The following is a 142,138-nucleotide window of genomic DNA, read 5'->3' on the forward strand; positions in this document are numbered from 1 at the left end:
TCCAAGTAAGCGGATGTCAAAAGCTGGAGACTATACCCGATAGCCTGCACAATTTAAAGAGCCTTTGTATAGACGGGTGTCCAAGTCTTGTTTCCTTGGGAGAAAGAAGGCTTCCCGAAAGCATTTCAAGCGTCGAAATTCGCAGATGTGAGAAGCTTGGAGCCCTGCCCAGTGACATGCACAAACTCAACTCTCTTCAAGATTTAGACATAAGGGAATGTCCGTGCATTGTATCGTTTCCAGAAGAAGCTTTTCCCACCAATCTAACATCACTTGCTATTGGAGGAGATATGAAAATGTTGTATAAGGGGCTCGTTCAATGGGGGTTGCACAGGCTTACCTCTATTATATGGCTCTTGATTGAACGATGTGATGAATCAGAGTGTTTTCCAGACGGGATGATGGGAATGACATTGCCCACCTCTCTAGTTCACTTGAACATTGTGGAAATCCAAAAATTGAAAAACCTATCTTCTTCTTCATTGGGTTTTCAAAGCCTCACTTCTCTTCGACGTTTGTCGATACAGGATTGCCCAAATCTGACCTCATTTCCAAACGTTGGCCTTCCATCCTCGCTTTTGGACTTATCCATATTCAATTGCCCAAATCTCACCTCATTGCCAAAGGTTGGCCTTCCATCCTCCCTTTTGGAGTTAACCATATTCGATTGCCCAAAGCTAAGAAAAGAGTGCAAAAGGGATAAAGGAAAAGAGTGGTCCAAGATTGCCAACATCCCCATGTTTTTAATAGACGATACAGATTCAGAGAAGGAGTAGAGACTCCTGTATAACAACAAAACAAGGTCAGTAGATTCCTACAATCCACTTCAACATTCTCTTTTCACTCTCCACGTTGTTTAATGAATCCTCTTCATGCCTTGGTTAAATTCAATTTAAAATGCTTCTTTGCCACTTTCTATTTCATTTTCACATATCATCCAATGTAGAGTGGTGGTTTGTAAAGAAAATTATATAGTAGTACCTTTACGCTCTACTGTGCTCAAAATTATAAATTTTACATATGCTTTTTGTTTTTTAAATTTATTTTGTTTATGTTAATTATTTTAAGAAATTTTGTAGCTTAGTCAAATTAAGATTGTTCCTAATTGCAGATTGATATGACTGCTTGGAAAGGCACCCCTTCAGTTCTTACTCATTACAGAGTTATGAAACCAGACAAGCCAGCCGGAAAGGATGACTTATCTTGAAGTAGCTCCAGAACCCACCCGTTGGCAGATATGTTTGTAAGTAGCTCAAGCAGTAAAGAACTAAAGCTTAATCTAAAACTAAGACTCTTACCTGTATTAGAATTACAATGTAAATAATAATTATTTACATCATAAAACCACGTAATTCCCATGAATTTGGAAAGAGATAGCATACAGTTAAAAACAGAGTTCGTGTGTTTGGATACAGAGAAAATGTATGAACCAGAGAGAAAATGTTGAGAGTATTCGAAGAGCAAAAATGAGAAAAATGATTTGTTATATTATTGATCTTGATGACAACTGTTGTATATATACATAATCTGGAATGGTATACACGCGTTGTGTATGTGAAAAACAAAATCAAGGCTCAGTTACTAAACCGTTATTAACAACTAAAACTAACCAGCTGACTCAGCAAGTTACACATCAGCAATACTAACAAACAAAAACTAATTAGCTCGTTAATTCTATAACTCCATAATATGAACTATCTTAACAGCCCCCTTCAAGCTCAAGGTCTGGGAAGAACATTGAGCTTGGACCTAAGATAGTTAAATTGATCAACAGCTAATGGTTTAGTGAGGATATCGGCAACTTGTTCACAACTAGGAACATGGTTAATTTCAACTTCCTTTCTAGCAACATGTTCTCTGATGAAGTGCAAATCAAGTTCAATATGTTTTGTTTTTGAGTGGTACTTTGGATTGCTTGCCAATGCTTCAGCACTTTTGTTATCACATTTAAGTTCTGGAGTCTGTAGCAGCTGCACTTGCAGCTCTTTGAATAAGTATGTAATCCAAAGTACTTCTGAAGTAGTCAAGGCCAAAGCTCTATATTCAGATTCTGCTGTACTTCTGGAGACTATTTGCTGCTTCTTGGAAGACCAGGAAATGAGATTGTTGCCTAAGTAAACACAATAGCCTCCAATTGATTTCCTGTCATCCAAATCTGATCCCCAGTCAGCATCTGAGAATGCTGTCAATGTGAGCTTTCCAGTGTGATAGAACTGCAAACCATAATTTGCTGTCAACTGAAGATATCTTAATACTCGTTTGCAAGCTTGCCAATGAAACACAGAAGGAGCTGTGAGAAATTGGCTAAGCTTGTTAACAGAAAAGGCTATTTCAGGCCTTGTCAAAATGACATACTGTAGAGACCCCACTATGCTCCTATACAGAGAAGGATTTTCAAAAGGTGTCCCCTTGTCTTTAGTTAGCTTCTCAGTTGAGCTCATAGGTGTTTGACATCCCTTGCTATCCAGCATCTGTGCCTTCCTAAGTAAATCACCAATATATTTGGTCTGAGAAAGATGAAGTCCTTCAAGTGATGGTGTGACTTCTAGACCAAGAAAATAGTTAAATTCCCCAAGGTCTTTGAGGGCATATTCTGTTCCTAACTGATGAACAATTCTTTCCACAAATCTGGTATGTGATCCAGTGACTAATATATCATCAACATAGATAATAACTACAACCAATTCTCCTTCAGTGTGTTGGATGAATAAGGAAGTGTCTGATCTGGAAGTATGAAAACCCCACTGCAACATTGAGCTCTTCAACTTTTCATACCAAGCTCTCGGAGCTTGTTTGAGTCCATAAAGAGCCTTTTTCAGTTTACACACATGAGTAGGAAACTGAGGATGAAGAAATCCCTCTGGTTGTGACATAAACACCTCTTCACTGAGAATGCCATTTAGAAAGGCATTATTCACATCAAGTTGTCTTATAGGCCAGTGATTCATAACAGCAAGGCTCAAGATGACTCTGATTGTGCATGGCTTAACAACTGGACTGTATGTTTCAAAGAAGTCCACACCTGGAGTTTGATGAAAGCCCTTTGCAACAAGCCTAGCTTTATGCTTAGATATACTGCCATCAGGGTTGTACTTGATCCTAAACACCCATTTGTTACCAATAATCTTCTGTGCTGCTTCTTTAGGAACTAACTCCCAGGTTTCATTGACTTGCAAAGCATCAAATTCTGCTTGCATAGCTTGCTTCCACTTTGGATCACTCAAAGCTAATTTGACTGAGGTAGGTTCAAGCTCTTGTGAAACTGCTAAGTAGGATTTAGGCTTGAATATGCCAGCTTTGGATCTTGTGACCATGGAATGAGTGTTATGAACAGGAGGAGAGATTTGTGTTTGAGTGGAGGTAGAAGGATGATGTGTTGAGCAGGGTTCTGTGTTTGTTGGTGGAGGAGTGGATGATATACTGTGTGAGGAGATAGAAGGTGATGTGTGTAGGGCAGTAGAATCAGAACCTGCACCTGAATCAGGAATGCTTGCAGATGGATATGTAGAGCTGCTGTCTTGAGAGATGGACTGATAATTCAGAACTGCAAAGGGATTTTCAGACTGTGGAAATTTAGAAGATGAGCTGACAGTTTTATGAGAGGTAAACAACTCAGTGTATGGAAACTCATACTCATTAAATTGAATATTCCTTGCAACATAGACTTTTCCAGTAGGATCTAGGCATTTATAACCCTTGTGAATAGGACTATAACCTATCATAAGACATTTTTGGGTATGGAAACTGAGTTTATGCTTGTTGTAAGGCTTGAGCAGAGGGAAACAAGAACAACCAAAGGTCTTAAGAAATTGATAGTCTGGTTTTCTGTTATGAAGTTTTTCAAATGGAGAGATGTTGTTCAAGACAGGTGTTGGTAATCTATTGACAAGAAAGGATGCTGTATGAAAGGATTCCCACCAAAGAGAAAGAGGCATTTGAGCTTGAGCAAGTAATGTTAGCCCTGTTTCAACAATGTGTCTATGCTTCCTTTCTACTACCCCATTTTGGTGATGTGTATGAGGGCAACTATGTCTGAAACTTATCCCTTCTTGTTGAAGAAATGTTACAAAGCTTCTAAATTCTCCCCCCCAGTCTGACTGTACAGATTTAATGGAAAGGTTAAATTGTTTTTCGACCAAGGTTTTGAAGTTTTGAAAGGTTTCTAAGGCTTCTGATTTGAAAGTTAAAGGAAATATCCAACAGTATCTGGTGTAATCATCTACAAAGCTGATGTAGTATCTATATCCATGTAAAAAGGAGGGCATGGGAGATGGTCCCCAAAGGTCAGTATGTATAAGCTCCAGGGGTACTGAGGTTTTAATTCCAGTTGAATAAAAAGATAACTGATGAAGTTTTCCATACTGACATGCATCACAGAAATCAGGTAAAGTTATAGAAGACTTAAGAGACAAATGAGGTATAATATTTTTCAAAGCATGTTTGTTTGGATGACCAAGTCGTTGATGCAGTAAGTTTCCACAAACAACAGATTTGGTAATGTTTACATGACTCTTAGAATTTACTGATTCAGTACAAGCTTTATTTTCAGCTTTATTTGACAGAACAGAAGCTGAATTACTAATAACAGAAATCATTGATCTAGGTACATAGGCTAGAGAACAGGATTTGGAAAGAAAGGTATCTTTTGACAGCAGCTGATACAATCCTTCTTTAGCAATCCCTTGAGCCAGATGCACAGTCTTCTTCTTGTCCTTAATGAAACAAAGATTGGCAACAAACTCAATGGTTATATCATTATCTTTCAAAAGTGTTGAAATACTAATGAGGTTTTTGGTTATTGCAGGCACATATAAGATGTCATTTAAGTGTAAAAGTGAGTCACATGATGTATGAAAGCAAGCATATCCAATATGTGATATATTCAAACCTTCCCCATTACCAACATGTAATAGCTGATTACCTGAATACTCCATTCCCATATTCAGATTCTGCAGATTGTTGGTGAGATGGTGAGTAGCACCACTGTCCAAGTACCATCCTTGATCAGCTAAGCCACCCTCTGAAGTTGTGAGAAAAGCAGCTTTTGTGTTTGACTGATAAGGGTTGAAGTTTGAGGGTGGATATGCAGGAGTGAAATCTTTGTTAAACCTGTTCCTACACTCAGCTGCAGTGTGCCTTGGCTTGAAACAAATTTGACAGATGACAGCAGGAGAATTCTGAGCACCTTTGTTACCATTAAAGGCACCATTCTGACCAAATACACCATTGCCACTGTCATTCCAGTCACCTCTTCCTTGTCCAGAATAATTCCTGTTGAAATTGCCATTATTCCAGTGATTACCATCAGACCAGTTACCTCTTCCTTGGCCTGTAACACCTCTGCCAAAACCACCTCTTCCTCCATTATTGCTATTATAGCCTCCTCTGCCACCATTGTTCCCATTCCAGTTGACATTTTGATTCCAGTTACCAAAACCTCCTCCATTATTATTATTGTAGCCTCCTCTGCCCCCATTATTTCCATTCCAATTGGCATTTTGGTTCCAATTACCATAACCACCTCCAGTATTGCCATTAAATTTCTTGTTAGGTCCAGTCTGAGCCATATTGGCAGTATAGTTCAACTTAGCTTCTTTATTAGCATTTTGTTGATTACTCTCTATTCTAGCCTCATGAGTTAAAAGCATAGAATATGCTTCATTTACTGACATTTTCAACATATTAGCTTCTATGTATACAACCACAGGATAATATGGCTGTCCTAATCCACATATCAGATGAGTTATAAAATCTAGATTGGTTACAGGACTTCCAGCCAAAGCAAGTTCATCACTCACAGCCTTAAGTTTGCTAAAATACTCAGTGATTGTCATTGATCCTTTTTTGAGATTATTAAGTAGCATTTTCAGATGTACTTTCTTAGCACCTGTTTCTGATCCAAATTGTTCTTCAATGTTAGTCCAGAGTTCATTAGATGAGTTAGAATTTACCACTAGACTGAGAATTTCAACACTGATCGATGACATCAACCAGCTCAGCAGCAACTGATCCTGCCTTTTCCAGTTATTGAACTCTGGATTTTCCTGTGGCTCAGCTACAGTTACTCGATCTGAACTTAAGCTTGCTTCTTCTTGATTGTGAAACTGATTTGGACACTTTCTAGTTCCATCAAGAAGAGATTCAAGTCCATTGGCTCGAATTGTAGAAAGGATCTGAGATTTCCAGATTGTGTAGTTTGATCTGTCTAATTTGATTGGATTTGTGAAGGTAAAAGAAGAAACAGTTTGATTAATGTTTGGATTTGAGCTTGAAGAAGCCATGGCAGCTTGGATCATAGCTCTGATACCAAGTTAAAAACAGAGTTCGTGTGTTTGGATACAGAGAAAATGTATGAACCAGAGAGAAAATGTTGAGAGTATTCGAAGAGCAAAAATGAGAAAAATGATTTGTTATATTATTGATCTTGATGACAACTGTTGTATATATACATAATCTGGAATGGTATACACGCGTTGTGTATGTGAAAAACAAAATCAAGGCTCAGTTACTAAACCGTTATTAACAACTAAAACTAACCAGCTGACTCAGCAAGTTACACATCAGCAATACTAACAAACAAAAACTAATTAGCTCGTTAATTCTATAACTCCATAATATGAACTATCTTAACACATACAAACAGAATTTAATTAAGATTAAGAAGAACAAAAATAATGCTACCAAACCAGCATGCATAATATGTACTATTGTCGCTTTCAATTGCAATTTAAAAAAAGGAGAAAACACCAATTTAACAAAATTTGATGGCAATTTGCAGAGGGAATAGGGAGAAGAATAAGAGGAGCTTCGGCATTTGAGACCATCAAAGCTGTGCTGACAAAGCTGAAACTACTAGTTTGTGAAAGGAGTTTTGAGGATCGCAATTCAAGTGCTTTCGAAATTGAGACAAATCTGGTGGGAATATATACTGATTAAGAATTTGTAAAGCCAATGCCTCAAAATGATGCAGAGCAACAGATACTGATGTTTGTTGTTTGACTTCCAACAGCTCAGTGCAAGAGAAAAGGAGAAGACTTTCATGCAATGAAAATAATCGTGGAAAAGGGATATTGCAGATAGAAATCTTTCAATTTAGGATTTTTTTAAAGTCTGAAAAAATTATTAAACCGTATGGTTTAGTAGTACAATATCATAATACTATTGAACCACACGGCTTAACAACTTTCTCTGACTTTAATAAAGTTCAGGATCTTAAACCAGAGCGGGGCTATATTGCAGAAGCATCTAAAGAGAGAGTTAACAAAACTAAGCAAACTGGGAGGTGCACTTCCTTCCAAGCCTTCTGTGAAGATGGCTGGTGAATCAAATTGATTCTCCAGAAACGACATCGTTTGAGGCTTAAGAAGCTTTATGAAGTCACGCGCTGCTCATTTGCTTATAACAGAAAACAGATTTTACAAAACGACGTGCAAAACATGCGTTTTGGGTCAGCAGCTTAAGTAACCACGTGAGGAAGCATGTGTTGGAGCTTGGTTTCAGTTAGTTAAGTTTGTTAACCACGTGTCAACAAACTGTACAGTCTGGAAATAAGCCTGCTATTAAAACACAGTATAAAGGCTGGTTTTCGATTGCCATCTGGAAAATGATTGTAGAAAAAGATTTGAGAGAGAGAAAGTGTCATATTGTACTCTGTAAAATCTTGTATAAGGTTCTGAAACTGTCTCCACAGCTGAATCAATAAAAGCTCATCTAAAGGCTTCTCCTGTGTATGTTTGTTTGGTTTATGTTCTTTACTATTTCTTGATCGATTCTTGTAGTTGCGTAGGTTGTGATTTGATCTGTTCAGTCTTGTATTTTTGCAACTTCAATTAGTTTTGGTCAAAGAGATCTTGGGAGTGATCAGTTTTGTTTAGAACCAAGAACAAACTGATTACTACACCTTCCTTGTTCACCACACAGTTCCTGTGAGTACTTCCAATTGATGTTGACGCAAAACATTCCCTTACTGTAATTAAAGATTGCAATTTTGAAGCAATGTAATGGCTTCTTGATGTAAACCTTTAAACTGATAGGACATACACAGTAGGGTTACTGGATGTTGTACCAACTCCAAAATTCAAGGAGAACTTTGCTTCCCGTACAGCGCCAAGAGCTGTTCTGCACTGATTCAATCAGCAAAAATGACAAGGCAAATTACACCATCAAGCTGGACTTCGAGAGTACTCAGATCAGTTACCCATTTCTTCAACTGTGAATAGCATGATTGTGGCTAGCAGTGAAGACGGGGGATGTCCCTGGAAAATCTTGAGAAAAAAAATGCAGACATGATACACAACACTTGATCTAACTTCTGGCCATTGCTTTACAAGCATGTTTGTTTATGCAAAGCTTCAGAAGTTAAAGACTACTTACGCTGCGGCGCCGCTTCATGGATGCTGTTTGAATTCCAGTAGCAAATGAGAACTTTAGCACCATCATCCGGTTTAGATGACACCATGACATTGATGAACGCACTGTTGTCATCAACTTCGAAATGCTGCAAATGCTATGATGGCAGACAAATAACTGTTGTAATTGCTAATTCATCTTGTATTAACAATATTTGCTAGTGATTGATTCGTAGCATCTTTCTAAGAAAGAAAATTTACTTGAAACAAGTTGATGAAGAAATAAGTTTCATTTATTTATGTTAGTTAATCACATTCGTTAACTCATGTTATGCTTATACAATTTGTTGATGCCCAAATCTGATCTAGTCTATTAGCGACTTAATATCAGACTTCTACCCCAGCATTAGATTTATTTGGTAGAGAATCGATTGGTCAATCGTCTAGATATCCTGCAACCACTGGTGATTAACCTGCGAATACCTGAAATCATAGAAGACAGTCAGAGGCGCCGGAAGTTTTTCCGGCGTGAACCCTCCGACGCTCAAGTCAGTTTCTGGGCCTTTGCCAAAAAACTTGTGCCACCACTCATATGGCTTAATAAACATTGCCTTAAAAACCAAAAGTTTTTTGAGTCCTTTGCAGAAAAATGAAATAGAGTGTAAAAGAAAGGATTTTCCCTGAGAGGAAAAGGGCAAAAAAAAAAAACCCCCCAGTAGGAGAGAGAAAAAAGAAATAAATAATCCCCCCTAACTAACTCCCCACTCCCCTCTTTCCCCCCTTGTTCTCTCCCACTTTCGGAAGTTAAGGATGAGGTAAAAGTAATGCCCCCACTCTCCTTTTTTTCCTCTTTTTTTCTGTTACCAAACACCAGTCCCCTAGTTTCTAGTGTTGAGAGTTTTAACGAATCAAGACTGGAAACTATATAAATTTTAAAGTGACCTCAAGGTGGTTGCCATAAATCGGCCCGGGATTGCTAAAATTAACCTTGACATTAACAAAAAAGTTTCAAGTTTTAAACTTTTACATGCCTTTAAATATACCATTTTCCTACTCACATAATCATGTAAAGCAGGTTTCATAAGTTCGTGTATTTATCTCACTTGAAGTAGGTTTTAAGACTTAGTCATTTATCTGCTTTAGAACATTTTTCGCTCATATAACTCTTGCTCGCGTAATCCTAGTCGGGCAAGAGCAGGCAAACTTTGACTTCGTCTCACAGCGAGGAGGTTTGGAGACTATAAGCCTTTTACTTGTAGTACCTTTTTTTTTTTTCTGCTCGCCTTCACATGGTCGAGCAAATTCTGGCAAGCTTGACTTCTTGTCTCACCATCCAGCAGGCTTTAAGACTTTGAAGCCTTTTGCGTGCCTTAGAAACTTTCTTGGGATTTTTGATCTATGCTCGCCTTCACATGGTCGAGTAGATTCTGGCGAGCTTGGCTTCTTATCTCGTCATCGAGGAGGCTTTGAGACTTTGGAGCCTTTACTTGCCTTAGAAACTTTTTTTTGTTTTTTAAATTCTCATTGTCTGCTCGCCTTCACATGGTCGAGCAGATTCTGGCGAGCTTGGCTTCCTGTCTCGTCATCGAGGAGGCTTTGAGACTTTGGAGCTTTTGCGTGCCTTAGAAGATTTTTGGTGGTCTGCCCGCCTTCGCTTGGTCGAGCAAATCCTGGCATACTTGGCTCCCTGTCTCGCCATAAAACAAGCTTTGAAACTTTGGAGCCTTTTCGTGCCTTAGAAGATTTTTGGAACTTTTGCGGTCTGCTCGCCTTCGCTTGGTCGAGCAGATCCTGGCATGCTTGGCTTCCTGTCTCGCCATAAAATAGGCTTTAGACTTTGGAGCCTTTGAATGCCTTATCAGTAAACTTTGATTGGTTTCTCAACGCTAACCTAGCTCACCTTTCTTAAATCATTCTCATATTGAGTAACTTTCAAGAAATCAAGTTAACTAAGTTATACCGTCAGCCCTAATATGAGCACAATCAATTTAATGAATATAAGGTATCCTCATCTCACATAGCAGGATTTAGAGAAATAATTGATTTTTCATAGAAAAAACTGGTTGTACATATAACTTCTAACATGTTTTGATTCCTACAAACGTGTGACTTCAATGTGCTCTTATTTGAGGTTTTTGCTTTAAATCCTTAAATATGGATAACCATCAAAAATTTAATTTCTGACGTGTAACGTATAACTTGTCCAGAAAATAGCTCACATTTACAACTTGTGCTTTAGCTATTTATATATGTTTGGGCCTTTGATGGATAAACATCCTTGGTGTTTTTATTACCATCTATAATATTTGGTTAGCAATATTATTAAAGACCTTTGCTAAAGGTGCAAAGCACCATTTACTAACACTATAGATATTGAAATTTATATATAAAATAAACCATATTATATAAAATATGTAATCAACAAATAAATGGTAATATAAAAGTTTAAGCAAAGTCATATCACTGTATCAAGGAAATACGATCTCATGCTAACCCAAGTTCCATCAATCCTTCGGTCAAGCATGTTGTGTGCTAATATATGACTATGCTATATATTCTATAATATGTAATCTTAACTATTTTCTATTAACGACTTAATAAGTCAAAACCCCATCCATCAGATTTTTGAAGTCAGGTAGCGGATTTAAAGGATAAATATAAAACTGAGGTTTTAGAACAAGTGCACCTGAGATTGTGCTCTGCATTATTTCATTGGTACTTCATCAAACAAATCCCGAGCTTGACTCTGCTTTGCTCCCTTCTTAGAATTATTCTGGATTTTAGTCCTTGGCTCTTGCGCAATGTTCTATTGAGCGTCACTCCCTGTAATTTCAGTTGCAGCTTTTGTTTTCCAGTCCAATTAATCTCACCATCTTGATTGTTCCTCTGTAGAGTCCTAAGCTTGCTCTTTACAATTTGAGGCTGCGATTTTTTTTTTTGTTCTGTCAGTCATTTTGTCGAACACTTACTGTGCGTGATCTCGTATTTTAATAAATATCATTTGAAACCTGTTTCTGAAATTACAAACTCACACATCTCTGCATCCAATTAGTAATTAAATCTCGTTCGAAATTATTAAACCCATCAAAATGCATGCTAAAACCGTGGCATAATCCGATTGGGAAAGTGGTTAAAATCTTAATATCTAAACTTGTATGCGTGCAAGACTTTAATGGTAAGCACATGATCAGCAGTTGACTATAAACCAACAAGCATGTGGCCACTAGTTTGTGATATGATTTCATATATTCAGTATATGTATTTTTTAAATCTATCCTCTATAATCAATTTCTCATGCTCATGAAAGCCAAATCACAATTGATCATTTGATGCAATATATCATGAGCACAAACAAATAAATTGAAAGTAATTGCAGTAATTTAATTGGAAATACAAGTGGAGATGAATATGTGACAGATTTTACCGATCTGAAGCTTCTAAATGCCAACATTGGGTTAGTTTTTTACCGATTCGCTTCGCTTCTTTCACGTGAGTTCAGAAATAAAAGACAGGTTGCTTCAATTCACACATGATAATATTTTGCCTTCGCTTTGGCTAGATGAAAGTTGATAGAGATAACAAATTGGCTTCTTGTATCAATCCCCACAGACGGCGCCAAATGTTGATGCCCAAATCTGATCTAGTCTATTAGGGACTTAATATCAGACTTTTACACCAGCATTAGATTTATTTGGTAGAAAATCGATTGGTCAATAATCTAGATATCCTGCAACCATTGGCGATTAACCTGCGAATACCTGAAATCATAGAAGACAGTCAGAGGCGCCGGAAATTTTTTCAGCGAATACCTTAAATCATAAAAGACAGTCAGAGGCGCCGGAAGTTTTTTCGACGTGAACCCTCCGACGCTCAAGTCAGTTTCTGGGCCTTTGCCAAAAAACTTGTGCCACCACTCATATGGCTTAATAAACATTGCCTTAAAAACCAAAAGTTTTTTGAGTCCTTTGCAGAAAAATGAAATAGAGTGTAAAAGAAAAGATTTTCCCTGAGAGGAAGAGAGCCAAAAAAAAAAAACCCCAGCAGGAGAGAGAAAAAAATAAATAAATAATCCCCCCTAGCTAACTCCCCACTCCCCTCTTTCCCCCCTTGTTCTCTCCCATTTTCGGAAGTTAAGGATGAGGTAAAAGTAATGCCCCCACTCTCCTTTTTTTCCTCCTTTTTTCCGTTACCAAACACAATTTTTTTTGTGCCGTCCGCATAAAAGATCTTGTTAAACTACCGTAATTATAATTTACAGCACATCCAAATTAGGAGGTAATCCCAACCTCTTGGCCCCTAGCCCATCTCATTAACTAAATCCGACTGTAAATGAAAGTTTTGAGTTTAGGTCCCCCTCTCCTTTCATGCCAAACACTAAAAAGATGTTTGTTGGGCTTGACAATGCAAAGAATATGAAGTATATACTGAGAGAAAAGAAATTTGGAAACTCTACAGAAGAGCTGAAGAGGGGACCAATTGATAAAACAGAAACCACTTGTAATTCTATCTACATGTCACTTTCGGCTTTCCAAAACAGTTGTCGAAGCACAAAAACAAAACAATGTTGAAAAAAATTCTCCTCTTCTAAATTGAGTTAAGAACTTCAAATTAATTCACACCACAACCCTTATTCTCACCAATCAGTCAGAGAAAGACACACAGATTTAAGAATTGGTTTATTCTGAAAGCATATGCCTTTTTTCAACAATAATATTCCAAAGCATATGCTTTTTTCCCCCAACCCTTTTATTTATTTGCTCATCTAGGCTTCTCATATTTTTCTTTCTTCTAGAGTTTTCAATTTGCTCTGTTAATTATTAGCGATGATCATAACCTTTTTTTTTTTTTTGGTGCAGCTTTGAATTTGCTTGTTGATTGTCATCTAATCATTTTCTTTTTCATCCGGGCATTTGAATGATTATATGGTTAGATGACCATCAACAAACATATTCATGGTATGGCATGCATTGATTTTTTTTTGCTTTTGCTTTGGGGGTTAAGCTCCTTTTAATCTTATTTTCTTCCTCTCTTCTAATTTTTTTTTTTAAAGAAATGAAAAATCCAATCCCTATGAATTAACAGTCTTCAAATTGTTTTGCTTTTGTCTTGTTTTATTGTTTTTTTTTTCTTTTTTAATGATAATATTAATTAAATATTCCCTTTAATTAAAGATTTTCTGTTCACGCGCACTTATACACTTGTTTTTGCACCTGTAAATCCCCCATGATGCTCCTTAATAGCAAAATATTTCTATTGAGTATTTTACAACGGTTAATTAACTTCTGAATTCATCTTTCATGAATAATAATCGCTATTGATTCACAGAATCTTTATAAGAAAGAAAATTTACATAAAGCAATTTTCTTTTTCATTAAAGTAAGTGAGTTTTATTCACTAGACCTTTAAATATTTGTAGCAATATTTTGAGTTTTTTTTCTTTTTTAAATATCTGCATATTTTTAAAAAATAAAATCAGATCTATAATTTTACGTGCAAAGAATATTATTGAAAGACCAAATTTACTCAATTTTGTATGCCATAAAAATGTAAATTAATTTTTATATTTTAGCTGATTTAAGAAGACCAAAAGATATTTATTTTTTTAAGGTGAACAGACCTTGACCCTTAAGTTTGCTTAAATGGTGACACTTATCCTTTTTTACTATTATTTTCTTTAATTATATATAAACTAAAAACTGAATTAAAAAAAAAAATTGAGAAAAAGAGTGAAATCCCTTGGTGTTTGACAAAACTAATTGAAACTCCCCTGGTGTTTTAAGACACATCTAAAACCCTTTGAGTGTTAATTTTTTGCTGATCTTGCTATTTCACCCTTGATGATTCTTTGATATTGAGAATATGAATACCTTTAATTATTTAATTAATTGAATAATTTTTTAATTAAAATTAGAGAAAAAAAACTAGGGGATTGTCATAATTTTTAAATGATTCTGAATTTTTTTCAGAATTTATTAAAAATTAAATGCAAAATTAATATACATACATGTATAAATACTATTTTTTGGAGAATAAATTACATATATATATATATATATATATATATATATATATTGTTTCAAATACCCTTAACTTATTATTCTCCAAAAAAAATAACTGTATATTTATTTTGCATGAAATTTTTGAATTAATTCTAAAAAAATTATATTAATTGAAAATTATGACAATCTCCTTTCTTTTTTAATAATTTTTCAATTAATTATGGTTATAAAAATTATTCCACTAATTAATTAATTAATTAAAGTATTCATATTCGCAACATTATACAATCACCAAGGTTAAAATGGTAAGCTCAATAAAAAGGTTGACACTTATAGGGGTTTGAATTTGTTTTAAAACATCAGAGGAGTTTCTATTAGTTTAGTTAAACAATAGGAGAGTTTCTCTCCTTTTCCCCATAAATTTAATGGACAAACTTAGTTATGCAAAATAACTACTATTAGTAGCACCGCATTTTTATTCTTGAAAATATGCTTAAATATAATACATAATGAAGGCAGAAATTAGGCTCCTTTTGGAGAAGTATGTGTACAAATACAATAAAAACCTGATAAATTAATATCTGAGAAATTAAAATGTCAATAAAATAATAGGTCTTGTCAATCTCGACTTGGGGTTAATATGTTAAATTATAAATCGATTAATTAATATTCACTCAATTTTCAAAAAAAAAAAAAATCATGATCCTAACACTATATTATTTTGTCGAATTTTTTTTGTAACTAGTATGTTATATATAATACATAGACATTTTTCGCTTTTGTGCAACTAGAAAACTAGGTTACTTTAGCATATTGTTCATGACAGACGTTGGGAAAAAGGGCTATACAGTGAAAATTTTGTAAATTAATCATGTCGGAACCATACAAAGTTAATTAATTTAAAAAGGTATTAATTAATTGAAAATTAAATTAATTTATTTATTAATTTATAGAGTGTATATACAATTCAATGAACATACATTTAATCAACTAATAATTCATTATATTTTACCAATTTGGTTAGTTAAAAATGAAATAACCCACCAAATATGAAATAATTTTTTTTCAATTTCAAAATTCAACCCAAGAATTTCTATAAGAAATAAGCAAATTTAGAATGAGATCCAACTATATCTAAATTTCAAGGAAAAAGGTGATTATAGAGACATATCTTATCTAATAAAATATTATAAAAAAATATTTTTAATTTTAAAATATTATTAATTTATAAAATGAATGGGACCATACAGTTATTATAAAAGCAAAAAAATTGTGGGATGAACAGTTGAAGTGGCTTTATTTCCTTGTATCTTTTTAATATCTAGAAGGTTGAGGCTCCTTTTTATTTGCTATTCTTATTTGTCAATAGTGTTGAATATATTGGTTAATTAATTAATTAATTGATGTAACAGTTTCTGACCAAAAAAACAAAAATTCTTTTTTCATTTTCTATTCGTTTCTCTTATTTTCTAATTACATTACATTGTGTGCAGTTCGGCTCATCAATTTTTTAACTTAAAAAGAAAATCAATACAATTGCTAAAACAATAACATCCAAAATTCCAAATAGGGTAGGCAAAACGCGGGTCCTGGGTCTACCTGACCGAGTTTTTAATCTGAGTTTTTACTCTGATTTTATTTTTTTAATATTAAATATGTGTACTTTTTTAATTTCTTTTATAATTTTATAATTTTTAAATTAATTTCAATGAAATTAGACATGAAAATATTAACTTTAAATGCTTAAAACTTTACATATATGTAATAGATTAGTCAAATAGATATAATTATTTAAAATAGCATATATTTTATAATTTTTTTTATAAAATCCTGGTTTATCAAGTGATACTCAGGACCGATCCGTCTTCATAAATGGGCAGTGTATTATCCGGCACACATCACCTGAATCCGATCCGGATCCAAACCAGGCAAATATTTTTGACACCTCTACATCAAAATTGGGCCTCCGTACAAAATTAATTAAAATCACTGGAAGAACTTCTTTTTTACTTTTAACTCCATGGTAATTTTAATGACTAATTTTATGAGAAAAACAAATGCTGGCAAATATGGTTGTCAATTTTATGCTTGGTGGATTAATTTTTCTCCGAACAAATTACACAAAAAAAAAAAAAAAATCTCTTGAAATAATGCACTTGGTCTTATTAAACTACTACACATTAAATGACAGCTCGCTGCCTTGCTGGGAGAACAAGAATAAAGTGAACCATTTCAACAATTTTTTTTTTAATCACTAAAATGAAGTTAATCAAATAAATTAAGTGTCTTTTGCCCAAATTATGTTTCAGATCCACAAAATATATATATATATATATATATATATATATATATATAAGAACAAAATTGGGAACCTACTGAACTACAGAAGATCCCATTTGCATGCTTTTATTATTTGATAGGCCCGCTTGACTGCAAGCTGGCCAAAATTGACGTAATAATGCAAGCTTTTGATACAAATTCAAAGAAGCTAGCTGTACAACAATAGGCTACCTTAGTAGCCTTGATTAATTACAACAACTTTTGGAAATCAAAAAATTAATCAAAAACAACATTATCAAAATATATCATATATATGTCTTAATTCTCGACTAACCTAAAGCAAAATCAAAACATGAAAAAGAATACGGAATCTTATGAGGACACTATTTTTTCACTAGTAATTATTAACCAAATTATTCAGCTTGCACCTGTTACACATGAGAACATTCTGTGACTCCTAAACCTCACCAGTTGTTTTGCCCTTGGAGGAGGAGAACCACCGCCACCGCCACCACCAAAACCACCACCATTCGCCACTGAGTACCCGGCATAAAAGTCTCCGACGGACTTATGCCGCCGGTGGCCGTGTCCCGGCTCCATTTTCTCACCTGAACGTGTCACATACATGGAATTTTGATGAGCAATAATATTACTATTGAAGTCTGCTGCGTTGTAACTTTGAGCTGTCCCCGACGAAAGACACTCGTATTGCCGGCGAGTTTTGTTCTTCTTGATTGCTTTGAACACCATTGGAATTAATCCGTCCATGAGACTTGAATTTTCCTCTCTGATGAAGAAAAATAAACAGAAGAATCTAAGTATTTGAAGGAGAAGAGAAATGGAAGCAGTCTTATTGATTCATTGGGTTTGGTAGTCTTATGAGAATGACATATACTTTCCACAGCTTTAAAGTCTACAACACGTCGTGCTGTTTTGTCGACCTTATTAGAGAAATAAATCAAAGTTTCACATTGTATAGCTAAGATATAATGACACAAAGGGCCCTAGTACTTCTAGGTTTTGTTATTGAGATCCTTAATTAATTACTATATATTTTCGTTGATCTAGTCGAAAATTCTAGACTTACTAAAGTTTGAAAAAGATATAGTCATATATTTTTAAAATATAAAATTATTATACCATTAAACCATATACTTTAATAATTATTCTGGACTTTAATAAAGCCCGATATCTTAAAGTGAAATATTTTTTATTTTTTTACTTATCTCTCATTAACATATTACTATATGTTAAAAGATAAATATAACTTTCTACGATACAAAATATTTCATATCTCATGAAAAATACATGAAAATTAGACTGAAAACAAAAGTGTAATAGTAAAAGAACTCAAAATTGAGTTTTCTATATTAATAAGATTTTGAGGACATAATTGTTATTATGTCCATACATTACAGCTTCTATAATCCTTTTTATTTTCAGGAGCAGATGTGTAGCTTGTGTAAATCGGTTGCTTAGGACAATAGTGACATAGGGGGCCCAAAAGTGATCACATTCTTCGTTTGTATACGCAGAAGCAAACATTTTCCTAGAAGATCAACAATTCAAAAAAGAATAAAATGATAAATAATAATTAACCCCTCAGAATAAACTCCATTATTTTTTTTTATAGCCTCTAGCACATAAAAACTTATCAGTAATCTACATCAGCAACCAAACCTTAAAACTTTTGCAGAGTACTCCTATATATGTGAAATTTATATATGTATAAAATGATACTTAAATTTGAGGCTAAATAATACTGTCGAATATTTAAGTAGTGTAAAATTTTAGCTTAACGGGAAGACGATTTTACCTTAAATACAATAGAATATTTAAAATACAATAAATATTATGTAAATTTAAAAATTATATTTTAAAATGTACAAATATCCACGCTAAAAAGTGTTGCGAATTTTATAAATATTAATATTGATTACAAAACTATATTGTGTTAAATGTTTTACACGCAAAGGATCGGAGAGTATGAATTAGATTAGATTAAAGGAGCATATCTTCAAATTTGCATTGACTTGGTCCTTGTTGGGCATATGTCAACTCATTTGTCAGGTCAACGAATCATATCTCTTCTTTTAATAAACTTTCTAGTCTTTGTTTGTTAATTAATAATCAATCCTATGGGAAATATTGTTGGTTTCTTTCCTTATGAAGTCCAAGTTGAAACTTAATTGGTTTGAACAAGGAGAAACCAGGGAATTTGTATGTTTCATTTTACTGAGGTTGAACGCAGCCCTCAAAATGAATTCTAAAAATTTAGCAGCTAATATTTACTTGTGGAATAAAATTTCCCAAAGCAGTCATATCTAGCAGCCAATGTTTCACTTTTGGTCATAATTTTTTTTTTTTAGTTACGATTCTATTTGCAGCACTAAGCAATTATGAGATTGTAGATTGAAGCTTTCATGTTAAATTTGAAGCACTTAAATGTATTATATTCACTGCCTTGTATCTTTTGCTCAGATGAAGCTCAAGAAGAAAATCCTAGCCCTAGAATTAAAATCTTTCACGTCAGAACTTAAAACGTGTAACAATAATACCCCACTACGTGCCTTCATTATACATGTTCTTTTGCTTTATTTAATTTTTTAAAAAATGAGCTGCTAGAATTCAAGTTGCTTTGTACCTGGAATTTAACTATATTAAAACATTAGTCTCCATCGTGTAGTAACAAAGACGGCCGACTAAATTAGGTGCTTAATGCACCAACTATTTTCAATACAGTTCATTTCGAACAAAGCTGGCATTTTTCATATTTGACTAGAATACACAAATTTCAATCAAGTGTGCGTCCTAACGTCTCTTGTTTTTTAATCATTTTGGAAGGCTGTATCTGAGCTATAACAATTGAATTAGAAGGACCACAAATCGATTCTGACCATCTGCTCATACGACAAAGCCAATGCATCAAAGTCTCCAAGAATATTTTACTATAAGCTATTCATAGCTCACAGTAGATTATGAAATTGATGTGTTTGAAAATTCTTAGTTCCTGATATCAACCTCTAAAACATATCGATTTGGAAAATCCGCAGTTGTTTTAACGACGTTGTTTTGAAAGAGAGAAGACCTATTCATATTACTCGTATAATACATATATAAATTGATTAAAAAAAAGAAAGAAAACCTGTCTGAACCCTACATAGATAGCTCTATCAAGCGGACTTGAATGTGTGAGAAGGAAAGCGACATACCCCTCAAGCAAATAATGAATGGTTTTGAGATATGGACGTTTACAGTTTAAAAAATGTTACAACCACACCAGATGTCAGACCTTCAGTACATGGATTTTTTCCAAATTGTTTCAACATTATAAATGCCTTCATATAAATGCCTTCCACGAGAAAGTTAACTATTACTTGTAGTGTCAATCTAAGATACAAAAGTGACGGGGCAACTACTCAAATCAAGATAATGTTAATGAAACTCAATTGCCAAGCCAAAGTTGCATACATTTGATAGGTGCAAATGTTGCAGCATCCATTGGCCAAGCATCATCATCATTGGCCTATCACTGTGACAGCATCCAATCGAAAATATGTATATATCAGCTCTTTCCTTGTCCAATACTTTAACATAGTTCATACTAGCACTTAATCCTGGATTATAATCTCATCTAAACGGAAGTTCAACACATTATCATGTGTTTATCCAAAGTACTCCCAAATAATTCTTTGATCTCAAAAACACTTTTTGGCCACTTATACTAATCAATATGAAAGTAACATGTTAGATATCCTGAACTGTCTAACAACAGAACTTATGGTACAAAAATACTTCCAAGCACACTTCAGAGGTCTCGTCACATGAATGGCAACATCATGATTCTTTCATAAGTTTGATCTCTCATTTCCGTGTTCTACGAATTCCATCCTAGTTTAAGCTATGCCAAGTAACTGTCGTTTCTGGCCCGACTTTTTTTTTTTTTTCTGTTGTTCTGATACATTTTCTTCAAAAAATAGTTTCCCAGCCTATGTCCCATATCGAAGAACTTCTCAAAGGTCTATACCATGTTTTAACAATATGTCCAAGTCCTTGGACACCAGCCTAACTCTAGATGACTATGCAAGCTCAATATGGAAACCATGTCAAGTAGCCTAAACTCTGTCACTAGCAATTTTGTTCTTTCAAGAATACCATAACATGTGCTCAAAGAAGAAAGGATATTTTGTTACTGCATATTTGTTATCTCCATGACTACCACTTCCTTAAAATTAGAGTCAAAATGCAGAATTTTTCGGTTCCATTCTCATATTCTCTTGGTCTGTGATAAATCAAAATCTAGAACTGTCATAATATGTGAATGCCTAAAATTGCCATGAATGGAGATGCAGCAAGACTTTCCCAGGAAAAAAAAAAAAAAAAAAGCCCAAAATTTGGTGCTTATTAATAGCCAAGTAACTCTTATCAATGGCATAAGTCAAAATGGTATAAGCATAAAATATTTGAGCCCTCTCTTCCAGAGACCAGCAAAGCTTATCAAGCAATTCCAGAGCATCAGTGAAAGCTTTTCACAATTTTCCACTGTAAAGCTGAATAAATTTCAGAAAGTATTCACAATGTATGAAAAAAGAAAATATCTTAAACGAATTGTGAGCCAATAAAAGCGCAATTGAAAATACAACTAATCGAACAAGGTGAATACATGGTGGCATTTAAGTGATGATTCGACATCACCACCAAGAATAACCATTTCAGGTTTAAAGTTAGCTACAAGTGCTTTAATGTTTTGAAGGAGTAAAGGAAAATGCAGAGAGAAAATCATACTTGAAACAAGTGGTTCTTATAGCATAGAGTCCAATCTGAATCCCCTGAAGCTGCCAAGCCACCACCATCAGTGCTTATTGACTCTGCACACGAACATGTAATTTGAGAAGGAACTCTTTCTTCACCTTTTCCTTTAACTCCAGTTTTGGTATCTACATCTTCAGTTGACCCAAAATCATTTTTCAGAATCTCATAGTTCCGCTCATCAGCATTGACATCAGGATTCTGACAGGGTTTTAACAGGTCATTGTCACAACCACCAACATCTTCCTCTTCATCTGATAAGTATCTGCAACTATCAAACTCATCCATCTCGAAAATCCGACTCATCAGCCCTTCCCTCCATGATATCCTCATCTGGGATTGTGAAACATACCCTAAAGTGGAAGTAGACGTCCAAGAATCTCGGTCATCTAAAACTTTCTGATAGTGGGAAAGATCAACAGAGTTGGAAGGCGTCATCACACAATCAAACTGAAAACTTGAACTGGTAGGATCCCATATCGATTCATAACCCTTGGAAGACAGACTTGCCATGGGAATACATTCAGTGTGCAAATCACTCTCAGAATTAAATTGATGATTTTGACAAGCTTCTGTTTTTAACCATGACAAGCCAGCAGGTCTATCTGGGCTTGAGTCAGATTGTGGGGTTTGAATAACATTTCCACTTCCAAATGTATCCGCGGAGAATGGAGAATTTTCTGCATTAAAATCATAACGACCCTTCTTCTCATCTTCCAAATCAGCAGCCTTGCAAATAGGAATACGGTTGGGCGAAGATGAAATAACCAAATTTTCATGAAAAGTATCCGAAATTCCTTGAAATTCAGGAACTCCACAAGGAGAACATAAAGAATTACTCCCCCTCCTAGTAATAATAGATACCCTCCTATTACTGTTTTTATTACACAAATCCAAACTAATCTCATCGTTGAATAAACTAGAAGAAGGTGAATGAATCTGAAATTTACGTGATCCATTTTCAGTATTTTCCTTTTGCTCGTCATCCTCCTCACTACAAGGAGACAATAGCCAATGCATGCAAGCCTCAGCAGGTAAAGGCACAATAGAGACCCTTCTAGAGTTATCAACAACTCCAACAATATTTTCTTTATTATTCCCTTCACGTTCTTCAAAACTAGCAGCAGCCTTGGCAGAACCAAAGTCTAGCATATTGTTATCACCTACAGTCAGTAACCCTCTAGGCCTACATTTCCTCTTGTCAGTAATCCCAGACACAACATGGCCAGCACCATAACAAGCAGGCGTCCTACTTGTTGCTGTTACAGATAGGCCAGACTGTGCATGTAACTCTGGAGACACTGAGGCCTGAATAGGAGGGGTTCTATTTCTGCTACCACTGCCATTTGACAACTTCTCAACATCCACAACATCATCACCAACAATAACCTTTTTGTCTACTGCACAATCTAAGCCTGACTCAGTTGCTATCTTACTCAAAGGAGTCAAATCCACAACATTACCATCACAAAACCTAACGTCAGGCCCAGAAGTCACTTTATTTATGGGACTGCCACCGGTATCCAAAATCGAAGAAATTTTACACTTTGATACATTTCTCGAACTGGATTTCTTCCCAGATTGCAACTGGTACAAAAAAGTACTATCTTTCTTTACTTTCTCCCCTTTCCCCAAACTGGGTTTCTGTAAAATGCTGCGTCTCGATGGTTTTGACAGATTGGGAGCAGATTTTGGGGTAGTTTTAGCTAAAGTTTTGATCTTTACGGGCCTATCAATTAAAGGGGTTTTCGAATTCGAAGAAGAAGAGTGAGAAAGAAAGAACCTGAGACAACCCTTTGGAGCTTCAATGCTGCTGGTGCTGGTGCTGCAACTATTGTTGTTGCCGCTGCTGTTATTGATAATGGTGGTGTTGAGATTTTGCAAAGGGTTTCTAGAACATTGCTGCTGCTTCTTTGTTCTTTGTTCAATCTTTTTTGAGCAGTTTCTGTTTAGGGATTTTGTTGATTTTAAAGATGATGATGATGATTTTGAAGGTGGGTTCATTTCGTGATCGTGAAGCACTGAAAGGACAGTGCTACAAAAATGAGATCTACTTGACAGTTGCTTGTAACGGGAAGTGATTTTGATTTGAAAATCGATGGGAGGGAGAAAGATTGAATTTCTTCAATTACTGATTTGCCCTTGTTTTGGTCTTTAATTACTGATTTGCCATTATACTTTTGACTGAATTTGGGAATTATTGGGCTGCAGCCTGCAAGTGCGCCTTTTGGGCCTGAACGGACCCACCAAAAAATTTAGCACTTGGGCTTTGGCCTTTGAGTTTGAGGAAATCTCTCAAACTGATACTAATAATTCAATAAACAAAGTTAGCATCTGTTCATTAGGTATCTCATCCCATGCCAAACCAAGCTTCACTAGCACAGAGCCCCATAATGTACTAAAAACTCAACTCTTGAAGAGTAGAAATTTAACTGAACATCCCAAACAAAACAGGAATTTAGCTCAACATACCTCAGTACACTTGTTGATTAACAAATACCATCAAGACCAAAATACATATCTATTTATACTAACTCAAAAAATATTGAAGTTTCATAACGTATGATGTATGCTGTACATAGGTAATGTTATTGCTAGTGTATTAACATTCAAATCAACAAAAATTGGAGCTTAAAAATCACAAGAACCTACTGTGAGTTTAACACCCCGAGGCAACTTAGCTTTTAGCATGTTGGTACTATTTTTAAGTGTTGTTCTCTTCCTAGAACCGGAAGGTTTAATAATCATCTTTTCAAGCATAGTTGCATTTTCGAATACGTAAAATGCAAGTTCAAAATCAATTTCACGCCCATTAAACCCTTGTAATTCCACCAGCTTGAGGTGTTGATGAGAGTGTTTAGAAATCTGATGTCGTTTTTTTCCAATCCTTCGGCCATTATTCCATATCTGCAACAACAAAAAGGATATATATATATATGATCATTCTTGTTAGAGATAACAGATAATATGTAAAACTCGAACATTTGCCTACAAGTAGTGAAACTAGTTGGTTTCAAAAGTATATGGCGCAAAACCATTACAATATCCAATGAACCTTTGCGAACTTCCTCTAGTAAGGCAATAAACAAACTACTATTTCATTCAAGCAAATAAGCATATTTCTCAGCATAGAATAGGAGAAAAAGGGAAAAACGAAATTTGCTTTATCAATAACAGAGTAAGACACGGAGGCATAAGCTCTAGCTTAGATAAGATGTGAATATGATCAAAAACACAATCTGAAATCTTTATTCCACATCATCATTAGAACTCAAAACCTCTACTAGACATGTAAATCTATATTAAACCAGTCCATACTTGAATGTATTTCAATTTACTACAGTTGCTTCAACATTAAAACTCTTATAGTAAGTTGAAGTTTTTGTGTACATCTACTGTAATCATCATGCTTCTGCAGTATCAGTTGAGAGAGCTTGAAAATACTCACCAAATGACATCTTGTTGAAGGGAATTATCTTGTAAAAGATGTGATATTCTTGTAAAATGTTAATTAACATCGTAATATGAAACAATATTCACAAAATATCACTATAAATATAGTGGCCATCAAACATTCAAGTGTTGAAGGTTACTTTTCACCATAAAGGTATTAACTGACAAAGAATAGAGAGTTACATCTGTAATTAGACCAGTTGTATATGAGATCATCTGATCGAAAAATCCAAAATTACACAAAACATTACCGATGAGATTTACAATGCCCAACCGCCCCATAAAATCTAAACCAGCCGATCTATAATCCTGAAAGCCCCTCAAAGTATTATGAGTAAGGTTACTAACCAGATGCTTTCCACATGCTTAGTACAGGAAAAGGAAAAATATGAGGATGCTCATACATTTATAATATCAACAAGCTTCAACTAGTATAATGACAATCTCAAACTTCTCAACTTGTATGTAATCTACTAAAATATTTACCTGAAGCACAAGCTTTTCCAGAAAGGGACATGCCTTCATTATGAATGACAAGCCAAGTAGTGTTTCCTGATTAGCTGCTGTAAAACTTATGTTTAAGTTCATTAGTTTGGGAAATTCACGCTGTGAGAATTGCGCGAATACCTGAAAAATAGAACGAACATAAGAGAACGGACTTAAAAAGTAAGTAGAAACAAACATACCCACTAAATACTGACCTCATTGCAGCCGTCCAACTCAAGGGTCTTCAATTGAGGTAAATAACTTACAATCGATCCAATACAGTGCATTTTTTGAACCACGGGTGTCACATGGAACACTACATCAACAAGTTGAGGAAGACTCCCAACATGTAAATTGATATCTTGTCCAATATATTTAAAAGATAACAGATTCGGAGCAGAAATTTCAATTTCCTTAATCGAGTAGCAAAACTGAATGTCGAGGCACTTCAATGGGATTGATGAACCAACAACCTTCAGGCTTAATAGGTCCGGACTTTGGGTGATGCGTAAGTTTTCCAAGAGTGGACAATTATGAATAAAAAACTCAACAACTTCTCCGGTGACATTTACAGCACAAAGGGTGAGGGATCTTAGAGACTTAATACCAGATAAACCACAACCGCTTTGAAGATTCTTATAACACTCTTGTGGAATTTCATAATAGTTGTCATATGTTCCTGGCGACAAATCCAACTCAAAGTTCCGAACATTTTTTGCTATTGCTGTGTTGACCCAATTAGTAATATTACATTTATGTTTAGCATCGAGACGAAAACATATTCGAAACTGATTGATACGTGAACCCCTGTGCAATTCCAAAACTTTATTAACCCAGCTAATGTACTTAGACTGTTTATAATCTGGTGGGAATGACATATATTTTACTTTTTTATCAAAGTCAAGAGAAGTAGTAAAAGTCCACAAATATTTCCATCTGCTTGAAAGGACACTAGTCCTCGCAGCTTCCTTAAGAGTCAAGCCAGATATAATATGGATGAGAATATCATCTGGGAATCGACTAAACCAATCCTCCAAATTTTCCTTCTGCTTAATATCAGAAATAAATGAAACCCATTCAATCTCATTGTTTCAAACCCCGAAAACAAAAAATTAAAATTAAAATTAAAAAAAAAAAAACCAGCAACAATAACCCACAACGACATTATAAAATTAAGGGAAAAAAAAATTACCTTCTCTGGAGCATCTTCAGAGATATGGCGCGCTTTCTTCGTCATCAACTCGGCATGTAAACGCTTCAACGGAATTCGATTTTGCTGTAACCGTGGCTTTTAAGTTGGCTCGGTTCTGAGGACTGCTACTTAACTTATATACTGTAAATTAGGGTAATAACATCTATGTACTCAAAGTTTTAATTTTTTTTCTTTTTGCAAGTAAGGACATAATTCGCCCATTGTGCGTTAAAAAAAAAAAAAAAGGCCATTAACTTCTTTTGAATTGATAACATTATCCTTTTGATATTTAAATTTAAATATGTAACCTTTTGTTTTAATATTACATTAGAAAGCACAATAAAAATATTGACAAATCTACCTATTCTATAAATCGTACCTTAAAGCTCATTCCCATGTCGGCATATAATAGTTGAAATTAATCTCAAACTATCAATCTCGAAGATGAGATGAGAACATACTTCATCAATTTATCAATATTAGGGATGACACGATTATTAAATAGGTTGGGTTCGGATTGACTCGATTTTTATTCGCATTGGGTTAAGGTTAAAGTTTTTGATATATTTATTCGAATAACAACAAGATTATATTTTCTATTTTAAATTAATTTTTAAGTTCTTATTATTAAAATTCAAGTATTAGACATAGTTCACTCTTTTTTATTTTTTTTGGAAGACAAACATATACACAGTGTTCTATTTATAAAATTGTATATAAATTTAGAATTTTAATAGTATAGATATATAAAATATTAATACATATGTCTATGTTATCATATCGATACATAATATTATTTACATATTATAACTTAAACTTTAAATAGTGTAAATGTGTAATAGTTTAGGATGTGTGTGTAACATTTGTTAAATATATAAATATTAAAAAAATTATTGGGTAACCAGTTTATTTTCCATGTCAGTTTTGGATCTCAATATTTTGACACAATTATTAAATGAATCGTGTTTGGGTCTACTTAAATTTGACACAACATGAGCACGATCCTATGATCTATTTTGCTAGCTCTACTTCAAGAAGACTTCTCTTACATGAATTCAATCTGTTATGGGTCTTAATTTAAAATTCGGAACAAGATTAATTCATAATAAAATAGAAATAGCTCTTGTTTTTACATGGAATGGCTATGCTATTATTATCTGACCAAAATAAATTCCGAATGGCTATGCTATTATTATATGACCAAAATAAATTCCAGCTTCCATAATTTCCTCCGGATGGATATTTCTATACTTCTTGCATATTTCTTATTTTATTATGTTTAACTCTATATACACAAAAAAAATGACTATAATATATTTTTTTTTTATTTGTATTAACAGCTACCCTATGAGAAATAATTTTATGCGTAAAAATTTCAGCAAATTTTTTACTCAAAAAATAAAAATAGATCTCATTTTCACATGCTTATGTTATTGTTATATGAATTTAGTCTATCAGTGAGCTTCTGAAGAAAACTTGACAGTAAAGTGTTTTGAGTAAAATTTGAAAATATCCAATGTTTGGGGTAGCACTCATATTAAACTAAATATTGAGGACAAGTATAAAAATATCCCATGTTTGGCTTGCTCGGGGGCTATCAATTGCATTATAATAGTTAATATATCAAAATAAATCTATAGCGCATTATTAGTACAATACATAATGTACAGAGGCAATGCTGGTAATGTCTTTATTTTCATAATAACAAAGACTGGAGCCAGTAAATCACAACGAACCGACCACAAGATCAACGCCTTGAGGTAACTTATCTTTTAGCATGTTGGCACAATGTTTAAGTGCCCTTTTCCTCCGAGAACTGGAAGGTTTAATGATCATCTTCTCAAGCACTTTTGCATTTCTGAAGATAAAAAATGCAATTTCAGGATCAATTTGAAGCCAGCGAAACTCGTGTAATTCCACCACCTTGAGGTGTTGATGAAAGTGCACAGGAATCTGATGTCTTTTTTCCCCTATTGTCCGGTTATTATTCCATATCTGCAATGAAAGAAGACTATTTCATGTTTAACTGCGTAGTTCTTGTTAGAGAAAACAGATAACTGAATTTGTAAAACCCCAAAATTTGCCTACAATTAACAAAGAGAGTTATGACTCCGAACCATTAAATATACTGAGCAACACTGTCCTGCACACTTTGACTGATTTTACATGCAATATACAACCTAGCTGATTGAAAAAAATAAGCACATATGAAATATGATCATAATATATGCCACATATGAAAAGATCGCCACACAAACAACCAATATGAAACAAAAAGTTGAGCAGTCGTTCTTGTTTTAGCTCGTAACTAAATGCTGTATTCACAGCTTACTTTCATCTTCAGGCTACTTCTGCCTAATACTCTGGTCCACAATATATTATTGAGAGGGTAAAATAAAAAACATATGCTTTAGCTGGAAAGATATAGAATAAGGTCAAAGACCACACAAGTGAAAAAAACATAATTGACCATTACAGAAACAAAATCTGAAAAATTTATTCTGCATCATCATTAGACCAATAGACCTCAAAAATCTCTGCCAGACTCGCAAAGCTATACAAAACCTGTCCATACTTGGAATGTATTGGAATTTACTACAGTTGCTCCATGATTAAAACTCTAAAAGTTGAAGTTTTCAACACCTGCATTATTATAATATTCAAGTTTCTGCCAGCAGAGAGAGAATGAAAATATTTATCAAGTGGAAGAGCAGAAATCTCATTTAAGGGCATTCACACAGATGTGATCTTCTTATTCAATAATATCTGTGTAATCTTAAACAATATTTAGATGATATCATGACAAACATGGTCACCATACCAGACATTCAAGTATTGAAGTGCAAAATGATACGAGATTAAGATTTCTTTATGCAAGAAAAAAGAGTTGCAAGTATTGTAGACCAGTTGTCCACAGGATCATGCAAAACCGATTGAAAAAATCCAAAACTATAAAATCAAAATTCTGTTGAGATTTATAATGGATGCCCAACCAAACCACCCTATTCAAAGAGATTAATTTACAATCTTCATGTCCGAGTGGTAATCTCTTGAAAGAGACTAAAGATAAAAGCAGGGACTGTGAACAAATGTGATCTTTTTCTGTTATGCTAGATGACATTGTAATTTCGAACAATATAGTCACAAGGCCAAGCGTTCGCATGTTGAAGTGCAAACTATTATAAGAAGAAGGTTACTTACTAGCTGAATTTAAAATGCTTAATAAATGGGGGAAAAAAAGAGGGACTATGCCCATACATTTGAAACGTTCAGCAAGCTACAACAGTAACCATCACATCTATCCCAAGCTTCTCTACCAATAAGTAGAGTGTGAAAAATTTACCTTAATTACAAGCTTTTGCAGAAAAGGACACGCCTTCAATACGAAAGACAGGCCAAGCAGGCTTTCACAATTAGGTTCTGTAATGGTAAGTTTTAAATGCAACAGTTTGGGTAATTCCCAATGTCCGAATTCCATGAATACCTGAAAAAATAGAAAAACTAAGACAACTGACTTGAAAAGTTTCTAAAAACATGCATAACCACCACAGTACTACTGTACTAACCTCATTGCAACACTCCAAATCAAGGGTCTTCAGCTGGGGAAAACAGCATACAACCGAGCCAATAAAATACCTTATTTGAAAGAGGGGAGCCCCATGGATGACTACATCAACAAGTTGGGGAACATTCCCAACATGTAGCTTGATATCTTTTCCACTGTATCTAAAAGATACAAGACTTGAGGCAGAAATGTCAATTTCTTTCATTGAGTAGCAATAGTGAATGTCTAGGAACTTCAATGGGATTGATGAACCAACAACCTTCAAGCTTAATAACTCTGAAGAATTGGCCACGTATAAGTGTTCCAAATGTGGACAACTGTGTATAAAAAACTCAAGCACTTCTCCACTGACTTTCAGAGCACTAAGGCAGAGGGATCTTAGTGACTTAATGCCAGACAAACCATGCCCTCTTTTAAGGAAGTTGTACCGCTCTAGCGGAAATGCATAATCATTAATATGAGATGGTGGCCAAAAATCTAACTCAAAGTTTTGAACTTTCTTTGCTGTTGCTGCGTAAATCCAATTGGTGATGTCCCTTCCGTGTGAATTATCCAGAGTACAACGTATTCAAAACTTATTTATATTTGAACCTTTATGCAAGCTCAAAATTTTATTCACCCAGCAAACGTACGCACTTTTTTCTTCTTTACTTGGGAATATTATATCCTTTCCTATTCCAGCAAAGTCGAGAGCAGTGGTAAAATTCCACAAGTATTTCCATCTACTTGAAAGGACGCTAGTCCTTGCAGCTTCTTTAAGTGTTAAACGAGATATAATATTAACAAGAATATCATCTGGGAATTTACTGAACCAATCCTCCATATTTTCCTTCTGTTTAATACCAAAGTCCACAATTTTCATTCAAACACATGAATTAAAAAAAAAAAAAAAGAGGGAGAAAAGAAAATCAGCAACAGAATTAAGAGTAACCCATAATAAATATTTACAAAATAACGGAAAAATGATACCTTTTCTGGGGTATCTGCAGGTGTCAGCCGGGCTCTCTTAGTCATTTGCTCTGCGTGCAAAAGCTTTCAGCGGATTTTGACTCTACGGTAATTGTTGCTCTTTTGGCTGATTCGAACCATTCGGTTCAGTGGGGTTTGCTCCGCATTATTGTTGGTTCGGTTCAGTGATGGATTGCAAGCCAATTGGGATAATAGCATCTATATCCTCATCTCTTTTTTAATTTTTTTTTCAAATATTAACTTAAATTCCTTAACTACAATTTGATATATTTGAAGGTTACTAACTACAACGAAACGATTGTAGTCTACTTGTAATATTGAAACTTAAAATATATATCTAACTTAACACTTAAGGGAAAGAACATGTGTAAACTTAATCAAGTGATTTTCAAACAATTTTCTTTATATTGTCATTGGCGTACAAATTATGGGAGATAATCAATAAAGGACTAAAAAAATTGATTTAACTTTTACCCTTTTGCTTACCTTTTAGAAACATGATTAAAAAAGGAAAAAAAAATAACACTCAAGGGCATTTTTGGTGCATTGCATTTGATGATATAAAATTGAATAGATTGGAATGGACAATAATGTATTGCATTAAAAATGAATTAATCTTAAGAGATATTATCATTTTTTCACTTAAGTTTCTCTGTCACATTAAGTCAGTATCATAGTTTGATAAAAACTGTATTTTATTACTAAATGTTTACGCTGTTAGCACTTTACCATTATTTCATTAAAAATAAATTAATATTTAATGAAATATGAGTTAAAAATCAATTTTGTCCCTGGAACATAAAAGACAATTTTTGTCATTGAAGGAATAAATAACAAACCCAAGCTCTTGAATTTTTATTTTATTTTTTAATTGTCAGTTGATTTTTTTTTAATATCATGTATATTTAATTAGTTGAAAATAATATGAAGAAGCCCTCTCATTTGTTTTTCGTTTGCTTGCTTTGATGATAACTGGTACTGGAAAAGAAGCCATAAAATAGTGGTCGGGGGGAGGTGAGGCATCAATTATATTTACATCTGATATGAAGAACTGAAATCGATTTTGTAATCAGAAGCCGAATCGATGGGTGTCGTAAAATCCTTGGCCTTGTGTGTGTTCGTCTTCCAATTGCTTGCCCTTTCTCGGACGAGATCCGATACAACAAGATTCGAAACGAAATTAATAAAATAGATATTGATGATGTTTTAAGAAGTGACACAAGCTACAGGATTATTATGCATTTAATGTAATTTACAGCCAAGTAAAATTTACTCACTGACCTAACGCCATTGCTTTTAAACTTGATTGTAGGTTACAATAATTATACCCAGAAAAATATTGTTATTATATCAGTTTTAGACTCATTGCAAACTTTTGACGAATCATGTCAAAAATCTGATAGTACAATTTTCGGGGTCTTATTCGAAAGCTAAATGTAGAAATCTTGTTAAACTGAATATCAATGACCATCTAGAACGGTATTCAAAACGAGAAGAAGCAACCGTCACCATTACTCCTTGTGTAAAGATGAGAGGTAATAAATTTACAAGTTCAACTCCTCTGGGTATTGGTGCTGTCTCTAAGTGCTTCTGGGGCTTTATAGATTAGATTTGGAAGGTTCAATGATCATTTTTAATCAAGCATAATTGCATTTTCAAATATGAAAGATGCAAGCTCAGGATCAACTTTACGCGCAAGAAACCCACGTAATTCCACTGGCTTCGGGTGTTGATGAGAGTGCCTAGAAATCTGATATCCTTTATTCCAAATCTTGATAAAAACATGTTATTACGTAACAGAATATGTGAAGCTCCGAAACATCTGCAGCTAACAGTATGAATTTTGAAATTAATTGGCTTCGAAGAAAGTAATCGCACGTACAAAACGATTTAAACACCCAATGCAACTCGATCTTGCACGCTTCATCTAGTTTTGGTAGGCACTAAAATAAACTAATACTAAAATTAAAGCAGAGAGGCATATTCCCTGCATAGCATGTAACGAATCTGATTATGTCGTGAGAAAAGATCGTCTGTATAAACAACCGCAATGAAACAAAAAAGCTGAGCGATGAGCATTCATTCTTGTTTTAGCACCAAGAAAAATGATGAAATTATCCAAGGATACTTTCTTTCGTACGCTTCTTCAACCTACTCTAGTCACAATAAATCCCTAATAGAGTAAAACACAAAAGCATATTCTTTGACTAAGAAGATATAGAATATCATTAAAGCTGCTACAAATGAAAATTTTGGCTGCATGAATCACCATATCAATTTAAAAAAAATGGAAATATATTCAAGATTACAATTACACCTCGAAATCTCAGCTAGGCTCGTAAAATTTATAGTAATTGGTCGCACTCTATTGCAATTTGATTAGTATAGTTGCACCCACATTAATGGTGTGTTTGGGAGTGATGTGTGGCAGTTGGACTTTAGTGTTTGATAACACCTTGCAATTGGATTTTGGTAGTTCAACAGTTTTTTGTCCTCAATTTTACCCCACAACTATAGTTTTTACTCCATAACAACTGTAGCTTAAAAATTACAGCACCTTACTTCCAAATACACTCTAAAGCTCCTAAAATAAGTTGAAACTTCTATGGATCATGGGTTATAATCTTCATAATTGTGTTATAATATGTCAGGGGAGAGTGAAGATCATCATCATATGAAAGTCTGTGGGAATAATTTTTTAAGGGCATTGAATTTTAGAAGATACGATCTTCTTGTACCTATGTTCATTGACACCGTAATTTTGAACAATGTTTAGATGATATCATGACAAATATGGTCAAAATGTCAAATATTTTGGTGTTGAAGTACAAATATTCACAGAAGAAGGCTAGTCACCATATTCCATCCAAATGCCATATATTTATAAAGGACAATGCCCAAAAATCTAAAATAATAACCATGTCATCTATCCCAAACTTTGCAACCAATAAGTAATGAATTAAAACATTTACCTGAGGTACAAGCTTTTGCAAAAGAGGACATGCCTCCACTGTGAAAGTCAAAACCAAGCACAAGCAGGCTTTCACGATTAGATTTTGTGACTAGAATCAGTGACTAAAAGTTACAAGTGGATTAATTTGGGCAATTCACGACGTCCGAATTTCATAGATACCTGAAATATAGAAAACTAATAAGATAAATGACTTGAAAAGTTTACAAAAATAAACATAGCCCCTAAAGAACTAACTTCATTGCAGCACTCCAACTCAAGGGTCTTTGGTTGGGGACAACAGCTTAAAAACGAGCCAATTAAATACTTTATTTCGGACATGACAGTTCCGTCTAGGAGTGTTCACGGATAAGATTTTGCGGATTATAAATTTTCAATCTAATCTAATCCAATCCACAAAATGGTGAAATTCAATTAAAATCCAATCAATAATTAGATGCGGACTTGATCCAATCCACCATTTTTACGAATTGATTTGCGAATTAAAAATTTTTAATTTTCTAATTCACAAACAAATTAAATAAAAATTTAATATAAAAATAATTTAACTATCCATCAAATTCAAAATTGAATAAGATTTAAATAAATTACTTGTTTAAATAAAGTTAGAAAATATATTCTAAATTTCAAAATATAGCACACCAAAAAGGAAAAATCTCATTTATTTATATCAATACATGAAAATTAACTATTTAGGAAGCTATATTTGTTTATATAATTATTTTTTATTTTATATTATTATCAAATATGGTATAAAATGATGTTACTTTAACTTTATTTAGCTTATTTATTTTATTAGTAAGGCTCCGTTTGGTACAGCTTATTAAATAGAGCTTATAACAGTAGAGCTTATAGCAGTAGAGCTTATACCAATAGAGCTTTTGGACAAAAAGTCATTGGGTGTTTGGTAGTCAATAAAAAAAGCACTTTTGAACCATTAAACTATGTGATATTTTTTATATTATATATTTTTAGAAAAGCTCTATAGCCTCTACTCCCAAAAGCTCAAATTTTGGGCTTTTACTAGTAGAGGTAAATTAGCTTATTTAAACTAAAAAAACTCTATTAAAAAAATAACCAAACACCATAAAAAATTTTTAAAAGTGTTTATACGATTAAATAAGCACTTATGACTCTTAAATAAGCCATACCAAACAGGCACTAAGTATTATTGCCACATTTACAAGTTTTATTTTTCAATTAAATAAATACTTCTTTTTTTTTACAGATTCACGAATTTGCAGAAGTAATACATATCTAATCCATCGACTATGAATTTTGAAATTTTTAATCTAATTTAATCCACTAATCTATAGATCAGATTTTTACGGATCAGATTTCTATAGATAAGATAGATTAAGAGGATTTGATTAGATTTTGAACACCCCTAGTTCCGTCCATAAATACATCAACAAAGTTTGGGAACATTTCCAACATGTAAATTGACATCTCTAGTTCTCTACCACATTATTTAAAATATATAAAATTGGGACAGAAATTTAAATTTCTTTCATTGACAACCAAAAGTCCATGTCTAGATACTTCAATGGGATTGATGAACCAATAATCCTTCAAGATTGAAAACCTAATTATTAATAATAATAATATTATTATTATTATTACTATTACTATTACTTCAAAAGTATTCAAAAAATTAATTTATATGGTTAACTAAAAGAGTTATAGCAGAGTGAATTTTAAATATAATGTTTATTTTTCTATAGAATTCTATAAGGAAAGTTGAAAAGGAAATTACTTAGTTTTTATTTGGATAATTTTGCCCTTTAGTGTTGTACTTACAATATTAATTATAAAGAAAAATATAAAAAAACTCAGATTTAATATAATTTAATCTATTAAATAAATAATTAATAACTTAATTATTGTAAATTGTATTTAAATTTATCATAACCGACAAGCTTATACAGTATGACTCGACGCATCATTCAGTGCCAGTGGTGAATCCTTTCAGTAAACAACGTGATGTCCACCCACCAAACAAAAAGACGACAAATTTTCAGAACTGACAAGTGTAAAGTGTATGGGCCCGCACGTACAGAGGATCATGGGTCGTTTATTGTTTTATCAAAAACCGACTTGCCGTTTCTTTATTTAAGTATCAGACAGCATGTCATCCGTAAGAATTTCCGGAGCTGAGAAGCGTAAAGCCGTAAACTGCATGCGCCGACGCATCCGCGGAATGATTTTACCATCAAACGATGTGCCATTCGTATCGATAACCTAAAGACGATGTGTCGTTCGCCTGCTTTACCTAACCGAACAACAAACATAATTATGAACCCCGTAATTTGCAACTAGATATTTCAAACAAATTCAAGCAATCTTAAAGCTGGCCACAGTTTATTTAGAAGAAGGTTTTTGACATCCCTTCACCTTCTACCTGTGATTTTTTACCAGATTGATTCGTAACTTTTAAGTGTCCTATACATAATTATCCACTTATTGATAAATTATATGTTGACAGCTTCTAAACAACAGTGGATGACGCGTTATTAATCGTGTTATGCTCAAAAGACATGCCGTTCGCATCTTTAACCGGCAGACGACTTTTTGTCCGTTTGTTTTCCAATCAACTTGGTGATGGGGGCGGCGGCAATCAACATCATGCAAATCGTTTTTGCTTTATTTGTATTCATACCGCAGCATATGGACCCATAAAGGATAAGATCGAATTAAATTTGACTATTTTCAACATAGTGACACGATATCTGCCAAAATCTTTTCGCTTCATAATCAAATGGTCCCAGTAGATCATTAGCAAGGACCCCTGTAATATTATTATTTATGTCATATCCCCTGAGGCCGAATAGTTTTCAATCGTCTTTATTTAATTAATAATCTAAATTTACAACCTGTAAAAGATAAATCATTAATTTAAATTTTGCCCGTATCTTACTATTTTTTTATTTTAAAATATGTTTGTGTCACATGATTTGTTTTAATAATTAATCTTTTTTTTTTTTTGAGGTGGATCTATAGTTTGCTTCCTAATCATGTGAGTGATAAATTGATAAATTTTTTGCGGCGCAGACAAGTGGCCGCATATAGAGCTTTAAATTATAGCAAGTTATTATTGGCATTAAATTAATTACTTAATATTTATGAGATTTCATCAACTATTTACGGTGCATTTGATATTGATTTTAAGCTTAAAAATTACAACACTAAAGTGTTTGATAAACATTAACTGTTATACTTTATAAATTATATTTATAATAAAAAATATATTATATCTTTAATAATTTTATTAAAATTATTATTTAAAATTTATATTTACTATATATTATTAATTTTTATTTAATAATTATATTTTTTTCTATAACAGCTATAACTTAAAATTTACGTTACCTCAATTCCAAATATACCTTAATGCCTAACACTACATGCCCCATTGTAACTCTTAATCATATTAAGTAAAATAGTAAGGGTTCATATGAAAATATTCTCATTGAACGGATATCGATTCATCGAATATACTATAAATATAAAAGCTCCTTTTTAAAGTGAAAATTTCAAACCGTGCCCACGTTGATTCATGAATATTCCAAACAAGCCCAAAATCTGGACAAGGACTGCAAGTAAAAGCTTGTACACTTAATAAATTCCTAACAAAAACTAAAAATTCTTGTCAACGTCACAGCTTTAACTGCCAACAAATTGCCTGTACAAAACTTTCTCATATCCTATAACTGAAAGCAAGATCATTTGAGTCGAATCCAAAAGAAAAGAAAGAAAATAATGGCAACAGAACCGAAGAAGATCATCATTGACACTGACCCTGGTGTTGGTAAGTCTTTTTTACATCAACTGTATCATCAAATTATTTGTTTTTAAGATCTGGGTATTTTTTATTTTCACAATTGAAGCAATAGATTTGGATTTCATGTCGTTGCAGATGATGCCATGGCTATACTTCTGGCCTTGAGGTCACCTGAAGTGGAGGTTATTGGACTTACTACAATTTATGGCAACGTTTATACAACTCTTGCCACCAGGAACGCCTTGCATTTGGTAACTAAGACAAGATTTTCACTCTTTGTTTCTGTGGTTTTTTATTGGTTTGTGAATGTTTGTGCAAATGGGTTGATTTGATATGGCTCAGATTTAGATATTTTTGATAGTTTTGATTGATTGGGGGTGCTGTGTTTTGTGGATTAGTTGGAGATTGCAGGGAGGACTGATATCCCGGTGGCTGAAGGATCCCATGTCACCATCACCGTATGTGCTTCCCTCTTTTTTGTTTCACAAATTTTCATCTACTTGCATGAGCTGATAATACCTGAAATTATGGGATGTTTCTATCAATTATTTACTCAATGAATGAAGGTTAATGTATGTGTCCGATTTTCTAGTGAATTATTATTAAGGCAAAAATATTAGTCTATAGGAATGTATAACAGAGAAGTTGGAGTCATGTGGATGACATTGTTATACTTTACCTGACAAAATTTTAGCTTGAGATCTTGAACGTGTATCACAATTATTACTCAGCAAACCTTAACTGATGTTTTGTTGGGTATTGAGGTTGTCAATGTTTTGACTTGTTCTTTCATGTGAAGCAAGGTACAAAACTTCGCATTGCTGATTTTGTCCATGGTGCTGACGGACTTGGCAACCAGAATTTCCATCCACCAAAAGGGAAGCCAATTGCACAGTCAGCAGCTGATTTTATTGTTGAGCAAGCAAATCTTTACCCTGGGAAAATTACTGTGGTTGCATTGGGGCCACTAACAAATATTGCATTGGTCAGATTTTCATTCATTGAACATTTGTTTTTGTTGCAAGTACAATCTATATTACTTCTTAACCAACCATCTATTTATACAGGCTATTCAACAAGATCCTGCATTTGTTAAAAACATTGGGCAGATAGTTATTCTTGGTGGTGCTTTTGCAGTAAATGGGAATGTTAACCCAGCAGCAGAGGCCAATGTAAATTCCTCAAATCTAATTCTTCAGTTGCCAAGTGTTTTGACTATTCAAGTCATAAACAGCTAATGATGTAATATATTGTATGCTTCTACTGCACTCAGTACTCTTTCCGGCCTACTTAGTTGTGACTCGTCACATTTGATTGTGTCAGTGATGTTTAACTTGCCTGAGGTTCATCCATTTTTTATAATCAGTAGTTTTGCAATTGTTCTCTCTCTCTCTCTATATATATATATCTTTCTGATCCGTGATTGGAATGAGCAGATTTTTGGTGATCCAGATGCTGCAGATATTGTATTCACATGTGGAGCAGATGTTGTGGCTGTGGGTATTAATGTTACGCATCAAGTTGTTATGACAGGTATTTGTCAGAAAATCTTGTGTCACTTGTTATTCATTTAAATGGAAACAACATCAATGTGTAATGATGTCATGTGCTAATCAATGTCCTGATGCTTTTACTAAAGTAGTATGAATTCTGTTGTCCAGGCTAAATACTTAACAATGTTGTATCTCCAACACAGTAGCAGCTTTTCTACTTTTTTAAGTTACCTTAAGTTGCACTTGCATCCCACCAAATTGTGTCTCTGAATTTTGATAACCTTGCATACTGGTGTCTATAATAAATTTCCTCCACCTTTTTTTTTTCCCCATTTTTCTTTTTCCTTGTCAAACAATTATAAGTTCTTATGATTGCATTAATTACCTCCACATTCTTTCCAAGCCTATTTGGAGTTACTGAATTCTTTTTTGACGCCTTTCCGTTTCTGTAGAGTTAATTCTAAACATTGAAAGCATATCCATTTTTTTTCATTTAAGCAATTATCTGTGCATAAACTTGGATGAGCATAATATTCTTGACTATTGTTATTGTAAGCTTGTAACTAGATGTTAGTCCATTTATTTGCTTATTTCATTTGATTTTTTTATCTTTTTTCTTACCTTTTAGATGCTGATAGAGACAAGTTGGTTTGTTCAAATGGAAAACATGCGCAGTATTTATGCAAAATCTTAGAGGTCTACTTCTCTTATCATCATGATGCATACAATACAAAAGGTTTGTTCATTTGATGAAAGTGGGTTGATATACCCTTGAAAGTCTGAAGAACGACCATACTCCTGCTAATAATAATTCAATTCTTCATATAGGCGTTTACCTTCATGATCCAACAGCTCTTCTTATAGCTGTTAATCCTTCGCTATTCACTTACATGGAGGCCGTCATTAGAGTCCAGACTAGTGGCATTACAAGGGGACTCACATTATTATACAACAAACAAAAGAGGTAGGATTTTTCATATCAGCAACTTTGATTATTGTGGTCGGTTGATGTGATTTGTAGATACCAAATATATGTTGATTGAAGCCAAGGGACTTGACTGCTACAAAACCAAATTGGTGCTAACTTTATTCAAGAACTTAACAGACGAAGGAAAAATGAATTTGATAAATTGTGTGTGTAAATGATGGTTTAAGGCCGTAATTAGCCGAGAACTTATTTCACAAAATCAAATACTTTTGTATGTGTCTGGAAAAGTAAGATAAGTAACACGCGTCTCTTACATTACAGGTTCTGAACATAGGCTTCTTTGAACTCTCTGTTGTTTGTCATAACATCTTCATTGAGCTCCCACTGACTCATCTCTTTAAACCAGGTTTGCTGAAATCACTGAATGGTCTGATAAACCTTGGGTTAAGGTTGCAGTCACGGTTGATGCTCCGGCTGTCTATAAATTGTTCATGGATCGGCTTATGGACTCATAAATATATTCAACCTATGAAATTGTCCTTGATTTGACATCCTGCAATTGATAGTAATCAACCATTCTTGGCAATAAAATTGTCCTTGATTTCCAGTTCTGGACCATCTTTTGTAAAACATCCGATCAAATGGTGGCATTGAGCTTGAAATGACCTTTACAACTTCAGATTTATTGCACAATAAAGACAATTGCATATATATATTTTTTATTTTTCTGTTTAAATGTAACATTGATGTTTTAATAATGTAACATATTCCATAATTGAAACCCCATGTCAGTTCTACCACTCTGCAGTCAATTTGCATATTCCTTCATTTATATTATTTTTTAACAACATAAATCCGAAAATGTAAGTAATTTTTATTTACATTACATATGATAATTTTACTTCTCGTAAATTTTAGTTGTCAATCTATTATCATTTCCTAAATTCAGTGAAAAATGGCTCTTTGGCCTTTGCCATCAACAATTTTAACCCCCCCCCCCCATAAAAAAGACTAACATCGTAACATGACACACGAGGACCTATTTTAATAAAGGGTAATTTTCGGATACCTCCCATAAGGTTTACCTATGTTACACTTAGAGAGAATGTATGAACATATTGACATATAGCACCCCTGAATGTATATAAGCGTTAGGGAGCCGTTTGGTAGTCAAGGGTGATAACGTAATTATAAAAATTTAATATTTTTAAATGGTTAAGAAACAGTAAACTGATTAAACTAAACACTTGCATCCTGCACAATGACTGCTGAACGAAAGCATTGTACATAAATAATGCACAGTGACAAAGCATGGAATACAATGAAAACCAAAGGGATGGCGACCCATCTCTACTTCTTCTCATGGGTTGACTTTCATTCCCATATGATACCCACTAGTTCAACTTATATGGACTTAAAGATACAGTGAGAAAAATTCTCTGACATTAAGCATGTCAAGAACTAAATTCCAACCACAACCGGCATCTGAGCAGTCAATCAATGAAGAACGCACTAGGTGTGTATTTCCATAAAATCTTTAAGCTTAATTTTGGTTTAATTTATTCTTATATTCTATTCAATAGGCTGCTAGTTTAGTTGACTAGTGGGCTTTTCTCTTACGAGTCTAGTTCTTATTTGTATAGTGCCTGTGCTAATGTAGAAGACTTGTGTTGGTATTATGTGAATAGATAAATTGGTATAGAAATCCAATACATAAAAAGTGATTACAATATATCATATGCTTTCGTTTGTTTCAATCAGTATGGGCATTCATGAATTTAAAAATGTTGTTCATCTTTAGTGTATCCGCTTGTTTACCTTGGTTCTTCACTTTCCAATGCAATCCTAATTACTTGAGGACTTTGTGATCGAGCCCAATTTTGAATCCAATAGATGCAAATGTTCTTTGAAAGGTAACTCTAGACTTTGTTATGTTGACATTGACTTAAAATTCGATATGATATTCTAGTTGAGTATATGATAGAAAATTGTATGTGTTTGCATATTTGTTAAGATTTTTTGCACTGATTCAAAGAATCTTAAAATGTTCTTTAAAACCTAAACATCGGTTGTTTCAAAGAAATATAAGAGGTTTGGGCTTTGTCATGAGAGAAGGTAAAATTAAAAATGGCAAGGGTTGGGCTGGAACTCAAAGATATTATTCCATCCTTTCTTCTAGCAAGCATAGAGTAGATATTTTGGGTACACTGTTGGGAGGTTTTCTTTCTGCTTGTTCTTTCGAACGGTAAGAAATAATGATTATTTGAATAAATTTTTATGAGTACATAATCAAAATATGTGTTTCCTATGGCTGGTACAAAGAGCTTCACAAGGCTAGAATGTAATACTTGCGACTAGTCAAGGTATGTTCTTTGATCCCTTTAGAAATAGTATGCTAGTTTCAGGAACTTGCTGTGATTGGCAAAATTGAAAGGATTGCTTATTGCATTTTTTATATTCTTGTTAGATTTTAGGAATTTAACCTTGTAGCATAAGCAAAGTTACTGAGATTTACACATTTGTATATAGCCAATATGCCCAAATACTACTAATAATAGCATTAATTCACTCATCAGTTATGCAATATCAGCGCTTAGCATTCTATAAACTACTATTATCCATATATTTTTGTAAAGGCTAGTTATTTTTGTCATTGTTTACGCAACTTGCTATACTTTGACATTGAGGCAATGATAGATGGTAAAATTTTTTATGTTGGTTTAGCTATTCCAGAGCAGTATAGCTTGCACAAACTATGGGTTGATATTAGGGATGCTTGTTGAGGTCATCCTATTAGGAATGCAAATAGGATAAAGGTTCAAGTGATATTTCCATGGCAGTCTGAGCAGCAAACAATTTTGACTGATAAAGACTTGTTAGAGACATTTGAACAACCTAGAGTAAAGGGGTACAATTGGGCTAGGTTTGCAGTGACTCCTGAAAAAGTGCTTTCAGATATGAATAGGGTTGAAAGTTCAGTATAAAAGTGCACTCAGCAATTGAATAATGATGTGGAAAGTGGAAATAAAGAGTTGTATAATTGTTATGATGCATCTGTAGATGAATTTGAAGATGATTATGAGACTGATCCACATGATTCTAATCTGGTTGGTTCTAATCCAGATGATTATAAAGATGATTATGAGACTGATCCACATGGTAATGATCTTGATGACTATGAATCTGGAGATGACAGTAGAGGTGAATCAGATGATGATGTTGTCCAAGAACAAACTTGCATTAAATATGAAAAAAAAAAATGCATGTGACTTTGAGTTTAATTCTGTTGGTGATGAGATATTGTTAAAGCCTGGACAATTGTTTATCAATGTGTGGGAGTTCAGAAAAGTGTTGAAGGTCTTTGCAATTACAAATGGATTCAGACTGAAAAAGTTAAAGAATAAAAAAACTGTTAGCCTATATGACTATAGATATTGATTTTGATGATAACAAACCACATGTGTTGATTAAACAAAGATTAATGAATTGTGCTTTTATAATAAGAAAATGATGTTATGGAATTAAAGTATTTTGGACTAAAATGAAAGTATTTTAAAACCTTTGATATTGTTTTAAAATTTTAGATTTGGACCTATTTGAAATTATTTAAATATTTTGGGTCATTCTATAATTTCACATAGTTTGAGTGAAATCATAATTTCAGAAAGTTTTGGGATTCACAAAGTATTATTTAGAAATTCTAAAATTGGACCTATTTGAAAGCTTTCATAACATTTTAGGTCATAATATAATTTTATAAAGTTTTAGGGTCAAGCTATAAATTTAAAAAATATATCACTGTAGCAGTTACTGTAGCAAGCGACTAATCGGATATGGTAAGTGGCAATCCGGATTTTGGGCAGTAAGCTTCTAGAGCATAAACGGCTATTCGGATTTCGCAAGCGACTATCCGGATTTCAAAAACGGCTATTCGAATTTTAAAAGCGGCTATCCGAATATAAAAAGTGGCATGTCAGATATTCTGAAATTCAAATTTTTTCCTTAATGGTAACATAAAAGCGGCTAACCGGATTCCATAAACGGTAAGCCGGTTATGACCAAAATGTGCATAACGACTAGTTTTTTAGCTCAAATTAAATAAATTCAAATCCAATTCATTTTCAAGCTCTCTAGCAAGCATAAACAAAAAGCACACGAGATATCTTGAACTCTCAATTCGCAAATCATAAAACATTGAATCATCTCTTGTTCTTCATTTTGAATATCTACTCTTTGAGTGAGTTTTGTTGTAACTTTCATTTCTTCATCTTAATTGTAAGTGTTTGAGTGTGTGAGACACTTGAGTGAAGAGATTAGGAGATAATTTCTTTGTTGTAAAGGTTCATTGACACCTTGAAGTCAATTGTAAATATTTCAAGTCTTGGAAAGGCTCGGATAGTGAAATCATCAAGCTTGGATCGCTTGGAGGCGTGGACGTAGGCGGGGATTGGTGAACCACGTAAAAATTCATGTGTTTGTTTCTCTTCTCCCTTACTCATTTATTATTGTGCTTTTATTGAACTTATTGCTTTTGAATTTATTAAGGCGTTAGATTTGATTGTTGTGTGGCTTTGTTAAGATAATTTTTAAAAACCAATTCACCTCCCTCTTGGGTTGCACACTTATATTTCAAAACAAGGGTGACATATGTGTGTGCTACACCAAATTGCACTTGGAGAATCCATGCAAGCCCTAATTGGAATAGGAGATCATTTCAGATTAAGACTTACTTCCCTGAGCACACTTGTTCTAGAGTTGATGACAATTATGAGGCAACTTCGAATTGGATAGCAACCACATATCTACATTTGTTTAAGGCCAATCCTGACATCAAGAGTTCTGTTATAGCTACTACTTTGATGCAAAGATATGGAATTGAATGCAATAATCAGAAGTTGTACAGGGCCAAAAGGAAAGCACTTGAGTTACTTGGTGAAGACCATAAGACCAGTTACAGTAAATTATTTAGGTACATGCATGCTTTGTTAAATTCCAATCTTGGTTCCACTATCTCTTTTGGAAGGGATTGGATTGGCGGTGCTGAATTTCCCACATTCAAGAGGTTTTTCTTCTGTATTGACAGTAGTAGAAGGGGATTTTTTTAAGGGTATAGGCCATTCATCGGGGTTGATGGCTGTCACTTAAAAGGACCGTATAAAGGTGTATTCCTAATCGCTGTCAGCATTGATGCAAACTATGGAATTTATTCCTTGGCTATGTGTGTGGTTGACACTGAGAATAATGAGTCTTAACAGTATTTTTTTGGAAAAATTATATGATCAAGTCGGCTATAATGGTGGTGAAGGTTTATGCTTCATGAGTGATAGGCAAAAAGGTGTCCTCAATGCATTAGATAGAGTATTTCCTCTGTCGTTGAAGAGGTATTGATGTAAGCATATCTATGCAAACTTCAAGAACAAGTTTCCTGGGTTGTTATTGAAAAAAGTTTTCTGTAAGGCCTGTAGGAGTTCTAGTGCTACTGACTTTCATTCCCATATGCAAGAATTGAAGAATATAACTCCCAATGGTTATGAATGGCTAATGAAAATTCCCATTGCATGTTGGGCAAATCATTTGTTCTCCTCACACACAAAATGCAACTATGTACTAATTACATGACTGAATCTTTTAATAATTGGATTAACAACTACAGAGGTTTGTCAATTGTGAGGATGTTTAAGGAGATACAAAGGAAAATCATGCGCTTAATTCACAAAAGGCATGAGGCAGCCCTTGGATAGAATGATGAGCTTTCACCAGGTGTGAGAAGAAAGATTGTTGAGGGAAGACTAGTAGCAAGATCATTGTCTATCATTTTTAGGCATAATGAAACTTTTGAGGTAGTTAAAGATGCGACAAATATTATTATTATTGATTTACCGAAAAAGAATTGTGACTGTGGTGAATGGGGAATCTGTGGACTTTCTTGCAAACATGCCCTTTGTTGCATAGATGCAAAGAGATACCATGTAGAAGACTTTATACATCCATATTTGAAAAATGCAGCTTTTATTGGGACATAAAAACATCAGTTTACACCAATTTCAGATGAAAAAAAGTGGCCACTTGAACTTCACGACAATTTGCAGCCACCGACAGCCATAAGATCAGCTGGCAGACCTCAGACTAAAAAGAGGAAAGAAGAAGGTGAATCCTTAACATTTAAGCGAAGTTCAAGTGTAAGGTGTTCTCGTTGTGACCATTGGGGACATAATAAGAGGACTTGCCTAAGGGCAACTCGTGATAATGAGAAGAAAAGGGCTAAGGGCAAGGTAAAACAAATGTATTGAAATTATTCTTAATGAAAACTACTGCAGACACATGATTTATGAACTAATCACTAATTTTCATTTTCTAGACACCAATTAGTAAGACCAACTCACAGGATTTAGACAATCCATCTAGCCAAACGCAGTCATCTACCCATGATAATGGTAATAATGATTTTGGAAACATTTGAAGTTACTTAATATTCTTAATTTTATGGTTTTTATACTGAATATGCAATATGCTTACAAGGCATTTGACTCAAGAATGATTACTAAAGTTAAAGCATCCAGCAGATTCAAGAACATAGAGCTAAAAGTATGTGACAAGACAGAGCACATATATAACCTCCTACTCTATTTTTTTAAGGGGATTAGATGATGCAACACCTTTGAAGTGTCCAGAGCATCAATAGATGGTGTATAATCTCTTACTCACCTAATATATAGGTTTGAGTACTTTTGATTTATACTTTGCTGAAAGGTAGAGACTTTCATACTGCCAAAAATAGGTCATTATGAGAGATATAACTATATATATTTATATGTTGTGCTTCTGTCACTTGTAAAGACTCGGTGTGTTGTAGCCAAAGAATGAATGTTCAAATTGAGTTTCTGTTGGAATGCCAATTATCCATATGAGCATGCTTTGTGGTTTCATATTATATATTATACTTTGATTTAAATTTATGTGGTTGCTTGTTGTTTTAATGTTCTGATGATATTAAGATAGAGTTAAGTGAGCTTGCAGTTGAATAAACTTGAATGAGATAATGAGCAACGGATTAAAGCTTATTTTATACTAAGCAAACTTATATTGTTCTAAATGTCTCATGTCATGTTGTTTCTTGGAAAGCTGTAAAATATCTCTCCCTTCCAATTTCTTTTTGGTGGCTGGTAGCAGTTGTCAATGTCTTATATAAAATTATATATTGATTAAATTCTTGTGTTCATCGACACACAATTCTTTAATTTTACAAATGTTACTTTTCTGCTGGATTATGCATTCAGCTAATCTAGATATTGAACTTGAATGGGTTCGTTATTTGCATTTATATGCAAAAGTCATACACATTATTAAAGCTCATTTTATGTTCATATTAATGTTCTACTAGTCATAGTAGATAATAAAATTGAATAGGATAGTGAGCTACTGATTAAAGCTTAGATGCATTTTATGTTTATATTTAGCTAGTCATGCAAATTGCTGTTAAGTTCACATTCATGGTAGTAGTTGATCATTACATACTTTAGGTACTAAAACATGCATCTGTTGCATAATGCCTACTTTGTAGCTAAAACTACACCCACTATTAAAACTATAGTAGCACAGATGAAAAAGAACATGTTCAAGAAACATATTGTCTTCATGCCACTGCATTTCCCTATTGTTTTATGTGTTTTTTGCATCAGCAACTTCAAATCTTTCAACTCTTTTTGCATGTTCAGCAGCAACTTATAATTTGCTTGACATGTTCCTACACATTCAAATATTTCACCTTTATTGAAATCATTAAGGGATGGCATCCAGAACTTGGAGTAGTCGCAGCCATGTCGGCTGTCCATACAGCAATAATATAGCTTGTTTCGGTTGTCATCCAATTCTGAAATCTTCACACTAGCTCTTTTGTTGCACTTACATATCTTATTTGCAAATCGAATGAGGTTGCCATTAATCTCATTCCTCCATCCTCTGCTTTCGTGGCTGCTGGATCTTGTTGTTTATTGTGAGCTTGCTGAATCCATAACAAGCATTAGGTAGTGGTGAATTTGGATAAAAAATGAGTGTTATTTGCTCTTAAATACAACTCAGGAAGGTTGATATTACTGTTGGGTTGTTCCAACGGTAATATCAGGCTTGCTTTGTTGCTTTTAAATTGTTGAAATGTAAGTCATTCAACAACTGTAAATACATTTTTTGAAGGGTATATTAGCATTTTCACCAATCACATGAATTTTGTCTCATTATGTCGTTTGTTTATTGTCAAATTAAATTATTGTAAGAGTATAATATCAATCTTGTCTTTATTCTTATGCACTTGGCGCCAAGAAGCAAGGGCATTATTATATTTTTATTGTCAAACCAAACGGCTCCCTAACCCTTATATACGTTAAGGGGTGCTATATGTCAATATATTCATACATTCTTTCTAAGTGTAGCAGGGGTAAATCTCAGGGGAGGTGTCCAAAAATTACAACCGTACATACTATTCCTTTACATGAAATATATAAAAGTGCAAGGATCAAATGATAAAATCTCGTTAAAGGCAAAAAGTACAGCAAGCAAAGCAGAGCATGTGATTCTTCCGAGTCCGGACTTCCCTTCTTCCTCTTTCGCTGTGAAAGCCAACACAGAACACGAACACGAACAAACAGGGGAAAGAGAAAAATGAGTAATTTGGTTAAAGGAGTAATTTTGGACGAATCGGAGATGCTGTCGGCCTCCGAACACGGGACTCCTACAAACGCAAACGACTCGTCGTTTCAGCTGCGGCCCGGAGCCTCCTACTTGCTTCGTAAGCTCCGCCACTCCAGCATCCGATCGGTACTCTCTTCATCTGTTTGTTATTGTTGCTTGAATTTCTTGTATATAGTAATAATAATGAGTGGAATATGAGCTTTTTTTTTGTTAAATAATTTTCAGGGAATTTCTTACGGGCCGGGTCTTTCTCCTGATAAGGTACTTCTTTAATTCTTTTTTTCTTTAGTTTTTTTAATTTCTTTATGGTCGGTGTAATAGGGGAGTGTATCAATTTCAGTTACTTCCATAATATTCCCTCAAATGAAAAGCGCTTTCTACAAAAGCACTTTGCTAAAGTGCATTTGTTGTGTGTCTCTTCTTGTTTAAGGTGAATGTGTTGAAGAGGATAGCAGTAGAATACTCATGCGAATGCTTTCTTCTGCATGCATCTGTGGATGGTGGTGTAAATGAGATTACACGAGCTTGGGGTGACGTCGGAGGAATTATTATGTATGTCGTTCAAAACAGCAAGGATTCCATGTGTAAAATTAGCAGCAATTGGCTTATTACTGTCGTTGGTGAGTACTGCAGCATCTATATTCTCATCGCCCTCTTTGTGGGTGGGAGAATTTGGCTAGGGGGTTGTATTTGACTACCTATTTTGTCACAATAGCATTTCTGTCCGTCTTTCATCTAAGATTCTTTCTACACTAGGTATGAGTGTCTCTATAGAATTGAATTGATACAGTTTTGCAGTAACACAAATTGGTGGGACTTGGGGTTATGTGCCATTTATAGTTGCTGCCTGCATGTTGGGGGCGCATACATTTTAGATTCTGCTAGTTATTTTAGGTAAAATTGGTTGCTGAACTAGAGTCTGCTTCCGTTTCTGGTGCTGAAGTTGTTACTGCAGGTCAGAATTCAAGCATGCTTTATATCAACAAGCTAGAAGAGTTACCTTTGACTATTTGCTGCTTCAACAAAAAGGTTTCCTCAGGCGATTCATCTCTTATAGTACCACTTTAGTTTTGTATGGTTATGATTTGTTCTTTCAATAATTTTTGGGTTTAGTGAGATAACATTTGCCAGCTTAAAACAGAAAAATGGCAAAGTGCTGTGTTTTCTAGAGAAAATACTAATTTAAGGTGTGCTACTGAAATCATGGATCTATGATATATAACATACACCTGAAATTCAAACTTGTTCTGGAAATACAAACTAAAAAGCAGTAAAAAGTAATGTGATTAGTTTGTAATGTGATTAGTTTCTTGTAGATCACAAAATCAAATGCAAGGAATATATGTAGAAACACCATACACTAAGTGCATAGTTTTTTAATTATCTTTAGAGTTTCAATCCATGATTTGTTTTATGTGTCTCATCTTAAGTAGGCAACTTGCAACAATGTTGTGGTGGTTGGTTATGTTATGAAGCCTTCGCGTGAAGAAGATTTTGCTAAGGTGAGCTCTTTTTGCTTAAATGAGAGCATGGTGTGTTGAAAAGGCTTAAAAGAAATGTGGGGGTTGTCAATCATTTATTCTTTACTCATCTTAGATTCAGCGACTATCATGTGAAAGCTTATTTGGTCCTATGTTCTGTAGAGGGGTGCATTTCCCTTGTATCCTACTCCAAACGGGTTGATATTTCTGCCTCTCACATTTGAGATCCCTCTATCATCTCAATTACAAAATGTTGATGTGGTTCTACATAAAGCAACAGATGAAATCATATCCATTGAGTTGAGCAACTCTTCAGTATCCTCCAACAGAATTACTTACACAAAGGGCATGCAGGAATTACAAAGGTAACTTCTCAAAGTTCCATTTTCTCTATTTGAAAATATATTTTCTTGCCTTTTGGCAATCATTCTATAATTAGATGGCACTCTTGGTGGCTGGAAATTGTACTACCAGTCAGATATTTTTGTTTTACCTCTTCAAAGATATCCTCCAGTTATCTACATTTCTGCTATATGGAAAGATTGTGGTCAGAAGTTTTTTGGGATGAAATCTCGTGGTTTGTGATTAATCGCTAGGGTGTTAAGACTTTGTTTGTGATGGTCAGTTTGCTTCGAAAATTTAGTGACATATCATCTTAATTTATTTCTATCAAGTTGTCAAGTTAAAAAGATTTGTTGGGCCATTATGAATTCTCAAAAGTGTCTTTGAGAGTGGTAAGAGTTTTTCCACATTCTCAAATAATCTTAAAAGCAAGTAACTAAACATCTTTTGTTATGAGTCCTTTTATCTATCTTTTCTATAGTCACTTTTCCAAACACTCTGTCAACCTTGTTTACATGAGAGAATGATAGATTAAAGTTTGTTGCTTCCTACTAAGAAAGGAATGAGCACATGCTGTTTAAGTAAATGAAGGTTTTTGCTAAAAAATAAATAAATAAATGAAGGGTCTTTGCCAATTTCTGGAATTTAGGATGAAAATAATTGTAGTAACTGAATTGAGTGTCTTGACAACCAGCACTCTTATTACATCTTTCCTGTCTCATAATACCCGTTTCAAGAAATTTTATCTAAAAGACTTCTAATAGCATGTTGTGTAAAAAATTTTTTGACACTTATTCTTAGATTAATGTAGTATTCACTTAGTTTTTTCATAAAGTCTTGCCACTTTACAGATTTATGGAAGACCACTCAGATTTCCTCGCAATTGACCCACTCAGTAACATTTACCCTGTACTGGATCGGCTAAAGATCCAACTGATTCTACTTAGGCTGCAAGAACAAAAAGCTAAAGGACGACATGCAATTAGGGGCGCCCATTTTCTTAAGGTCTTTTCTACCAGAATGGCCTCTTTGTTGTTCTTAACTATTGATCTCACGAATCCTTGAACCAGTAGAAATTGGGTTCTTTCTACAAATAAAACACTGATAGAAGGATGGATTCATTTTCCTCTTTGTTGCTCCAATTAATATTGCTCTGTAGTACATTTTATGAATGAAGGAATCTAGAATCGATACAAGGTTTACTAATGCTGCTATATACTATGTTCTCTGTTGGGCACTAATAGATAAGGTGGGTTTTGTGTTGGTTAGTGTAAAAGGACCCTTTTGTGAGTACTTTGTAGTAGAAGATTAGCATATGTATCTCCATGATTATACATTTCAATAAAATTGTTTTTTGAGGGAATCTGATATTACAAAGTAATTCAGAAAAATGCTTGGTCTTTTATTTCAGTCAATGCTCTGTATTTGTCAAGTAGTTTATTTTAGGTGCTTTATATATTGATTATTTTTTTTATGTAATCACAATTATACAGCTTATGGCTTGCTTTTGGACTTAAATCTTCTGAAGTTTCATTAGTATCTCCTCCAAATGGGTAACATCTAAATTTCAAATATGCAGGTTATTGATTTTAAAGATCCTGGCTTGCCACAAAGATTGTCAGATGCACAACTTTCTCTTCCCTGTATAGTGAAACCTCAAGTTGCATGTGGTACGGCTGATTCTCACAGTATGGTAGGTATAGCTTTAATCTAATTCTTGGTTTTCCTTTGTCTCAATTTCTTCCCATTTTAATAATAGCTTTATCTTGGAGTGACAGGCAATTGTCTTTGGAACTGAAGATTTTAAAGATTTGAATGTTCCTATTCCTGCTGTTGTTCAGGTGAGCACGAAGTTGATGGTATTTGCATAGTTATATGTTGCTTATTGTGGCAGCATAATTGTTATTGTTGCTCAGGTGTGGTTACAACTGCTTTCATATGTCGTGATTTCCACTCAGAATTGTGTTTCCTTGTGGACTGTGCTTCACAAACTCGTCTATTGTTTATAATCTTAAATGCTCAAGTGTTCATACATGACTGATTGCATGGGAGCTGAATGGAGTGGAACTCATTGAATTCAAAACTGTTCTTCTTTGATATTACAGGAATATGTCAATCATTCATCCACTCTGTTTAAGTTTTATGTCTTGGGCGAAAATATTTTCCATGCAGTTAAGAAGTCTACTCCAAACTCTGGTATTCTGATGAAATCGTATGAAAGGAATGGACTTAGACCTATCCTCTTTGACAGGTAGTGTCTGCTCCCCAGTTTCCGATTCCCTCTTACTTTGATCTGCTTTCTCTAAGGATGGTTGTGATACTTCGTTGAAACTGATAATGTGGTGGTGTCTTTTGCAGCTTAAAATCTCTACCCATCGACACTGAAAATCAAAATTCAGGAGATTCGATTTCCTGTACGGTTGATCTTGATCTTGAACTGATCAAAGATGCTGCAAAGTGGCTTGCAAAAACACTTGATCTGACCATCTTTGGATTTGATGTTGTCGTGCGTATTCCATATAGATTCTTAACTATCATTTCTTGACTTCCCTGCATTGTACATCGTGAGTGAATTGCCTGAACATATATATTAACATGTGTATTATCAATTTACAGATTCAAGAAGGCACTGGTGACCATGTCATTGTAGATTTAAACTACCTTCCATCATTCAAGGAAATAGATAAAGATATCGCCATACCCGCTTTTTGGGATGCCATTAAACTGAAGTTTGAAGCAATAAAGATGCAACAAGCAACTATAGCTTCCTCATCTTGAGCGTCATCTGCAGCTTGTTGGTCGGTTAAGTAACTTTATGTAAATTCACCGACACTGATGAAGCCTGGTTTTGCTTCAAGTACCTGTTGTATCATAGAGTTTGAGCTATGTGTTACGAACAAATTTTGATAAATTGGGAATCTCTCTCCATCCTCTTAAAATTTGTTTTCTAAATTTATTTGAGGAGAAATAATATATTAATAATATTGAGAAACAACAGTATTCAGGGCAATAGAAGCATTTGCTATGGGGTTTTGAAGGATTTGCTTAGGGCCTTGGCTGTGAGGACACTCGCGTGCTGTGGTATTCTTTTTAAGAATAAGAAAATAAATGATAAAATAGTCTCTTAATTTGGACAAATTGAATATGAAAGTTGAATCTTCGGAGAAACAAGCGAAACAGCAAGAAATAGGCAAAAGGGAAATTATTTCCAAAAGTTAATGTAAATGAAATTAAAGATGTTCATATTAGCTGTATGTTACCAAAGCCGTTTCATACTGAAAAAATAAATAAATAAACATGAGCCATATTAAATTAGGGGTGTTTAGAATCTAATCTGATCATGAGCCATATTAAATTAGGGGTGTTTAGAATCTAATCTGATCGGCTCAATTCATCTTATGACTTATCCGTAAATATTTGATCTGTAAAAATCTGATCCGTATATTGGTGGATTGGATTGGATTGGATTAAAAATTTGAAATCCACAATGGGTGGATTGGATATGAATTTACTTCTGTAAATCTATAAAAATTCGCGAATCCAAAAAAAAAATATTTATTTAATAAAAAAATTAAACTTGTAAATATGAAATTATTCTTACTAATAAATAAATAAGTTAAAATATAGTTATATTAACATCATATTATGCCTTATCTGATAATAATATAAAACAAAAATAATTAAATAAAAAAATAGAGCTTATTAAGCAATTAATTTTCATCTACTGAAATGTACAAATGTATTTTCTATCTTTATTTAAACAATTAATTTATTCAAATCTTATTTTAATTTTGAATTTGATCGGTAGTAAAATTATTTTTTATATTAATTTTTTTATTTAATTAGTTTCGTGAATAAGACGTGATTAAAATTTTTTAGCCCACAAACCAATCCGTGAAATGGTGAATTGAATATGGATTGAGTCAAATTTACATCCGATTCGCAGACTTGTGGATTGGATTTGAATTAAATTAGATTAAAAATTTATAATCCGTAAAATTGTGAATCAGATATGCATTGATGTTCAATCCGCAAAATCCGATCCGCGAATACCCCTACGTTAAATGACCAATATTTTTTAGTTAAATATTTCACTGCATGTCTTCTTTTAAAAGAAAAAAAAAATATTGAAGTGCCTAGTTGTCTTCTAAGGAAAAAAAAATAGAAAATTTAACTTATTTTGATTTGTGGATGCACCTAATTGAGACGGTAAAGTCTGATGTATTGAAAACAATAGTCTAAGGTTTGAACTCCATTCGCGAGTAGAGTGACATGGGCAGTGACGAAATTAGCTTGCTAACTAAGCTAACTAATAAAAAAATTAAAAATTTCAAAATTAGTAGTAAATAATTTTACAATTCTATGGTGCGTTTATTGAAATAAATTATTTGCTTGAGCTAGTATTATCCTTGGTGTTTCTAGTTTGTCTAAAAATCATAATAGATAATTTTAAATTACCAAAATATCTTTAGTTAAATGATTTCTCTACCTTATTGTCAATGTAAGGTCCACAACCAATAGAGAGGGTTGTACCTTACATTGATTGTAAAGTAGCAGCTCCCTTAATTAAAATATATGATATATATTTTGTTATTATTTATTTTTTAATTATAAAATAAATAATAAATATTTAAAAAGAAAAAAACATACATGTTTATTATAATATAGAAAGTAATACTATAATTTTTTAATTAAATTAGTTATTAATAATATTATTATCATCATTTAAAAGGGATAACTTTTTTTTTTTTAATTTTGTCTAATGATAAAAATTATCAATTTAATCTACATTCTTATTCTCTATTTAAATACTACCTCTCCCATTACATAATTAGATTCTCATTCCTAGTTCATAAATTTGTGTGCTACACGATGAATACAGTTCCATTCCTTGCATGTTTATTTAACAAGTAAACACCCTTAATTAAGGAACTCACTCTAAAGTCTACGTCAACTAGGAAACGTGTGGACGCTTCATCTTCTTTACTCAGTCGTTTATTGGCAGCCGATAATAAGGGCATCTGATGCTTGCCTGTAGTGGGAGTCAGCTGATCCATTCCTCATTTAATAAATGCTTCCTTTTCAGTTTAGTTAAATCACTAAGAAATCTTGTCAAAAAAGAAAAGTTCAGTTAAATTATTATTAAAAAATTGCATCTGGGTTTAAAGAGAGGTGATGGCTGCTGCATTTGTTGGAGGAGCTCTCCTCGGAGCAGTATTTGGAGAGCTGCTAAAAGCAGTTTCAGAGGAAAAAGACAAAGCAGTCACGTTTAAGGATCGGTTGGAGCAACTGGAATCCACTTTACGAAATTCAATTCCGTGGATCGAAGAAATAGAGAAGCTGAACCAAGTGTTAGATCGGCCAAAGCAGGAAACAGAAAATTTAGTTCGGATGATGGAGCAAGTGGAGCAGCTGGTGCGTAAATGCTCAAAAGTGAAGTGGAATTGCTTCAAGAGATATGTTTATGCTAAAAAGATCATCAAGTTGGATACATCCATCAGTGACTTCTTTCGGACGAGTCTTCCTCTGCAACATGCAAGAGACGGCAAGTTGATTATGGTTGAGGTAAAAGAGATTCACACGATGGTGAGAAGAATGAGCGGTAATGGAAATATCAATGGTTGGATGTCTAATCAGGTCGGAGATTGCTGCTCGGCGCCTGATCCTCCGGTGATTTCTCCAGGATTGGATGTTCCATTGAAGGAGTTAAAGATGGAGCTGTTCAAGGATGGAAGGCAATTCATTGTGGTCTCGGCTCCTGGAGGATATGGCAAGACCACATTGGTCCAAAGACTTTGCAAAGATGATCAAGTTCAAGGTAACCAGATGTCTTGATTCAGCTTTTTGCTAGTGTAAGAATGGTACTGAATTTCCTCGAGTCTTTCACCACCAGCTTTCTCACTATGGCACTCGAACAGGAAAATTCAAGGACGACATTTTCTATGTTACTGTTTCCAAAAACCCCAATGTGAAGGCCATTGTACAGAAAGTACTCCACCATAAGGGTTACCCTGTGCCCGAGTTTCAAACAGATGAAGCTGCAATCAATGACTTGGAGCGATTTTTTAAGCAAATGAGAATAGAGGCTATACTGTTGGTCCTCGATGATGTCTGGCCCGGGTCAGAATCCCTGCTCCAGAAGTTGGGGTTCCAGTTACCCGACTACAAGATTTTGGTGACCTCAAGGTCTGAATTCCCACAATTTGGTTCTGTGCATTATTTGAAACCATTGACTTATGAAGCTGCCAGGACTCTTTTTCTTCACTCAGCAAACCTACAAGATGGAAACTCGTACATTCCAGATGAAAATATCGTCAGTAAGGTGCTCTGCTTATCCCCAGTTATATGCTATTATTCATTTTATTTTTCACCTTTGTATATGAAATGCGCGCATGTTTTTTTTTTTTTTTTTTACCTTCCAAATCTGGTTTTACCCAACTGCAGATATTGAGAGCCTGTAAGGGATGTCCTTTGGCCCTTAAAGTGGTCGGTGGATCGCTCTGTGGGAAGCAGGAAGTATTCTGGCAAAGAATGGTGAAGGAATGTTCTCGGGGTGAATCTGTTTTCCAATCAAAAAATGACATACTTGATTGTCTCGGAAGCAGCTTGGATGTCTTAAATAATGAGGTCAAGGAATGTTATTTGGACCTGTGTTCCTTTCCTGAGGACCAAAGGATTCCTATCACTGCACTCATTGACATGTGGATGGAATTATATGAACTGGTTGACGACGTATTTGCCATCACCAACCTTCATGAACTATCTAGCCAAAATCTGGTTGATAGGGTGGTCACAAGGTATGCAGCTATCAACCAAGCAATTGCTCTTGTGCTTGTATCCTTGGTTATGTACAATTTTAACACACGTGTTCTGCTATACGGATGACTTCCTTCACATTGATGTGCATGCAAATTGGTGTGTGAATTCTCCACTTTTTATACCTGAAAGGCCATGAATCTTCCCTGAACAATCAATTTATGTCTATTCACTAGGAAAACTGCCGGTGACTACGGCTGCTACAATGACGACTTTGTGATGCAGCATGATCTTCTCCGAGAATTGACTATCTGTCGGAGCAAGTCAGAGCCCATAAATCAGAGAAAACGACTCGTTGTAGAAATAAGCGGAAACAATTTTCCCAAATGGTGGATGGATCAAAAGCAGCACCCCAATAATGCCAGCCTCTTGTCAATCTCAACAGGTTGTTATTACTTTTTTCTTTTTCCTCACACTTGGACACTGCAACATGTAGAGATTTTAATTCATTTGATGTCAAGAGTCAATCATCCTCGGTCTCACATAAAATGGACGTGATATGCAGATGAAACATTCTCATCGAACTGGCCTGACATGCAAGGACCCGAAGTCAAGGTTGTGGTTCTAAACATTCGGACAAAGAAGTACATCCTTCCAGATTTCCTGCAGAAGATGGATGAACTGAAGGTCTTGATAGTCACAAATTACGGATTCTCCCCTGTAGAATTAAATAACTTCCGAGTTCTCAGCGCTTTATCCAAATTAAAGAAAATCAGATTGGAGCATGTTTCTCTTCCTAATTCCCTGGCCACCGTACGAATGAATCATCTGCAAAAAGTATCCTTGGTTATGTGCAATGTTGGTCAGGTTTTTCGGAATTCAACCTTTCGAATTTCTGATGCTTTTCCAAATCTCTTGGAGATGGACATTGATTACTGCAATGATCTCATAGAATTGCCAGATGGGTTATGTGACATTGTGTCCATGGAGAAGCTCCGGATCACCAATTGCCATAGGCTTTCTGCACTACCTGAGGGGATTGGTAAGCTTGTGAACTTACAAACGCTAACGCTTGCTGCATGCACCGAACTGTCAGCTTTGCCCGACACGATTGGAAACCTGTCCCGTTTGAACTTTCTGGACATATCCGAATGTCTGAACATCCGAAAATTTCCAGCACGGTTTGGTGAGTTGTGCTGTTTAAAGACACTTTGCGTGATTGGGTGCCCGATTTCGGAGGTGCCCTCAACGAATCTTGACAATTTACAAGTTGTGATATGTGATGAAGACACAGCCGAGCAATTGGCATACTTCCCGCCCGGACGTGCAAGGATTGAAGTGATTCAAGAAGATTCCAACTTAAATTTTCTTCATTAGTATACTCTTTTCAGGACTTTCCTTTTCCGTTCCACAATGAAGTGTATTGAGTTCGCATGGCGCAAGCTTTTATCTGTTTGTTAATTATAAGAAAAATAAGTCATATTTAGTCAAAAAGGGTTATAGACCGGTAACAAAAAAAATGGTAAAATCATTATTTCTTCATTTAATGATAACTCGGATTTTAAAGTTAATTCTGTCTGTCGCACTCTGTAAAATTCACATGGCTAATACATCAGTACTGTAATTATGAAGCATGTGTGTCCTCAAAATCAAGAAGATTAGTATAAACAGCTTATACGAATAAGGAAATTTATAAAAAGCATATTGTCAAATTTTTTCATACTGTAATTAATATATACTATTTACTCTTCTAATATTTTTATAATAATCAATAACTTCTTATTAGTACATGTTTAAAATATTATCTTTATTTTTAAATATATTTATATTTATATTTATTATAGATTAAATAAATCTCATAAATGGAAATTAAAATAAAAAATTAAGTATTAAAAATAAGAAATATATGTTTTGATGTGAAAAAAATTAATAATAAAATATTTTTTGAACTTTTTTTATTTTACAAACATTTTCTTATAATAAACATATATAAGAAAATTATTATAAAATGATAAAAAATTATTATAAGAAAACTTGCATGATAAACAAAAAAATTATTATTAAATAAATAATAAAATATTTTTCTTAATTTTTTATTTTATTTCTATTCATATAATTTATTTAATTTATAATAGATATAAATAAAAAGTGTATTTGAAAATAAGGATAATTTTATAAATTTATATTCTTTCAAGGATTATTAACTATTATAAAAATAAAAGAAAAATAAATGATATATATTAATTATACTAGGGAGACAGTCTTGCTTTATAAAAATAGCTACAAAACTTACGTGATTTTCAAAATTAACCGCTCTATTATGTGAACTTTTCTTTTTTTTTTTTCCCCGGTTGAAAAGTAAAAATTTGTCCTTTAATTTATTCATCTGTAACTGTCCCAAGGCGATAATCCCCACCCATAAATCATGTTAAATAATTTATACAATACACTCGATTCTAGAGTAGCAGCGCCGTACACAATCAAAAGGATCAAAATCCGTATTATAGAAAAGTCTATTTTTGTTATTACTCGTTTTACATATATTAATTAACCCTTTCTATATTTCCTGGACTGGGAATGAGTGGCCCGCGAAGGCAAATCCTCGGTGACTTTTTAATGAAAATAGATTTAAATTTCTTTTGGTTTTACAAATAACTTAAAATTAAATTTTTTAATATATTTTATTAGTGTAAGTTTTTTAAATTCATATAATTCTTAGTTAAAAAATTATAATTGATTTATGTTTATAATTTATTAGATAAATAATTCATATAATGATTTTTAATAAATAAAATTATAAAAATATCATGATTTATAAATATGTATTAATATTATTATAAATTATAATTTATGACTCTATGTAAGTCTGAATTAACAATTAAATTAACTCTTAAGAAAAATTTATTATTGTTGTTGTTGTTAAGTATTAAAAAAATTCTAATACTATATGGTCAAATTTAATAATTAATATTTCATTCTTTTACTATTATTAGTTTATCATTATTGAATATGAACTTGAATTTTAAATTTTTGATTTTATCAAATATGAATAAAAATACATGAACCTAAAAAAATTCATGAGCTTAAAGAAATATACCAACAACTTAGCATGCCTTCTTAAAAAAAAAAAGTTTATTAAGCTTTTTTTATTAGGTATGACACGGTTGGGTCTAAGAAAAAAAAAATTAGACACGGTACAACACGACACAAAATATATAATGGGCACGACAGACACAAACACGAACTCATATGGCATTCTTTTGATGGCCAGCACGGTTTTGCTCTGAGTAGACTACCCTAGTGATCACGTTGTCTACCCTGCACTGCACTAGTGGACGAAGTGGAAATGAAGATGTCTAATCAAATAATGCCAAAAACAAATTGTGAAAATTCAACATTCCATTAAAGAATGTTCCTAAAATCCGCGTGACAAGAACTGATCTCTTATTTTCTTACTTCCATGATATATAAAAACTAATTATACTATCCTTAAAGATTAGTGTCTTAATAGAGTTTGGTTGATCTCTGACAAGTGATAACTATGGACGGACAAACAGTTTTAGATTCGGTTTAGGTTTTGAACGTAAAACTAAAACCAACCTATTTGATTTGGTTTTCTTTATTTTTCTATTTGTACCAATCTTTAAACTAAATCAACTCAAATCAATGCGGTTTTAGTTTAGGCGAAATGTCTAACCAAATCTAAAAGATATTTCAAAATATTTCCTAAAAAAATATATACGGTATATTATTAATTTGGTAAAAAAAGGCTGCATATAAGTAAATATACACTAATAAAAATAATCAGTTTATTCTAAGTAGAGAATTTTCTAAATAGAAATCCGACATGCAAATCAAAATCATGAATTAATGGTGATAAATCATCACCCATAAATCATGTTAGATAAATACTAAGATACAGCCGATTGTAGAGTAGCAGCACCGTACACTATAAATAAGTCTTGATCAACGACTTGTGAAAACTGAGACATCCTCTCCAGTGACTGTGTGTCCCCCCTCCCAAAAGCCCTCTCTCAGGGCCAATTGCTCCGCCCTCCCCCCTCTAAACCCTAGCCCTGAAATTAAAATCAAATTTGAATTAAAATTTTGATTTAATTAGAATTAAAAAATTAAAAAAATCGGGAAAATGGCACAACAATCTCAAGTTGAAACCCTAGATTTATCATCGTCAAATGATCAGTCTCAATCGTCTCCATCATCATCTTCGGATCCGTCGCTGTCGAGAAATTCGTCGTTCAGTCGACTCAACGCGAAGGCGCCTGAGTTCGTTCCGACTCGGAATCCACAATCGACTCAGTCAAAGCCACAAGTGCAAGTACAAGTACAGCAGCCGCCGCAGCGAGTGATGATGCCTCCTCCGCCGCCACCGGCGGCAGCCATGGTTCACCCTCATCCTCCTCCTCCTCATCCGCCTTCTCCTCATCATGTTTATCCGCCACATGGAACGGGAGCGTTTCATGTGATTCCGGTTCACCATCAGATGCATCACCAGCATCATGTCCCGGTCCAGAATTATCATCATCAGCAGCATCAGCAGCATCAACATCACAGGAATCACAATCATCATCATCATCGGCATCAGAATCATCATCATAATAATAATAATAGTCACCATCAGAATAATCAGTATGAAGATCAGCAAGAGGGTGAGGTTCCAGGGGTCAAGGATAAGAAGGAGAAGAAGGATCATCAACATGGTGGATTAAATGATGAATCTATTCAGAAAGTTTTGAATCAGGTATTCTCCTCTTCGGAAATTTAATGTTTAGCAACGATATTGGTAATTATCGGTTTGTGTCAGCTATTAATCAATGTGTTCGAGTATGTAGAGTTTGAATTAAGTGCTCGGTCACTAGCCGTTGTATTTTTTTAAGTGGATTTAAGTTATCTTAGTCAGAATTAATCTTTTGTTATCTTTGGGATCAAGGTGTTGTGCTTTTAATCCACGCCTGCTCTGAAGTGTAATCATTAGCTGCTAAGTATAGGTTTTTTGGGTAGTTGGTAAGTATTAGCTGCAAAGTAAAAGTGCATGTTTGCAAATGCTTTAACTGCTATGCTATCAGTTACTTATATACCCGTAATAAGAATTTACTGTAGCTTTGGACTGTAAGTACTATCACAATGAAGGTAAAACCTGCATGGTAATTAACAGCAGTTGACTTCAGTCCTGGTATGGGGCCTTAAGATGCAAACAATCTTCAGTTTCTTTTCTTTTTTACTCTTTTGTGGTACATTGGCATATTATTACATCATAGAGGACCCAATAATTTTTGTCGATTCTGCAAGTAGTGGTTCTCCTTTGATATTTCTTTCGTGCTTTCATTTTATTTTCCTGACCGTCACTTTCTGTGGATAATGTTTTGCTTATTGTTTTTTACAATAAATCAACTTGTAGGTGGAGTATTATTTCAGTGATTTAAACTTGGCCACTACTGATCATCTTATAAGGTTCATCCTCAAGGATCCCGAAGGATACGGTAAGATCTCTGATACATTCATTATATTTTAAATAGTTTGTTGTAGAATGGTTCTGTCTATTTAGGCTCGAAGTTTACTGCCCCTTTTTTTTTTATAGTGTTTAGGGATAGAAATAGGTTATTTCTTTCTCTATCTCCTTTCTTTGTCTTTGGTGTTCTTTCTCTCTCTCAATGAGCACTTGGTTCTATCAAGGTGATTTTCATTGAGAACCTGTGGAAGGCTTTATATGTTCTGCGGAAAGCATGTTAAGCATTGGAAATCAAATTATTAAAATTTGAACCTATAAAAAGCCATGATGAAATGTAAATGATTATTTAAAAAAAAAAAATTGTCTTACTAACAGAAATTATTGTCAGTAATCAAATAAAAATTGGAATTCTTTTTACATCTGCACAAAATTGCCTTTTTACCACAGATGCCAAAAAAAAAATAAATAAATAAAATTAGTAGGGGCGTATATTTGGTATGTTTACGTTATGAGATTAAATTGGTTGTTGGCTTTCTATAGGTATTCGTACTTCAGCTGGTTTTCACTTTTATATGCATGAGTATTAATTGTATTATCTTTTCTATTCGCTTGACTGATTGATTACATTGAAAGATTGTCAATTTTCTATTAGTGGTTTCCATATTTATTCTAATATCTTGTCTTCATTATTACTATAGTGCCAATATCAACTGTGGCTTCTTTTAAGAAGATTAAAGCTATCATAAGCAGTCATTCCCATCTTGCTAGTGTTCTGCGGAAGTCTTCAAAACTTGTGAGTGGTTTATCTTGTGCTCTTGCTTTAACTTGCTTTAACTACTACTTTGTTGCACATAATGTTTTCTAATTGCTGTACATTTGTTCTGAATCTTTCTCACACAATAACTAACAGGTTGTTAGTGAAGATGGAAAGAAAATAAAACGTCAGAATCCCTTGACCGAGTCAGATTTGGAAGAATTGCAAGTACGGTTTTTGTTTTGGAATTTTGTTTTTCTTAAGCTGCTTTTTCCCAATTATTATTATGTTGGGTGAGTTCTGTCAGTACCTTGTTTATCCTGTTTCTTTGCTCATCCAAGGTAGTTTGTGGAAAACTTGTGCTTCATCTTTGACTGTGTATGTGTCTCCCTAGAGCTTTATGGGGTGCATGTTGTATTTTTTTAGAGTGAATCAAAATTTTGTAGTCTTCCTAATTACTGACATTATTATTTTTTTTAAATTCTTTTTCTCCTTTTGTGATCTGTAGTCTCGCATTGTTGTTGCTGAAAATTTACCTGAGGATCATTGCCACCAAAATCTTATGAAGATTTTCTCTGCTGTTGGGAGGTACTAAGTTCTTTTATACTTAATTAATTACTGCTTATGCGACTTTTTCTGTAATTGTGTATATCCTGATTCTGGATGCTTGATCTTGCTGGATTGTTCTGTGTCAGTGTGAAGACTATTCGTACATGTTTGCCTCAAACTTCTGGCGGAGGAGCTTCTTCAGGATCTAGATCAGCAAAATCTGAGGGCATGCTTTTCAGTAACAAGGTATCAATACTTTTCAAGTCACTTTTAATTTTGCTTTTCATTTACATCTGCATCATATTGCATTGTTCATCTGTATTGGAGTGGTGACTGGAATGTCCCTGTTGTGCTTGATGGGGAATTTTAAGATAATATTGACTATGACTTGTAGGATCGTCTACAGTGTGTACTTTCTGGTGCTCTATGGTCCATATATATGGTGTATGATACATTGTTCATCTGTATTGGAGTGATGACTGGAATGTCCCTGTTGTGCTTGATGGGGAATTTTAAGATAATATTGACTATGACTTGTAGGATCGTCTACAGTGTGTACTTTCTGGTGCTCTATGGTCCATATATATGGTGTATGATACATTTTCTGGTTGAATTGATTGCGATTTGTATCAGCTTCTATATCTTTTTCACGTTGAACAAGATATTGTGATTGTCATGCCATGGAGAATGCTTTTGTCTAGAATTTCTTTGTGGACTCAATAAGGCTTCAAGGCCTATGCACCTCTACAGTGATCCATTTACATGGGCTTAATGAGCTCTGAAGAAGGCTCCTCTATGCTATTAGATGTTATCATCCTAAAATCTTTTTAAGTGCCATTTATATGTGCTGCTTTGACTAATTTAATGCAAGTTTTGGAGTGAATAATTTTTGGACTTAAGAATTTCTGATAGCAGTACTGATGAGAGTTTCTTGACATATTTTTTATGATAAACAAAAATGTGTGGGTATTAGATATTGCTATCCGCCTGCTGAAATCTTTGTTTCATGTGTAGTTGCACGCATTTGTTGAATATGAATCTGTTGAGCTGGCTGAGAAAGCGGTAAGTCACTTACATTTTATGATAATGTTGTTTTTCTTTTCTGCGTTTTGTCTTATGTTTGTCACTCAGACTAATGAAATACGCACCTCCTTCCTGGCAGATTGCAGAGCTAAATGATGAGGGTAACTGGAGAAGTGGCCTAAGGGTCCGTTTAATGCTTAGACGTGGGGTATATTCCAGAACTTAACTCTTTCCTTTTGATCTTCACATTTTTTGCTCACACCAGTGATAAATAATGCTGGTTGATCTTTGAATTAAATCTACATCGATCTAATGGAATGACGCATACACTAGATGAATTATCTGGATGAATTATGTGTTAAATTTACACTCACTAGATATACTTTTAGTGTAGTTTTATGTTACCAGGATTGATCTTACACTTCAATTGGCTTAGCAATAGACTGCTTCCGAGCTTGAAAACAGTAGTATTTATTTATTAATCTGTTGTTACATTAACTCCGACATACACATGCAACATCTATTGACCATTGAGATGTTATGAAAATGCATTTTGGATGCACAAGAGTCTTGATATGGAAGTGGAACACTGCATTTTTCTTTCAATTATTGTAATTAAGCTGAAGCTTGATACATAAAGTTAATGGTTTTTTAAACTTTAGGTTGGCTTATGGAGCTAGTCTAATTGATTGGTTCTTATCTGGTTGATTGATCTCTTTTAGAAGTATTCTTAACTCTCTTTATCCTTTTTCTTTTACAAGTTAAAAAGGAAGTTTTTGTGGTGCTAAATTTGTTGATTGATTGTTCTCTCCCTTCTCTTGCTTAGTCAAAACCTGCTCAAGTTAAAGGTAAAAAGGGGCCTGAGGGGGAGTGGCAGTGTGAAGAAGAAGATACCTCCACATCTGAGCAGCATTTGAATGAGAAGCAACCGGATGATTCTTCTCAACAAAGTGATGTACAGTCACATGACCATACAGTGAGTGCCAGCATAGTTTCTCATATTGTTGGGCTGCTTTCTGCATAACTGGCTGTTAGTCATGTTCTTTCATATCGTGTAATAATTAAGATTAGCTCAGAAATGTGAGGATTATTTTTATAAATGCATTATGCAGAAACATTCTATGCTCCTAACTATGCTGTTTAGAATTTAAGCTGAGTGGAGGAGAAAAGAAAGTGACTTGTTCAAACTTGTGATTTTGATTTTGCTTTTATGTACCTGATTTGGAACTTCTGAAAGGAATGTGCTTGTGCTTGTATTTGCTTCAGGGATTTGTCTATATCACGGTGTTAACTCTTAATTTATAACATTGCTTGGGCAGGGAGAGGAGCACAATAATGAGAAAGAGGGTGGACAGAGAAAAGGGCGTAACAAGGGTCGTGGAAAAGGACGTGGCCGGAATGATCGTGGTCAATACCACAACAACAGCCACCATAACAACAGTCATCACAACAGCAATCATAATAACCATCACAATAATCGGGGACATCACGTCGGTACACCCCCATCAAATAATATGGTGAACAATGAGCAGCCGATGATAGGCAAGCAACCTCCTGGTCCCCGAATGCCAGATGGAACACGAGGATTTGCAATGGGTCGAGGGAAACCAGTTGCTGTTAATACTGCTTGAATTTTATTTCTGCCGATATACAGATGTTTTTGTTACCAGCACCGCAAGTGTGTTTACGGTTGGGGAACCGTGTCTATTCCAGCTGTGTTGATGGCAGGGTTTTTCCAAAGGGTCTGTCCATCTGTCTAGAGTGTCGTGTTAGGGTAAATTTTAGCCGTTTGGATTCCGTATTTTCTGGTATGTATGATGATGCTAAAACAAACGTTGCCCTGTTTTTTTGTTTTGCTGGTTAATGTTTTTGTTCCAGTTTTATTTATGTAGAAAACATGAAAAAAGAACCCTTATTGGAGTCCGAAATGCTTACAGATAAATATGAGCTAATAAGACTACGAGAAGAAGATGCAAAATAAAGTGTTTGTTAGAATCTTCTCTGCAATTTTGTTTTGCATTTGATTGCCGGAATTAGGTTGTTGTATTTCGCAATATTTAGAATAAAATTTATTATATATCATAACTGAACAACTTCAATGCAACCAGGCCTATTAGCTCAGCTGGTTAGAGCGTCGTGCTAATAACGCGAAGGTCGCAGGTTCGAGACCTGCATGGGCCATAAAATAATTTTTAAAATTTAAAATAATTTTTTTCTTCCCAAAATGCCAATTGCCACCAACTCACCAAACCAAGCTCCTGAGTGTTGACTCGACAAATTAAGAATTTAAAAAAATAATAATAATATCAACAATTGAATAACCCTTTTTGCCCCGAAAATAGTCACCATCTCTATACTTTTAAAAAATGAAAAAGAAACAATTAAAATAAAAATAAAAACAGAATCACGCTCTCAATTCAATTTGCACCACCCTCTTTTTCTTCACAAAATTTTCCTTAAAATCTCCACCCATCAGAAATGGTTGAACCATCACCACCCTCTCCTTCACTCCAAATCCCCAACCACATGGTCCCACCGCCGTTAGATCCGCCGCCACAACCTTCACCGTCACCGCCACAACCACAACAACAAAGAACATCCTCACTCTTTTCATTCCCCAGCAGGCCTGCTCTTAGAGTGACTTCAGAGTTCGACAGTGACAGCTCAATTTTCTTGCACAAGATATCATGCAAGTTATTTGACAGTCTAGCAAAGCTCAAAGTCTCCTTTCAGAACGACAACAAAGGCCAAATCTTCGAACCCCAGTTGGCTTTCACTTCCAAGCATCTCTCCCTTCACTATGATCTTGAAGAACAGAATGCTTTTGTTAAGTCCTCTTTCGATGTTGGTCCTAAGTTGCATTTCAGAGCTGCCCACGATGTCAAGGTCTCTCCTTTCTCTTGTTTCTTCATAAATTTGCTTGCTTTTCATTTATATTCAAGTTTTTGAGAAATGAGTTTTTTTTTTTTTAATTGCTATGAATTGGACTATGCTTTCGATGAGCTTCTGCTAGTGTTCGAATTAAGGTAAGTTGTATTGTTTTTTGGGGTCCGTATTGTGTATACTCAAGTTTCAAGATAAGGATTTCGGTTTATTTTCATTTTCTAGTTTTTAGCATTAATTTGTTTGGACTATGGGTTAAAATTTAGATATTTTGGCTGAACTTATTGAATTTTTACATTTCAACCATGCTATTGAGAAAATTATGCATCTTTATATTACTAAGAGATTCCCAGGGGTTAAAAATTGCATGTCCAAATGGCCCTGCTTATGTTGTTAATGTTCAAAATTAAGATCCATTGACATGGTGTGATAATTGGAGTCTTTTCGTTTTCAATTTGCATTATCTTGTAGCCATACAAGTGATATGGTTTTGGGAATGTAAGGTAACTGGAGAATTACGAGTTTTTGAGGGCAATTACTCTCTGTTTAAGCTTTATATGTGCTTTTTCTGTCTCTCTAACATTTCTTTTACCTTTTAGGCACAACAAGGAGAGGTGGGAGTCGTTGCAAACCTTGGCGATCCTGGATATGCTCTGGAATTGTCGTCTCCAGTCCCCTATGTTGGTTATGTAAGTCCTATCTTGGCAAATTACCTTCAGCGTTCAGTTGTCTTTGCATTCAAGAAAAGTTGCTTTTGAAGCCTTGGTCATCTGAATACTCATAGCCCGACATCTTTGTTTTTCTATGTTCATCTTTCCCACCAAAATTTTTCCTACAGTTTCATCATTTCCAACATCATCTCTGATGGTTGTTTCACAATGTTACTGCATTCATTATATGTATTTCTGTTTCAGCATGTATAAGTCAACAAGTTAATTATCCTCTTTTATTGCCTTAGTTATCTTCTTTTGATGTTGCAGCCGAAAGCAACTTTTAAATTCCCCCTTGGCGAAGTTTCATTGGTGGAGAGAGAAGAGGAAGAAGTGAAGAAAACATTGTCTATAAGTGGAATCGCTAAAGGTCAGATTTTGAATGGGATCTGCACAGCTCAATACGAGGAGGAAGATTTGAAACTAAGATACTGCTATAAGGTGCTTTGCTCTTCGCACTGTATTTTTTCCAATTTCTACTACTATTGCGGCTTATGTTGATTGCCAGGCTATCCTCCCTTGGTAATTACTATGTGTGTTGGTGAGAGGGACATTTAACCAGGGCCTCCTTTTCCTGGAATTTTGAAATAAGGGCATGCCAAATGCACAATTATCAATTTTCAGTGCCATTCTTTTTTCTTTTCTCAATCAATGTTGTTAAAAATTTTATTATTAATTGCAGGATGAGGCTTTGTCATTTATTCCAACCATTTCACTTCCTTCAAATGCTCTATCATTTGCATTAAAGCGTCAGTTTAGTCCCTCTGATAAGTTGAGGTTAGAACTCTCTTTATTCCCCTTCTTCCCTCTTCACATCTAATTGGAAATCTTTCTTTTTGCGATTAATGGTTCTTCTGGCTATAGAATGATCAATGCTCATGGAAATGGAAATTGAAAAATATTAGCTCCAATATAGATACTCTGTATTTTATTGATGACTTTTGTTGTTCTGGAGTATGAATTGCTCAATGAGAACCTCAGTAATAATGCACCCTAGAAGAATGCTGATTGTGGGAATTCCTACGTACCTTTCTTTTGTGCTATTTTCATTGGACATGAGATTTTCTCTTGCAATAGAAGAGATCGCTTGAGAAGTGCCAATAGTGTAAGAGCTCTTGTATAACTTAATCTAATCTATACACACTGCAATATGTATTTGTTGCAATATAAAACTTGCTGTTAGAACATCACCATTATGAGAGATATTCATGCTTAGGATGCCAGGGACACCTAAAATATGTAGCTGCCTTGTCAATGCTAGACTGATGCGTTCACTTATCAGTACATGTTGAAACTTGAGATTTGCCCAACCAGATTTTTAGAGTTAAAGTGAAGTAAATTCTGAGGTTTTAATTTATTTTTCCTCAAAACAATTTGGATTATCCTGGAACTTCTAATGATCCGTACTCTTAACAACCCTGCTTTCACCTTTCATATGTTTTCCCCTTTCCATTGTCTTTCTACTAGAAAACAGATGTTCTGTCAGTTCAGTGAATTTAAAAATATATTATAACTATACAAGCATAGTGGAATTGTCGTGTGCAGTCCCTCATAGCCACTTTGAATTTCCAGCTGGGTTTGCTATTTTGAAGATGTATAGCTTTTTCTATTCAGGAAAGACCTTTCTCATGTCTGCTTGAGTAGATATTATTTTAAGAAGTAAGGTGGGGATGAAGAGTGGATGTGAATTCTTAAGTCATCATAAATATGTTCTTAATAGTCATCATAAATATTGTTGTCGATAATATTTTCATGTAAAGCCCTAAAAATTACTTGGAAATGCAAATCTTCTCTTCTATTCTGGAAAGTAGAAATGGTGAAAATATGAACCTTTATTTTTGTTCTGCACTGAAAGTTGATTGCTAGATGGGAAATGAATGAGACTTTCTATGACGGCGTCAAAGATTTCAGATCTTTCTTTGTATATAATTCATTTTCATTTTTTTATTTTTCAAATTAATCATGAATTTCTGGCTTGGTCATATATTGATGGAATTTATTATTTATTGAAATTTTCATAATGCAGCTACTGGTACAATTTTGATTCCAACTACTGGAGTGCAGTGTACAAACACACATATGGCAAAGACTTTAAGTTCAAAGCTGGTTATGATTCAGAGGTGCGACTAGGCTGGGCATCTCTTTGGGTAAGTGCTTTTGAAAAGAGCTCACCGTCATTAGTTTGTCATCATTGTTGTGATTGCTACAGTTCCCTCAACTTCTATGATTACCAAGGACTTTGCATGATTTCTTGATGCATAAATCATGATGTCCAAATTTCAGGTTGGAGATGAAGGCGGAAAGGCAAGGACAGCCCCGATGAAGATGAAAGTCCAATTCATGCTCCAAGTGCCACAAGACGACATCAAATCCTCAGCGTTAATGTTCCGTGTTAAAAAGAGGTGGGATGTATAGGGATCTGTCAGCTTGACAACCTCGTCCACATATGCTCTAAATGTAGGTTTTTATATAGTAGCATAGTTTTGGGACACACCCCCTTGTAATGATGCTTACTGCTACATAATGACATCAACTTGGTATTTTCGTCACAATAATTTTTTACACTAGAAATCAGGTTATTCACACCTGGGGATGTTGGATGAATTAGAAAGCCACGGGGTTGCCATAGGGTGACCGGCTGATGGAAATTCTACTAAAATTTATGCAGCCGGATGTGTAAGGCTGTACTCTGCTGCAGTTGTCATTGTCTGATTGATACTCTAGCCAAATGGTTTCTTTATTGGCAACCTCTAACAAAATGATGCAATTGTTCAACATTTCTTTTTTCTAATTTTTTATCAAGGCCATAGGAATTTCACTCTCAAATTTTCTTATTAATGGGTCTGTTTCTATTTTTACTTTTCAATTTCACCTCAAAGTACAAGTTGGATTAAAACCAGCTGCCTGAGGGCCTATTTGACTATTTGAGATACCTTTAGTGGTATCTCAATTTTTTTTCCCAACATTATTTTGATAAATTATATTTTAAAAAAACACTATTCATTTAAATGAAGGTGGGCCGTGAGTATTAGGTATCTAATTTTGATATTTTATATAATCATATTTTGTTAGTTTTTGTTGATCTTTTAATTATCTGATCGTGTAATATATCTAAGTATAGGCTTTTTTGTTTTTTTAAGTATTATTTTAATAATTTTTATTTCAAGCGAGGTGGAATTTATTTAATGACGTGGAGTCCGGCCTAGTTGATAAATGAAAATTTTAATTTTACGGCTCGTTTCTTAAAAAAGTTCCATTTTAAGGTAGCGACGGTTAAAAAAGAAGACCAAAATCTTAACAGAAATGAAAAGCTGAACGTCATGCGAACTGTGAGTCGTGGCTTGATATCCAACGCTCTCCGCTTCTCATTCTCAATTCCCAATATTCTGCAGTTACCTATCAGCTCTGTTCGTACAAGAAGCTTTGGGATTCGTGCGACCAAACCGAAGATGGGAAAGAACAGAGAAGAAGTAGGGAACGATAATGTCATAAAATCACATCCTCGTGTGAACAAGTTGCAGCAACTCATGCATATCGAATCTTCTGGTAAAAGTTAAAATACCCACTTTCATTTTCCCATAACGTTTCAAAATTTAGTCCTTTTTTTTATGGGGTTATGAATTTGGTATCAGAAGATGGATTGCTATGTGGGTATGAGTGGTTTTTTTTTTTTTAATAAATGGACTCTGTTGGATATTTGACTGAGCAATAGCTGACTACTTACGTGTAAAAAGAATGAGTACATGTTTGTCATTGTTGGGCATTATGCTTAATTTTGTAACCTGGATAGCTTAAAGTGTTTGGTAAATACCCTTATTTTAACTTTTACAGCTAATATTTATGAACTATCTGCCTGCTTATACTTGATGCTTAGTGATTTAATTTTCGAGTAGTTGTGGATTAAAAATTTCTTTCCCTTGATCCCAAATGGTTCGATTAACGCACTAAGCAGGAATTTTCTGAGATATTAGTTGAAAATGAATATGAGCCACTGGCATATAAACCTGATGCTTCTGAGTTCCAGTGCCAATCTATGGAATATGTGTATCTATTTTGGTGTGACAATTTATTTCATGCAGTCCTAGTGTATCTGGAAAAATACCTGGGATTGATAATTTGACATTTTAGTGGAAGGCCATTAAAACCAATTTCATTTTTATCGAACTTCATTTAGCATTTTAAGTTAAACTTGACGAGTTGGGTTCTTTGTGGTTTCATTGGCTAATCCCTGATTGAAATTGAGCTTTATACAAGTAGTCAATGGACTTGCATATGCATTTAGTGGGAATTCTCACATTTATTGTGTGTTTAATTAGGAGTGTGGTGAAACATCTGTTTTGTTGTGTATGAAATCCATAAAGTCCTATTGATGGAATAGTTCTCCAACTTGTGTTGGGGTTTAGGGCTTCTCCGCATGTGTTTTTTTGTTATAGAATGTTGAACCATCATGTCATTAATCTATCAGGAGGATGGGAGAAATGCTGGGAGAAGGGGTTGACCCTGTGGGATATAGGACAACCTACACCTATTATTGTACATTTACATCAATCAGGAGCCCTTCCCAAGGGCAGGGCTTTGGTCCCTGGTTGTGGCACTGTAAGTTGTATGATCCTCTATGCATTTTCACCTTTTTAGAGCTGCTGATTAGTTTTTTAAATCATCCATTTGCACAATAAATAGCTATATGAAAATTCTGTGATTGTTGTATGACATTATCACTAGTTTATGCTTTGTTTTCCTCCCCGCTTCCCTTCTTGCATTCTAATACCTCTTAAAAGGAGCCGAAACACGATAGCTGAACAAATATAATAAGCAGTTAAGAAGGAAGAAAGTTGCATGCCGTTAAATAAGTACTTACAGAGCACCATTATTATCATTTGAAGCAATAGCCTCCTACCTAAGGCTTATTCCTTATTTTTCACATGCTACTATTTTAACTGTTGTCTTGCTACTTGGTGTAGCCTTTGTAACAAGGCTGTTCCTATATGGCAGGGTTATGATGTGGTAGCAATGGCAAGTACTGAACGATATGTTGTGGGATTGGAGATATCGGACATTGCCATCAAGAAGGCAGAAGAGGTGACAACAGTCTGCAAATTTCAAGTTAGCACTTATAGAGATGTTGAGATGTATATTTCACAGTTGTTTTCTCTTCCTTTGAATGCATCGACATTACCATGATAATCAGATGTGATGGTCAGGGTCGCTGTACTACTTTACTGAGTCATTTGAGTTGCTGTTTATATCTAAATTCAGTTTGTATTCTTGCCTGAGTAACTAAATGATTCTGCATTTCCATCTAAATTTTTGGTATTGGAAGCTTTTGCTATTTTAAAGTTCCATTTGGACTGATTCTCCCTCTCATCAATGTCATTGTTGCCATGTTTTGAGGAATCTAAGTCTCGTCGTTGCTCTGTTTTGAAGAATCAAAATCATCTCAGATTTTCTCTAAATTGCTGACATGCATTCAAGCTGTTGGACAAAGTAACAAAAGAAATAGAAAGGTCCTTTTTGAGTGTGATAACCCCACTTTCTTTCATGCACAAAACTACATTCTTTCAGGTAGGCAATGGATTGATAGCTATTATGTTTATAATTGACACAAAATGTGTAACTCACCTTTTTGGTCCAAACCAGTATGTTCACGTTGTAACTCACCGTTTCTGTCCAAACCAGCTTGTTCACATTGTTATTATTAAGAGCACTTGAGTTTCTCAGCTGCAACACATTTTATAAGGACAGTTTGATTATCGTGCTAGTATCTAAATACCTTTGCTACGTGCACTATGAAATCTATGCTGGATTTTTAGTTTTTGTATGATCACCTGAACAACAGTTCATTGTGGTAGTTCTAGTTGGTTCCTGAAAATTTCTTCAGTCTAATCTTCTATCTAAATGTTAAGGCAGCTGTCTTCCTCATTACCAAATGCAAAATTTGTTAGCTTCTTAAAGGCAGACTTCTTCACTTGGTGCCCAACTGAGTTGTTTGATCTCATCTTCGATTATACGTAAGTTGACATTAGATTGTCTTTGTTTCTTACATCAACATCGTGTGTTGATTATCATTTTCTTATTCATGTTGCAGATTCTTTTGTGCCATTGAGCCAGAAATGAGAGCAGCATGGGCACAGAAAATTAAGGATTTTTTAAAACCAGATGGAGAGCTTATAACACTGATGTTTCCAGTAAGATCTTTGTATCTTCATTTCCTTTTCCGTTTCCTTTCCCTGTTTGGAGATTTTCCTTTGCAAGTGAATAATAATACTCTCATGTTGTTTTATTTGTTTATTTTTCTCTTTGTCCATGTGTCTAGTCTAGGATATTTATGTCTGAATTATTTTCCAATGCTGCTACTCAAGCTAAAATTACGTTGTTGCAGATTAGTGATCATGTTGGTGGACCTCCTTATAAAGTATCAGTATCTGAGTAATACTCTACCTTCAGATTTTTTTCCTTGATCTTCTTGGAGTAGCTTTTCACTTTAAATCTTTTACTGCTTTCTAAAATTCTATAAGCTGCGAATATTTCTCTATACTCACAAAAATTATTTTATTTATTCATTATCTTGCAGTTATGAAGAAGTATTACAGCCCATGGGTTTCCAAGCAATATCTATTGTTGACAATAAACTCGCTATTGGTCCACGGAAGGTGTGCGAAAATATTAATTCATTCGTGCATTTTTATAGTCTTTGGTGCTATTGGAGCATTGCTCCTTATCCATTCATTGCTCACCATGTGTATGGAGACAATAACTGATGAACTATTCATTTTATCATAAAAACAGAGAAGAATAGTTAATGGGTTTTATTCTAATGTCATGTGACGATCGAAGATTACTAAAAAAGGATTTTCAATATAATTTTACAGGGAAGAGAAAAGCTTGGAAGGTGGAAAAGATCCGTAAGGCACTCCTTGCTTTAATGATGAATCATGGTCACTTTATTTGAAGGAGATCACTTGAGGAGTCACAACAATGTAATGCTTGACACGTCCTTGTTTAATCCTTATAACTGTGGCATACATATTCTTCATTCTGAAAGAAGTCTTCAAGTGAAGCTCATGCACGATTTTTATTTCTTTTCTAGAGAAAAAGGCTATGCAAATCAGCAATCTGGTCATGCAACAATACCTGGATGATACGTAGTATTATACTTACGTTTCTGTAGTTGTTACAAGTCTCATTTTTTAATATTATAATTTAGTAAAAGTTTTACAATATAGTGTAGAATAAGATCATCTCTTTACTTGAACTCGAGCTTTAAAGAATTATTTGACATGTGTAATATTAATATTCTTCGTATATGGTTAAGATTCATTCTTTTGTTATATTCTACTTATTAAGATCCATTTGCCTGTATGTACTTTAAAGAATCTCACGATGCTATTTTGCAGGTTTTAGAGACATCAGTTGTGATACAGACATAATTGGTGTTTTAACTTCTAAACAGTTTGTCAATGTGTCTCTCTTAATTCTCCTCGATCATTCTCTACATAACATAAAAGTAAAGATTTTTTCCAATCGTTTTTTTTAAATAGTCTTAACGCATAATTGGAGTATGACAAATAACATATACAAAACTGCAGCTTTGGCTATAACGTGTGTGTGTGTGTGTGTATGTGTGTGGTGACAATCAAGCATCAGGTGGAAACTGTTGCTTCAGAGCTGTAAAATTAGCACATTTATGACGAATAACGGAGATGCAAGTTAATAATGGACAATTGATGCGCTCATGCGCAGAAAATCTTCCCCAAAATACAGCATGTATCTATCTATCTATGTATAAATATGTACATATATACACTCTAATTCTCTACATGCATATGGAATAAAATCACAAAATGAACTTGCCTTTTTCAAATTTTCTAAGACGTCAATAGGGATGGTAAAATTATCCGCAAAGCCACAAACTTATAAATCTATCCAAACATACCTGCACAAACTCACTTGTTGCAAGTAATTTTGTGATTTGCTGGTAGGTTTGGTATTTCAAACTTAAACTTGCTAAGAGTTGTGAATGTGTTTGGTATTGAGAAAAAATACGCCGTATACCCACGCGAGTGTCTGTCAACATGCATTCTTTATTTAATTATTTATGTTTTTAATTTTAATCATAAAAATTACATTAAAAAATTTTAGTCATAAATAAATGTAAGTTAAAGTTTCTAATTCTTAAACCTAACCTATCTCACTTACACACACACACACAATAAGCCTTTAATAAGTAGAAATTTTATGATTTTTAAGTTTAATGTTATTGATGTTTCATTTTAAGTTGATTGATTTTGTTTGTTTTGCTTTAATGCCTTGAACCTAATGATTACCAACAAAAGTTGAGTTTTTATCTGTTTAATTTATTGTTAATGGCAGTTGTATAAAATTTACTTGCTAATATTATTGATAATACTTGTATATCAATTAAAAGATGGAGTAAACAATTGATAGTAGTGATGATGATTTGCCTTATATTAGATAAATAAGTTTTGTATATTTGTTTTAATATTGAAATTTTAATTTCTTATTTATATTGATAAAATATAGAATTGAGCATTATATGTTGAATTTTTTAGGCTATTCTTATAAATTTATAGTTTGAATCATATAATTTAAGTTTTATGTACTACTAAAAGTTTTTTTTAATATTTATGATTTTAAATGAGAAAATCAGCAAAAAATCCGCCGAAGATTGCGGGTGAGTTTGGTAACATATATATATATATATATATATATATTCAACTCGCACTTTCAGCCAACATAACATTATTTATTTATTATATAATTGATACGATACCTCTAATATATTCTAAAATTTTTCTCCTATGAGAGGATATCCCGGTCATAACTCTTTAGAGAGCAACACGATCAAAGTCCACATCTTCTTAGGATCCTTTAGGGCACAGTTCTATGGAGGACAAAATCAAATGTCAAAAAGAAAAAAAAAAGATTTTTTAATACTCTAAATTATTAATAAATCCTAATTTATTTTTCTTAAAAGTAAAGTCACAAACCAACCAGAAAAGAGTGATGATATCTCCACCCCACATTTTTTGTGAGTCCCCCACTTTCAAAAAATAATTATAAAAGTTGCACATTATTTTTAAAGTTTTCAAATCAAAAAGAGTTTTGGAGAATTAATTAATTAAATCTATCTTAGTTCACTTTTTTGTGACTTAGATTTTTTTTAGTATATTTGATTACAGGGCAAAGCTTCGGTACCCTGTGACACCGTACCCCTCTTTTGTCTTTTTCTTTATAGAATCCCTTGTATTCTTTCTTATTTACACTTTAGTTATAAATATAACGGTAATTTTTTCCCATTTTTCTTCAACTCTCCTTCATAATCAACCTGATTTTCTCCATTTAACATTACTTTTGGACCGTTAGATATGAAGAAAGAGATTTATTTATAATTAACTAATAAAGCTGTATTTTAAACAGAACTCATCTGATCCAAACAAAATTTGAGAACTTGGTCCCAAAATATATTGTACAACTCTTTTTACTTTCTTTTCTCTTATCAAATTCTTGGATTGCACATGTTTTTTTTTTCATTTTCTTTTCAATTATTAAACTGAACAAAACTAGGTTACCAGTGGGGTAAATAACCCTTTGTTTTGTCTTTTTTACTGTTTAATTGAACTACAATCTATTTTTAAAAAAAATTAAAAAAACTAAATAATATTTCTAAATTTTGACACTCAAGTTCTGTTCATTTTTAATTTTTTATACATATACAATTGAGCTGAGCATTAACTAAACTTTACCCTTACAAAGAATAAATTAAGGGTTGTGGATATTTAAATCTTAAAAATACTCATAGTACCTCATTTTAATTAAGATTAGGCTATTTGATTTCAAAATATTTTTTACACCTATTTTTAATTAAAATTTCTATTACTAAAATACAGATGAAATAATTTACTATTAGGGATAAGATATATACTTCATTAATTATATTTTTCTTTTATTCTTATCCTAATTTAAGTTCAAAATTTCTTTTAAGCTAAACATAATTTCATCGTAAACAAATAATATTCATAAAGCATTTTTTTTGTTCATCTTTATTGTCCACACTTTGTAAGATTATCCAATCCATAAAAGATTAATTTTGATAAAAAAGCAGAAGAAAATAATTTTATTATTCAAAAAATAAATTAAATTGGGGTTATTTTTGGTATTATGGGGTGTATATAGTCAAATTTTAATTTTTAAATTTATGCTATAGGTTTCTTGAGTAATTGGGTGTAGAGAGTAATTTTGTGGGTTCAAATAACCTCATACTATAATTAAATCATTTATATTATAAAAATACCCATTCATTAAATTACTACTAAGAACAAAGGATAAACATCTATAATTTAAAACTATTTATTCTCTACCTTTGTTGTCCTTTATTTAACATAGAAATATATAAATTCGAAGAAAATGTTCCCAAGAAAAGGTTTAGTTTAAGAATTTTAGAGAACACGAATGGTAATTTTATAAATAATAAAATTTTAAAAGCCATGAATCTTTATTCAAGAATTTTAAATCAAACTACTACATAGACCAAAGAATCAATAGCAGGATTATTGTCGATGAAAAAATCTATTTTTAAAATATGATGGTTTTAATTAAAAGTATTTTATTAGGTCAGAGTTTATGAAAACAAGAAAAAAAAAAGAAGATAAAGTTCATGGGTGCTAAACTACTAAATAGGAATAAAGAAAGAATAGAAATAAAATTCGGTTATCGTACGTATGAAGATATTAATATTAAAATAAAAAATAATTAAATATACCTTAGGAATTACGTAACTTGTTCATTGATAATATCATTGAAAACATTTAATTTAGGTATATACATGTTTATTTTGGTCATATATTATTATTATTAACAAATTAATATATTTTTATTATGTATTCTATTTTGATTGATGAATTCAAATAATTTATTGTATATTAGATAGATATTATGTTATAAAAATATTTATTAATACATGTTAATTTTTTCATGTATTTTGAAATTTTTACATGAGAATACATTATTATCGATACATTGATACTCATTCTAACAGTCAAACTAAGTCAATAGATTTAAGTGCTAAAAAAAAATTGAAACAATCCGGATACATATGTCAACATTTAGAAACCTTTTCCTTTTCTTATTTTTCAGTAAATACCAGGGACAACAATGTTAATAACCATCCAAACACATCCGGCCGTTATGCAACTCTTTGGTTAACTTTAATGATTAAATCACTAAATGACAAAATAAGGGTACCAAACACCAGTTGTAAACTAGCAGGACCCTTGATTACAAAGATTGATTTGACATAAGTGTAAATTAACCATTTTACCCTTATAAAATAAAATTATCAAGAATTTACTTTAACTTCAATATTTTACTATTTTGTACAAAAATAATCATTTATAATACTACTTTATTAGTATAATTATTATTTTTTTAATTAAACTAACATAGTGTCTTTATGGCACAATTCTCATGTAAATTATTACGCTGTCAAATTTATGTCATTTACACGTAAGGATAGTGAAATAATAATTAGGTTTCATTAAAAAATATTAGATTATAAGTCAAAAAATTAAGTACCTAAATTATTTGATATAATAACTCATGTTTTATGAGGATAATTTCATCTTTTTATATCATAATAATAAAATAGTAAAATAAAATTTATGATAAAAAATGGTTAAAGAACCTGAGAAAAAAAATTAATAAAAGGATTTAATTGATTAACTGTACACAATTTTATTAATTTGTATTTTTTAAGAATATTGTGAACTCGTTATAATTATTTTTTAGAAGTGAGGTAGATTTACATAAATGATAGAGTTGAAACATCCCCATTCATTAGAAAAACATTAACGTTACAAATATCTATTAGAGGTAAGACGATATCAGTGAGATTGTGAGATATATAGTTGATGAATTGAGAAATGCGTTATTCTTTTAGTAAGAGAATATTTTATTATAGCCGGTCCACATTTAACTCCTGACTAGGCGATTAGAGTTGGTTATGCAACTCGATTTTGGCAGAAAAATATTCTAAAATAATTAAAAATTTTATTTCCTTTAGTTACTATTGAATTATTAAGTCCTTGCTGAAAATTCCACGTGTATATATATTCTTCGATCAATCTTTATGTGTAGCAGTAATAGATATATTACATGATAAAATATACTGTATGGAAATGTGTAATTTTTTTTTAATCTTTTAACTTGTTCTTTATTTTATTAAAATGAAAAATTCTCTTTTTGCAAAGTTACTGTCTGTGTGTGTGTTAGCTTTAGGTCTGGAATTAAAATTAGGGACGAGTTTACGACAATATAAATAAAATTTTCAACATTGTGCACTGCCTCTTTTCACTATTTTATAAAGTTGTAAATGAGTTTACAATGTTGTAAAAGTCTATTTACACCGTTGTAAGCTTGTCCCAAACGTTAGTCCTAGATTTTAATTCTTTAATACTTGAGGAATTCTCTTATTGTAAAATTATTCTCTATGTATGAATACATAAGAAAATCATGTAGTACATTAAAAAATAACTCTATTAAATCGCACGGCTTAATAGAGTGTTGGATTTAAAAAAATGAGAGTACCTGCACCTGAGAATAATTACACATACATATACATATACATACATATATATACATACATACATCCATACATACATACATATATATATATATATATATATATATATATATATATATATATATATATATATATATATATATATATCTGCATATATGTGTATAAAATTATGCTCAGGTTATAGAATTGTAAATGGCTTTCATAACGCTATGCAATGACTGCATAAAAATTCATAAGGAAGTGGGAACCAAAACTAAAAAATAAGACCGATGTTTGAATCGAACTTAAAAATTAAAAAGGTCTGATTGGTTCAGATTTCTCTAGACCGATCGAATTCATCTTAATTTTCTTAGAGAATTGAACCAAACCTTAATTTGTCCACTCCTTTCATGTAAATGTAAAGTTCGCAAGTCCTCATTAAATTTCCCTTTAAAGGTATAATTGAGTAATTTTCTGCTAACGTGCTGGTAGCTAGAGATGGCAAAACCCCGGGCCGGGTCCGGGTATTGCCATGACCGGACCCTGCCCGGATGCAACCGGTCCGGGTCCGGGTCCGGGCCGGGTTTTAATCCGGGTACCCGGATTTTATATTTTTTAATATTTTATGTGTATATATTTTTTATTTTTTGATAATTTTATAAGTTTTAAATTTATTTCAATAAAATTTGACATGAAAATATAAACTTTAAGTGTTTAAAACTTTATATATGTATAATAAATAAGTCAAATAAATATAAAATATTTAAAATAATATATATTTTATAATTTTTTTTAATAAAATCCGGGTTCCGGGTTTATCAAGTGATGTCCAAGACCGACCCGGCTTCATACCCGGGCCGGGTATTACCCAGCCCGCAACACCCGGGTACGGTCCGGGTCCGGACCGGGCGGGTATTTTTAGCACATCTACTGGTAGCAATCGTTTTTTTTTTTTAAAAAGAAAAAGAGAAAGAAAAAAGAACTCTTTGAGCCCAAACTACTTTTAAAAAAAATAAATAAAAAGTCCTTTTTGGAATTCATACGTGTATATTCCATCTAAATGTAGGCAGTAATGATGAATGTAACATATACAAGAATTTATTTTTTAAAATTATAAAAACATATTCTAGAATTGAAGTGCCAACAAGACACGAAATGAATCCCATGAAACGAGCCTTTCACGTCCGTTAACTCATCCTTGTTTCCCGCTCACCCATTCATACTCTCCCCTTCTCTCTCGGATCTCTCTTTAGACCCTTTCCCCCTCCACTTCTTTTCTCTCTTTCAAACTTTTGCAAACCCGAAAAAACAAAATCATCACTCACAAAACCAACAAATTTAATAACAAAAAAAAGTTTTACTAATTATTAGTTAACTGAAACCTAACAACAGCCAGCCGGAGTCACCCGCCATGGAGGATGAAGACAAAGAAGCGCTTGCAGGCCTCAGCCCCGTTCCCCCGCCCCGCAAAGTCCACTCCTACAGCCAGCAGCTCCGCGGAACCACCGGGTCAAAACGCCCACACCCCGTTCGCAAACACAGCCTTGATGACATTCCAAGGCCTACTAATACTTGTACAACAACAGCAACAACGACAGTTGCTGACCATTTTTATGATTCTTCTGATGATGACTTGTTCAGTAACAACTCCAACGTTATTACCACTTCAGGGGTCCCTGTTAACGAGGATTACGTGTGCCCCGGTCCTGATGCCGCTGATGATCAGCAGCAACATAAGCCCTTTCAACCAATGGTTGAGTTCATTGGCAGTGGTGGTGGAACAGGTATATTTAAAGTGCCTAGTAGGGCGGCTGTTCACCCTGGACGGCCGCCCTGTCTTGAGCTGAGGCCGCACCCGTTAAAGGAGACTCAAGCTGGGAGGTTCTTGAGGAACATTGCTTGCACGGACACTCAGTTGTGGGCAGGACAGGAATGTGGGGTGAGGTTTTGGAATCTTGAGGATTCGTACGAGCCTGGGGCTGGGATTGGGGGCAGAGTTAGGAGAGGGGATGAGGATGCGGCACCGTTTTATGAGTCTGCGAATACTTCTCCTACAATGTGTTTGATGGTTGATTGTGGGAATAGGTTAGTTTGGACTGGACATAAGGATGGGAAGATTAGGTCTTGGAAGATGGATCAAACTTTGGATGATGCTAATAATCCTTTTAAAGAAGGCCTGTCTTGGCAGGCGCATCGCGGTCCTGTTCTTGCTATGATTTTTAGCTCCCAAGGTAAACTACTTAATCTTAATGAGAACTTCGAAGAGTATAACTTCAAAATGTTACGTTTTTGAGATCACAAGTTGTTGATATTGGACTAGGAGTATGGCGACGAAGCCATGAGTCAGGACATTCTTTTGTGGATTTGATGACTTGGTTTATCGGCAGTAAGTAGGAGTGAGATATAGGAATTAAGAAATGTGACTTGATGAACATCAGAGGAAGGATGCAGAAATATCTGATATTCATGGACAAATGAAGCCTTGTTGGTTTCAATGTGTTTGTGTTAATTCCATCACACAATATCTTATTCTTTTTTTTTTTTTTACGTGAAGGATGCTATGATTCATAGTTAATTGTTAGATCAATTTGTCTATTAGAAGCTCAGCAAAAATATATATTCTAGTATATGGTGAAATTTATCATTAATTTATAGCAAAAGATCATTTCTAGTAGATTTGGTCATGCCAATAGCTTATCTGTTGTGTTTGGTGGGTGTCTTTAAACCAAATTCTCAATATCAAAAGCACATTGGGATCGTTTTCTATTCAGCATTATCTGCTTTTGGCATGTAATGTCTGTGTACATAGGAAACTACGCGTTGTTATATGCCCCATTCCTGGAAAGCTTCAAACGGTTTTGATAACTACGTGGCTAAGAAATGCATGTATCTTGGTTGCATATGAATGTTCAAGCATGTATGCTTGAGGGTTTTTCTTTAGCTGCCACTTATTTATTCTCGTCCAAATGATTCAGGATTGTATTTAATTTAATTCCAACTATTCGATTCACGTTGCTTTGATTCAGGCGATTTATGGTCAGGGGGAGAGGGTGGTGTGATCAAGATCTGGCCATGGGAATCTATTGAAAAATCTCTCTCTCTTAAACCAGAGGAAAAGCACATGGCTGCTTTGTTGGTCGAAAGATCATTCATTGACCTCAGGGCCCAAGTAACAGTAAATGGAGCATGTAGTATATCCTCTACAGAAATCAAGTGCATGTTATCAGATCATGCAAGAGCTAGAGTTTGGTGTGCTCAGCCTCTTTCCTTCTCACTTTGGTATGTACGCACTTGAGACATTACTCTGATATTGAGATACATCTCTTATACACATTAATGATTTTGAGTTTGGGGCTTTTCTTTAATAGTAGCTTCTTGAAATCTTTTGTACATAATATTCTAAGAGTTGGGTTTTCTTCAGGGATGCCCGTTCAAAGGAACTTCTGAAAGTTTTTAATATTGAAGGTCACATTGAGAATCGAGTGGACACGCAATCGGTCCAAGATCAACCTGTAGAAGATGAGATGAAGGTAAAATTTGTTTCTTCAAACAAAAAGGAGAAACCTCACGGTTTTTTGCAACGGTCACGTAATGCCATTATGGGAGCTGCAGATGCTGTTCGCCGAGTTGCAACAAGGGGTGCAGGGGCATTTGTAGATGATACCAAAAGGACAGAAGCAATGGTACTAACGGCTGATGGAATGATCTGGACTGGATGTACTAATGGCCTACTTGTCCAATGGGATGGAAATGGAAATCGTGTGAGTGATATTCTTCACCATCAGTGTGCTGTCCAATGCTTTTGCACTTATGGAAGTAGAATGTATGTGGGATATGTTAGCGGCTACTTGCAAATTTTGGACCTTGATGGGAATCTGACAGCATCCTGGATTGCTCATAGCAGTCCTGTGTTAAAGTTGGCAGTTGGGGTTGACCATATCTATAGCTTGGCTGCTCATGGTGGTATACGTGGTTGGACCTTCACATCCCCATCACCTCTTGACAACATAATCCGATCAGAAATTGCTGCAAAAGAAGCCGTATACTTGAGAAGAGATGATGTCAGAATCTTAGTTGGAACGTGGAATGTTGGCCAAGGAAGAGCCTCTCATGAATCACTTCTGTCATGGCTGGGTTCTGTTTCATCAGATGTTGGCATTGTCGCTGTTGGCTTGCAAGAAGTAGAAATGGGGGCAGGTTTCCTTGCAATGTCTGCAGCTAAGGAAACTGTAAGATTCTAATAATATTACTGATGTTGAAGGATTGCTTGAATTCTGCTTTAGTTCCTAACAAGAACAAAAGGGAATAGGCATATGCTAATATTATTATTATTGTTATTTTCTAATGTAGACTGTAAATTGTGCTTCTTTCATTTATCTGTTAAATTCTAATTCTAGGTAGGACTTGAAGGGAGTGCTATAGGACAGTGGTGGCAGGATACTATAGGGAAAGCGTTGGACGAAGGAACGACTTTCGAACGTATGGGTTCTAGGCAGCTGGCAGGCTTGCTAATATCATTTTGGTATGCTATATTAAGAAAAAATTATGCCACAGATTTAGCCTTTATTCTGCTTTCTCATGTAATAATTTTCCCTTTGCTTTGGTGAGGCATCTCAATCCTGACCTGCTGATGTTTCACGATACCCCTCTTTTATGAAGTTCCTCTTATTATCAGTTTTGTCTCTAACTTCAGGGTAAGAAAAAATCTTAGAACACATGTTGGGGATGTTGATGCTGCGGCAGTTCCTTGTGGCTTTGGTCGTGCAATTGGCAACAAGGTTAGTATGTGTATTTGATTCAGCAAAGCATGGACATTTCAGCACACATCTGCTTCTGGGGATCCTGCATCCAGGAATGTGGCTAAAAAGTACTATTGGTTGTCCAATATAAAATTAATTTAACTGATACTTTTGGGGATGATTTACCTCGGTGCTGACAACACATTGTTTTGTCTTGTCAATGTATGAGTAAGAATGTCTTGATGTGAAAAGGTGAGACATATGATGTGAAAAGGTGAAGCTTGAAAGCCGGATGGTCAATTATATAAAGACACATTGAAACCAAAATTTGTTTTATGTTGTCAGCTTTTTGTTTTGCCTATGAGTTCCAAATGATTATATGCAAATAAGTCTTGAACCGTGATTTACATGCTGAAGAAAAAGAACATTTATCTGCATAATGCACTATTGAAGCTTAGGTGATATAATCGTAAGCCCTTCTATCATAAACGAAAGAGACGTTGACACCACTACTTCTGACCACACAGGGAGGGGTAGGTTTGAGAATCAGAGTCTACGACAGGACTATTTGCTTTGTGAACTGTCACCTGGCAGCACACTTGGAAGCTGTCAACCGTAGGAATGCTGATTATGATCACATATATAGAAATATGGTCTTCAGCAGATCGACAAGTACACTTAATTCTGCATCTGGTATGGTGCCATACCTGTTTTTGTATTGCTCTCTTGCCTTCTGCACATATTTATTTTGGCTGCTTTATTCTTCTGGCTTCCCATTGGTGCTTTCTGCTGCAGCTGGTGTCTCAACTGCCGTCAACATGATGAAGACTTCAAATGTACGTCCTTGTTCTGATTTATTTTACTCACAACAACTTAGTCTCCAGCCTTTCATATTCTATTCCTTTCTATGACGCTATGGTTTACTGGTATTCTGGTGCTTCCTCAGACTACTACTACTCTGAATACTGAAGAAACAAAGCCTGATTTAGCTGAAGCAGATATGGTTATATTTTTTGGTGATTTTAACTATAGACTTTTTGGAATATCTTACGATGAAGCAAGAGACTTTGTTTCCCAAAGATGCTTCGATTGGCTGAGAGAAAAAGATCAGCTCCGGGCAGAGATGAAAGCAGGCAAAGTTTTCCAAGGCATGCGAGAAGCAATCATAAGATTCCCTCCAACTTACAAGTTTGAAAGGCACCGGCCTGGTTTAGCAGGTACAGTATTAAGATAATGGTCCAAGTTTCAACCTGATCATTTCATAGCAGTTGATCAATCATACTAGGAAATTTTTCTTTCTTTGAAGCATATTGAACCTCATACTTTGGATGTGATCTTATGTTTACATGTTTTCTTTTTCTTTCTTTTAATATTAGTGATAAATTTGATACATAATACTTTTTTCATCTGCATCTTTCTAGGATATGATTCTGGGGAGAAAAAACGAATTCCTGCTTGGTGTGACAGAATAATCTATCGGGACAGTCGTTCAACACCAGTGTCTGAATGTAGTTTGGAGTGCCCAGTAGTCTCATCAATTTTACTGTATGTCATGTGGTAGGTTTGTTTCCTATTGCCCTTTTTTGATTTGTTCTAAAATTATGGTCTCCATGTTTTTAACAGGTATGATGCTGTCATGGATGTGACTGAGAGTGATCACAAACCTGTCCACTGTAAATTCCATGTAAAAATTGCCCATGTGGATAGATCAGAAAGAAGACGAGTGTTTGGGGAAATTCTGAAGAATAATGAAAACACAATCAAGTCCATGCTTGATGAATATCGTATTATTCCAGAAACCATAGTCAGCACTGAAAGCATAGTCCTTCAAAACCAGGACACATGCACTCTAAGAATCACCAACAAAAGTGCACAGGAGAAAGCCATATTCAAAATCATTTGTGATGGTCAGTCCACTGTCAAGGATGATGGGGATGCATCTGATTATCGTTTAAGGGGCTCTTTTGGCTTTCCCAGATGGCTTGAGGTATTGTTTCTTATTTCTTCTAAATTGGAAGTACTTGAGCCTCGACACTTCACTGACCTGAATGCAAGAGTCTGTGATCAAAGACTTCATTGCGTATCAAGCGATGTCAATGTGGAAGATAAATTTATAACCTGACTATTGATGATGATCATGAAGTACCTTATGAGCTTGTTTTCTGTCCATTTCAGGTTACACCAGCAGCAGGCGTAATCAAACCTGATAGTTACATAGAGGTCTCCGTACATCACGAAGAGTTCCATACTCTCGAAGAGTTTGTTGATGGGATCCCACAAAACTGGTGGTGTGAAGACACCAGAGATAAGGAAGTGATGTTGTCTTTGGTAGTCCAAGGCTGTTGCTCAAATGACACAAGAAAGCACCAAATCCGTGTTCGTCACTGTTTCTCCGCCAAGACAGTCCGCATAGACTCAAAATCCAATGGTTCACGGAAACACCAGGGAGGTTCCACAAACCGATCAGAACCTCGGCAGCCAAGTGGTTCTTCAGACGGCTCAGATGATCGCCGAAGTTAACATGGCTAAAACGAAGGCCAATAGAATTGTGCAGATAAGCTGGTAATTGCAAAGGGATTCGGTTCATCAAGTCAAGAGTTCTGATGTAAATACTTGTGGAGCATGATTGCCCCTGGACTCAAATCTTAGCCTAGGTTCAAATTGTATATCATTTCTTGCTCTTATCATCAGATACAAATTCAACTTTGTGGCCAGGATTTAAGGGTTGTAAAGGAATGTAGCAACTTTTGGTTCTTTTCTAACATTTTATGTAGCAAAAATATCTGTTTCTAAGCCTAGAAAAGTGTTTGTTATAAAGAGCTAGGAGTTTTTCGTTTTGCTTCTCCCATTGCTTCACACAAATAAACTTCCAAAGGTGTGAATCACTCCTAGTTACTAATTAAAATATCAGAATTACTGTCAACTAATTTTTATACCAAAAAAGGAAAAAAATCAGAAATCCATTTGATATTTTAGTGCTAATTCTGCTAAAAATTGCTGCAATATTTCTCTGTCCTCTGTTACTAGCAAATCGAAATTGAGTAACAGGGCCAATGAAGAGAACATCCCATGAGGGGACGCTATTCTATTATAGACATAATATATCATTACAACATAATATGGATTATGTAATAACTCAAAAGCAGACAATTCAACAGACAGACATGGCCAAATTTGCCAGCTCTTGAGCTTCAATCAAATCAGCAACCGCCAATTGGCCTAAGAACTCATATTGAAATCCTGATGCCATTGCAATGCTAACTCCATTTAATAAAAGGCGAAGGAAACGAGGTTACCATTCTCAAGTAAACTTCCATTTGAAAGCACATAGCAGGCAGACCATTTTCAAGTAAACTTCCAATCAGAAGCACATATCAGGCAGAAGATGAAAACACGAACAACCTCAACTCCTTCCTTTACTTGCTACCGCTGAATATTCATTTCGTCTCGTCGTCTGGCCACGAGAATGACCCAGCTCAGCTCAAGTACTAAGAATCATATAATAGTCACTAGAGTTGAAGCCGCTAATAGTTACTTATAATAGCAGGGAAATGACAGTCCATTCAATCCTTGTTTTTGATAACACTTCTAATAGCCTTAAAGTGCATACATCCTCTTGTATTCACTGTTCAAAATCTCCTGATCTGAAGCCACAGACATAGAGAAAGAACGAGATCGACTCTCAGCTTTCCTTATATTCCTCAATTTTTTGGCTTCCATCCGATGCAAAATGACACAATAGCACATAGAACCAATTGTGGTGAGCATAATTGTACCACCGATTACTGTCGCAGACACAGCAAGCCATCTAGAATGCTCGCCTACTACCACATAAGTTAGAGAAATAAATGCAATTGAAATAAAGAGGCAAGCCAGCCACATGAGCTTGTTAATCACAAACACAAGTTGCCTCTTTGCCTTTTCTTCAATGACCACCACAGATGTCTGGACAACGACAACAGCCAGTGAGATGAATAATGCTAGACTGTCAAACACAAAGAAGATGATGAAAGCTGCATTTTTTGCTATGTGAGCTTGCCCAAGGGAAAAACCCTCTGTTTTTTCCTCAACATATTGTCCAGGCACAGTGAAGATGGCAGCAAAAGCAACAGTAGCAATGAGAACAGCAACCACAGTTGAAGAGTTTATAGCATTGTTGAGTCCACTAATGTGGAGCTTCTTCAGTTTCTTCGCAATTTTATGGACTTTGAAACCAGTTTGTCGGGACTGCTGGAGTTGAGACTGAACGTCATGCTTTATGTCACTGACAGTCTGCTTAAGTTGCTTCGTTGCACTTGGGGGCTTTCCATGGTCTTTAGAATGGGCGGCTCCTGCTTCCTTCAACAGAGAAAAAAGCTCAGTGTTTCCAAGTTTTTCTGCAATGTCAAGCGGGCTCTCTCCGGCCTTATTTAATGAATTAACATCAATGCCCTCAATCGATAATAAGCATCGTACAATCTGCATTCAGAAGTGTAATTTAATACAGACTGTAATACAAATCAAAATTAAAACTAGATGCTATAAATATTTCTTATATTTCTACAATCTGATAGGGGCAAGTGATGTAGAGTGTAGACAATTTATATTCCTAGAGTTATCAAGAATATGATTACTTGTGGATGTAAATCCTTTGAAATGAAAATGGATCCTCATATTTCTATTTGAATAACATGAAAATGTTCCAATATCAATATTCGTTAAACATTTGGCCCACAACATAGGAAAATACATCTTAATTTTTCGCATACAGAAATTGAAGTACTAGGTTCTGACAAAACAAACGCTTCATTATTTCAACATCCTTAAACAATATCTTTTTTTTTTTTAAAAAAAAAAAAGGCAGTGGTTGCGGTTTAGTGATTATGTGGTTGACTGTTGATTGATGATTAAATGTGATCCAACAGATTTAGTTTGATACTGGAGACTAAAAAGAGAGACTTTTCCATTGTGGGCTGACTTGTGCACATTCAAACAATGAACTCAGCTGTTACTTAGTAAACTTAGACACTTGGAAGGCAACAATAAATTATCAGTTTTCAACACTCAAGTTTATGAAAACAATGTCAACCAGTTTACCGACATTGAAATTCCTACAAGGATCTTAAGCTTTAAGGCAATTCCACCATTAAGTTCAATTTCATAGTAAAGGTGTCTTTTCCATACCTTAGTGTATTTCATATATAGCAACATATGTCTAAGAAAAGAAAAATTCATACAAATTAAAAAAAAAAAAACAAGCACCTGAGTTCGACCCTTCTTTATGGCAATATGCAATGCGGTATTTCCTTTATTATCTTCTAATTTCAAAACTGAGGGGTCTGGTTTAATTAATTCTAGCACAATATCCTCATTTTGCCCCTTTACAGCCATGTGCAATGCAGTTTGGCCTTTTTTGTCCGTCCTGAAGCCAGTGCTTGGGTCCTTGCTTACGAGGGCTTTCACCACTTCCAAGTGACCCATCCTTGCTGCTGAATGAAGCACAGTCTTACCATTATTCCTGGCTATCTTAGCGAGGTTTGAGTCAATTTCAAGAAGGAAATTGACTACATCAATGTGCCCCTGCGCAGCAGCTGTGTGTAATGCGGTTGAACAGGATAAGTCTGTGGTCATAACCAAGTTGGGGAATTCGCCCAAAAGTTCCTTTAACACCTCTGCAAAATTTTTTTTGTTCAGAACTTATAACAAGGACTTGTAAGGAGAAAACTTAGAACATGACTTTTGGATGAAGCCACAAACTTAACAATAATATAATAGCAAAATAAAACAGCGGTGTCATTATCCACAGAAACTGATTAATAAATGGAGAGCAGAAGCCACGGCATAATCATGAAAGCGGAAATCACATTGTTAGTATGAAGTAAAGATAAAACAAACACATGAACATGATTGGATGCTCGCACACAATGGTAGACATTTTCTATGTCCACAGCATTTGCATAGATTTGGATCACTGAAACAAAGTCTGTATTCAGCATTTACATTTGTAGCAATTTTGTAATGACTCCAAGATCCCAATTCTGTTTGGTTATTTTATTTTTCTAGAATATGAATTTAGTGCCTAAAGCTATGAATGAAAAATAGGACAATACTTTACTAGAAACATCTAAATGCCACCAAGAAAATCAGTGAAACTGACGAATAAACAAAGATAATGTAATAATTTTTTAATGCACAAAGAACCAGGAAGCCCAAGCAATTGTATGAAGCAACAGTCTACTGTCATCATATTGATGAAGCCTATAGTATCAATGAAGCTATTCTAAATAAGATGTTGAACAACGGCAACAACAAAGAGATGAATAAGGTTAATGCAATCTCAAACTTAATTCACGGTAAACGGCATCCCACAAACAATAATGGAACACATATTATACTAATACAAATTTGTCTAGAGTAGCTATCAACAATTTTCTTCATTTCCTTGAGAAGTAAAAATAATTACGAATATCCACTACAAAATGCAAAATCAGATTGAAAGCTCACCAAGATGACCCTGCTTTGCTGCCACATGAAATGAATCATATCCATTCCTGGCTGGAATAGACGCAGTTTCAAGGTCCATATGTTGAAGCATCTCTTCAACAATCAAAGCGTGCCCACTCTCTGCAGCCACATAAAGGGGGGTCTCCCCTTCTTGATTTTTTTTCGACAACAAATCCTTAGCTTCGTTAGCATCACAACTCTGCAAAATCTCCATAACTCTACTTAAATTCCCTGCTCGAGCCGCCAGGTGTAGCTGCAAGTCACCTCTTTTTCCTGGCGAGTCCTTATTCTTCTTCCTCTCACCACCACCTATAAAACTCAGCTGTCTCTCCATCACTACGCGAAAACTCTTCTGTTTCTCTATAAAACCACGAAAACTCTTCTGTTTTTCCATCACACCACGGGTACTCGGCTGTTTATCAATAGTCACACCATGAAAACTCTGCTGTTTCTCCATCGGTCCAAGAGCACTCGGCGGTTTATCAGTGCTCTCACCATTAAAACTCTGCTGTTTCTCCATCACCCTGCGAATACTAGGCTGTTTTTCAAAGGTGACACTGCGAATACTTTGCTGTTTCTCCATCGTCCGTGCCCTAAAACTGCTTTGTTTCTCCATTATCATTCACAAAACTAGACTTAATACCCAACACTAGCTACAACTATCACTTCCCCTCAGCATCCAAATCCTTCATATACAAAAAATTGAAACCTCACACCTTAAATTTTAAAACCCAGAAATCATTTCTTTTCCTCCATGATCATCCACAAAGCTTCACACAGATCGATATCAAAATCTAAATAACATAACTTTCTTGCAATCACAACTGTGATTCCCTGTAGTTACAATTTCAAGTCTCTAATTCAAGAACCAATTTTTACCCACTTCAGCAAAGATCAAACCAGCTGCGCTACACATACAATCAGCAAACATACCAAAAGCCCTAGCTCACACAGCTATATATATCAACAACAGTCCATGCTCAAAATAACGGAAACTCGGAATTGGATACCTTGTTTTTTGAGCTCAAAATCAAGTCCTTGTGGTTATCCAGAAGAAAAAGAACGCAATCAGCAATCCACTGAATTGAAGAACCCAGAAACAGATTTGCAATAAAAGATCAAGACTTCAATCAGACCCTCAGTTCTTTTGGCGCTGGGGCACACCTGAGAGTGAAGACAACTGACATATAAAAAGCACTTCACAAATTTATATCACTACCAGTTGGTTGTGATGTTATTTTATTTTATCATTTTCAACAATTAAGATGTTTATCTTTTTAATTTTATTTATTTTCGGCCACTAAGTAATTTGCATTATCTGAAACTAGCTGAAAATACAACAGTTCCTGTCTTTTATTATTTAATTTATTTTGTCAGGTACATTTTGGTCCTCGTCATTTATCTAGAGTAAAATTTGTGTGTTGATGTGGTCGGCCTACTCATCGGGGCCCCACGATTTTTAAGTTTAATAGGTTTTACGGTGAAATTTATAGTTTTTATAGCGGGGTGGGTAAATTTGGGTTTAGGACTTTAGGTTAACCAATTTGGATTTTGGGTTAATTGGATTTAGAAAATATAATCTGAATTTAATTCGATTATGTAATCTGATCTGATTTGAAATAACTTGGGTCTGATCGGATCGGGTTGGATAAAAAATTTGTGTTTATGTGTGTTTCGATTTCTTTATATTTTGCAAATTAGATTGGATTGGATTTGACCTAATGTCATCTGATCAAGTTGGCCAAAATCCAATTCGATCGAGTTAAGCCATTTATCCGAATTTGATTTGAACTCGAATTTTTCAAAACAGATAAGATCAAATCGGTTTGGATTGGGTTATTTGACCACCCCTAACGTGTTATTTTTGAATGATATGAGTTTGATGTCATTTAATTTTTGGGTATCATTATCTAATCTATTAAATGATAAGTCCTCTATGATCAAGTATACCATCTTAAAATATTGACATAATGTACTCTAAATCGAACCTTTTAAATAATAGGTCCTCAGTGGTCAGACATACCATCTTATAAAAGGATTAGGATTCTTTTTATGATCTGATTATATTATGAACAAATAACTCAATTACTGATTAGTTGTTAATAAATAAAAAAATAAAAAAAGTTAAATTTTACCCATACACTGTCACTAAAAGACACATGTCAAAAGATCCTTAAAAACTCAGTAATGCTCAAATCAGGAGAGAATCTTGTTCCCTTATAAAACTTACGTAGTATACCCAATTCCAAGAACTCCCTAGTGCAAGTGATTTTAAAGAAAAAAAAAATTAAAATCTCATTGATTTCATTGTTTGTCAGCTTTGTGAAGAAGATGCAAACCTCTCAATTTTTCGGTTACAAAAGTTAATTTTTTCTTTTGCTTTTTTTTAAAAAGAAAAAAGTTGTTTTCAAGTAAGTTGAGATTTAGTATTATAAATTTATATTCTAAAATAAATTGAGCTATAATGAGATTGGTTTAGTGATGGAAATAATCTAGTTTCAATAATTGATAATATAATAGAAGAACAAAATGATTCATGATGTTCATTTTGTCTCCTGTCCAAATCTTTTTATTCTACAAGAACATGTACTCTAATGATATGACCTTCATGTAATATTAGGGAAAAAAAAAGTGAAAGTAGTTTAATTAATTTTGAAAATAAAAGGTTAAAATTACGATATCTGGAAATCATGAACTTCAAACGCAATAAAAATATTATGAGATTAAGACAATAGCGTAACAAAATGACAAAATAACAAACTAATGCTAAAATTTTCAAGATTTTAATTTATTTCATCAAATATTTTTACGGATTCTGTAAAATTCTTAGCCGCCTTTGTTGTCCATATAAAAAACACACAAAATAAATGTGGCCTATGTTTTATGATTAAGGTGCCCCCACAAAAATGTTTTGAACCTTTATTTAAAGAACAAATGGACTCAAAAGAAAAGAAGGTTGCCAGTTTCCTGACATATATCATTTATTATTATTATTTTTTTTAATAATCAATAATCTTCTCTAATATCATGATTTTACAATATTATTTTTATTTTTAAATATATCTTTATTTGTATTTATTATAAATTAAATGAATTATATAAATAAAAATTAAAATATTAAAAATAAAATATAAGTTATAATATGAGAATAATAAGAAAATTTTCTTTTACTTCTTGATACTTTTAAACTTTTTTTAACAAAAAAATATATTTTATATTTTTAAAATAAAATATCAAATAAATGATTCATTTACCTCTTGTCTCTTTAAATTTTTTAATGACAGAAATATTGACATTTAAAAAATTATAAAAAATAAATAGTATATATTAATTTAAGAAAGAGAAATTGGTAATTTCTCCACAAGGAAACAAAAAAAAAAAAAGTAGCCCTCAATCATGAAGTTGCATTTTGCTCATCCAATGTATCTCCACCGACCCTTGTGGTCCTGATAGTTTGTGTGAGCAATTTTTGATTACTCAAATTGACTCCATTTGTTCTTTTATAGACCTCGAATCAAAAGATTGCTCTTTTTATTTTTAGAATGAAAACCAGCGTATACTATTAGCATGACTAAATTTGATGATATTCAGTAGTACATTGAATTGGATTTGTATAACTTTCCAAAAAAGATTCATATATATAACAAAAAAAAAAAAACGATTGGGTCCGTTTGAATTATGTGTTTTATTAATCGAAATTAGTAAAAATTTAAAGTATAATGCAAAATAATCAAAACTCTCTTCTTTCGTCTCATCCTAGGTCCCAAAGAAATTTTATTGATTTTATTACTCACATATTTTTATATTTTTACCAAACTCGACCCTATCATATAAACAAATGATGCTCGAGCTCGATGATCCACGTCCAATGACATATCCTAATATAAATAGAATAAAACAATATAAGTCCCCATCCTCGTCAAAATCGAATCTTGCAAGATATGAAATAAAATTTTCTAATTTAATTGTATTTCTGATTATTTCTCTTATATAAAGAGACCACCACTCACAGATATGGAAAGAAAAAAAAAAAGGCATATTGAAGGAGGAGGTACAATATCTTCCAAGCTTTACTCTTACTATATTTTATCTTTTTGTTCTCGTGTCATTCTTGATCTTTGGCTTAATTTTCAAAGTGTTTACATCAGTAAGATGCCAAGTGACCACATATGCCTTACTTTTTTTATAGGATTTCAACCATTAAGCTCTTAACTCTTAATAACGGTAAGCCCAATGACATCAAGCTTTCTTACGGTCCATTCTCTATGTAAAAACAACTCTTTATCAACTCTTTTTATATGGTCAAAATTTTTGTATCAACAAATTTGTAGATTTAACAATAACATCGCAATATTAATTAATAAAAAGTTCATTGTTCATAAATTTTTGACTACATATCTTTGTTGCTTCACATTATGGATGGCAAAATCCTCCATGTACATTATAATTCTTATTTAACCTTAAAAATATTGTTATATTTTCTTTTATCTCTTAAGGTACAACTCTCTTCAAATATTTTTTTTAGTTTTAATGTCATTTCAAGATATTGTTTCAATCTTTTAGATTTTTTTTAAAAACAATTCCCCACATATGGATTCTCTATTCCCATCTTACTACATTTATTAAGGAATGAGATAGGGGAATGGATGCGAAATTTTTTAATGGGGTGAGGAATGGGATAGGGCTCCCCATCCTCACCCCATTGTCATTGCTACTTCGCGTGCTTAAATCCTTCTTTGTTGGGTTAAAAATGCAAATCTAGCTAGACAGTAAAATCCTAATGTTTTGATTTGGCAAAGATCATTAAGTTATTATATAACCTTTATTTATCTTGAAGCAAGAAAATTCATGGCAACTTATGAAAATATTCTTTTAAAGAAAATATTTTTTTAATGGTAAAGAATCTAATTGAATTATTAAAAACTAAATAAGAAATAAAAGAGAAGATGATGATGCACATGTGGGGTGTTTGTGATTGAGCTTGATTGCGTAATAAAGTTGTCAGCCGCACTTTCAAATGTCAATTATAGAGAAACTAACAACTTCTATACATAATTGAGTCACAAAAAATTAGCAAAGGTTCATGCATGCCCCACTTATTTTTGTCCTTAATAATTGAACAAGGCAACAAGGGCGAGCTTTCAATTATGTGTGCCTTTGAATTTTAATTTACCGACAGGTGTAAGAAAATAAACATGTTTTGGGGATACCTTGCCACCTCGGTGATTAGTTTGGCAACACCTTTGACCCTTTTAAGAAAAACAACTTAAAAAGTGAAAAAAATATGATAAATTTCATGTGTTAGAAAAAGGTTTTTATTTTATCTTCTAGTTACCAGTTTTTCTAACTACAAAGTATTTTTGAAATTCTTATATAATATGGAAACTATCACCTATTAAAACAAAATGAACGAAAAATAAATAAAATTTTCCTCAATTCGTCACCGTATGTGACAATTTTGTTGTGAAATTTTCACTTTTAATATTTTATTGTAAGAACGTTCACTAATATATGGTAAATAATCATTATGCACATGCAAGAAATTGAGATGAAGAGTCGTATCGCGTTTGATAACCCCCTTTTAAGTACATGACTTGTAATAAAATAATATAAATCCTCAAACTAAATTAGACCTAGGATTAATTATAACCTATTTAAATATGAAACCTAATTATTGACCGATGGCTAAAATTTGATCATATCTCTACTAAAAAAGTCAGTAACATTACGTACCATAACCAAACTAAGTAAAACACCTCAAAAGTCCAATTCTGTAAGATATTTAAGTAGCATTGGAACTGTCGCAATTAAATCCATGCATGAAAATGCCATATGAAATCTCAAAGAAAGAAAAGAAGGTTCAAATTTTGACCAAAAAAATTAACAATTTTTCTTTTTCGGGGTGTTTTGGTGGGGGGGGATGAGATTCTAGAACATTTTCATTATTAATGGATGAGCTTGAAAGCAACAACAAAAGGTATTGACTAGTCACTAGTGGTGGCGTACGGTGTTAATTTTCAAAGAGATGTGAAAGAATGAAAGATATTAAAATAAAACACTTGTGTTTAAAATGGATTTTTCAATGATTGATGGAAGCTTCTATTGCGGTCCATTCACTTGTCAAACTTGGTTAGCTTACTCCCAATAATTTTTTTTGTTTTTCAAACAAAGGTTGTAGGCTTAGCCACAACACACTTAAATTAGGCCCAAAACATGATTCCTACATTGCGCTCAAATTTATATGTTGGGCTTAGCCACAGCACTCTTCCATTGTAATATGAAATTATGAATTCTGAAGCCTCCACTGAGGCAATGTATGTAATAAGATATGTTTCTCCATAACACTTTATCCGAATTATCACCGTAACAAATTAGAGGTTCAATAAATTGATGAAAATAAATACGAATGGTAAACGGGTCGAGCCGAACTTGCAAAGTGCAGGCCCAAATCCTCAAAAATCAGTGGTATCCTCAAATTAAATGAAATGAGATTATATAATTTAAAATAAAAAAATTAGCGAGCACACCATCTCAGCATAATAGTGTGACTCGTTAATAGATGTTATCTAATAATGCGATAATATCATATGGAAAGGGATCTTGCATGTGTATCTATTTTCTTCCTGTGATACGTGGAGCTCTTGTAGGCGCCAAAGTTGCCCAATCATGTAAGCTCTAATTAAACACAAGCTATTATGATTTTTTTTTATTTTATAAAAAACTTATTGCTAATTAATTAGAGAGACCAATATTTAATTCTAAGATCTATATGAATGATTATGAAGTACTGACTAATTGTTATGTGTTGAATTTTTTGAGCATCTAAGTTCTTTTTCTTAGCAATGTTATAATACCCCATCCTAATCATTAGAAGTCATTACGTAATTTGTTTTGGTTTTTGTGTTCAGCTCCCGTTTTTTATAAAATTGTGACATATATTGTATAATAGATAATATGTAATTTAATTAATCCTAATTACACATTGTTTTACATACACACGTGAAAAGATTATAAAAAATTCAGTACATTTCTCAACTCAACACTGAAAATCTAAATTCTTCAATTTGTTGGTTAAATGATTATCTTGGGTCATAGGATTCCCCTTTAGCGAATGAAATTGATAATTGTACATTCAAATAAAAAGCACGGCATTATTATATTAAAAAAATAATCAAGCATATTATTAATAGTAGTAAATTCACTAGCTAGTGAGATTTACATCAACACTCAATCATGCAAAGCTTTAATAGATGCTTCCATGTGGCGTGTACGTACGTACGAACCCAAAAACAAATGATTAATTAGACTAAACTTTAATTCTATCGTACAAGGAGAATTGCACATGACATTATTTTTATTATTCTACAAGCAACTCTTGGGCATGACCACTCCAATAGTCGTTCCACCAATGTTCTTACAGGAAGATGTTGCTGCTCTGTTCATATAAGTAAGTTTTATATCATGCAATCTGATTCCTCTGCATGGATTGGTAGGGCTACAATCAAATGTCACAGCCTCTGGTGTTTTTGATGTTCCCTTTATGTTTCTGTATGTCACCTGACTGATCTTCACTCCAGAACTCTATCAAAAAGGAAAGAAAGAAATTATTAGAAATTTAACACTCATAGAATCAAATTTCACCAACTATTGAATTATTATAATAATTCATCTTTCTAAGTATATATACCTGACGTGGGCAGCCTTGATTGTTAGGGCAGTAATTTTGATCAACTATGATGGGGTTTTGAACATTGTTCATAATGAGGTTTTGGAAGAGAACGTTTCTCACAAAACTATTGCTAGGTCTTGCCCATGATTTGATTCTTACTCCATTATCTGATCCTGTGAAGACTGCATTCAACAGGGTAATGTTTTGGACGCCGTCTTCGTTAAAGTCCTTGCCAAGACTCCCAATGCTGCAAAATTCAATAACTCAACTCAAATTAACATATATAATTGTTAATTAACAGGCTCATAAGTTTACATTTATGATAATTTTGTGAATTTTAAATTACCTTACACCATGACCAGGCCCGCATTTGATGTTATTCATGAACAAGTTTCTGGTACCTGGACCAATCGATATGCAATCGTCTCCGGTCTTAAGTGTAACGCCAGTGATTGTAACGCCGGTTGAAGCCTGAACGTGGATGCCGTCCGTGTTAGGGCTTTGGTCCGGAGCAAGAAGCTTCACGTTCCGGACATTCACATTGTTGCAGCTATTGATTACAAGGTGAGTTTGCTGACTGTTGATTGATGTCAAGCCGGTGATCAGGACATTATTGGCCCAATTGAACGTTATCGACTGCAATGACACATACATAATTGTAATGTGACATCCATATAATGTACGTATATGAATTAAAGAATGACTCTTACGGCCCTAATATTTCTCATTTTTACCACTTAGATACCTATTTCTTTTAATTACCCATTACATGCCCAACAACTTATTAATTATAGAACAAGCTCGCCCGCTTACCCTAGCTCCAGCCGGACAATTCTTTCCAGATTTACGGCAAGCCCAGAAGCCGGCGCCTTTTCCGTCAAAAGTTCCACCGATGACTGAGAGTCTATCAATTTTGATGAACAAAATCCAATATCCTGAATTTCCAAGTGCCCAATAATTTGTAGGAGCCACAATTGTTCCATCAATCTGAAGTGTGACTCTATTTCTGCAAGGCCCTCTGAATTCAGCTGCTTTTATCAAGTACCTTCCTTTAGGGACATAAATGGTTGATGCCTTAGCCGATCGGCACGCCGAAGCCCATGCTTTGAGAAATGGCTTAGTTGAATCTGTTCTTCCATCTGGTTTTGCACCATACGTGATCACATTGTAATTAGCTGCATTTGATGATTTGATAAAGATTATGACAAAGAGAAGAAAAATTATAAGCTTGATTGCCATATCTGATTTGAAAGTATTTTGTGCGACAAATTGAAAGCTTAATTAAGAGATGATTCAATGAGATCGGTGAGCAGTTTAGGATAGGAAATGAAGAAGGCTGTTAGGGCTATTTATATTGTAAGATAGCATGTTTTTTGCTTGTGTTTGATGTTGTTTCTGGTAATATTTAATTAAATTAATCAATAATTAAGTGGAATAATTTGTGTCAAAATAGATAGTGTATTTTAAATGGCACGTTGCCGCATACATGCATGTGAGTATGATATGTACGGTAACATGGTATAAGTTGAAAGTAAGGACTAAATCATGTGATTGAACTTTATAAATATTCTCTAAATTCTAGCCGGTTAAAATTTTTGTGTAGCACCATAAAATAAATAAGTTTTACTTATGAGTACTGTATGTATTAAGAACGCAAACTTTGATAAAACGAATGTGATTTTATTATTTACACTTGTTTATTATTTACTTACTTTTCTTTTGTTGATCCCTAAAAAATATGAGACATATGACATTGATAACATGCTAAATCGGTTTGTATAAATAGAAAGAGTAGATATTTTTAAGTTAATTCAAAGAAATTTGAATCAATCTTGATAATCCTTTCTATTCGATTTGTACATTTTATACGTTTTTTTTGGCGAACTTTTTTTTTTTTGTATATTTAAAAAAAATTTGTTTTGGTTTGTTTATTGAGAACTCAAACCATGTTAAAATCGATTGCTTATGAATCAACCGATAATTGATTCTCAAATTGAAGCAAAATGAACCAAACGAGTTCGGATAAAGTGCCCAACTTAAGTACTTGGAGTTCTTGCAAGGCAGTGTTCGAATTTATGGCATTTCTCTATAATCTTTACTAAACTCGTCACCTCCTCCTAGTTAGATATACTTTGAAATATATGTCATTTGATTACGTATGCGATGAGACATATCATTGCGTGTGAGACACTCATACATCCCTTTTCTTCACGTGACACGTGGAGCAAATCCGGAGTACTTTCTGCCAAGAAAGTCGCCAATCATTTAAATCTAAACAGAAGTCAACGTCACCGTTGCACCAATAGAGATGTTGCATCCAAGTTTGTGTTTAATTCTTTTGAATATTTGTGTTACCATCGATACAAGAGACACTTAATGCAGCACGTACCATTGTACCGTTAGGTTAGTTGAAGACTTGGGATGGTAACTAACTTTGAGTCGACTAACATTAATTTTATATTTCAAGATTAAAAGTTTAAGAATAATTCTTACTGAAGAAACATATTGGAATTTATATAAATTAAAGGTTCAGACGTGCATTATGATCTCAGAACTTAAAAATAGAGAAACCATCTAAACCAATGTCTATATTTTAATGCAACTTGAAAATAGTTTTACAAGTAATAGGTTTTGACTAAAAGTAATGAGTATTCAACTTACCATATACTATTTTTGTGAAGAAATTAGCCAAAACAAATTGTGACAAATTGCTTTTTTAAAACGTAACCGAGTAGCATTTATACTTTATTTGATAACTTTTTTAAATAGAGCTCATTTAAGAAGAGATTTTACAAAAAAAAAAAAAATTCAATTGTTTGATTGTCAATGAGAACTTTTAATAAAAAATTATAAAATCATTTCAATAGACAAGTATTTTAAATTTATGTAATGAAAGAATGAAATAAAATTATCAAATAAGTAAAAGAATACTTTAATGTTTCAAAAAAGCTTTTCAATCTCTACTTTCAAATGTTCAAAATTTATACTTTTACTGGTAAAGATAAATAACTTATATAATCTTCAAAGGTGCTACTAAGAAAAAAATCAGCAATAACAAAAATTTTGAAAAGAGCTTATGAGATTAAATAAGTATATATGACCATTAAATAAAACATATCAAACATACACTTCTTTTATTTACCTAATCATCTATCGGTTTTTGACTCTTAGAGGAAGTAAGAGTAAGGATTTATATTTGGGATTGTTCCGCCCTTCATTTAATTTACAAAAATATTGAAGAAATTATATTTTTCAAAAGGTTTAATCAAGAATTGCCCGTTGGAAATTAGATAAAGTCATGGAGTTAAATTCAACAGTAGGTAACTTGATCGAGAAAATGTAACCATAAGTAGCTTTAATTTTAAGCAAATATAAAATAAGTTGGTGAAGGAAAGTAAATATGATCATATAATTATTGAATTAATTAAGTTATAAGTCGTTAGGTTCATGTACCCGTAAAGCGGAGGATTCATGTGTCTTTAAATAGGTTGTCTTATCAATTAAACTAGGAAAGGCAAACAACTAAAAAGTTTCGTCAATGGTCAAAATCCCATTGCGCCCTTCGCCGCAAACTTGCACGAACAAAATAGTATCTCACAATCTTTCAATTTAATTGTTTATTTTAATTTGTTTTCCTGGGATAAATTATGTCTCCAAGGCATGATTGTTAGAGAAGGATGTACACGAGTTCATATAACGCACAAGAATTGCCATCATGTAAAGATCGTCAAATATGCACGAACGGAGGGAATCAAGACGACTATGACATATTTACAAGAATTAATATTATTAATGTACGTATGACAAAAATTAAAATTATTATAAGATGCACATATTGCAAGAATCAAAACCATGATATCATAAACATATAGCAAGAATTAATCATGTCTATTATGTTCATGTAAACATGGAAAATGAATCCCGAATTTATTTGATTATTTACCTTTATTGTATTATATATTTTGATAGCATAAACAAGAATTTTGATCTACTGCGTTGAGTTGAGTTTTTTTATTATTGTCTATCACATGTGCAGTTAAAATAATAAATGTCTATATGATTAAATTTAATTATATGTTATTTTTTATCTAATAACTACCCAACTTTTATGTATAAAAAGCTCAACAGTGAAACCAAATAGCATAGGTAGCATCTCCTTAGGTTGCCCCTTATTTGTAACAATAGTTACGAACTAATCCTGTACTTGACATGGTACCAGAAGGAAATGAAGAAAAAGTATAAGAAAAATGAATTTACTCTTATAATTCGTTTAAAATTTATAAAGATAAAGGCTCAGTTTATAGCAAAAATCAAAGAATCATGTATGCTTCTGGGATATGATTGATACACATTCTATAAATGAATTTGGCAAAATTGATTTGCCGAATTGCAAGTCGTAGTTGATTCTTGCCATATCTCTCTTGACCTTGAATCATATCATTTGTGTGATTTGTGAATGAACACGATACAATTCTTATCAACTCTACATTAATCTCCAATATAATGTAGATCTCAACTGTACATCAGAATTAGAAAAAAATATCACAAAACCAAGAACATAATTTGGTTAATTTGAACCAACATGTTACAAAAATTACTTCTCCTATCAGGATTTGCAATAACAATTAACTGCTTCCTATTGTGTGCACATCCCCATTACTAATTCAAATGCATATACACAATTTGCAATTATCAAAAAACACTTAGCTTCTCTTATATCTTCCCTAACATTTTCAACCCTCATATAGACAACTCTCGGGCATTAGCACACCGCTGCTCATTCCCCCAATGTTCTTACACGAAGATGTTGCTGCTGCTTTATTCATGTATGTAAGTTTGATGTCTTGCAATATGATCCCTCTACATGGATTGCCAGGGCTGCAGTCAAATGTCACAGCCTCTGCTGTTGCTGAAGTTCCTTGTATGTTTCTGTATGTCACCTGACTAATTTTCACTCCAGAAGCCTGTTAACAAGATTAAAAAAAAATCATGAAATTAAACAACTGAACTATTTATGCATCGTAATCTTCCTGAAATTAGAGTGAAAATTTGAACGGCTTGTCTAAAAAATAAAACTTGCAAGTGAATATTACAAAAGAAGAAGACCACGAAGAAGAATCAAAAGGGTGTAAAGCCAACAAAAAAAAGGCCATTTAAAGTGATTTTTTTAATTATGTAATTAATTTTTTTTGAAATATTAATTTCCTCATTACTCTTGTAAAATATTAATTAAATATTACAAATAAAAATTTAGGGTTTAAGAAATGAGAATTATACATTAAATAATGAGTGTTACCTGATGAGGACATTGGTTGTGGGGGCAATAATTTTGATCAATTAAAATGGGATTCTGTACATTCTTCATGATGATGTTTTGGAAGAGAACATTCCTAACAAAACTATTGCTAGGTCTAGCCCATGATTTGATTCTTACTCCATTATCTGATCCTGTGAATCTTGAATTTGTCAGCGTTACGTTTTCTACACCATCTTCATTGACTCCCCATCCAAGGCTCCCGATGCTGTGAGGAAAAAATACATTATAATAATGATAAAAGTCAGCTAAACACAAAGCTAAATATATAGCATATGCGTTTTTGTGTGTTATATACTAATTGTATAATTATTGACCTAACACCATGTCCAGGGCCACATTTGATGCTGCTCATGTACAAGTTTCTGGTGCCTGGACCGATTGATATGCAATCGTCTCCGGTCTGCATGATGCTTCCGGTGATTTTAACGCCGGTAGATGATTGTATGTGGATGCCATCGGTGTTAGGACTTTCGTCCGGAGCAATAAGCTTCACGTTTCTGACTATCACATTTTTGCAGCTGTTGATTGCAAGATGAATTAGCTGACTGTTGATGGAAGTCAAGCCGCTTATCATAACATTTGAAGCCCAATCGAACGTTATTGACTGCAAGTGTCACATTTGTAAATTACATGTTAGACATCAATATTAATTTGTGGGAGTTTTGCATAGATATCCTGTCCATCAAGTTTATAAGATATTTTCTTATAAACAAACAAAATCTAAATCTATTTCTTAGGAAAAAGCCATCAAGAGTGTGTGTGTGTATTTTCAAAAGAAACGAATAGACAACACTCTGTTTATAATGAGGGTTCAAATCTTAATGCAAAGAATAGTTTGTTTGCATTTAAAAAATGCAGACTTTCACACTTCATAATTTTCATGCATTGACATGCCTTAATTAGTGTCTACAAAGCATAAAAATTGATTTGGTAAGAATGACGGCCAACGGATCTACGCGTATAGGACACTCTGGTATATATGAGTGACAAGAATATAAAGAATTGAACTATTTTCAATTCTAGTCAAATGTGTTAACAGAACTTTTAAGAATTGAACTTCATGTGGCACATGAAAGCTTACTCTAGATCCAACTGGGCAATTCTGTCCGGATTTTCTGCATGCCCAAAAACCAGCACCCTGAGCATCAAGAGTGCCACCAATGACTGAAACTCTATCAACCTGAACAAACAAAATCCAATTCCCCGTTTTCCCAATTACATGATAATCTGTAGGAGCCACAATTGTTCCCTTTATCTGAATTGCAATTTTATTCTTGCATGGCCCTCTAAAAACTATATTCTTTATCAAGTATCTCCCTGTTGGCACATAAATTGTTGATGCTTTCACTGAGCTACACGCCGCGGCCCATGCCTTGAGAAAAGCTTGAGTTGAATCTATTTCCCCATCTGATTTTGCACCGAAATCTATCACATTGTATGCTGCATTTGATGGTTTGAAAAAGAATGTGAGGAAGAGAGAAAGAATACAAGAAATGATAAGCTTGGCCGCCATTTTTGCTTTCAGTTTGTTGGATGAAACAAAGAAGAGTCTTGGGGACTATTTATGTTGAATAAAATTTGGTTGATACAAATGTTCTTTTATTGTACTAATTGTTGTTGTGATAAAATGGATTAACAAATTAAGTATTACGAAATCAAAGGTCAAAATTATGTATTTTAAGTTGCATATTCTTATCATACATGCATGCATGTGATGATAATGATTTGTTAGGCTACACGAGTCAAGATGAACCGTGGGCTGCTTAGAATTATGTGCATTTGATAATTAATTAGGTAACAATAATGCCGTCTAATCATTGGTATAAATGGCCTAATCGTGGATAAGCTAAGGTACTGTTGTATTTTCGATAGTTTGATTATATAATTTTTGGCATCGTTAAGAAGCTTAATTTATACTCACACTGTTTCTTTTTCTTTTCGAGAAAAGGAAATAAAAATACATTGATTATGGGATAATAAACATTCTATAATAAGATTTATTGTCAAGGAAAAATAATTTGTACTCGAATTTTTTGAGGTAATTTTAAGAGTAGTGTTATATAAACTCTTTGGAGACTAGAGACTGTGCTATTTTTTTTTAATAGAAAGTTATGTGAGGAATTTATTAATATAAATTACCTAGAAAAATCCTAATTTTTTCAACAGTAGGAAAACAATTTTTTATTAGTAATTTTATCAAATATCATAAATATAAAATTTTATAATTAATGTCATTAAAAACATTCTTAAAACATATTCTTAATGATTGGTGCTGTAGACAGATTGATTTCTAGAAATTAAAAAAATTGGTGTGGTGCATGATATAACTCTTGACATAGATGTAAATCACATTCTTTATGCCCCAATGGTAATGATAACACTTTAATTTTCTTTTAATTTATATTAAAGTAGACTTAAAGAATGATTTTTCAGCAAATGGCACAAAATTTCATATATATGCGATCGTTATAATTAATTACTATCACAATTAATGAACCAGGGTTTCTGACTTTTAATTAATTGAATATACATAGTATTGGAATAGTTTTTATCATTGCATGTGTAACACTCATACATTCCTTTTGTTCACGTGCCCCATGGAGCAAACCCGGAGCACTTTCAGGCGACAAAGTCGCCCGATCATGCAGCTCTAAACAGAAGTCAAGTCATCTAGAAAAGTAGTGCTATTGGCACCTCTCTAAAACTCTCTTGAAGCCCCAATTGTTTGTTTATAACTTTATAAATTTAATTAAAATCAAACATAATTTTTGTTTGTTATTAACTGTTCACACCCTATCAATTACTTTACTATAGTTTTTGTTATTTTTCTCTTAATTTTCGACATATTTTTCAACTGATAAGATAATTACAAATTTGCCAAAGAAAATTCAATAGATTTGATGAATTTTATTGGATATTTTTAAAATTTTAAAAGATTTGATAGTCAATTACTTCCATATTTATTATTACTCAATGTTAAAATATCTGAATTGATAAATAATAATAGACATCCCAAATTTCATCTCAAATGATGCGATATGTAATGTGTCATTCTTCGAATAGTTGATAATTCTTTATAAGATTCAAATGAATTAATTATATTATCTCATCATCGAGTTGACAAATGCCACATTGTTCATTCATTGGTTTGTGAGATAATACAATTAATTCATATAAAAATTATCAATCACTTCATGAACGACACATCACATGCCACGTCTTTGAATGAAATTTAGGATTAAATTTTAAGATATATCTACCATTACTTTTTAATTTAACCTACCAATAAGCTAAGAAGGCAAACTAAAATGTGATAAGGCGGCATAAAGGACCTAGTTAAAGGACCTAGTTAAAACTGTTTTTTTTATGCATAAAGGACCTAGTTAAAACCATGCAACGACCAAACACGGTACGCAAACCTAGAGACATCATGTAACAAGCACCCTTCAGTTTCAGTTGGAGGAGTTAGAAAAACATGGATCCCAAGAGGCAAAAAGAGAGCTTGGTTGGCGAGGTAATTAGCTGCAAAATTGGTTTCTTGATAGTTATGCAACAGAGTTATCTACCAATCTCTGTTGAGGAGTCTTTTAATTTTCTAAATAAGAGAGGAATAAGCATTGAGATTACTGTTATTTGTGGCCAGGATCTCAATGATGCCTCGAATGTCAACTTCAACTTGTAGTTGATTTAAAAGAAAAAAATCACAGTTAAATTCATCCAAGTCAAGTTCAGGTTCATTATTCTGCCTCTCCTCTTTGGAGATGACTATGTTCGGTTCGGTGGGTTGCTGAACCTCATGTGTACTGGCTAGTTGGTCGGGGGGAGTGTAGTTTTTGGTATGATTGTTGGTTGGACTCTTGCCCATTGGCCTCCTACAACCTTACAGCGGCTTCTGGGGTACCAATTTCTTTTTATTGGCAGGGTACAACATAGGATCAGGGTAAGCTTCAAGATGTGTTACCATCTTCAATCATTGCACAAATTCTATTGGTTCCTATCTCTAGCACAGAACCTGATATAATTTGGTGGGCTCCCAGCCATGATGGTGTCTTTCATTTGCAGACAGCGTGGGAGCTTGTGCGTTGTTCTAGACCAAAAGATGACATTTTTTCGCTTATCTGACAAAAAAAATCCCATCTAGGGTTTCCTTTTTTCTTTGGCGGCTGTTACATGGTTATTTGGCTATTGATGATATCTTATGTTCGACAGGTTTCTGTATGGTCTCCTGATGTATTTGTGGTAGGGCTGTTGAGACTGCTCGGCATTTGTTCCTTGATTGTCCTCAGGTTAGGCCAATTTGGGCTCATTTTTGGCGAAATTTAGGCATGCGACATGTGGTTTTTTTAACCCCGCATCTTTGCTTTGTTATTGGCATCGGTGTACTCCATCTCGAAGACATATTCGAGTCCTTCTGTCTTGACTTATTTTATTGCAAGTTTAGAAAGCTCGTAATTCTTCTAGGTTTTATTCGCAGACCTTTTCTGTGGATGCAATTATCCACCAGGTGGGATTAGACCTAAAGCTTGGTAGCTCTGCTTTTGGATTTAAGCCCTCTTAGTTACGGGGGGTTTTGGGTTCTTGGATTACGGAGGATTTGCGTGTCATAATTCCACCCAAGAGGCCGATTCATTTAATTTCTTGGATGCGACCACCTCCTGGGGTTGCAAAATTAACAGTGGATGGTTGCTCTAGGGGTAGCCCTGGGACAGCTACAGCGGGTGGTATTCTTCGTGATTATCAAGGTGACGTTTTGGCTGCTTTTGGATATTTTCTTGGTTGCCAATCGATTATTTATGCTGAGCTTATGGGTATTTGCGAGGGGTTGGAGCTCGCTACTCATCTTGGATACTTTACACTTGAGATAGAATCAGATTCAACCACGGTGGTATCTTGGATTCATTCTTAGGGCCCTGTTCGTTGGGATTATGCTTATTTGTTACGTCGGGTATGTGCTTTGATATCCTCTTCTCATATTTTGATTAGACATGTGCTTCGAGATTCTACATCTGCTGTTGATTTCCTGGCGAACTGGGCTTGCACTCATCGGGTTAGCTGATGTTTCTTGTGTACTCGGGATCTACCTACGGGCTTATCTGACATTCTCCATTTAGGTGTACAAATTTTTCCTCATATCAGATGATAAGTTTTCTAGTTTATTTTTCAATTGATGGTGTATTCTTTTTTTTTTGTTCTTATATATTTACATTTATTTTAGGAGGTTTTGGGTTTTATCATCCCCTTATGTAATTACTTCTATTTTGATTTATATGACAAGTAGGGGTCCTGCCTAACCGCCACCTTTTTGGTGGTTGTTTAATTAAAAAAAAACTTTACTAAAAAAAAAAAATTCAACGGGATGAAAAGAGAGTAGAATTGGAAACATTTTCATTGTGCTTATTAATCGTTACAAGACATACACACCCCCAACTTCCATGAAAAAGATAAACAAACCATTTATTTTTAGAAATGTCAAAATGATTTTATGATCTTCATCCATTAATTAACTTTTATCATTAAAGCAACTGGCGATTACCTTTAGCATATACAATAACCTTTAAATCCTTAATTGACAATTATTTATTACGAATAAAGTAGAATTTTTTAATTAAAACAAAGTGGAAAATTTTAATAAAAATTTATATCTTTGAATTTATCTCATTGGATTTGTTTTATTTTTTCTTAGCAATATATTAGGTTTATTCTAATTTTATTTATAAAATATCGTGTACAGTTATAAAATATTATGTACAATGATAAATAATCTTTTATTTATTTATTTTAGATTTACACTAATTTATTTGATACTATATATGAAAAATAAATGATTAAATCTCACATATAATTATTGTGAAAAAAGGCAAACGAAAAATCAATTTTTAATGTCATTGGCAATTAATAATTAAGGGTATAAAGGTCATTGTACAAGTCAAAGCTAGTCAAAATTTGTTTAGTGGTAAAAGTGAACGAAGGGGTGCATAAGTCATTTTCCTTTTGCTTGCACTTACGATTTTTTGCCACGCAAACATTCATAATAATACAAGATTAAAATTTAATTACTTATAATTTTTTATATCATAACTATTAATCACATCTTTTTAAAAGGTAAGTACAAAGCTTATCATCATCCCAAAACTTAGTCATTATGATGTGTTTTTATAAGCATGCCGCCTTATCAAACTTCAAATTCACATTTATGGATTCAAAATGTAAAACTTGATTGAGAATGTAACCATGTGCGGCAATAGAGCAATGTCAAAATATTTAATCAGCAAAGAAAAGTACATAATCAACGCATGTTATATAGGTTCATGTACCCAGTAGCGGCTCGATCGGGCACTACTCATAATCAAGTTGTCTTATCAGACTTTGAAATTCAATTAAAAACTAAATATATTGATGGTGCTCTGTCCTCCAAAAGCTTGCATTGATGGAATTTAATATTACATTACGTACAATAATTGAATTTAAAATTTTCAAGACAATTTCTCGATGATATAAAAGAATTTGTTCATAGAAGTGACTTGAAAAATGGTATGACTAGGCTACAAGTCATACACGTATATGCTCTTTTCAATTATACACTAATTAATTTTTTGTTTTTAATAAAACAAAGGGAAAAATAAAAACGAAATGACACTTTAATCTCTCTTAAAATTATTTTTACCACTTAACTCTTAAAATAATTTAACATCTCATTTATCTTTGATATTAAAACGTACAGTAATAGAAAATACACCATTAAAGGGTAAATGTAACTATTTAACAAATAAGTTGATAACTAATTAATTTTAACGTCTCAAATAATTAATTTATTATGAAAAATGTTAAATTATCCTTTAACAATATATTTTTTTATTACTGTTTTAACATCAAAGATGAAATAAGGTATTAAAAATTTATCACGAACCAAGTGGTAGAAACAATTCTAAGAAGACCAAAATGTTAATTTGTCCCTATCTAGTGAACAGTCACATATATTATAGCTACACGTCGTATGATCAGATTAGGTATATAATAAGGCATCTATTGAAGCAGAGAGAATGAGGTATTGAGTGTCCATAGACATCACTCATTGCATTGCAGTTTCTTAAAGTAATTGATTTAGATGCCGTTGTATATAGTCAATGTAAAGTGAATACGAAATAGGTTCATACTGCTTATAGCATCCTAAAAGGTTATATTATCTTTCACTCAATATATGGATAAATAAATATTTTAAAATATATTATAATTTTCTATTCAAGTATAACATTACTAATTGCTAGTTAAATCAATTAGCACCCGCAAATATAACACCTTAGCAAACATTATCCACGGTGCAATTAATTTTATGTGACAGTGGAATAAAGAGAAAATTTATAAGGAAAATTAAAACAATAGAGGATTCAAAGAATGATCTTTCAAACGTGAAAATTAGATATAAAATCATCACTTTCTAGCCAAAATTCTTCAAAAACTTCTAAAAATATTTTCTGTGGACAAAAGAACAGCTATGACTTCTGCATATATAAATGCTGTATGTTCTTTTGTGAGATCATTTAACTTTTATGGGGAATAAGTAATCATTATGAATCTGTCAATGTACTTAGGGGCACAGATGATTACATTATTCTGCTTTGGTCATCTGGTAACATCACAAAATCAAGTACACATAAACTTATATTCTACTGGGATTTATCGCGACACTCAATCATGAAAGCTCTCTACTAAATGCTTCCATTGCGGTGTGCACACCCACTAATTCAAATCATTTTTCTGTTTGGTGGAAGAAACTATTTTTGATTTTTCAGAGACAACTCCTGGGCATTATTACTCCACTGGTTGTTCCGCCAATGTTCTTACACGTAGATGTTGCTGCTTTATTCATATAAGTAAGTTTGATATCTTGCAATTTGATTCCGCTGCATGGATTGCTCGAGCTGCAATCAAATGCGACTGCTTTTGGTGTAGCAGAAGTTCCTTGTATGTTCCTGTAAGTCACTTGACTAATCTTCACGCCTGAGTTCTGTTAATTTCAAACAAAATAAATTAACGAATCGATAAAATTTACTTAATCAATCAAGACTATTAAGATATGCAAATATGGCAAGAACTAACGTCATCATTTAATTTTATTGATAATTTCGGAAGAAAAAATTTACCTTGTTGGGGCATCCTTGATTGTTGGGGCAATAATTTTGATCAATTAAAATTGGGTTTTTAACATTCCTCATGATGATGTTTTGGAAGAAAACATTCCTTACAAAGCTTCTGCTAGGTCTAGCCCATGACTTGATTCTCACACCATTATCTGATCCTGTGAATACTGAATTTGTTAACGTAACGTTTTCGACACCATCTTCGTTGAGCTCCTTTCCAAGACTACCAATGCTGTGAATTTTAAATAAAAATTGTTAGACATAATTTCTACCAAGCTGCTAAGTATATGACATATGCATTGATGTATCATTTTTTTATGTGATAAATTCATTAATTAATTAATTACCTAACACCGTGCCCAGGGCCACACTTAATGTTGCTCATGTGCAAATTTCTGGCTCCTCGACCGACTGAGATACAATCATCACCAGTCTGAATGGTACCGCCGGTGATTGTGACGCCGGTAGAGGATTCAACGTGGATGCCATCGGTGTTAGGGCTTTCGGCTGGAGCAATGAACTTCACATTTCGGACTATTACATTGTTGCAACTGCTGATTACTAGGTGACTGAGCTGACTGTTGATTGATGTCAAGCCGCTAACAATAACATTGTTGGCCGAATTGATTGTTATCGACTGCAATGAGAAAACGATGAGATGTTAAACATCAATACTGGTTTGAATTATAGCCGCTTCACCATTTTATAAAATTTGTTTAATATGTAAAATTCAAAGCCTTTTTCTTGCTCATAATTAGAAGGCATGGAATTAAAACCATAGCATTAGCAAGTAATGCCATTTATAATTTTATATTTATGGTATGTGTATATAATATAGGAAGGAAATTCAAGGGTTCCGTTATATATAATGTGTATATTATTCCTAACTAAGCTTACATTAAGAGAATAAGAGAGAATGTGTGATTTCAAAAGTTTGACAATTCTAATATTAAAAAATGCGTTTATATAAATGAGCTTTTATAATTAGCAAATAGAATATGGTGCTTATAAAAAAAATTATAAAAAAAAGCTCTTGACCGTATATAAATAAAATATATACACGAGTAAAAAGATTTTTAAGAGTTTAGGTAAGCTCAAATTATAAAAGAATTTTAATTACTTTTTAAAATCTTCAATACCACATTTTTATTATATAACACAAGTGATCCTATAATAGAGTGACTGTACCATAAAGATGCCTCAGTTTTCTCGTTATAAATCTTAAAATTTCATTACATAATACATAATACATAATTAATCAAAATTTAGAATATGGAATGAAAATTAAGAATGCCCTCTATAACAACTGCGAAGAAAAATTTTAAAAATTTGAACTTCGTGTAATTTTCAGAATTACTTACCCTAGTTCCAACTGGGCAATTCCTTCCAGATTTCCTGCAAGCCCAGAAGCCAGCACCTTTACCATCAAGAGTGCCACCAATTATTGAAAGTCTATCGACCTTAATGAACAGAATCCAACGATCCGATTTTCCAAGTGCACGATAATCATTGGGAGCCACAATCGTTCCCGATATCTGAACTGTAATCCTGCTCTTGCATGGCCCTCTAAAAACTGCATTCTTTATCAAGTACCTTCCCTTTGGAACAACAATGGTGGAAGCCTGAGATGACCTACACGCCACTGCCCATGCCCTAAGAAAAGATTGTGTTGAATCTGTTCTCCCATCTGGTTTGGCACCAAAAGTTATCACGTTGTAACTAGCTGCATTTGATAATGTGATGAAAAAGATGAGAAAGACAGAAACAACACAAGAAATTGTAATAAGCTTGGCTGCTGCCATTTTTATTTAGAGACAAGAAAGCAATCAAGCTAATTGCTTAATGGTAAGTAGTTGGATGAATCAAAGAGAAGAGTTAAGGGTATTTATATTGAAAAAGGATGGATGGTACGTATATATGTTCTTTTATTTTTACTAACGGTTTTTTTCTAGCAATGAATAAATTGATTAAACTATATAATAGATTAAACTATATAATAATATTATAAAATTAAAGTCAAAATTAAGTACTTGGAATGGCATTTTTTTCCCCTTTATATGCATGTGATAAGGATACGTACGGCAGCACAGTCCTCTATTAACTAACTAATAACAAATAGGGCGTCGTGGGTTAGTTAGAATGCAAACGTAGTTATTAACTTGATTGCCAATAATATTCTCTAATAATCGGCATGGAAAGATAATTTTTGACATATTAAATTTGTCTTTAATCACTATTATTAGGTCATTATCCATTAGCTTAGACTTTTTGTTAAGGAATAGTAGAGCTAATATTTTGTATTCAAACTTCCATGTGCTCACTTTATTTCAGTTATTTCAATAATTCATCAATTTCAAGTTCCGCTCGAGTCAACATTTATACTAGCTTTGCTTGGTTTTTATTGGATTCACATTTCACATGAAATAGTTTGTTGTGAAGAAATATTAAAGTCACAAATTTTTTATACAAATTATATGACATAAAAACAATGCGTAGAAAAGAAAAATCAATACTGTCATGTCACATGAATTTGTATAATATATTTTATACAATGAAAAGAAAAGGCTATGGCATTACTCTTTGTGTATATGTATGAACTCCCCCCCCCCTTTTGCAATAAACCTTAATTACCACAAATGATTTTGTTTAAGGTTGAAACTTTTTTTTTTTTTTGAAAAGGGAGGTTGAAACTTATTTTATCTATTTGATTATATATTATAAAATAAATATCTGATAATTGTATTAAAACATTCTTTAAACAGTTATGCCCTTATGATATGTGGTGTAGTCCGCAAACAGCTTGATTTCAAAAAATTGAAGTACGGTGTGGATGCAAGATAATACTTTACATAAACACCGCCCATTCTATATGCTCCAATAATGTAACTCTCTCTAATTTTAGTTTATTTTATTTTATTAAAAAAGCTCCTCATGTGAGATTACATAAAAAATTTCTGCAAATAATAATCCAATTTCTTTTTCAAGTAATGGATTAAATATCTCCTCACGGATAGCCCATAGCTTACGTATTGAATGACTTATGATTATTGCATGTGGTAACGCTCACACATTCCTTTGGCTTTGTTCACGTGACACGTGGAGCAAACCCGGAGCACTTTCAGGCGACAAAGTCTCTAGTTCATGAGGCTCTAAACACAAGTCAATTGACCAAAGCCGTCAAACCCAAAGTAATTAGCAAATGATAATCTGCCACGTAATGCTACAATGCCACCGTCAATATCCTTCGTTTCAAAATAGATAGGAATCCCACGAGCTTAGACAAATTAACTATTTTACTCTAATGTTTCTAAAATACTCAATCAAACCCTCTCGTATTCTGTCTCTAGCTATTGCTTGGCTACTGAAACGAGTTAAATCTTACAATTTTGTAGGTAAATTTGTTTTCACTTTAGATTTTTTTTTTTAAAAAAGAAAAACTCAATAATTAAATGTGACAAACTATGGGGTAGTATTGTAATGCTATAGGAATAGTCAACAGTGAAGAAAATTAATTAAACGCTTGCTAAAATTTATTTAAAAATATTGTAAATTTTAAAAGCAATGACATGTTTTTGGTAAGTTTACTCTTAAACTACTGTGAGAATGTAAATGATTGAATTAAATATAATACTCAATAAAATTTATTTACACATTTATAAACATATATAAAAACTATTTTTATTGTGTATATATAATAATTGATAACTAAAATAAATATTTTTATATTATTAATTTTATATTTTTGTTTTATACTACATATGATGATATACATGGAATTATATAAAGTGTACACACACACACACACACACACACACACACACACACATATATATTATCAACTTAAATAAGTTACATACCTCCACCTCTAACTATAATTGTTCAAGTTAAATTTGAATAATATTTAAAATCTTCTAGCCTATTCCTCTGTTAAGCTTTTTTGTATGATGGGTAATTCATAGGCAAAGATGATCTTGGTTAGGTTAAGGACTCTTAGTATTTATAATCAACTTTATTCACTTCCTTCCATCAACAAAGTGAGTTAATTATTCTTATCTTTATTTTTAGAAAATTTGGATAGTTATTCTCATCATTATCTCATCAAAAAGCATGAGTAATTTTAATTTATCTCAATTTATGAATGTGAGTTACGTGAAGTACATGCATGTAACACTTATTTTGAGATTAGCACATGTATTAGTTTAATGATAATGCATGTAACATATTTATAAACTATATTAAGAATATGCATGTAACATTCTCCCACTTGGCTCACATAATTTTATCCTTATGAGATAAATTAAATCTTATTATTATGGCCACAGTAGCTACTCAACCTAAATGATAATGATACTTTATTTATTCAAGTAGAAATTTAAATATACATGAATCATGGTGGTTATGCTTATTTTAACAAACGTTTCCTTCTATGTATCACAAGTATAAGGATGTACGTACTTGAATATGTCAATACTGCATGAATGAATTTCATATAAGTCATTAAGGGTCCAAACAAGAGTAGTTTCAATAAGTAAACACGACAAACTTTTTATGCACAAACTTAATTTTATGACAAACTTTATATGAACAAACTTAATTTTAGTAAAAGTCGTATATATATGATTAGAGATGAATCTAGCAAGCAAACATTAATTTATTTAAGAAGCCCCGTATGTTCAACATGACTATTATATAATTTGGTCCACAATCCTTTAGTCATGGAGTCTACTAGCATAAGCTCAATATCTACATACTCAATAGTTACTTCACGCTTCTTGATATGATCTCTGACAACTAAAACTTTATATCAATATGTGGCTCCAACTCTTATTATTCTTTGAAAAGAATATTGCAGCAGAATTATCACAAAAGATTTTCAATGGTCTTTCTATAGAATCAACAATTTTTAGGCTTGTGATAAAATTTTTAAACCATATATAGTCCCTGTGTTGTAGCTTCATAGCATCTAATAAATTCTGCCTCCACAGTAGACAAAGTAATTATAGATTGCTTACCACTTTTCCAAGATATAGCCCCTTATGCAAGAACGAAAATATATCTTGAAGTGGACTTTTTAGCATGCACACATCTAGTAAAATTTGAGTTCGAATATCCAATTACCTCAAGATTATTAGAATGCCTATATGTGAGTTTATAGTCCTTAGTTCCTTGTAGATGCTGCATCACCTTTTTAGTAGCTTTCTAGTGTTCCAATCCTGGATTAATTTGATATCTATTTAATACACCTACAATATAGGCAAGGTCAGACCTACTACACACTTGTGCATATGTTAGGCTACCAACAACAAAAGCATACGGAATATTTTTCATTTGTTCTTTCTTCAAATTATTTTGTGGATATTGTTTTTGACGGAATTTGTCCCCTTTAATAATAGGTACTACAGTAGGAGAATAGTCCTTCTTTTTAAATTTTTCCAAAACTTTTTCAATAAAGGCCTTTTGAGACAATCTTAATGCCCTTTTAATCCTATCTCTGTAGATTTCTATGTCGAGGACATACAAGAATTCATTCATATCCTTCATGTCAAAGTTTTTGCCAAGAAATTGTTTAGTCTCATGCAGCAAACTTGCGTCATTACAAGCAAGCAAGATATCATCTACATATAAGGTAAAAGATAAATTTGTTCTCAGTGACTTTAAGGCATATACATTGATTAACAATGTTTTCTATGAAACCATATGAAGTAACAATAATGTGAAACTTCAAATACCATTGGCGAGAAGTTTGTTTTAGTCCATATATAGATTTATTTAATTTGCAAACCAAATGACTGTCTTTGTCAGTGTAAAAACCTTCAGGCTACTTCATGTATACTTCTTCTTTAGGATCCCAATGAAAGAAAGCGGTTTTCATGTCCATTTGATGTAGTTCTAAATCAAAATGAGCTACCAAAGCCATGATAATTCTAAATGAATCCTTTTTCAAAATTGGAGAAAATGTTTCTTGATAATATATGCCTTCTATTTTAGTGAATCCCTTAACCACAAGTCTAACTTTATATCATTCTATATTACCAGTCGCATTTCTTTTGGTTTTGAAAATCCATTTACAACCTATAGTTGAATGGCCAGAAGGTAATTGAATGAGATTCCAGACTTTATTTGTAGCCATAGATTCTATTTCTTCCATCATTGCATCATGCTATAGTTTAGAATTTTCTCCATTCGTGGCTTGTCAAAAGGAATTTGGATCTTGATTAATTTCATAATTAAACTCAAACTCTTGAAGATATACCTCAAAATCACTAGAAGTTGCAGATTTGTTTACTCTTAAAGACTTTCTTAATCTTATTATTTCACTTTTATTTTGTCAATTTTGAGTGATAACATCTTTATGAAGTAGTTGAACTTCAATTGGTTGTTCTTCAATTATTTTTGTAGGAAATACACCAACAAATTTGTTTATTTCCTGAAATTCAATATTTCTAGGAAAGTCATTTCAACTTGGGCCAAGATCTTCAAATATTTTTGCATTCTATCTCCGACGATCCTTATAATGAGTGAAGGTCAATAAAACTTATAGCCTTTAGAGTTTGCTAGATAGTCTGTAAAATAACAACTAACTGTTCTTGGGTCCAATTTCTTTAATTGAGGATTCTAGATCCTTACTTCAATAGGACAACCCCAAATGTGTACATGTCTCAAACTAGGTTTCCATCCATTCCAAATTTCAAAAGGTGTTTTAAGAACAGCCTTTGATGGAACTTTGTTCAAACTATACACAACTGTTTTTAAGGCTTCACTCCAAAATTTTAAAGGAAGACTGGACTTGCTGATCATATTTCTCTTTTCTACAACATCATTCTATTAACTAACTATTAACTATTCAAAGGAAGACTGGACTTCCTATTTCTCTTTTCTACAACACCATTCTATTGTGGTGTGCTAGGCATTGTATATTATGCAATAAAGCCTTCTTCTTCAAGAAATTTTGTAAATAGACTTGGCATTTGTCTGTTTTCTATGTATGTTCCACAATATTCTCCACCTTTATCAGATCTTACAATTTTTATTTTTCCCCTTTTTTCTCTCTCCTTATGCTTTATAATTCTTAAAAGCATCAACTGCTTCTTCTTTATAATTCAAAAAATAAAGATACATGTATCTTGAATGATCATCTATAAATGAGGTAAAACATCTCTGACCATTTAGACAAGGAGTAGAAAAAGGTCTACAAATTTCAATATATATAATCTCAAGATTTTTATTACTCCTCTTGGCTCCTTTGGTAGTCTTGTTAGTTTGTTTTCCCTTAATGCAGTCTATATAAGTATTAAAATCAGTAAAATCAAGAGTTTGTAAAACTCCATCATTTACTAATCTTTAATTCTCTCTATGGAGATATGTCCTATCTCCTATGCCAAAGTTTAGAGGAATTCTCATTAATAATACAGTGCTTAGTGCTAATATTTTCATCATGTAAAGGAAAAAGATTAGATTCAAATATGGGATCTAAATTTAATTTATATAAACCATTAAATAAAACTCAATTGCCAATAAAATTATTGTTCTTATATATATTACAAGCTTTGTGTTAAAAAACAAATTTAAATCCTAATGAAACAAGATGAGCAATAGAAATTAAATTTATGGAAAATGTGGGTACATAAAATGTGTTGTCAAGGTCTAAATAGAAAACCCGATTTTAAAAATAATCTAAAAGTTCTCACAACCTCAACACTTGATTGCATTCTATTTCTTGAATAGATACCTTGCATATTTGCCTTTAGCTTCCTTAGGTTGAGAAAACATGCTTGATATTAGTAATGTGAGTTGTAGTACTGGAATCAATCCACCAAGTATTATTAGGGATATCAATGATATGAGATTCATGACATACATGAGAGATAGATCTACCTTTCTTTTCTTGCCATTTTTTTTATATTTTTGGCAATTCTTCTTTATGTATCCCTTTTTCTTACAAAAGAAGCACATATCCTTCTTACCAAATTTCTTCATTGGCATTGGCTTCTCCTTATCCTTGGGAACACTTTTACTTTTGGTTATTTCTTTTCACATGAGTAGTTAAATGGGCACTTTCTAACTTCTCATATTTCAATCTCTCTTCTTCTTAAGTACATATGGTCAAAAGTTCATTAACAGACCAATTTTCTTTGTGTCTTATGTGATATTTTGAATGGAACATATTTGTTAGGAAGAGAGTGAGTATGAAATTAACAAAAAATTACTCAAACATCTTTATCTCAAGTGGCTTAAGTTGAGCAGCATTATCCCTCATTTTCATTATATGCTCTCATACATCTTTGTATTATCAAGCTTCATGCCTGAAATTTTTTACATTAAAATGCTTGCCAATGCCTTATCATGACTTACAAATTGTTCTTTAACAACTTTTATAAACTCCTTAGCTTTAGTGCATTGTGGGATGGAACCCCTAATACTTTTACTGATATGAGATTGCATGAATATCAAAAGTGATTAGATCTCTCCCACTTTTCATATACATCTTTCTGACTTTGCATACTCGATTCCATAGGGATAGGTAGTTCATCCTCACAAAGCGCCAAGATAATATCCATGCACCCTAAATTTAAGAGAACTCTCTCTTTTCAGTTAGAAAAGTTATCACCCCCACAACATTGGAACGCGAGTAGAATAATTGAAACAATTAGGAACCACTGTATACGAAACAAAAAACACATTAATGCTATGAAAATTTTAATCTCAGTATTGAATTTACCAATGTCAAAATTCAGTTGTAAATTCAAACTTTCTTATGGGCAAAGGTTAAATAATGTATTGAATTTACATCAATCTTTAATAATAAGACTAGCAAATATAAATACCAAAACAAAAAAATTCCATACCTATGAGCATAGAAAATTCTAATTTTGATACTCAAATCACCATTTTATTCCAATTAAATTCGTTTAATAATTATTTCCCTTTGGGCCAAATAATTATAAATTAATTGCAATATGTTCAATGCCTTTCATATCTTTAAAATAAAATCCTTTCTAACCTATGAGCATATGCTATGCAAATATCATCATATATTTGAAATGTCGTGGCTTCTTTCAAAACTGTGATGATATTACAAAGAAAAGACATTAACATAACATGATTCCATAACTTCATGATGATCGTATAAATAGCCTTTGGTTAATCTATCGTATTTCAAGTATTAGGCTAAACAATACATAACGTATTGCAATCATAAATATGATAGTTTCCATAACATATACATCATTAACACCATAGCATATAAGGTCGTGGCTATATATGATCAAAAACTATAAACTGAGTGCAAAAATACTATATAACTGAACAACAAGATCTGAAGGGTGGCTCTGATATCACATATTAACTTAATAATAATATATACATATTGAAATATATTATAGATTATCAACTTAAATAAGTTACATACCTCCACCTCTAGCTTCCAGGTAAGGAGAAATAAGTGAACCCGAATTTGGCGGAGGAAGAAAAAAGGAACTTAATATAACAATGCCAAGCAAGACCAAGTTATATTTTATTCAAGTTAAATTTGACAAATACTTAGAATCTTCTAACATGTTCCTCTATATAGCCTTTTTGTATGATGGGTAATTCATAGGCAAAGATGATATTGGCTAGGCTACGGACCCTTAGTTTTTATAATGGACTTTATTCACTTTCTTCTATTAAGAAAGTGAGTAAATTATTCTTATCTTAATTTTTAGAAATTTGGAATAACTATTCTAATCATTATCTCATCATAAAAACATCAGTAATCTCAACTTATCTTAATTTATGGATGTGAGCCATATTAAGTACATGCATGTAACCCCTGTTTTAAGATTAGCACATGTATTAATTTAATGATAATGCATGTAACATATTTATAATCCATATTAATAATATGCATGTAATAGTATACAGTTGATTTTCAAAACTAGATTTTGAAAAGCTACTTTTTCCTAACTTTACAAAATATACTGTAAGATAGGGTAATTTTTCCAAAAGTAATTTCTAATAAAAATTACCAAATACCAAAATTAATTTTTACCTTTTCAAATATACTTTTGAGTCCCCAAACGATTCTTATATATTATTGGGCATTCTGTTACATGGATGATATCAATGATGTAATAAAGTGATAAAAATAAATAATGAAAGGGATCTAATTGGGTAGTTTCACATACTAAAGGTGAAGTTCGTAAATTACTCAAAAGTTTCGTATCCAGGAGTTACACACACATTATTAGAAACGAGCTTCATTATATATATATATATATATATATATAGTTTATTAGAAACGAGTTTCATTATAAAATTTAAAAATTGATTAAGCAATGATAAAATACTCTCTTTTATTTTTAAAATTGACAAATGAATCTAAGTCGTCATGCTTGAGCTTGAATTTAACTGGAAACAACTTGATTTTCGAACCAGTTTCATTATCTCAATACACAAAATTTAGAGAAGGTTATTGAATAAAGGCATGACTTAATTGATTAATTATTATGTTATAAAGGGTAGGTTCATGAATCATTAACGGTTGTCATGTGTCTCCATAAGCAAGTTGCCTTATCAAATTTGAATTAAAACTATTATGACTTTTAGGGTCGATATTCCCTTCATTCGCGGAAATCTTGGGTAATTTACAGTTTCGCCAATAATATATATATCAATCATCGAAGACTCGAAGTCGTTGCTCATCATCGTTTATTTTCATAATTATTGTTACCTTTTTTTTTTCCTGTTTTACCGGCAGTGGGGACTTAATTGCCAAGCAAAGGATTAATGGTGTTAATATAAGAGCATATTTTATGGGGTCCTTCTATGATACTCTAATTTCTTTACAGTATCAATAATGTAAAAAACATATACCATTAGATTTTATCAACGGTATATATTATTTTTATTAATTAAAAACTTTAATTATTTTTAATATAATATAACTGAATAAAAAACTGATTAAAAGGGTTAATTTAAATTTTAAAAAATAAGTAAAAGAGATACGATGAAATACAAAATCTGAAATTCTTTTATTTGAAATTGGATTCTTCACAAGTAAAGTTTATTCTATAACATTTCTTTGCTAATCTAAATTACTGTTGTTATTCTAATCGAATTGACAGTGAATCCCTGTAAATCCTAATTATTAATATTAACAATAACAATTGAAGTGAAAAACATAATTTGGTTGCAGCTATTCAGTAATGGCGGACGAAGAGTTATCAAAAGTATATCTTCCTATGCCTCTCCCTGTAATTTCCTCTATATCTTTGTCTATTTTATTTTGTTAGAAAAATATTAAATTCTCTGTTCGTGCTCCTGCTTTTTTTGTTATTTATTTATTTATTTTTATTACATATGGGTCCATATTGTTTAGATGAATGTTCAAGCACAAGGAAATAATTATCCAATGTACATTTACTAGCAATATGAATATAGCTAATGGGATGTTCTATTGATTGCATGGTGATGTTAATTTATTATTTGATCCAGTTTCTGAACGTTACATGCAAAAGTTCTGGGGAAAAAGCCCGGTGTGGCAACAGGAAGTTGGATATTAGGAGCTGGCCCTGTTGCTTTGCATATTGGAGCAGTCAAAGAAGGCGAGGAGCCGGTCAATTTTGGCCCTCATGCGGTTCTTATTACATACTAACAACCGTAAAAAAGCATTTATCGTAGAGCCCTTCAAGAACATGAAATTTGGGAAGAAATTGGCTTGAACTGAAACGAAGTATCCCAAGCGTAATTGAAGTTTAGTGCTGTAAATCCATGGGAAGGATTTTATTTAAAATTAAAAAACTAATATCAACCTCAACTTGTAAGTTACCTACTATCTTTTAATTAATTAATTATTTATTTATATATTATATTAAATCAATGACTAAGATTAAAACACAAAAATCTAAGGGTCTATCATAACCCCACTATCAATATTATAAAAATACATATAACATCATCGAGAAATCCTATTTTACAAGAAAGTGTTAGAACTGTTAGAACAAGCTAATAGTTAATTATAAAATAAATCTTGTTACATCTTGCCTCAATTAAGAACTTAGAAATTATATTAAGAGGCAAAAATAATAGATCATAATGCTATGCATGTATACATAGTTTCTTAATTTATATTTAATTGACATCTCACCAATTGAATTTCACTATTTGAAAGTGACATTACAAGATTTAATAATTTACTATTATTTGAACTTATTAATATATATACACACACCACATCATTTGCTACATCAATTGGGATACTAAACTCAATAAATCAATAAATCAGCATAGCATTATTGAAAATAATAATGTAATTACAAAAACAAAACTGCTATGATTTTATTTTTCAATTTGGCCAAGCTCATATGTATATATATTCATAATATTGGTGGATGAGATGTACCTCACTTACCTTTCGTAAGCGGTAGTTGTTAATAACATACGCTCTGACAATTTTGAACATAAATTATAGTTTTATTCAAGTTCTATAATATAATAATCAATCTTGAAACTCAATAAACTTCTCCTTCATAGCTTTTTCTCTGCATGAGAGAAAGCCGAATGGTAGCTATTATTGGGTCTGTAGGACTCTAAACATCACTCTTTAGGAGTGTGTGGGATTACTTTTATTCATCTTTCTCCGGTGTTAAATGTACTCTTGTCTGGATTTTGTAGTTGGTAGGAGATCTGTTTTGCTATCTGTCAAAGCTTTTAAACACAGTGGGGGTCAAAACTATAGGAGAAAGTAAGGGTAATTTTTAAAAACCTCCCCTGAGGTTTGGGTTTGTTGCAAGTAGATGGTGAGAATTGATTTATTTGTAAAAAACCCCCTACTGTCAGTTAAGTTTAACATTGACCGTTAGTTGACCGTGTAAAGACAATATTACCCTTAACAATAGTTTATAAACGAAAATAACTAAAAAAAAACCAAAATTATTAGTTTTTTTATACTTTTTAAATTATTGATATTTTCTTAAAGTTCTTATAAAAAATTAAAATTAAAAAATTAAAAAATCCTCTTTAAATTATTGATATTTCCTTAAAATTCCTACAAGAAAGATAAAATTAAAAATTTAAAAATGAAATAGTTATAATCTTTACCTATGATATTGTAAATTTTTAGAATTGACAAGGATAAAATTGTCAAAAAATAGGGTTTGTGCTTTTTGCACCAATAATTTTGGTTTTATTTTAGTTATTTTCGTTTACAAACTATTGTTGAGGGTAATATTGTCTTTGCACGGTCAACTAACGGTCAATGTTAAACTTAACTGACGGTAGGGGGTTTTTTATAAATAAATCAATTCTCGCTATCTACTTGCAACAAGCCCAAACCTCAGGGGAGGTTTTTAAAAATTACCCGAGAAAGTAAAGGGGTTGGTGGGTGCTTTAAGGCTGTGTTTTAACGGAGCGAAGGTTAAACTGGTTTATTCTGTACAAGCTATGGAAACAGAAGAATTGACACGAAAGTGTAGGGATATAACACTAAAAGGTGAAGAAGCTGATCAAGTTTTCCTCGAAGGCTAAATGAAGGAAAGAGGATCTCGAGCTGTTGCTGGATGTTTGGTCTGAAAAATTCTCCTCGCAAGAGGGGTCAATTGTGAAGGACTCAAAGTGGCCCTATATCAAGCCTTGTAGAGATCGGCAAGTTATAGAATCAACTTGAGCAACCTCTCCCAAGATCCCCAGATCAGAATTACAAGATGTATTAAAGAAGATTCGAAACTTACAATGATCAGAAACAACTCAATACTACAATGAACCAACAGTAAGCAATCAAAGAAACCAAAAGAAACTCAAGAATTAACCAAGACACAGCAAGTTACGTGGTTCAGTCAATTCATCATTGATTTACATCCACGGAGGAACAAATTAACCAGCTTTATTGATCGAACCAAGTCTCTTTTACACCCAGATTTACAGAGCCCTAATAAAGGAACAAGAACACTCTCTTTACACAAGCTCTCTCTCTCTCCTGAATCCTTTGAAATCCTTTCTGTTTGTTACACCAGAATCAGCTTCAGCTGCCGAGTTTATAACAACCCAGAAGCATTCCCAGCTAAGCACATGAGCAGCAGATGACTCTTAACGGCTTTTAACAGCCTTCACACGTCATTTAAAATGTCACGTGCATTGCTTGTGATTCTTATAACTAAAACGATAGAACTGTAGGTCGTTTTGTGAAGATATATCAAGGTAGTATGAAACACAGTTAATGTGTCGTTTTGCTTTGTTATTTGCAGAGCCAAAACGCCAAGCTTCATGTCGTTTCCTTTAACCTTTATGATTTGTTTCATTTTGGTCCAACAAGCCTGGTGTACAATACCAGATTTTAAGATTCAAAGTCTAGGAAGCAACATTTTCATGTTCAAATTCTCTCTAGAAGCTGACAAAAAGAGAGTCTTAAATAGTGGATCATGGCATTTTGACAGAGCTTTAATTGTGCTTCAAGAACCAAGTGGTATTGGTAGCCTCAAACAACAATCATTCTCTCATGCTTCCTTTTGGATCCAAATCCACAATGTGCCATTGATGTGTATGGATGCTAGTACAATCAGAGAGTTGGAATTGAGAGTGGGAAAGGTGGAAGATATAGGAATAGATGCTCAGGGGCAGTGTTTTGGGGAATTTGTTCATTTTCGAGTCTCGGTAGACATCACAAAACCACTGAAGAGGATTATTTTTCCATTATTATATGAAAAGCTACCAGACTTCTGCTTTTGCCATGGGTATATTGGCCATTAGTTTCGGGAATTCAAAGAACACATAAATCAAAGAAATGAAGAGCTGACTTTCGGGCCATGGTTAAAAGCAATTTCCATGGCAGATAGAACCAAACTAAACAGGTATAAAGGGAAAGGGAGTAGGGAACAGGAGAAATTGAAAGGGGGAGAAACAGTCACAGAAAATGCAGAGATACCAAACCCAGGTTCACCCTCATTGAACCCGGGTCAACAAAACAGATCCCCACAAAACCAACAAAATAAGTAAGCTAATAGAATACAAATGGGAGGGGAACACGTGGATGGGGGGGGGGGTGTCAATGAAATCAATGGAGGGATATCGAGGATGCTGCAAACTGATAATCACAACCTGCAAGTGTTAACTAACAACTTTTCAGCTACTGCAGCAACGGGAAATCAAGAGATTTAGGCGAGAAATTCAATAGAAAATGAAAGTTTGGAGGGAGTTGAAAAGGGGCAGGAAATTGTAGTGGGCCAAGTTAAAAATCAGACTAATGCTCACCTCACAAACCTACAAAACTCTAAAGAAGAAGTTGAAATGCAAGTTATGCAACCCAAGAGGGGAGGTGAATTGAGATTTTTAAAATTATGCAATACAATTCGCACAACAATTTAATATATTGCCTTAATCAAATAAAACAATAAATTCAACCAAGCACAATATTAAAAGAGTAAGGGAAGAGAAAACAAACACAAATATTTTTACGTGGTTTGGCTATCCCTGCCTACGTCCATGCCTCCAAGCTCACTCGGCTTGAGGATTTCACTATCCAAGCCTCCAAGACTTCAAATGTTTACAATTGACTTCTAAGGTGTCAATGGACCTTTACAACAAGAGATTATATCCCCAATCTCTTCACCCCAAGTATTTCCCACACTTGTACACTCACAATTTGATGAGAAATGAAAATCACAACAATGAAACTCTCTTTAAGAGTGGATAACAAATTATAGCTCAATAATGATTCAATAAATGATGATTTGCGAAATGGAAGCTCAATATATGTTATATGATCTTATATTTGCTTGTATTATTTCTTAGAATGAAGTTTAAGTTGAGTTTTTATAGTGAAAGCCCGAAAACTAGCCGTTATAGGCAAATTCCCGCGCCTAAGCGGTTAGCCACTTGATTATCCAGCTAGCCGCTCAGGAACAGTGATATTACCGTTATTTTTGAATTTTTCTACATTAACATTGTTCACTGAAATTACACTTTGACCCAAAACGTTCGATAATCATACTATGGCCCAAAACGTCATAAAACTTTACAAATATGTCCAATTTCAGAACTTCCTAAGAATATTTGTCTTTCCCAAACTTTTTGAAATTATGATATGGCCCCAAAGATTTTATTATTTCGCACAAAGGTCCTTTTCAACATAATACCCATATTTTTTGAAAGTTCTCAAAACGTTTCACTTTAGTCCAAAATATTCATAAATTATAGTATGGCCCAAAACATTTCAAATGTTTGTAAAAATGTCCAACTCTGAAATTTAATACTTATTTAAAATCAAAGATTTCAAATCTTAGCATTTAAGTCCAAATTACTTAAATCCACAAAATACTTTACTTTATAAAAATAAAACCTTTTAGTTTATGAAAAATATTTAATTAAATTAATCTCTTGAGCTTCTCATGCATTAATTATGCATTAATTAAATCATACCGGCTTTACAAGAATTTATCGCACTAATTTGTTCGTTGAGCTCTAAACTATATTCTTGATGTCACCGTTGTCCGTTGAGTGTCTTCAATCTTGATTTCACTTGCATAAATATTATCCTTAAAAAACTAGTGAAAATGTGAAATACAATATTTATTATTTTTACTTAAGACACATGTTTGTTATCATCAAAATTACATTATTTATAGCCCTTTAGGCTAACAGAAGTAGTGGACAATGAGATTGAATCAAAGCAGTTAAGGATCAAGTGGACGCGATGGAAAAACCAAGCCCGGGAAACAAACAAAAAACAAAGCAGTAAAGCTGGACCCTCAGTTTCCAAACTCCTGAGCAGTGAGGCTAAATGGGGCAGCCTAGATAGGAAAAAAGGCAAAAATGGTTAGGCTATTAACAGAAGACCCGATAGCCAGCCCAGCTAAATCATCCTCAGCAAAATTTAAACTCAGTTGGGAATTAATAGCCATGGAAGTGGTGGATGTCTTGGATTCATCAACAAAAGATTTATCGGTGGAGGCTGGTGGCCAGCCCCGCCGGATGCAATGAAGAGCATTAGTTGGAATGTTCGGGGGTTGGGGAATACCCGAACATTCCAAGACTTGCAAGACATTCTCTGAAAACACAGGCCTCAAATTCTTTTCCTCTATGGAGCAAAGTTGATGTTTGGAAAAATGATGAACATGAGTAAAAAATTAGCTTTTGATAATTGCTTGGCTGTAGATAGGAATGGCATGGGGGGTGGATTGGCAATGTTGTGGAATGATGATTTAGAGTTGGAGATAGTTTCTTATAACAACCACCATATTAATGGTTTAGTTAGAGGTGCAAACAGGAAGCTGTAGAGGGCAAAGGGGTGTATGGGCATCCGGAGTTAAATAAAAAATAGCATACATGGACATTAATGAGAAGGCTTTCAGGTTTGTTCTTCTATCCATGGATTTGCTTTGGAGACTTCAATGAAATCCAAAATTTAAATGAAAAAAATTAGGGGGGGGGGGAGTGATAGGAAGATAAACTTAGTGGCAGAATTTTAAAAAGCAGTCGAGGAGTGTCAGTTAATTGATTTGGAGTACAGATGGTACCTTTTCACATGGTCAAACACTCTACTTTATAGAAGGAAAACTGGATAGATTCTTGGGGTTTTGATCATAGTCCTATAATGTTGGAAATGCAGGATAGAAATAAGGGGGTGAGATACAAACCAAGGACCAGGTCTTGCATGCACTACGAAGATATGTAGAGTACTTGTGATGAATGCAAGCGTATTGTGATGGACGAGTGGGGAAGGCATGATGGCTGGGTGAGAAACAAACCTGTGCAATATTTTAGAAAGGCACCGAACAACTCAATGCACAGTTGTAGAGATGAGGTAAACAGCAATTCAGGAATAAGAAGGAGAAGTTGAATCAGCTAAAGAGAAAGCTTATGGAAATGAAGTTCAATCATGTGCAGTATGAAACAAAAAATGAAATAAGAAGCAGTGAGAAACAGGTTGAAAACTTACTGATGGATGAGGACACTTACTAGAGGCAAAGGTCAAAAGTAGAGTGATTAAAAGAAGGGGATAGAAATTCTAAATTCTTCCATTCTAAAGCCTTAGCGCGGAAGAAGAAGAACATGATATGAGGTGTGCTAAACCAGTAGAATGTATGGATTGAAGATGAAGAAGTGGAAAGGAAATTTTGCGACTATTTTACAGACTTCACCACCTCTAGCCCTATAAAATAGTGCATTTTGGATGCTCTACAAGGTTTGACTCCAATTGTTACTATAGACATGAACCAGCAACTGGAAAACCCTTTCATAGCAGAGGAAATCTATACAGTTTTGTCTTAAATAAGTCCTATAAAGGCTCCAGAACTAAACGGCTTACCAGATGCTTTTTATCAAAAGCATTGGCACTCGGTCAGGTATGGAGTCATTAAAACATGTCTTCATATCTTTAATGATAGAGGCTGTATTGCTCTCTTAAACCACACTTATATTAAAACATGTCTTTATATCTTAAATGATAGAGGCAGCGAACAGCTCAAAGAGGGCAGTATTTAGTAAAGAGTGGCTATTAGGTAGCTCTAAAACAAAAATACCCAGATTTCCCGAGTTGCTCTAATTTTCATTCAAGCAATTGGAACTATATCTGGAAGATGGCAGTCCCTGAGAAGGTAAAGATCTTCCTATGGAGAGCAGCTAAGGATCTTCTACACACTGCTGAAAATCTATTGAAGAAAAATGTGGTGTATGAGGCAACATGCCCAATATGCAGAAACGAAATGGAGAGTATCGCTCATGCTCTTTTGGATTGTAAGATAGCAATGAAAGTTTGGCAAAATTCCCCTTTTGGTAAGCCAGTTCAAAGAGAAATTTTTTTGGATGTAATCAGTACTATCCAATCTTTGCATCAGCAACAGAGGGAGTTAAATAGTGAAATAGTTGCTTCTCCTTTTTGGGTGATATAGAATGCCAGAAATAAAATGTTGTTTGAAAGAATCAATGAGGATCTAGTGATGTTGGTAGCCAGAGCCCTTTCTGTGGCTGATTCTATCAAAAGAATTAGGACACCAAAGTTGAATTTTTGTATTGAGAAGGCTACTATAAAACAACAGCAGTGGTGTCCGCTAGGAGAGGGATGGGTGAAAATTAATGTGGATGCTGCAATGGATAAGGAAAGTATGTTAGCTGGGCTGAGAGTTGTAATCAGAAACTCTAGAGGAGTAGTCATTGATGCTGTTGTCAAAACTGAGAAAAATGATATGAATGTGGAGAAGGCGGAAGCAAGTGTTGCTCTGTGGGGATTGCAGGTGGCTTTCAAAGCTGAAGCAGTCTCTGTGGACTTAGAGTCAGACTCGAAGGGTGTTATAGAGCTAATCAACAATAAGATGGGCACACTGACTGAAACCTTTTGGGTGATCTTCGACATTTTAAAAACCAAGAAGAGTTTTCAAAATTTCAAAGCTCAACATGTACCTAGAAGTTGTAACACTGTAGCTCACTCTATGACTAAGTTAGCATTAAGGAAACTTGACTCCTTTGTATGGCTGGATGAAATTCCAGCTGATGTTATGTGTTTACTTGCTTCTTGAGTAATGAAAGGCGTACTTTCTTTTCAATAAAAAAAATCAATCTTGAAATGTTTATATCATTAAATGATCAAGATATGCAGACTTATGAAGAATTTGAAATTAGAGGCAACTCCTTGGCATCACTACACCGCTGCTGCTTCCATGTACATGCTCGCAATATGCAACGAAGGATTTTCCATAATAAGTAAGCTTTATGTCTTGTAATCTGATTCTTTTGCAAGGATTGCTAGCACTACTATCCAAAGTCATTGCTACATTTGTTGTTGAATTTCCCTTAATGTTCTGGTAATATGGTATATCAATCCACTTATCTTGTAATATCCCACCCCATCGCTTTGACCAATTTTGACCTGCCCCTTGGGAGTGCGCCAGGAAGTGCGAAAAGAGAGAAATAGAGTGAGAGAAAGAAAAAGAGAGCTGCTAAATCAAACCTGACTCGTATTTGATAAACTGATCGGACCGAATCTCCAATTGCCAGCAACCCCACCAGCAACGGAAGGTACCAATCGAACTCCCAAGAGCTAGTGATCATTTCCCAGCCATCCTAGCCACCGGAAAATGGCTAGAGGCTGCCGTTCGAAGTCATGATTAGCCGCGGCAAACGGTCACCTCGTTTCGCCGGTTTTAGGTCGTGTCGTTGCTTGGATCTTGTCCCTCATGGCAGTTACTTCAACCCCCAATCGTCGACAGCTACCAGGAGCTCCAGATTTGACCCTGTGCAGCCGTTGGAGTTCTCAAGGCTATCGAGGCCGATTTGCCACCGTGGTGGGCGTCAGAGCACACCGCCACCACTGTTGGATTCAACGAGGCACAAATCTTCGATTCCGACCTTCTCGGTCACCGTTGGTCGGCAAGGACATTTTGGCAATTTTAAAATTTGAGGGCAATTTTGTAATTTTAAACTTTGTGGGTAATCGTAGTAATTGTTGAAATTGAAAATGATTTGGTAATTTATTATTTTGGAATTTTGAGGTGATTTATGCAATTTATGATTTTGAGGGCATCTCGATAATTTATGATTTTGAGGATATTTTGATAACTTGAGATTATTTGAGGTTAAGTTTAGAAGGTCTTATATTGAGAAATATGAGAACATTGAATGTCTTGTATTGAGAAATATGAGAACATTGGAGTTTATGATTATAATATAATTTTATCTTATGGGTGTATTTTTATAGATTTTAGGCAAATGATATCGATACGTGTTTGTTACTTGAGGATGCTAGGAGGTAAGTAAACTAGATTTCTAAATGAATCACAATAAACAATATTTATATTTTGACATGTTTGAAAAACCTATTTTGATATGTATGGATTTGGATTTGCCCATGTGTTTATGTGATGTGTTAACATGATGTGTTGTTATACGTCATGTGTGTTTATAGACATAGGCATATGTATGCGTGGAAATTTCATTGAGCACGAAAGTACATTATATTTTCTATGAATTAAGAAAGTGGATTTTCGCCAAACATAATTTGAGGAAAGAAAGTGAGTTTTACAATTTTAGCTACGATGCTTGAATTCATTACTCACTTGTTGGAGGACACTCTGGATGTTATACTATGGTTAAGAGATAAATGGGTGAGGAACGCATTGATGTGAAAACCAAAGTGTGTGAAAGTTATGAAAGTTAAGTGAGTGTCCTACTAAGCGGTAATTGAATAAAGGTAGCTCAAGCAAGCAATTTGAAAAAAAATGCGAAAATTGAAAATAATAGAATGAGATTTTGATAATTTATTTTACAATGTTTTCGAATACCTTGGCACATCATCCATTTGCATTATATATATGTATGTATGTATTTTGACATATAAAAAACTAGTTCGTTTACTAAGTTTTGTACTCATTATAGTTTATTGTGATGAAATCAGGATTGTTTCACATGAGTGACTAGGGTGACTTGAATTGAGGACATAGATGGTTTGGCATAAATTTTAAATTGTTCCATTGTAGTTTGTGTAATATATTTGTATGTGAGGCTAGAATATTTATGGATTGTAAAAGATTATTTTCTTTTTAGGTATATATATTTGAGCCGTAGTTAGACTCGCTCTGTGGTGTTTGGGGGGAGTCATTTCATATCTTCACCCAAAACTCTAGTAAGACATTAACAAAAATGATATTTGATTATGGTAAGGCATTGTTTGATTTTTAATTGTGGTACAATTCGTTTTTTAAAAGAAAAGCTATTTGTTGAGCTGGGCGCTTAACTTAAAAGCTCAAGCTCACATGTTTAAAAGGGCTAAGATAATCCAAAGACAAAATAACATATGATGGTCCGAATTGATACCATGCTAAAAAATTAACTTGTATGGATAAATAATTATCATTAACATGATTTGTTACTTGATGAGTAAAGATGGCCAATGGACCGAGCGGCACGAGACACATGTCCATACAACACGGCACGTCACAAGCACATTTTGGTAGGACATGCGGCGCGGCACGTGCGTGGACTAGGCTGGGCCTAGAATTTTAGGCATACGGGCCATAAAAGTAAGGCACAATTAGAGATTGGCTAAAACACGATACACGAAAAAGCATGTAATAAACACGTTTCATTGGTGTACTAGCACACGACCCTTAGGTTATCAATAGCACATGGGTCAAAATATATCAAAATAAAATTTTTTAATGAAAAGTAAATATAAAATATTTTGATTTTATAAATATTTTGAATTTTTTAAAAAAATAATTTTTAGCATAGGGTTTTTAAAAACTAATTTAAGTTCTAGTTTAAATAAATATTCTAATTGTTTATTGTTTATGATTTATTAAATGAATAAATAAGTATCATTATTTTAATAAATAAAATTATAAATATCATGATTTTATAAATGATAAATAAAATTTTTTTGACATTGAGATTTCATTTATGAAATCCTAATTTAGTTAATAGAGATGTGTTTCATTTGTGAAAGAAATAGTTTTCATATTTATACACAAAAAAATAAAAATTATGGACAAAATATTTTTTTTATAATATTTTAATTTTCATTAATCATTATTATGATCTGTGGAATTAAATTTATGTATTGTTGTGCTATGATTGATTATTATGAAATTAAATATATAGTTGTGAAATCATAATAAACTGATAATAAGATGTTAATTGCTCTCTTAATAAAAATTATTATTGTTGTTGTTGTTGTTGTTGTTATTATTAGGCTGATGGACTTAAAAAAGCACGTCAGACACGTGAGTTTGAATAAAACACGTCAGACACGTGAGTTTTTTTTTAAGCATGCTGAACATGTGAGCTTGAGGAAAAACAAAAAAGATTGATGGGCCTTTTTTAGGCACGACCACAGGACGGCCCGAGCACGACACGAGTGGTCTCGTGCTGTGGGCCGTGTAAAATTGGGCATGGCATGATACGGCCCACCAAGACCCATGAGTCCTAGTGGGCCGAGATTTGACAGGCCATGTTGTGCCGTTGACCATCTTTACTGATGAGGGCAGCCTCGGTTATAAGAGCAATAATTCCGATCAATGATGATGGGATTTTGGATATCGTTCATGATGATATTCCTGAAAGCAATGTTCCTTGCATACCCATTGCGTGGTCTAGCCCATAATTTGATTCTCACCCCATTCTGAGTGTTGGTGAAACTGGAACTTGTTACCGTAACATTTTGGACACCTTCTTCGTTAAGGTGATCACCAAGGCTCCCAATACCACATGAAGAAGAGGCCCGTATATTATTAATAATCACTTCAATAAAAACTTTGCCATTTAGAATGAATTTCTTGATTTAGAATGAATAATGGCCAGGACCACAATTAATGCGTTCAATCCACAAATTGGTGGCGCCTTGACCGATTGACAAATGGTTCTCCAGTCATTATGCTACTGCTAGTGATTGTAACGCCAGTTGATGATTGCATTTGAATGCCATCGGTGGTGGGGCTGTTTGTGGGATCTATAATCTTCACATTTCGAATCAAAATATCGCTGCAATGGTTTATTGCCATATGAATTGTTTGACTGTTTATCGATTTTAAGCCAGCCACCACAATTTTTCTTGACGAACTAAATTATTTAGACTGCATCAAAATTAACAAAACCTCCATCATATATTTCCCGTGTTTGAAAATAAATAGTGACAGTTGTTTTTTCCATTTTTTTTTTCACAAGGGTGATGTGGTAATCGAGAATTTTTTCCTTTTTCAGTATTATTTAAAGTACAATTAAATAGAGGCCGCCCATATGAAATCTGCAAAAAAGTCTAACATAAAGGCCATACTTAAATCACAATAAAGCCCAATAAATAAGTCCAATATATAGGATCATTCCATGGCGTCACTCTACCGCTAAGTTAAAAGAATAATTGGATTCAATTACTGAAGGAGTCACCAGGTGGATAGTACATACATGCAAGTGTGTGTATATATAGTTTCGATCTATTACAAGATTTTGAACTTTATTAAAATTTAGAAAAATTATTAAACCATGCAGTTTAATAGCATTATACAATTATACCATTAAATCGTATGGCTTAATAGCTTTCAAAAATATTGCATTATTAAATAGCACACCTTAATAGTTTTTCCTGACTTTAACAAAGTCCAGGATCATGCAGACATCTTCCTTTTTATTTTATGCAAATATGTTCTTAAGTTATGCAGTTTAATAGAGTCAGTTTTTATTACTATTATATCACACGACTTTATAGTGCATTAAAAAATAACTCTTTTTAATTGCACGACTTAAGAGAATGTCCTCATTAAAGAAAAATGAGGGTGTCTGCATCTGAAAATAATTATATATTGTGAGATAATGAATCAAGTTAAGCTTTCCAGAAACGACTGCGTTTTGGGAATATATAAGCTTCGTTAGCTCACGTGCTGCTCAGTTGTCTCATAATAGAAAACAAATTAATCAAAACAACAGGGCTGTAGCACGTTTTGAATAACAGCTTAAGTAACCACGTGAGGAAGCATGTGATGAAGCCTGATTCAAGTTCGTTAAAGTTTGTTAACCACGTGTAAGCAAACTGTGCAACCTGGAAAACTTGTTAGCTATCAAAACAAGATATAAAGGCTGTTTCATGGTGATAGTTCAAGGATGATTCTAGAATCTTGCAGAGAGGGTCTGGTGAGAGAGAAAGTGTTGTCTTATTCTCTATAAAGTCTGGTGTAAGGTTATGTAACAATCTACATTGTTGATTCAATAAAACTCATCTTTAGGCTTCTCCCGTGGATGTAAGCTGAGCATACTGAACCATGTAAAATCTTGATTTCCGTGGGTTCTTGTTTTCTGATTTGTTCTTGATTAAATTCTTATTGTTTTCTTGTTGAGTGATTTGTTCTGTTCAGATCTTAGATTTGTGCAACTTGTATTGAATTGATCACGAGTGTCTTAGGCAGTGATCAATCTTGTTTGTGTTTAAAAGACTTTCTGGTCGCTACAATTGGTATAAGAGCTTGGTGTTCTGTGATCAAGTCCAAGTATGGCGTTTTCTAAGGTTAATATAGAGAAATTTACAGACAAGAATGATTTTAACATGTGGAAGATTAAAATGGAAGCTTTACTGATCACTCAAGGTTTGAGAGATGCAATTGAGTCTAAAACAAAGGAAGGAAAAGAGGTTTCTTCATCAAAGACTCTAGAAGAAGTTACTGAAATTCACAAGAAGGCCAAAAGTACCATAATTCTTAATCTTGGTGATTCAGTCATCAGGGAAGTGGCCAAAGAAAGGATAGTGGCAGGATTATGGGCCAAACTTGAAAGTCTTTATATGACCAAGTCTCTTGCAAACATACTCTACATCAAGAAGAAGATGTTTACACTGAGAATGGTGGAAGGAACTTCACTGGAGTATCACATTGATGAGTTCAACAAAGTATGTGATACTTTGGAAACCATTGATGCTGCTCTGGATGATGAAGGGAAGGCTCTTTTGTTGATCATTTCATTACTGAAAACTTATCAGAATTTGGTTGATGCCCTGATGTATGGTAGAAAAACCCTAACACTTGACGAAGTAAAATTTGCCTTAAATACAAAAGAGCTTCAAACAAAACAAGTTCACTTGGAAAATGGTGCAAGTGAAGGATTGGCAGCAAAGGTTAAGATTGACAAGAACAAGAAGAAAGAGAAGTCAAAGAACAAAAACAAGGATCTGAAATGTTTTTAATGTCACAAAGAAGGACATTTTAAGAAGGATTGTCCTGAGAAGAAAAACAAGCCCAAAGATTCAAGAAACCAGAGTGGAGGTGCAGCTGTAGTAGAAGAGGAAGGGTATGAGTCTGCTAGTGTATGTGTGGCAACTGAAAACAACCAAAAAGATAAATGGGTAATAGACTCTGGATGCACCTTTCATATGTGCCCTTTTAGAAGTTACTTTACTGAATATCAAGAATTTGATGGTGGTAGAGTAATGATGGAAAACAACTATATTTATAGAATCATTGGAATTGGGGATGTAAAGAAAACAACTATATTAGGGATGGAATTGGGGATGTATAGAATCAAGATCGATAAGAGTGATTAAGCAAGTCAGGCATGTGCTATACTTAAAAAGAAATCTAATCTCTCTTGGAATGTTGGATCAAATAGGGTGTAGAATTAGGCTTGATCTGGACAATTAAGTGTTCTAAATAGTTCAAATCTAGTCATGAAGGGGACTAGGAAAAATAGAGTTTATATCTTGGATGGTGAGGTGATATCTGGAGAGGTTGATGTATCTCTTAAGCCTATTGAAGATAAAACCAGTATATGACATCTAAGGTTAGGGCACATGAGTGAGAGGGGATTAAAAGAGTTAGAAAAAAGAAGGTTGTTTGGTGATGGCAAGATTGGTAATTTGGAGTTCTGCGAAGATTGTGTTCTAGGGAAGTCCTCAAGGAGCAGTTTCAGGAGATCTAGTCAAAAATTAAATGAGAGGCTGAATTATGCACATTCTGATTTGTGTGGACCTGTTCAGTGAGTATCTCTATGAGGGAACATGTATTTTTTTTTAATCCATTATTGATGAATTCTCTAGGAAAGCCTAGGTGTATATTTTAAAGAACAAAGACCAGGTGTGTGAGAAGTTTAAAGAGTGGAAATAATTGGTAGGAAATCAAACTGGGAAGAGATTAAAAAAACTGAGAACTGATAATGGTTTGGAATTTTGTATCCAGCCATTTGACAATTTTTGTGCAAATGAAGGTATAACAAGACATAGGACAGTAAGGATGACCCCACAACAAAATGGGTTAGCTGAAAGGATGAATACGACTCTCATGAAAAAGGTAAGATGTATGTTGATTCAGTCCAAGCCTCCAAAAAAACTGTGGGTAGAAATCTTACTTACAGCATGCTATCTTGTGAACCTAAGCCCCTCAACAATAATTGAATTTAAAACACCATTTGAAAAGTGGTTAGGGAAACCTGTTGACTATGGAATTCTGAAAGCCTTTGGCTGTCCAGCCTATGTTCATATCAGTCAAGGTAAACTGGCACTAAGAGCATTGAAAGCTATTTTCATAGGTTATCCAGAGGGAGTCAAAGGGTTTAAGGTTTGGTGTACCGACCTTAATATACTAAAATGCATAATGAGTATAGATGTGGTGTTTAATTAGGGGAGTTTGGTTAGGAAGAGTAATGCACCAGTTGTGGAAACTGAAAAATCCAGACCAGCAGATAAATTGGAGTTTGAGGTGGAGCCTTTTATATTTAGAAACAAAACTGAAGCTGCAGATTCAGGTGATGTCCTAGAAATATTGAAGACACATAAACACCTCAAGATCAGTCAAGTTCTCAGGACCAAATCAAAGAATACCGACTTACTAGAGATAGAGAAAAAAGGAAGATTAAACCTACAAGGAGATTTGGATATGCAAATTTAATTAGTTTTGCTCTAGCAGTTGCAAAAGACATTAATGATAAGGAACCAAAGAATTTTAAAAAAGCAACGCAAAGCATGTTCAAGGAAAAATGGCAGAAAGTCATGGATGAGGAAATGACCTCTCTATACAAAAACAACACTTGAGTGCTGGTTAAGAAGCCTGAAAATAAGAGAGTGGTTGGTTGCAAATAGATCTTCAAAATCAAGGAGGGCATAAATGGATTTGAACGAAGGAGATTTAAAGTTAGACTTATGGCAAAGGGTTATACTCAACAGGAAGGGATATATTTCAAAGAAGTATTTTCTCCAATGGTTAGACATGCCTCAATCAGAGTAATCTTAGTAATAACAGCAGTTCAAGACATAGAGCTTGATCAACTTGATGTCAAGAAACATTTTTGCATGGTAGACTAGAAGAAGAAATACTGATGTCCTAACTTGAAGGGTATGTATGTCCTGGTAAAGAAGATCATATGTGTCAGCTGAAGAAATCTCTCTATGGGCTCAAACAGTCCCCTAGACAGTGGTACCTCAGATTTGATGAATTCATGCAGTTACATGAGTTCATCAGATGTAGTTATGACTGCTGTGTTTACTACACGACAATCAAGGATGGTTTGTATATATACGTCCTTCTATGTGTAGATGACATGTTGGTTGCTTGCAAGGATAGAAAGAAGATAGACAAGCTCAAGATGCTGCTAAATTCTGAATTTGAAATAAAGGATCTGGGGTATGCAAAGAAGATTTTGGGAATGAAGATTAGAAGTAATAGAAGTAAAGGCACTATGTTTTTGTCACAAGAAAAATACTTGAAGAAAGTACTGGAAGTGTTTGACATGAGTAATGCTAAACCTGTACAGCAACCTTTGGCTTCACATTTCAAGTTAAGCAACTTGCAGTGCCCTCAGACAAAAGCTGAAAAGCAAGATATGGAAAATGGGCCTTACGCAAATGCAGTGGGCA

At 33.6% G+C, this 142,138-nt stretch overlaps 16 protein-coding genes and 1 non-coding gene across 24 annotated transcripts in view; 9 read left to right on the forward strand and 8 right to left on the reverse strand.

Annotated features, from left to right (window-relative positions):
- Positions 1–776, forward strand: part of LOC127900761 (putative disease resistance RPP13-like protein 1) — a 3,457-nt gene extending 2,681 nt beyond the window's left edge. Inside the window, exon 2 of the mRNA XM_052435967.1 lies at positions 1–776. This exon is cut by the window's left edge and continues 2,456 nt beyond it. Within this exon, the coding sequence (XP_052291927.1) occupies positions 1–776 (776 nt within the window).
- Positions 777–16,723: 15,947 nt separating this feature from the next.
- LOC102612948 (uncharacterized) lies at positions 16,724–17,583 on the reverse strand. Its single transcript, XM_006493060.4, has one exon. The coding sequence runs from the start codon at positions 17,393–17,395 to the stop codon at positions 17,045–17,047; it is 351 nt and encodes a 116-aa protein (XP_006493123.2). The 5' UTR covers positions 17,396–17,583; the 3' UTR covers positions 16,724–17,044.
- Positions 17,584–21,207: 3,624 nt separating this feature from the next.
- LOC102613247 (uncharacterized) lies at positions 21,208–23,641 on the reverse strand. The gene has a single exon (XM_006493061.4). The coding sequence runs from the start codon at positions 23,438–23,440 to the stop codon at positions 21,407–21,409; it is 2,034 nt and encodes a 677-aa protein (XP_006493124.2). The 5' UTR covers positions 23,441–23,641; the 3' UTR covers positions 21,208–21,406.
- A 299-nt stretch (positions 23,642–23,940) lies between these two features.
- Positions 23,941–26,735, reverse strand: LOC102613532 (F-box/LRR-repeat protein At3g03360). Its single transcript, XM_006493062.4, has 4 exons — positions 26,568–26,735; positions 25,591–26,421; positions 25,376–25,516; positions 23,941–24,343 (listed from the first exon to the last, which is right to left on the reverse strand). Exons 1-4 carry the CDS (start codon positions 26,610–26,612, stop codon positions 24,068–24,070), a joined length of 1,293 nt encoding a protein of 430 aa, XP_006493125.2. The 5' UTR covers positions 26,613–26,735; the 3' UTR covers positions 23,941–24,067.
- A 1,422-nt stretch (positions 26,736–28,157) lies between these two features.
- On the reverse strand, positions 28,158–31,269 carry LOC102613830 (uncharacterized). Its single transcript, XM_006493063.3, has 4 exons — positions 31,102–31,269; positions 30,134–30,964; positions 29,911–30,051; positions 28,158–28,562 (listed from the first exon to the last, which is right to left on the reverse strand). The coding sequence occupies exons 2-4, from the start codon at positions 30,335–30,337 to the stop codon at positions 28,293–28,295; spliced, it is 615 nt and encodes a 204-aa protein (XP_006493126.2). The 5' UTR covers positions 30,338–30,964; positions 31,102–31,269; the 3' UTR covers positions 28,158–28,292.
- Positions 31,270–37,713: 6,444 nt separating this feature from the next.
- Positions 37,714–41,071, forward strand: LOC102614134 (probable uridine nucleosidase 2). The gene is made up of 9 exons (XM_006493064.4): positions 37,714–37,880; positions 37,989–38,104; positions 38,252–38,311; positions 38,653–38,838; positions 38,921–39,025; positions 39,290–39,386; positions 39,975–40,082; positions 40,175–40,310; positions 40,681–41,071. The coding sequence occupies exons 1-9, from the start codon at positions 37,832–37,834 to the stop codon at positions 40,787–40,789; spliced, it is 966 nt and encodes a 321-aa protein (XP_006493127.2). The 5' UTR covers positions 37,714–37,831; the 3' UTR covers positions 40,790–41,071.
- Positions 41,072–48,801: 7,730 nt separating this feature from the next.
- Positions 48,802–53,777, forward strand: LOC102614416 (inositol 1,3,4-trisphosphate 5/6-kinase 4). 3 transcript variants are annotated; one of them, XM_006493066.4, is made up of 12 exons: positions 48,802–49,085; positions 49,185–49,220; positions 49,390–49,579; positions 49,903–49,988; positions 50,393–50,461; positions 50,603–50,805; positions 51,634–51,787; positions 52,362–52,475; positions 52,561–52,623; positions 52,888–53,033; positions 53,141–53,288; positions 53,399–53,777. In XM_006493066.4, exons 1-12 carry the CDS (start codon positions 48,930–48,932, stop codon positions 53,558–53,560), a joined length of 1,527 nt encoding a protein of 508 aa, XP_006493129.2. In that variant the 5' UTR covers positions 48,802–48,929; the 3' UTR covers positions 53,561–53,777. The 3 variants fall into 3 exon arrangements, with proteins under 3 accessions (XP_006493129.2, XP_024949163.2, XP_052294496.1); XM_025093395.2 differs by having other exon boundaries at positions 49,915–49,988; XM_052438536.1 differs by having other exon boundaries at positions 49,390–49,577; positions 49,892–49,988.
- A 1,897-nt stretch (positions 53,778–55,674) lies between these two features.
- Positions 55,675–59,169, forward strand: LOC102615110 (probable disease resistance protein At5g66900). Its single transcript, XM_006493068.4, has 5 exons — positions 55,675–56,600; positions 56,701–57,104; positions 57,227–57,579; positions 57,775–57,983; positions 58,104–59,169. The coding sequence occupies exons 1-5, from the start codon at positions 55,958–55,960 to the stop codon at positions 58,913–58,915; spliced, it is 2,421 nt and encodes an 806-aa protein (XP_006493131.2). The 5' UTR covers positions 55,675–55,957; the 3' UTR covers positions 58,916–59,169.
- A 2,352-nt stretch (positions 59,170–61,521) lies between these two features.
- On the forward strand, positions 61,522–67,259 carry LOC102615388 (la-related protein 6B). The gene is made up of 10 exons (XM_006493069.4): positions 61,522–62,297; positions 62,955–63,036; positions 63,704–63,798; positions 63,916–63,987; positions 64,268–64,347; positions 64,455–64,554; positions 65,323–65,370; positions 65,471–65,539; positions 66,158–66,307; positions 66,651–67,259. Exons 1-10 carry the CDS (start codon positions 61,686–61,688, stop codon positions 66,960–66,962), a joined length of 1,620 nt encoding a protein of 539 aa, XP_006493132.2. The 5' UTR covers positions 61,522–61,685; the 3' UTR covers positions 66,963–67,259.
- A 179-nt stretch (positions 67,260–67,438) lies between these two features.
- Positions 67,439–67,512, forward strand: TRNAI-AAU (transfer RNA isoleucine (anticodon AAU)). Its single transcript has one exon. It is a non-coding gene; the product is annotated as a tRNA-Ile (tRNA).
- A 198-nt stretch (positions 67,513–67,710) lies between these two features.
- LOC102615686 (outer envelope pore protein 37, chloroplastic) lies at positions 67,711–71,701 on the forward strand. Its single transcript, XM_006493070.4, has 6 exons — positions 67,711–68,217; positions 68,814–68,903; positions 69,195–69,365; positions 69,607–69,701; positions 70,951–71,071; positions 71,208–71,701. The coding sequence occupies exons 1-6, from the start codon at positions 67,810–67,812 to the stop codon at positions 71,337–71,339; spliced, it is 1,017 nt and encodes a 338-aa protein (XP_006493133.2). The 5' UTR covers positions 67,711–67,809; the 3' UTR covers positions 71,340–71,701.
- Positions 71,702–72,153: 452 nt separating this feature from the next.
- On the forward strand, positions 72,154–75,901 carry LOC102615986 (probable thiol methyltransferase 2). Of its 4 annotated transcripts, none has more exons than XM_006493071.4 (8): positions 72,154–72,470; positions 73,390–73,520; positions 73,917–74,053; positions 74,828–74,932; positions 75,010–75,109; positions 75,304–75,350; positions 75,496–75,574; positions 75,794–75,901. In XM_006493071.4, the coding sequence occupies exons 1-8, from the start codon at positions 72,245–72,247 to the stop codon at positions 75,845–75,847; spliced, it is 879 nt and encodes a 292-aa protein (XP_006493134.2). In that variant the 5' UTR covers positions 72,154–72,244; the 3' UTR covers positions 75,848–75,901. The 4 variants fall into 4 exon arrangements, with proteins under 4 accessions (XP_006493134.2, XP_006493135.2, XP_006493136.2 ...); XM_006493072.4 differs by having other exon boundaries at positions 73,917–74,027; positions 74,832–74,932; XM_006493073.4 differs by having other exon boundaries at positions 72,159–72,470; positions 73,917–74,003; positions 74,832–74,932.
- Positions 75,902–82,539: 6,638 nt separating this feature from the next.
- Positions 82,540–89,043, forward strand: LOC102616657 (type I inositol polyphosphate 5-phosphatase 12-like). 3 transcript variants are annotated; one of them, XM_025093369.2, is made up of 11 exons: positions 82,540–83,732; positions 84,528–84,780; positions 84,923–85,730; positions 85,899–86,023; positions 86,195–86,279; positions 86,768–86,933; positions 87,036–87,076; positions 87,187–87,457; positions 87,662–87,785; positions 87,864–88,296; positions 88,395–89,043. In XM_025093369.2, exons 1-11 carry the CDS (start codon positions 82,913–82,915, stop codon positions 88,758–88,760), a joined length of 3,492 nt encoding a protein of 1,163 aa, XP_024949137.2. In that variant the 5' UTR covers positions 82,540–82,912; the 3' UTR covers positions 88,761–89,043. The 3 variants fall into 3 exon arrangements, with proteins under 3 accessions (XP_024949137.2, XP_006493137.2, XP_006493138.2); XM_006493075.3 differs by having other exon boundaries at positions 82,541–83,732; positions 87,864–88,227; positions 88,416–89,043; XM_006493074.3 differs by having other exon boundaries at positions 86,768–87,076; positions 87,864–88,227; positions 88,416–89,043.
- Positions 89,044–89,294: 251 nt separating this feature from the next.
- LOC102617165 (ankyrin repeat-containing protein At5g02620) lies at positions 89,295–93,948 on the reverse strand. The gene is made up of 3 exons (XM_006493076.4): positions 92,724–93,948; positions 91,482–91,891; positions 89,295–90,698 (listed from the first exon to the last, which is right to left on the reverse strand). The coding sequence occupies exons 1-3, from the start codon at positions 93,343–93,345 to the stop codon at positions 89,838–89,840; spliced, it is 1,893 nt and encodes a 630-aa protein (XP_006493139.2). The 5' UTR covers positions 93,346–93,948; the 3' UTR covers positions 89,295–89,837.
- Positions 93,949–100,007: 6,059 nt separating this feature from the next.
- Positions 100,008–101,686, reverse strand: LOC102620422 (polygalacturonase-like). The gene is made up of 4 exons (XM_006493082.3): positions 101,206–101,686; positions 100,739–101,028; positions 100,411–100,639; positions 100,008–100,304 (listed from the first exon to the last, which is right to left on the reverse strand). Exons 1-4 carry the CDS (start codon positions 101,629–101,631, stop codon positions 100,086–100,088), a joined length of 1,164 nt encoding a protein of 387 aa, XP_006493145.2. The 5' UTR covers positions 101,632–101,686; the 3' UTR covers positions 100,008–100,085.
- Positions 101,687–105,047: 3,361 nt separating this feature from the next.
- Positions 105,048–107,222, reverse strand: LOC102620696 (polygalacturonase-like). The gene is made up of 4 exons (XM_006493083.3): positions 106,791–107,222; positions 106,024–106,313; positions 105,689–105,914; positions 105,048–105,356 (listed from the first exon to the last, which is right to left on the reverse strand). The coding sequence occupies exons 1-4, from the start codon at positions 107,220–107,222 to the stop codon at positions 105,126–105,128; spliced, it is 1,179 nt and encodes a 392-aa protein (XP_006493146.2). The 3' UTR covers positions 105,048–105,125.
- A 6,080-nt stretch (positions 107,223–113,302) lies between these two features.
- Positions 113,303–115,649, reverse strand: LOC102620983 (polygalacturonase-like). The gene is made up of 4 exons (XM_006493084.3): positions 115,209–115,649; positions 114,195–114,484; positions 113,851–114,079; positions 113,303–113,714 (listed from the first exon to the last, which is right to left on the reverse strand). Exons 1-4 carry the CDS (start codon positions 115,647–115,649, stop codon positions 113,496–113,498), a joined length of 1,179 nt encoding a protein of 392 aa, XP_006493147.2. The 3' UTR covers positions 113,303–113,495.
- Between the last annotated feature and the right edge of the window lie 26,489 nt (positions 115,650–142,138).

The sequence above is a fragment of the Citrus sinensis genome, chromosome 3 (assembly GCF_022201045.2).
Source record: "Citrus sinensis cultivar Valencia sweet orange chromosome 3, DVS_A1.0, whole genome shotgun sequence".
NCBI classification, from domain to species: domain Eukaryota; kingdom Viridiplantae; phylum Streptophyta; class Magnoliopsida; order Sapindales; family Rutaceae; genus Citrus; species Citrus sinensis.

Bases quoted from the DNA above. Each gene is read 5' to 3' on its own strand.
- LOC102612948 (XM_006493060.4), bottom strand. From the start codon at position 17,395: ATGGACGGATTAATTCCAATGGTGTTCAAAGCAATCAAGAAGAACAAA.
- LOC102613247 (XM_006493061.4), bottom strand. From the start codon at position 23,440: ATGAACCCACCTTCAAAATCATCATCATCATCTTTAAAATCAACAAAA.
- LOC102613532 (XM_006493062.4), bottom strand. From the start codon at position 26,612: ATGACGAAGAAAGCGCGCCATATCTCTGAAGATGCTCCAGAGAAG. The intron at 25,517-25,590 runs GTCAGTATTTAG...TCTATTTTTCAG, and splicing joins AGTTGGACGGCTGCAATGAG to GTATTCGCGCAATTCTCACA. The intron at 24,344-25,375 runs GTAAATATTTTA...TTGTTGTTGCAG, and splicing joins TGGAAAAGCTTGTGCTTCAG to ATATGGAATAATGGCCGAAG.
- LOC102613830 (XM_006493063.3), bottom strand. From the start codon at position 30,337: ATGAAAGAAATTGACATTTCTGCCTCAAGTCTTGTATCTTTTAGATAC. The intron at 30,052-30,133 runs GTTAGTACAGTA...CTATTTTTTCAG, and splicing joins ATTTGGAGTGTTGCAATGAG to GTATTCATGGAATTCGGACA. The intron at 28,563-29,910 runs GTAAATTTTTCA...CTTTCATTGCAG, and splicing joins TGCAAAAGCTTGTAATTAAG to ATATGGAATAATAACCGGAC.
- LOC102614134 (XM_006493064.4), top strand. From the start codon at position 37,832: ATGGCAACAGAACCGAAGAAGATCATCATTGACACTGACCCTGGTGTT. The intron at 39,387-39,974 runs GTATTTGTCAGA...CTTACCTTTTAG, and splicing joins GCATCAAGTTGTTATGACAG to ATGCTGATAGAGACAAGTTG. The intron at 40,083-40,174 runs GTTTGTTCATTT...TTCTTCATATAG, and splicing joins TGATGCATACAATACAAAAG to GCGTTTACCTTCATGATCCA.
- LOC102614416 (XM_052438536.1), top strand. From the start codon at position 48,930: ATGAGTAATTTGGTTAAAGGAGTAATTTTGGACGAATCGGAGATGCTG. The intron at 49,086-49,184 runs GTACTCTCTTCA...AATAATTTTCAG, and splicing joins GCCACTCCAGCATCCGATCG to GGAATTTCTTACGGGCCGGG. The intron at 52,624-52,887 runs GTGAGCACGAAG...TTGATATTACAG, and splicing joins CTATTCCTGCTGTTGTTCAG to GAATATGTCAATCATTCATC.
- LOC102615110 (XM_006493068.4), top strand. From the start codon at position 55,958: ATGGCTGCTGCATTTGTTGGAGGAGCTCTCCTCGGAGCAGTATTTGGA. The intron at 56,601-56,700 runs GTAACCAGATGT...GCACTCGAACAG, and splicing joins CAAAGATGATCAAGTTCAAG to GAAAATTCAAGGACGACATT. The intron at 57,580-57,774 runs GTATGCAGCTAT...TCTATTCACTAG, and splicing joins GTTGATAGGGTGGTCACAAG to GAAAACTGCCGGTGACTACG.
- LOC102615388 (XM_006493069.4), top strand. From the start codon at position 61,686: ATGGCACAACAATCTCAAGTTGAAACCCTAGATTTATCATCGTCAAAT. The intron at 63,799-63,915 runs GTGAGTGGTTTA...AATAACTAACAG, and splicing joins TGCGGAAGTCTTCAAAACTT to GTTGTTAGTGAAGATGGAAA. The intron at 64,555-65,322 runs GTATCAATACTT...TTTCATGTGTAG, and splicing joins GCATGCTTTTCAGTAACAAG to TTGCACGCATTTGTTGAATA.
- LOC102615686 (XM_006493070.4), top strand. From the start codon at position 67,810: ATGGTTGAACCATCACCACCCTCTCCTTCACTCCAAATCCCCAACCAC. The intron at 68,904-69,194 runs GTAAGTCCTATC...TTGATGTTGCAG, and splicing joins CAGTCCCCTATGTTGGTTAT to CCGAAAGCAACTTTTAAATT. The intron at 69,702-70,950 runs GTTAGAACTCTC...TTCATAATGCAG, and splicing joins AGTCCCTCTGATAAGTTGAG to CTACTGGTACAATTTTGATT.
- LOC102615986 (XM_006493071.4), top strand. From the start codon at position 72,245: ATGCGAACTGTGAGTCGTGGCTTGATATCCAACGCTCTCCGCTTCTCA. The intron at 72,471-73,389 runs GTAAAAGTTAAA...TTAATCTATCAG, and splicing joins CATGCATATCGAATCTTCTG to GAGGATGGGAGAAATGCTGG. The intron at 74,054-74,827 runs GTATATTTCACA...CTAAATGTTAAG, and splicing joins ACTTATAGAGATGTTGAGAT to GCAGCTGTCTTCCTCATTAC.
- LOC102616657 (XM_006493074.3), top strand. From the start codon at position 82,913: ATGGAGGATGAAGACAAAGAAGCGCTTGCAGGCCTCAGCCCCGTTCCC. The intron at 86,280-86,767 runs GTTAGTATGTGT...CTGACCACACAG, and splicing joins GTCGTGCAATTGGCAACAAG to GGAGGGGTAGGTTTGAGAAT. The intron at 87,786-87,863 runs GTATGTCATGTG...TGTTTTTAACAG, and splicing joins GTAGTCTCATCAATTTTACT to GTATGATGCTGTCATGGATG.
- LOC102617165 (XM_006493076.4), bottom strand. From the start codon at position 93,345: ATGATAATGGAGAAACAAAGCAGTTTTAGGGCACGGACGATGGAGAAA. The intron at 91,892-92,723 runs GTGAGCTTTCAA...AAAATTTTGCAG, and splicing joins AGCAAAGCAGGGTCATCTTG to AGGTGTTAAAGGAACTTTTG. The intron at 90,699-91,481 runs GTGCTTGTTTTT...TTCTGAATGCAG, and splicing joins TAAAGAAGGGTCGAACTCAG to ATTGTACGATGCTTATTATC.
- LOC102620422 (XM_006493082.3), bottom strand. From the start codon at position 101,631: ATGGCAATCAAGCTTATAATTTTTCTTCTCTTTGTCATAATCTTTATC. The intron at 101,029-101,205 runs GTAAGCGGGCGA...GTGTCATTGCAG, and splicing joins ATTGTCCGGCTGGAGCTAGG to TCGATAACGTTCAATTGGGC. The intron at 100,640-100,738 runs GTAATTTAAAAT...TGAATTTTGCAG, and splicing joins GGGCCTGGTCATGGTGTAAG to CATTGGGAGTCTTGGCAAGG.
- LOC102620696 (XM_006493083.3), bottom strand. From the start codon at position 107,222: ATGGCGGCCAAGCTTATCATTTCTTGTATTCTTTCTCTCTTCCTCACA. The intron at 106,314-106,790 runs GTAAGCTTTCAT...TGACACTTGCAG, and splicing joins ATTGCCCAGTTGGATCTAGA to TCAATAACGTTCGATTGGGC. The intron at 105,357-105,688 runs GTAACACTCATT...TCTTGTTAACAG, and splicing joins ACAACCAATGTCCTCATCAG to GCTTCTGGAGTGAAAATTAG.
- LOC102620983 (XM_006493084.3), bottom strand. From the start codon at position 115,649: ATGGCAGCAGCCAAGCTTATTACAATTTCTTGTGTTGTTTCTGTCTTT. The intron at 114,485-115,208 runs GTAAGTAATTCT...TTCTCATTGCAG, and splicing joins ATTGCCCAGTTGGAACTAGG to TCGATAACAATCAATTCGGC. The intron at 114,080-114,194 runs GTAATTAATTAA...TAAAATTCACAG, and splicing joins GGCCCTGGGCACGGTGTTAG to CATTGGTAGTCTTGGAAAGG.